Source organism: Amblyomma maculatum, chromosome 6 (assembly GCF_055883805.1).
Source record: "Amblyomma maculatum isolate TAMU_Amacu chromosome 6, ASM5588380v1, whole genome shotgun sequence".
NCBI classification, from domain to species: domain Eukaryota; kingdom Metazoa; phylum Arthropoda; class Arachnida; order Ixodida; family Ixodidae; genus Amblyomma; species Amblyomma maculatum.
In genome coordinates this window covers 171803746-171947924 of record NC_139349.1, presented here as the reverse complement: position 1 = coordinate 171947924, position 144179 = coordinate 171803746, and the positions used below count along the sequence as shown (strand labels likewise).

Here is a 144179-nt window from a genome sequence, read left to right as displayed (position 1 = left end):
TACTTAAGGTGAGGGCAACCCAGAGGGCTATGGAACGAAAAATGGTAGGGGTAACATTAAGAGATACTAAGCGTGCAGAGTGGGTCAGAGAAATAACTCAAGTTACTGACATTCTAGTGGAAATCAAGTAGAAGAAATGGGCATGGGCAGGACATGTAGTGCGAAGAGAGGATAACCGATGGTCGCTTAGTGTAACAAACTGGATTCCAATGAAAGGAAAGCGTAGCAAGGGGTGGCAGAAAGTTAGGTGGGCGGATGAGGTTAAGAAGTTCGCAGGGGTCAAGTTAATTGGAGAAATATGGGAGAGGCCTTCGCCCTGTAGTGGGTATAGTCAAGCTGCTGCTGCTGCTGCTGCTGCTGCTGCTGCTGCTGCCGCTGCTGCTGCTGCCGCTGCTGCTGCTGCCGCTGCTGCTGCCGCTGCTGCTGCTGCTGCTGCTGCTGCTGCTGCTGCTGCTGCTGCTGCTGCTGCTGCTGCTGCTGCTGCTGCTGATGATGATGATGATGATGATGATGATGATGATGATGATGACGACGACGACGACGACGACAGGAAACGAAATGCATGATCGGTAGAATGAAGGTGCATTTGTAATAGTCATTCATAACGCAGTGTCTGCAATGCCGTGCTTTTCGCGCGCACCAGCGCGCTCAAGTATCGTCGGAAGTTAGCACTGCCTCCATATGCCGCGCCGTCCTCGCATTCCGCAAGCTGTCCATGGTTCCCTCGCACTAGTGTCAAGAACGCGTGCTGAAATTTATTATTATTACAAATAACGAGCCCACGGATAACGGAATGTCAAAAATTAACCAATATTGAGGATTGGTGATGATGATGATGAAAACATTTTTTCTTTATGTACAGGTAGGGTACGGGGCCCTTAAGGGGCCGCCTCTTATAATTACTGGGTGGTCTCCCTCTTACGTGAACCCATTGGAGCCGGCCGTGGCCCGAACCCGCTCGACCAAGGATCGTTGCGCCGTCAGGTTAGAGCAGCCGAGCAGAGCCGTCTCCCAGTCCTCCTGGGAAGTGTTGGGTAGGCGGGGTAGATTGGGGTTTTTGTTTGACATGCCCACACCCCGAGGACTTCTCCATTGCGGGCATTTCCCCTTGCAAGCGGGGTCAAAGTATTTTAATACTGCCGGGCACTGTGAAGTTTCAGTGTAAAGGCGAAGAAGCGTAATTAATGATATCTTCATTTCATTGTTAAACAACTGATATACATTAGGGAGTTCTATGAGTATCCCGTTTACTTTAGCTCTGCTCAATCCCGAAGCGTCGTGTGCTGTTGCGCCGATGCGAAATAATATAGGCCTAGCGACGACCAGGGAGTGCGCTCAGTCAGAGTGGCCATCCGCCGCGCTCGCTGCCAGCACCGTTCCGGTAAGCTCGCTTCATCTGGCGCTGCAGGTGCTGCGAACCTGTGTGATTTCACCATGCGGCTGAAGCCGGACGATTTTCGGCGTTGCGTTAAACCGCGCACCACGCCTGCTAAGTTCCAAAGTCGGGACTGGCTGCAGCTGCAGCATTACGCCTTTGGGTGATACTCGAAGGTTGTATAAACGCGCTGTGAACTAGGATTGCGTCACATACAATGCCTATTCCTTTCGTTGTTACTGAAGCGAGCTTTAGTGTGTAATTCGCTGCTTTTTGCCCTTTACCTGGAGCCACTTTGTTTGAGTGTTTTCCGTAACAGTAGTATCCATGGCTCCCCTCCCCTTGGAAATGAGGCTAAAGTGCTTACATATGCTGATGATCTTGCGGTTTTCTGCACTGACAAACCAAGCATAGAAAAAGTTATATCCACAATTGAACAATTTGGCATCGTTTCTGATGCTCCGATGAAGCACTCCAGCAGTTCTGGCCTTGTGGTTATGGGGCTCAACACCACCCCTATAATGCAGGAATGGAATTGTCATGCGTGCCCCCTAAATATCTGGGCGTTCCACTGCATGCAATTAAGTGCACATTACTGAAAAGAGCGAGTTCCAGTCGTCCAGCGTTATGCTAATACCTTTGAAAGATTCGCTCGGGCTCAGGCCTGCAATATGTTTCTGGCAACAAACATATATTACGCGCTTCAGGTTCTCCACTGTGCTGAATATTATATCCATCGTTTCTACCGAATATTTGTGACGTTTATTTGGTAATCAAATTTAGAACCGATTAAACATGATAACCTGTGCAGGGAAGGCTCGGCTTAGTGCGCCTGTATGTGAAGCAGTTAGGTGCCCGTTTCTTCTTCTTTCGTATTTGTTCACATTCAATTATTAGAGCATTCCTGGAAGTTAATTTCATGAATTTGCTTCCAAACACCAAATTTTACTGACCGCCCACAGTTACTAGTATTTATGCCGGACTTTAATGGTTTGGTGCGGTTTTTGACAGTGTGGTTCTCAAATGAGTACTTATATTTTGTTTCGCGCAAGAGTCTATACAAGGAATTGATAGCAATGCTTTTTCCGCCACCCCTATATCGTTGTTTGCACTTTGGTCTTAAGGGTTATGGTGTGCTAAAGAGGGTGCACAAAATGCCTATTTCTCCTTGTACGAAAACATTTTGCTTTGAAATTACGCACCGAAGCTCTACCTGTTAATACACGGCTCCATAGAAAAAATGTTTTTCTATCTTGTGTAAACTGCCGTCTGCGTGATGTGCCTGAAACAAGTGAGTACTGTTTCAATAGATGCAAAGACGCCATTATTTTTTATGACATGCTGCAAAAAACTCTAAAAAAAGACTTTGTTCTAAATTCGTACAGTGTGCAGTATCATGCTGTTATACAATCTTATTACGAACCATAAGACATGTTTGGCCTTATTCGACTTCATAGCTTGTGGAAGACACGCTTGTTGGATCGCAACACTGAACCTGTTGTTCCACCTAGAATCCATTTTAGCAAAATGATGCTGCAACTGAAGCATTTGTGAAGAAAATGACTTTCAATCTGACTGGTTTTGCTGGTGACACGGTGTTTACCTTTGCCTGCCTTTTAGTTGTGTTTTCTGTTGTGCAGCTCATCAATGGCAGAGTGCTTTGTAAATAATCTGTGTACGTAGCCCCTTCTGCACATACGTGTAATAAATACCATGTCTGACAAAAAAATGACCTTTAGTGTGTAAAGGGCAGTAGTTAAAGCGGACCAACGCTTGAGCTTTTTAACAAAGTATACTATGGGGCCAGTTGTTCAGACATAGTTCAGCGAAAAACGTAGCGTTAAGACAGGACTAGAGAGACGAGGACAGGACAGAGCTACAACTTGCAACTGAATGGAATCGTACGACGAAAAAAAAAGTCCCATCATTAAGCAACAATATGCCTGCGCATACCTAGAAAAACTGATAACACTCTTCATTCGCAATGTCATTGGCATCAGTTATCACTCATGATATAAAGTGCCACCTTAAGTACGTATTAATACCTTTTTTTTTCTTTTTCCATAAGATAAACAGACGGTGTACTAATGCACGTGTCACTACTGCATTTCGCAATCTCATGCGCGTCGAAGATTTCTCTTGCCAATTGGTTTTTACCGCTTCCCAAGATCTTGGTACGGTTCAGGAGGCGAAAGCAGTTTTTGCAGCTCTTGCAGTGCTTAGGCAAATGCTCATCAGTTTGTTGACGAAGTGAAAAGGCATCTTCACTCAGTCTCAGGTTTAGGCATCTGCCCGTCTGCCCAATGTACACATTTCCACAGCAGAGAGGGATCTGATAAACAACCCCAGTGGCGCATGAGACGTGCGGATTCTTGTGATTAACGCCACGTAAGGAATTTGTATCTCTTTCATGGTCTACTAAAGCACATAGCCTTGTAAGCTTGAGTGGAGCTGAGAAGACGATATCCCCTCCAAATTTCGCTGCCACTCTTTTCAGGTTATGCGAAAGCTTGTGGACGTAGAGCACAACCTCAAACTTCCTTTTATGTTCGCCTGGTACATTTCCCTGTGACGGCTGGACGCGTTCTTTTACTTTATGTAGCCTTTTACTGAGAGTCTCTGCAACTGCAACAAGAGCATCGTCAGGGAAGCCTGCTTCCTTAAGTCTTTGCACCTGCGTCTCGAAACTAATACCCACTTTGTGCGGACACGACTTGAGGAGAGAAGACCTAAGGCATGTGGCTGCTATGCCTCGCTTAATAAGCTTCGAATGCGTGGAGTCGAAAGGCGCTTTCTTAGACCGAGGCTCGTAAGCTCAGTCAATGGGCCGACAGGATTAAAATACAGGTGTATATCTAAAAACTGAATGGAATCATCAGCCTGTAGTTCAATAGAAAAGTTCAATGAATTCATGATATCTTTCAATCTAGTTATTATCGAGTCTGCAACAAAACCCAGGTCATCTACAGGAAAAATCTTAACTAAAACTAGGAAATCATCGACATATCTAAGAATACGCACAACACGCTCATCGCTTCAACCTCACGGAGTGAGGTGAGGTTGAGGTGAGGTCGGTGACAGATCGAAATTTTTTGAGTGAGTTCACGAAATTAGACCTCAACCTCACGCGTGAGTTTAAGGTAGAGTGAGGTCGTCATTGTGTGAGGTCGAAATTGTGTGGTCCAGGCTTTTTGCTGTTGCCGCGGCTTTGTTCGAAGAGCGCCCCTTTTGACGCGGAGTTCGAACGTACTGCCGCAGCCCCTGCCCATCTTTCGGCATTCCACCGTAATGTCCGCAGCCCGAGGACGCTTCCCTCTGGTCTACTTGGAAGGAGATATCTTTTTTTTTTTTACTTCACGAAGTCCTCATGCCCCCCGCCAGCCACCCCCGTTTCCTCTGACTTATTTGTGTCGATGCTTGCAGCAGGCTCAAACACCCAGGAGCGCGCAAAGCACATAACTCATTCTGACCCGCGGTGCTTTTGTCGGATGCCGCAAAGAAACAAGCAAACTAAAAAGCGAAGCAAATTGTCTTTGCGCAGACGGCGCGGAGCAGAACTGTTTGTCGTGTGCATGCCCGTTTCCAGGCGCTGACGTCACGGCTACTGCCTTAGATGCGATAAAGGACCCCGCGGTACATTACACAAAAACTTAACAAAAAATGTTGCAGCGAAATTGTTAGAGGACGTGATACCGACAGATAGAAAATAAGGAAAACATGAACAAACCAGGAAAACCGGCACAATACCATCTGAGCATTTTATCGGAGTCCTCCCTTTCGAATTGTACGTCATCGTTCTATATTCCGGTCCTGTAAATTTATATTCTTGTATTATCCAGAATACCCTCTCTTTGGTCTTGTGCTGCTTGTTCCTTCTAACAGATTCACAGGTGGCCCCGAACAACTGCAATGGAATGAAGGTGCTAGCGTTCCTTACATACCCAATATAGCGGTAAAACATGCAACAGGATGAAACGGACGGCACAGCTTATAAGACGCAGCTGGTATACAGGAAAGAAACCTGCGCATGTTAACTATTTGCCGAGATAGAATAGACAAAAAAAATTTATGGGGCTTGCATACAGTAAATCCCAATAAAAAAAAAAGGATTTCGCTCCGCTAAGGCTCTTTGTTTCTCTCTCAAATTATAGTGAAATCAAGCAATGCAGGAGAAAGTATGAGAGTAAGGGGTTCTTAACTTCATAATATCAGGTTTCTCTTAAAATCTCTTATTCAGGAGCAGAAAAAAAAAAGAAAGAGAAAAGTGTTCTCCTACATGTTTTTATGAGCTAGAGAGTACTGAGATGATTTCCGGCTCGACAGTTTGGTGTCTAGACGGACGAATTGGTGTGGCGAACTGAGCGTGTCACTTTTGTGCTCCCGTCTGCTCGAGACGGACAAGTCAACCGGATGAAAAGTTTTGTGGCCAGATGTCGGAATAATTTTTTCAGAAATTTGTTTTTTTTTCTTTAAAAATCAATTTAGATATACGTGAATGAAGCCAATTACATGCTAGCACTGAGGAATGCAGTACTAAGTCGATGTCTCAAACCTTCTATACGCTGTCGGAAGCGCAGTTCTCTTCTGTGTTTAGTGTGCGACATTTGTTAATACTTTCTTCAACATGGTATTTCTTTATATATATTTTCTTGTATGTCATTTAAGTTCGTACACTGCCGAAAAGAGAACACGCTTCTTCCCTCACATTAGGCTCTTTCTTTGGCATCTTTTCAGAGGCCCATAGCACAACCCTCCTTTCCACTTACCGGCGCGGTAATTTAGTTTTTTTCTTTTTCTTTTGCAAGTATTGGAAAGCGCAATCTAGTCTCTTAAAGCGGAGCTGGCACACATACGCCACTGCCTTTTGGTGTGTATTGGTGACAGTTCGGCATTCACTGCATGAGCAAAACCAGATGCCATGGAGACGGACGGCGAACGGAGGAGCGCGTGCACAGCAGGGAGCGCGGTCCCCCCAGGCTGCTTGCTCGCCTCCTTTCTGTTGTTCTTGTCTTCATTTTACGTTTATGCGCTGTAACTATACCACACTAACGGGGAAACGGTTTCTTTAGATTCACGTACAGTGCATGCGGCGAAGCAGCTTCGGAGACACCACCGTGCAATTTATTAGTTCAGTCTTCAAAGGAAAACAAGTGAATACCACAAAGAAGCTCGTCTCAGAATTGTTGGCGAAATGGCATCCAGTATTCAGTTCGCACGTACAAGTATTTATATCGTGTGTTGTTGTTTTTTTTTTAAGGCGGGTGGGAGTTGGACGTTTTGCTCGGGCGAAATTTGACGGCCGAGCCGATGTTCGCGACAGCAAAGTGGTTCGCGTTTAACCCTCTTTGCTAGCAGTTCCGACCCTTGTAATTTTTTAATGTAAGCGTGGTGTTCGAGGAAGCAATTCCGCCATTTCTTGCAATACGCCACGGAATCACAGAATTAAAAACAAACGCCCAGGAGTGGCCGGTTGGGACCTGACAAGATAAACAGCATTCCTCTTCGAAATTTTCTGAAGGTTTATTCGGCGTTGGCCGAGTTTTATGATTAATTGGTGTTTTGCTATCTTTTCCTCTTTTGTTTGTTTTGTTGGGGATTTGGTCTTCACAAGTCGTTTCATGAGTGGCTATTATGGAAAATTTGTGCCCCGTTAATATGACATCCGTAAATATGGAGGACCCGAATTATGGGCAGTTTTCTGGGGGCGAAGATTTTTCAATGTATTTATGCCTCGTTAATATAGAAACCCGCTCTCTGAACAATGGACAGGGGATGAATGCACACACCCTATTCGGCCTATGTATTGTCTCGTTAATATGGACCTCGTTTGAAAAAAGCAGGGGAATCTGAACGCAAGTTAAAGAAGGGTGCGCAGGCCGGGAACCTATGCGACAGCAGATACGGTCGGATGCCTGAACGATTCCTGTGGAGTTGGAAAGAACCAAAGCGGGCGTGTCGTCGTTTTAGAAGGGAGGGGGGGGGGGGGCGGCGCAAGAGCGGAAAGGAAGGGAGGAGGAGGAGAAAAGGAGGGTGGATGGCAGGGATCGTACACAGCAAACAGAGGGTCAGCTAACCAAGAAAGACCCCAAAAGGAGGGAACCGGGAGGTTTCTGGGTGCAGCGGCAGCGCCGCAACTAGACGCCCCATTCGGGAAAATAGCAACATGTGGTCGCAATAAATTCTGCATAACGTGAACAGAAGAGAGGCCGGTAAAAGCGTAAGAAGGAAATAATAAGAACAAAGACAAGCGCCGAAATTGGGGGTGGGAACTGAAGATTTTCTATCCCAGAACACGAAGTGTGTTCCACGCAGCCGTTAACGCTTTTCGGCTCGGACGCCCAGCTCCGATCGACCAGTGGATATCGCCAAAAGTGTGTTCCATAAAGCCGTTAACGCTTTTCGGTCAGAGTTAAAACACACTCACGAAGTAGAGCGACAAAAGAAAGGCGACGAGCACGCAACCAGGACCGGGCGTCCCGTCCTGGACGCCCTTCCTTCTCATGCTCCTGGTTTTCGTCACTGTTGCGCTGCCGAACTGCCACATTTAGCGCCCTAGGCGGTCCGCATGTCGGCTTCGCCTTGAGCCAACGATGCGGCCTTGACAAGGTCTGAGCTCTTCGTAGTCGGCTAGCCGTCGTTCTAAACTGTACTTCAGCTTGCAGTGTTTGTTTCTTAGGAACACATACAAACAGCACAGGAAAGGGCTGTTTGATGGCCCTCTGTATACAGTAGCCTGCCAACTGGACTCCCTCGCTTCTTTACAGAAACAGTACAAGGCAAGAAAGAGAATCAGAAGAACGGAAAGTCAGGGAGGGTAACTAGGGAAAAAGGGTGCAAAGCTGCAGGAGCCTGTAACGCTCAACTTTAGTCTGACTTTTGGCATGGCGGGAGTTCAACGCAAAAGAATGGAGCTGAACTTAGGCGCGAAGCGGGAAATCTGTGATTGCAAGCGACAAAAGCCATCTCAGTCAATCCAAGCCGTGAAAGACTGGACCTAAGTTCAACTAGGCCTCAGCCTCGCCAGGTCGACGGTATACCATCTATATATACTACAGGACTCTGATAAATGGCTCAACGTCGGCATCGCAGCGAAAGCCACAGTCCGACAGCGCCCAGCACAGTTTGAAGAAATGGAGTCAACCTTGTTAGTGCGGTTCGGGAATGTGTACGCGAATGGTGATGTCGTGAGCGACGAAATGCTTCAAGAGAAGGCTCGCTGCCTTCGCAACGTTATGGGTGCTTCTTCTCCTTTGTCTTGATAGGTTTCACCTGTGATGACTTACGGAATTTTTGTTCAGTAAAACAGGGGGATGTTTACTGAGAAATATTATTCTACGCTCTGTCTAGGCGTTACTGACTTCAGCTACTCAAGAGGATGGCTGACAATGTTTAAGAACAGACATGACGTTTCGGGTCGACGGATTTATGGAGAAGAGGGTAGCGTCGACATCTCGGCTGTGTTTATATACCCAAATTATGAAAACAGCAGCCAATAATTATACATATTTTCTCAATTATATACTTTTCGTTTTTATTAATGACTCGTTATTATGGATGACTCGCTTTATGAACAGTTTTGGTCGGAAACCAAAGCGTCCATACTAACGAGGCAGGACTGTATTCCTATTTTTTCCTAGTTTAATGTATTCTGTCGCAAAACAATGTACAATGTATTAAAAAAAAGCTCGGCAATCATCAATTTTTTTTTTCGAATTAAGAAAAAGAGCAAGGATAGAAGCTTGGGCTAGTTGGTGTCGGTTTTCTTGCCTCATAGCGCTTAACAGACAGGGACACAGCCCGACATACGGGACGGGCGATAAAAAAAAAAAACGCCCGTCCCGTGTGTCTCGCTGTGTCCCTGTCTGTTTAGCGCTATGTGGCAAGAAAAGAAAAAGAGGATATCGTCATTGTTGTCGTCGTCACTACGGTCAACAGCATTTGTCTTTTCAGTTTATAGTAAGAACTCGCTCGTTTTATTTCTAATACGAATCTTATTCACGTGGGTCAGATGGGATAAACTCTTTGTATTGCATTATGGGCCTGTGCGTAGTAAAGTGGTACCCATGTAGGCCTTAGATTGAAACCGACCACAAAAGGGTAGGCGAGGAGGGGGAGAGGATGGCCACTTTAGTGCAGAGTTGGACAGGTAGTGTCCGCAATTTTTCTGCTTTTATCCGGGATATTAACTTTTGTATAAAATTAGGAGTAAAATACAGAACTCAAGTTACCGACATTCTAGTGGAAATTAAGAAGAAATGGACATGGGCGGGACATGTAGTGCGAAGAGAGGATAACCGATGGTCGCTGAGGGTAACAAACTGGATTCCAAGGGAAGGAAAGCGTAGCAGGGGGCGGCAGAAAGTTAGGTGGGCGGATGAGATTAAGAAGTTCGCAGGAGTCAAGTGGATGCAGCAAGCACAGAACCGGGTTAAGTGGAGAAATATGGGAGAGGCCTTCGCCCTGCAGTGGGTATAATCAGGCTGATGGTGATGATGATGATGAAAATACAGCCTTCACACGACAAAATTCTGGCTAGCCTATATACCCTAGGATTTCCGAGAAATGTATATTTGCTTTAAGTTACGGTTTAATTTAATTATTCTTTTTTATTTTTGAGGTCGAGCGCCCGACCTCAACCTCACATTTTGGGTTTGAGGTGAGGTTGAGTGAGGTCGCCAATGAAAAGGGAGGAAAGGTCGCCTGGGGGACGTCAACCTCAATTGATGAGGTTGAGGTTGAGTGAGGTCACCAAATATTTTTTGAGTTTGAGGTGAGGTCGAGGTTTTGAGGTCAAATGCCCACCTCTGGTACTAATACAACGTAATCAGAGAACATTTCCGAGGTTTATAAAAAAAAATACAGTTTTGTTCAGGTTGTTACCAAATAGTGTTCAAACGTTCTCGCCGTATATATTTCAACACACCACAATCATTGTTTGAGTGTGGAATTGTGCAGGATGTAGAAATACGGTGAAGGTGCGATGCAGTGACCACAGGGTGGTAAGGTCTCGAATTAATCTGGATTTGAAGAGAGAGCGGAACAGATTAGTGAGGAATAAGTTTATCAACGAATTAGCCGTAGGGGAAAAGGAGATGAATTCAGCCTCTAGCCTCAGAATAGATACTGAGCTCTAACCGAGGACGATGACATTAGCCTAGAAGCAATGAACGATAATTGCGGAGATATCACTATTAGTAAGCTGTAGGCGTAGGCAGCAGGAGAGTTAGAGAGGATACCGTCAAGATGTCTAAGGAGGTGAAAGACTTTGTTAAGAAACGCCGAAGTATGAAAGCTTCCAATCCATTAGACCAAATAGTATTGACAGATATGTCAAAGCTAACCAATAAGAGTAAGGTGGCCGACATAAGGAAGTATAACATGAGGGAAACTGAGTATGCTCTAAAGAACTGTTGTAGTCTCAAAGCGGCAGAGTGGAAATTAAGCTCTGGCAAAAACCAGATCTATGCTCTTAGGGACGAGGCGGGCAATGTCATTACCAACATAGACAAGATATTCAGGGTAACTAAAGAGGTTTATAAGTACAGTTATAGTGTTCTAGAATTGGGAAGTGTGCCGTCTTCGGCACGCGGCAATGGGAGCGACGTGGTCGCCGGAGCGATGAAAAGCGTAGGTGGCGCTGTCAGCCGTAGGAGCGCATCACAAGCGCGCGCGCCGCAGAGGAAACGCTTGGGGCGTCTGCTTCTGCGGCTCGTTTCCTGCGTGAATTTTGTTGCATCGCGTTGCTTCTCTGGCTGTTGTACTATGGTGCGTTGTTGAGCGAAGAATGCTCTTTTCCTTTCGTTCTTTCTTCTTGCTCATTGCGCGCTCTTTCTGCTGCCTTCCCTATTCGAACCCTTCCCTTCTCGAAATACACTGTCTCCGCTCGTCAGGAGAATCACACTCGCCCGCTGCTGTTCGCAGGCACTGCTCTCTGTCTTTTTCCCGCGCTTTTTAGACTGCGGAGCTTGCTGAGCTTGTGCGGTGATGTACTTCGAATAGTAATACGAAGAGGATGACGGAAAGAAGACGGAGCAAGCGAGATGGTATGTGCTTCGTACCAAATTGCGATAGTGGATACCACTCCTGTAAAGAACCGCCGCGATCTTTATTTCACGTTCCCGTGAAGTCTGATCGTTGTGAAGCGTGGTCACGGAACACAAAAAGAGGGGACCGAGTCCTTGATGAAACTTGCGTCGTGTGTGAGCGTCACTGAGCCACGATTTATTGAGAGCACATTTAAGACAACCATCAGTGGAGAGGTCATTGAAATCCCTCGTGATCGACCACAACTGACAAAGGATGCCGTACCTACCATCTTTCCTGGAGCACCGAAATATTTTTCCAAATCGCTTCCGAAAAAGAGAAAAGAGCGAAATATCTGTGATCAGCCGCTACCTGTGCCGAAACGACGACGAGAAGAGGGAAATAATAAAAACGGCTCGTCGGAAATGCACGTGGATGAAGAAGGCACGAGTACTGAGGCTCTTGAAGTGCGCTTCTTAACGCTGTCATTTTAGAGTCTTAAAATTCCCAAGAACTGGTCAGAAATTTCGTTGCCGAATTGTGAAGATATAATCCTGTACGCTGATTGCGAAGAAGGCGCAACAGATCGTGACAGCAGGCTAGCGATAAAAAGGTGTTGAGAATTCAAGTGCAAGGGGACGGAAAGTCAGCTGCCGCTGAGGTGAGATTGCAAGGCAGAAAGTGGAAGCAGGAGGAAGTTGGATCACAAGAAGATCCGAAAAATTTAATCAGCGACGTAAGCAAGCTGACTTTGTGTACAGGCGCAGGCCTAGAACCTTTACGTTCCGATTGCCCGTCGTACAACGGAACATTTTTTTTCCAAGAAGTGCTCACTCATAGTGAAAGAAAGCGATGCCGCATGCATTCACTGTAAATACCAGCGGAAACTCATCCTTAATCAGCTCTCCAGAAGAAGGTCTCGAAAAGTGGTTACGGCAAAAACCACTAACGTACGGCGCACTCTGCGAAGAATGAAGAAGACGTTAAGTAAAACAAAGATGAGCCTGAGCCGCACGAAGACCATGAATGAACAAATCTCCGAGGAAATTTTTTCAAAAAAAAATTAGCGGCCTTCCAGAAAAGCAGCAAACTGCCGTACGCGCCTGTTTCGAAGCAGCGCGCCGAAAATCGAAAAAAGGGAGGAGGTACGAAGATGAATGGATCCTCGAATGCATATTGATGTGTATGCGTAGTCCGAAACTGTACGAACATTTGAGGCAGCATGACATTTTGGCTTTGCCAGGACGCACTTGCTTAAAGAAGGCAATGCAGCATGGAAGAGTCTAGCCCGCATAAACCGGTGCATCCAATATTAAACATTTACATGATCATAGAAATACGTTAGACATTCGTCATTGAACCTCCCGCTAGTGTTCGAGAAATAAAGCACCCGATACGTTCAGGAAATATATCTTGCCGTTGCTTGTCAGTTCGTCGGCAATCTGTATCTTACATTGTCTGACGACGGCCACTTATTTTATAGGGAACTAGTTGTTTTGTTCATGAACCGTTTTAATCCATTTAGACAAGCGTGTGGGAGCTAAAGCGACACAATTTATTGCGCCTTCGGAGTCCGATTGAACTAGCGGTGACGGTTCACCCAGCTGTCTGCTCCGCGCTCACTGCGCTCCTCCTGCACACAGCGCCCTCTCTCCTGTCATCGCTGAAACGACCAGCTCGCCGGCGGCAGACGGCACACTTCTCAATTCTAGAACACTATAGTACAGTCGTGAGCAGCCTTGTCTAGAGCGCTCCGACGCTGCTCTGCGGAGCAAGTCAGCGCCATCTAACGTTACGCCCTGGGTTCGGTTACTCGTCTTTTGCCCATGCTCGGCAAAAACGGAGGGATGCCTGGCCATCGCTTCTTTGAACATCCTTTGCCTTGTGAATTCAATCCGTGTCACTAGGGCTGCGCTGCCTGCATTTGTGATGTTGTGACGCTGGCCATGGGCGTCGCCATGCCTCCCGTGTTAAGCAAGCGTAACGTGACGGCCAGGCAAGGAAGCGCGAGTGATAGCGGATGATCGCGCGCTTCTGCATACGCGCCGCTCGCCGAGGTATCGGCGTGCATCTGCGCAGCGTATTTAGCTGTGAGGGACGGCGCCTTTCGCGTCAGCTCAGACCAGCCAAATTAGGTGCTTCTGCCCAGGGACATGGGAGAATTTTATGCAGCTGCAAGTGCAAGGGATTAAATGACTCCTCACCAATATTTTGATTGGCATCTGTAAGACTAAACTTAAGTGCTTTCTCTTTAATTACGAAAAGAATGCACGAGGTGACATGAACAGAGTGAAACACATATTTAAATGTTTGATATCACTAAAAGGTACTAACCAATAAAAATAAACACGCACAAATGGTGAAACAATTAATGAAGAGAATGAAAAACAATGCGGCGAGACAGCGATATAATGGGAGAACAGGATAATTATGAACGCATGAAAACAATGTAGTATACGTGACAGGGTTCAATGATGACACTGATAGACCATCAGTGACTGGTCCAGATGGTGACACTGTTGCAACTTATGGAGTCGATGAAAAGGCAAAGTAATCTCTCAATCAGGTCATATCACTCAGTATGGTATGGTACCCCCCTTGGCCTCTTTAACACTGGCAATTCTGCATGGTAATGAATCGTAGAAGGGGTCGATAAAGTTGGGCACATTTCGAACGCAATTCCACTCGGCCTCAACAGCTTGCCACAACTGTTCACTGCTGGCGATACCGAGTCCACATCTTTTGCATAGATTTTTTTAAGGATTCCCCAGACGTTTTCTATATTATCCAGGTTCTGACTGCGCGCTGGCCAATCCAGGGGCATAATGCTGAGCTCATTCATGAGGTCTCGAACAGCTTTTGCTGTATAAATGGGGGCTCCATCTTGCTGGAAATGGAACAGCCCGTCGGGAAATGGCCCGTCGAGAACGTATGGAAGAAGCACAGTTTCAAGTATACACGAGTAGCTCGACGACGTCATTCTTCCTTCGATTATGTGTATCGGCCCCAGGCCTTGATAAGAAACAGCGCCCCAGACGTTGACTGTTGTTCGGCCGCTTGAGCGAATGCTCCACACATAGCGTGGATCCCACCTGCAGTGCGAGAAAAATGCCGAGATATATTACTATGCTCTCGGTGAATTTAATTGAGACAAATGAATTACAAATCTAACACTTATATGATTTCTCATTTCAGTGCTGGTCTTTCCCTCCGGATAGTATTCCTCTGTGTATTCCGAATTTGCAAGAAAACATTAAAATGAATTTGAATGCTCCCAGTCACAATCAGTGGTAAGATGTTTTATTCCATAGAAAATGACGACCTCAACGACAGCAAGAAACAAAGAAATAGCAACGCGATTAGCTATAAAGCCATTTTTCGTACGAATCTGTTGAAAACGTTACGATTCGCATTATTTCAATCTGCGCAAGGGACATTATATTAAAAAAAAATGGCATCTATACAGGCGGATATTTCTCAAAAACATACTAGAGCAAGTAGTTCAGATCGCACAAATCATGTTTGTTAGGCCTGCAACATTGACCGGTTGCAACAATGATAGGTCATTGACGTGTTCGAAGGTGTAGAGAGACAGAAAAATATACGCAAGCTTCTCGAGCTCTTACCGGCAATTCTCTGGTCGCCACACTCGCTTTTGTTGGTTCAAGCGGGTGCAAAATGATGCTTGTTCGCTGAACACTACGGCGCGCCAGTTTGAAGGTGACCAGGACTCGACCACAGAGGCAAACTCCGTCCGCTGTTCCATGTGGCGCTGCTCCAAATGTGTCTTTTGGGCGGCGATGCAGGAATTAATCCCTGCTTCAAGCAGGCGCCGTCTTATAGTGGAGGCACTCACATTGTCCAAATCCAGCTCATCCCGAATTTCACGTGCACTCAGGAACGGATCCAAGGCAGCTGCCGCCACAATCTGCTGGTCCTCTTCAACTGTGGTCTTCTTGTAGCTTGCGGCACGGGGAGCATCAGCTGTTCTACCCTCACGATAGAAGGCTTGCAACACGCGGTTTACAGTTGCCATTGGGCGCCCTGTTAAAGCACATATTTCTCGTTGCGACATGGTGCTTCCCATCGCCACTATATCTCGCCGTTTTTCTGGTCTCAAACGGGGTGTCATTTGGAGTAAAATATGCTCCGCCGAAGCAGACTTTGTACTTGCTAACAGATCCGATACCTGGCATTCTTCTCATTTGCCAGTTTGGCTTTTGTTCGTCAGTTACGTGCAGTTGCGAGGGTAAGCTTTATCACGGCTAAGTTCCGTCAATGCGAAAAACAAGCAAGATATTGTTACGTGGCAAGGTTAGTGCACGAAGGTTAGTCCAGGATGACGCAGTACACAAAGCACAGAATCACAGCAGCGTTAACCTTCTTCTAGCACTGAACGTTGCTGCCACTTTGTCGTCTTCTGTGTCACTCCTCCTGATCGTTGTCTTCTTTTACGTCCAGCGATGCAGGGCATATATGTCACATTACCCCCCCCACGAAAAGCACAGTCCCGGTGCGCACTAGGACGAACTACTGGATGGGTAGTAGGGCTTCATTCTGGCGACATGAACAATCTCGGTGCGTGGCATAGAGGACTGTCGCGGCGCATGTACAGGGGCGACTTCGTATGTCACAGGAGTGACTGGCCGTAAAACACGGTAGGGTCCTGCGTAGCATGGCAAAAGCTTCTCGCACAGCCCAACTTTACGAGCGGGAGTCCATAGCAAGACGAGAGATTCCGGAGAGTAGTGGACATCCCGGTGGCGAGAATCATGGCGCCGTTTTTGAAAATTTTGGGAGGAGGCTAGTCGTCGGCGAGCAATAACACGGGCTGCGTCAGCTCGGGAGATGGCGTCACGAACGTAGCAACTGGCGTTAGCGGTGGGATGCAATACGGTGTCAAAAGGAAGGGGAGGGTCGCGGCCGTACAGAATATAAACCGGTGAGTAGCCCATTGTGTCGTGACGAGAGGAATTGTACGCGAACGTTACAAACGGCAAATTAATATCCCAGTCACGGTGATCATCCGAGACATACATAGAGAGCATGTCCGTGAGCGTGCGGTTGAGGCGTTCGGTGAGGCCGTTCGTTTGTGGATGGTAAGCGGTGGTAAAATAGTGCTTAATGGAGCAGTACCGAAGAATTTCATCCACTACTCGAGCAAGAAAGCAACGGCCACAGTCAGTGAGCAGCTGGCGTGGAGCACCATGGAGCAGGATGACGTCAAGGAGAAGAAACGCAGCCACATCAGTTGCACAGCTGGTGGGTATCGCTCGGGTGACAACGTAGCGCGTAGTATAATACGTGGCCACTGCAATCCATTTATTTCCCGACGCAGAAAGTGGGAAAGGCCCGAGGAGGTCAAGGCCAACTCGGGAAAACGGTTCTACTGGGATGTCGATCGGCTGCAGGGATCCAGCAGGCATAGCCGAGGGCTTCTTCCGTCGCTGACACCGGTCACAAGAAGCAACGTAACGTCGAACAGAGCGATAGAGGCCTGGCCAAAAGAAGCGGCGGCGGACGCTATCGTACGTACGAGATACGCCAAGATGACCCGCTGTGGGTGCGTCGTGCAGCTGTTGAAGAACGGTGGTACGCAGGTGTTCGGGGACTACGAGCAGAAGCTCGGCGCCATCTGGTCGCATATTCCGTCGGTATAAGGTGCCTTTGTTGAGCACGAACAGAGCAAGGGTAGCATCAAGGTGTGCTGAGGCGATTAATTATGCTGCAAAGCTTCGGATCTAAGCGCTGCTCATGGGGAATGTTTGAAAGGTCAGAGATGGCCAATACATATGTGTCATCGTCGCACTCGCTCACAGGTGGGGGATCTACCGGGTTGCGGGACAGGCAATCGGCGTCAGCGTGCAGCCGGCCAGACTTGTGGACGACAGAAAAAGTGTATTCCAGAAGGCGCAGGGCCCAACGACCTAGGCGACCAGTAGGGTCCTTCAGCGTAGAAAGCCAGCATAAGGCATGGTGGTCGGTGATGACGGAGAACGGGCGGCCAAACAAGTAAGGACGAAACTTTGTAATGGCCCACACGAGGGCTAAGCAATTTCGTTCAGCGGCAGAAAGGAGGCGGCTGGCATAAGCAATGACACGAGTGCAACCCATCTGCTGCTGGGCGAGTATGGCACCAATACCGTGACCACTGGCGTCGGTGCGTACCTCCGTTGGTGCCGAAGGATTGAAATGTGCCAGGACGGGCGGGTTGGTGAGGGCTGCAATGAGCGCAGAAAAGGCTTGGGATTGTTCTTGGTCCAAGCAAAATGGAGCGTCGTTCTTCAAAAGATTGGTGAGTGGACGAGCCGTCTCCGCAAAGTTAGGTACAAACCACCGAAAATAGGAGCAAAGCCCAATAAAACTACGCACGTCACTGGTACAACGGGGTGTAGGAAATGCACTTACAGCACGTACTTTGTCTGGATCGGGTTGAACGCCACGAGCGTCGACTACGTGACCGAGCACCTTGAGTTCACGTCGGCCGAAGCTACATTTCTTCGAGTTCAGGTGAAGGCCAGCTCTTCGGAAGACGCCAAGAATGGCATCAAGGCGATGGAGATGGCTCTCGAATGTAGAAGAAAATACAATGACGTCATCGAGATAACACAAGCACGTCGTCCATTTCAAACCGCGCAGTAGAGAGTCCATCATGCGCTCGAATGTTGCGGGTGCATTACACAGGCCGAAAGGCATCACCTTGAATTGATACAGGCCATCGGGAGTGACGAAGGCGGTCTTCTCTCGGTCCCGTTCGTCGACTGCGATCTGCCAATAACCGGACCGAAGATCAATGGAAGAGAAATAGCTGCCACCGTGTAAGCAGTAGAGGGCATCATCTATCCTGGGGAGCGGGTAAACGTCTTTCTTTGTAATTTTGTTGAGGTGTCGGCAATCAACGCAGAATCTCCGGGTATTATCCTTCTTTTTAACAAGCACGACAGGCGACGCCCAGCGACTGCTCGAAGGCTCTATAATGTTTTTTGCTAACATATTGTCCACTTCATCTTGTATAACGCATCGTTCAGAAATGGCGACTCGATAAGGTCTTCTGTGAATTGGGCGGGCGTCTCCGGTGTCGATACGATGTGTAACGAGGGACGTTTGTCCTAAGGAGCGGTCACCAAAATCGAAAATATCGCTGCACGAATTCAGAAGACTTGTAAGTGCTGTAGCACGGTCAGGGCGCAAATTAGATGCAACCATTCCTGATATGCGGGCCTCCAGAGATGGGGACAGTGCAGGTCGTGTCGACACTTTAGCAGTAGGGTCAGGCAAATGAGCGGCAACTGTGGTGTCAGACAGTGGGGTCAGTTCTTCGATAGTAATGCCCTCAGGAAGAACGTGCACAAAAAGACCGAAGTTCAAGACTGGAATATAAGCGTTGTTATTTTCTACGTGCACGATGTTATGAGGGAGAGCGATTCTACGCTGCAGTGTCACGTCGGTTATGGGGCAAACAACGTAGTCGCCATCAGGAACGGAGGGGAAAGGCGACATGAGCACATACACTGCAGCTTCTGGTGGCAGACGAGTAAATGTAGAGGAGCGGAGACGGAGCGTTGAGGTATCAGAGGCCTGTTTGTCAGGACAGAGTGGCAGGTCCAGATTAAGCAGTCCAGAAGAACAGTCAATGAGCGCGGAATGTGCAGTTAAAAAGTCGAGTCCTAATATAACGTCGTGAGGGCAACTGGTGAGGACTGTAAATAGGACAGGGATATGGCGGTCGGCAATGGTAATTCTCGCCGTACACATACCGATCACAGTAGCTGTATTGCCATCAGCAACACGAACGGTAGACGATGAAGCGGGTGTGAGGACTTTGTTGAGGCGTTGACGGAGCGAGGAACTGAGGACGGAAATGTGGGCGCCAGTGTCAATAAGGGCAGAAACTGAGACTCCGTCCACAAAAATGTCAATGATGTTACGTCTGGGTGCGAGGGTCAGTTCCGAGTTGACAGTCCGGGTCGGTAATGCAGCGTCACTCCCGGGCGCTGCACTCGCTAGTTTCCCGAGGGGGCGCCGGCGTATGAGGGGGAGGAGTTGCGACGAGGTAGCGGTGAACGAGATTGACGAGGCCGTGGAGATGGAGATTGGCTGGAGTGACGGACACTTGAGACGGCTTCGGTGCGAGGTTCATCTGGGTAAGCAGGGAATTGTCCAGGTCCATCATATGCGCGGCGGAGCTGTTCAGGTTGGGTAGGGAAGCGTCGAGGTCCGTAGTAGTACCGATGGTCAGCGTTGTAATAGGAACGCGGTGTGGGGAAGGTGCGACTGCGGCAATAACGGGAAGTGTGACCGGCTCGACAGCAAATAAAATAAATTGGCCTGTCATCTGATGTGCGCCACTCTGCAGGATTGCGATTAACGTAGCGACGTAGGGGAGCTTGGCTAGTGGTTGCAGCAGCCACTACAGGAACAGGATGCGAAGGTGACGAGGGCGTACGGGGTTGGAGGAAAGACCGACGTTGGCAAGTTCCTGTCGGACAACAGCCTGTATCATGGCCACGGTGTCAGGCACTGGAGAGGGGAATGGTGCAGGAGCTAATGCCTCGAGTTCTCGCCTGACGATCCGAGTCATTGTTGCGGACTGAGAAGGCTGTTGCAGAGGAGCCAGATCATCGCAGGATGATGTGGCTGCCATGTTCGGAAGGCGCTCAAAGCGATGTACCAGGCGTCGTTGTTTAGCCTGCTCGAATCTTCGGCAGACTTGAAGCACCGACTCGACGGTAGAGCAATCCATGCAGAAGAGGATGTTGAACGCGTCATCTGCGATGCCCTTGAGGATGTGCCCTACCTTTTCACTTTCCAGCATGGAGCTGTTCGCCTTGCGACACAACGCGAGCGCGTCTTGAATGTAGGCCAGGTAGGACTCCGTGGTGGATTGGGCGCGAGAAGAAAGTTCGGTTTTGGCTGCGAGAGCCCGTCCAATGGGCTTTCCGAACAAGTCGTGAAGCTTTTGCTTGCAAATTTCCCAGGTCACCAGCTCGTGCTCGTGATTTTGAAACCATGTGCGAGCGGTTCCCGCCAAATAGAATATCAAATTGGCCAGCATGATGGTCGCGTCCCAATGATTGTTCCGGTTGCATCGCTCGTATTCATCCAGCCAGTCGTCAACATCTGTCTTGTCTTCGCCATTGAAGATGGGAGGGTGGCGGATTTTTGTGAGGACGAGTGGTTGCGCCGATGTTGTTGCGGTGGTAGGAGCTGCCTCAGAGGTCATAGTGGCCGTTGTTGACGTTGTGATTCCAGGTAGGTGGCGGCCGCTGCGCAAATCCAGCTTTCGGCTGCTTAAATGGATTTATGTGTGCACACGGGGATCTTTGATCACCTCCACCAAGATGTTACGTGGCAAGGTTAGTGCACGAAGGTTAGTCCAGGATGACGCAGTACACAAAGCACAGAATCACAGCAGCGTTAACCTTCTTCTAGCACTGAACGTTGCTGCCACTTTGTCGTCTTCTGTGTCACTCCTTCTGATCGTTGTCTTCTTTTACGTCCAGCGATGCAGGGCATATATGTCACAATATGATAAAACGCAAGTCGGCGTATAGCAACCATGCTTGTAAAATTAAAAACAAGGGCGAAAAAGTATTAAATGGGATCCTTTGTCACGTTTTATTTTTTCACGACAAATTTATGGTTTAGGTTTGGTTTACGTTGTGTAACATCCCATAGCGAGTCAGGCCATGAGAAACGCAGAAGAAATTATGGTTTCATTTTAGCGTAGCCGCATATGACAGCTTTTATCTTCCCTCGCAGCATTGCTTCCTACATATGCGTGGAGTGCTTTTCAGAAATTATGCGGTACTCGAAGCCTGCTTTTCATTTAGGCCACGTGGGGGTTCTTTGCATGCGCTCATATCTCACAGACGTAAAGCGGTTTTGTATCAGCTCCATTTAATACAACCTCCGCTCTTGGGATCAAACATGCAGCCCTGTAATCTGCAGGCGAACGCTGCTGTAAGAACGCGAACATGTGAGCCGCAGTGAGAGTTTCACAGCAGAATTTTGGCAAGTGGAGACGACTGGAATATTCTGTGCGACGTTACAAACTCTCCACTCGATATACAACTTAGCATTGTGTAGAATGGCTAGTGTAAAGCAATCGACAATGCCCTATCCGTTATTAGGTCGAGCGATTGGTAATTTAGGCGTTTAGAACTACAGCGTTGTACACTGGAACAACTCCAGTTCCCGTGCTTCATGATGTTTGTTCCATCTCCGGGATTTTTCATTTTTTCAGTCTTTCTTTTTTTTTCTGTTTTCTTTCGCCGGTATATCAAGTATATTTGCAACATGTAAATAAATGTGATGTGTTTCCATTGGAACACTTCTAAGTTTTTATACCATCAGAGAAATCACTTGAATTTACAGCCTTACACGTTCAGTGACATCACTGAAACTATCTTGACGGAGTCCTTTATTTTACTATACTCGTAGTGACGTAAGCTGCTACACCCCTGTGTAATCCGCCTAGATGAAGCCATGTTCCTAGGTTTGTACGAATTATAAATGCGATGGGCCTTTTAGCTGATAACACAGCGCAGACAAGCCATCAAACAATAGGCCTGCAAGCCTGATGCGTGGTTGTAATGTGCAAAGTTCTTCAGATAAGACGAAAACAGACACCAAATAACCAAGCTGATTCTTGCGCACTCAGCCTGGTGCGTGATTGAAACCCGCTTTCACAGGCTATCACTTGCACTTGTTTTTGAGATGCGCAATCACCCGATATCACTTGAACTTGCTTGCCTATAGCTGCTTCACGATTCGCAAGAAGCCTGTTGGTTTTCCGGCTGCTGTTCTACTTAATTCAGCGCAGCTCTGGCGGCATGAAGCGCAAGCAGTGCGCGGAAATGAGGCCAAGAACCGACGAGCAGGCTCCACTTTATGTTGGTCGCGCTTGCGCACAGGACGCATAACTCAAACCCAGAGCCCAACGTTAGATGGCGCTGACTTGCTCCGCAGGTCGCCGTCGGAGCGCTCTAGACAAGGCTGCTCACGACTGTACTTCTACAGTAACAAGGGGCGACAGAAACGTAGGTGGGCGGATGAGGTTAAGAAGTTCGCAGGGGTCACGTGGACGCAGCTAGCACAGGACCGGGTAATTGGAGGAATATGAGAGAGGCCTTCGCCATGCTGTGGGTATAGTAAGGCTGATGATGATGATAATGATGATGATAGTAGACAGAACTAGTGGGGACAAAAACTAGATTGGGTTTAGTAAACAGTAATCAGACGTTTCACTAGTAACGAAAGACGAGGTTAAGAAAACCTTAGAACCTATGAAAAGGGGAAAGAAGCTGGGGGAGCATACCGCAATTACAAATTTGTTGAAGGATGGAGGGGATATCACGCCAGAAACATGGCCACCGTATGCACAATGACTGATGACATTGAAGGTAGAGAAGTAATAAAACAACGCTAAAACTATCTCAATTCATAGAACAGCTAGAGGACGCTAAGGACTTAAAAAATTACTGACCGATCAGCTTATTATTCTTTATGTACAAGATATTTAATAAAGTAATCGCTAATATAATAAGAAGAAAAATCTTAGACTTTATTCAACACAAGGATGAAGTAGTTTTTCGAAGAGGGTAGTCTACCATCGATCACATTCATCCAGGTGACAGAAAAGTGCTCGGAATATAACCAGTCCTATACGTAGCATTCAGTGACTACGAGGAAGCATTTGACTCGATCGAAACCTCAGCAGTCATGCGCTCATTGCGAGATCAGGGTGTAGGTGCACCATATGTGAAAGTACTGAAAGATATCTATAGTGACTACACAGCAACCATAGCTCAGCATAAAGAAAGTGATACGCTTCCAATTAAGAAAGATGTTAGGTAAAGAGACACGATCTACCAAGTGCTATTTACAGCTTGCTTAGGGGGTGTATTCGAAAAGATAAAATGGGAGCAGTTAGGGATCAGGGTCAATGGAGCATATCTCAGTAACCCGCGGTTCCCTGATGACGTAGCCTTGTTAAGTTAATCAGGCGGTCAATTGCAACTAATGAACTGCAACTAGACAGGAGAATTAAGGTAGGCCTAGAGAGTAACATGCATAAGTCTAAGATAACGTTGAACAGCCTGATAAAGGAACAGCAGTTTAAAATAGTTACGTATGTGCCCTGCTTCCCTAAACATCCACTGAAGAAGACGATGTTTAACAAGAGATGACAGGTGACGAAGCTGTAGCAACGGTTGGTGCTAAGAAGAAGGTAGAAAAAGAAGAAAGTTGGCGCTTGCTGGAACATTCAACCCATAGTTATCATAGATATCTACAAATCAGAGGAGTTCCTCAAGGGGCAGTTCTCCCGCCCGTGCTCTTAATCATTTTATTGAGCTCTATTCCAATTCATCAAGAAGTTCGCACGTATGTCTATGCGGATGACATCGCGTTCCTTACGGCTGCACCTGACAAACCCTCAATGCTCCAGCAATCGTAGTTGAGCTCGTTTCAGAATTGGTTATGTGACGTATATTTACATCAAATGTAAAAACGTGCGCTGCCCTTGCTTTCCAAATTAAGGATCCGGTAAATCTTTCTCTAACGTTTCAGCTAAAAATGATTCCTCAAGTTAAGTCTTTGAAGTATCTAGGAGTCATTTACGACCACCATCTGACATAAAGGGATCACACTGAACATGTTGCAGCAAAAGGGGCTCGTGCTGTGGGTATGCTGCGCAGGTTAAGCAATCCAAGGTCTGGAATGCGGCGAGATGCTCTTTTAATGATTTATGTTATGCATATCCGGCAAAATTATAGAATTTGATCTGTGTTGTTTTCTGGTTCACCTGCTAACAGAGTTTGTCAGCTTGTTCTTTTAGAGCGGGAAGCGCTTAGATTATGCCTTGGGCTCTCCAAATTTGTGGCTAAGAATGTACTATAACTTGAAGCCCGAATACCACCGTTGTTAGCTAAATTACAATCCTTGACTGTCAAGACGTATCTAAAAATATATTAATCTCAATTCCATCGCTCCCTGTCAATTTTCTGTTGCGAGACAGCCTCCTTGTTTAGAGTCAACTGACCTCGGTGTCATACCCCACAGGTAATACTAGTGCAAAATGTGTTACAACCTTCGAACGTAGTAATTTTAAACATCCTTCCAACTAGAATACGTGGGTCTTCGGTTCAAATTGTTTATGATGACATTCTCCCAAATAACGGAAAAACATTTATTACCTCGAATTTGAAATGGAATATTAGAAGATCATTTAAAAAGTCTTCCTATTAGCATATTGATAACAACTGATCTTTTTCAATTTCTTGAAAAAGCAGGCGTTGGAATATACTGTCCGCTTCTAGACTGGGCTTTTTCTCTTCGTCTTCCGGATTTTGCCCCAATTTCCAAGCGCAGTTGCTAGCGGTGGTGCAATTGCTCTGCGCCAACTAAACTCACCATACGCAACAGTGCCTGTAATTATAGACTCTTATTCCTCGTGCTTGTCGCTCGCTTCGAATATGGATTCGCCAATATTAAACCCCTTTCTTTCATTGCTCCCCTTAGTTTTGATCCTGATACATATAGTGTGGGTACCAGGCCACAGTAATGCGACAGTCAATGAGGTTGCTGATAGACTAGCTAAAGTCTCTCTCAATGGCCCAGTGTTGCCTATCCTCCCGGCAACAGTGTACATAACAGCGGCGCGATTTCGTAGGCGCTCCTTATTAAGCACACAGTCTGGATCTATTTTAGCATCAGATGACTACCTGCATCTCAAGTATTCCTGGAGCAGAAAACCATGTCAATCAAAGCAGACTGAAGTCCCTCTAACCAGGCTGCGCTGCAGTGTTGCGCCACTAAATCTCTATACGCACAGGTCTAACTTGGCGCTTACTCGCGTCTGTGCATTCTGCGGAGAAATGAAAACAATAGAACATTTCTTGCTATGTGACCGCCGTTTGACCATGATGAGGAAACGGCATTTGGAGAAGCCGCTGCAACAGCTGGGTCTTAATTTGAGAAGCCAGATTTTACTATCTTTCGGTGCCATCATGCTTGGGTACAGCTACAGGTCTGTTTTTAACGCCATTCAAAACTTTTTAATAGAACCAAAACGGTCTGTCTTGATAATATGCTTTGAATGTTTTAATCTGTAAATACAAATCTCAATGTTCTCTTACTGCGCGCGTTATTATTTTTTTTTTGTTTTTGATATTTTACTTTCCTTCTCTATTCCCTAGCAATCCTTTCTATTTTTTTTTTAGATGTAACTATCTATCTCAAAGTCTAATACCCCTGCATCCCAATTATTGGCAGATCCCCCTGTGTCTGTATGTGTCATCAAATTAGAGAACAACAACAATATCCACGCAAGTCATCAGCTGTTGTGTTTCTTGGACTAATATTGCCACGTATCAATATGTAGCAAAGAACTGATAGTGGTAAGTGAATAAGTCCTTTTAGGACAGGGAGTCATCGCAAATCTAGACATTGAAAGGGAAGTAACTAGGTAAATAAGATTGGGACGAGCGCATTTGGATGGTGTGAGACCGCGGTGGTTCATTTTCTATTGTTTCTTCGTACATGCCCAAGAAAAGATTGAAAGATAGAACGATTGAGCAGCGTATCGACAGAGGCGAGGCCGTGCGAGGCTGCTGCCCCTTATCCCTGTCGACATGGGCGAAAATGCACGCTGGCCCAAGCATACATCCCACCACGCGGACCTGGTTCTCCTCGCATTGTGTCCTTGAGGAGGCCACGCGTGCAGCCCATGAGTTCTAGAAACTTTCGGAATTCTCTAGCGAGTCGGAACAGAAGAGCATAGCTTTGGCAGCGTTATGCTGTTCGTGCACCTCCTCCGCGTCTCGAAGATTCGACGACGGTATTTGAGCGCGCGCGACGCGGCGGTCGCGGGTTCTGGTCCTCGACGAAGCTACGATAGCGGTAGCAGGCACGACCTGGCTTACAAGAAGTCGTGAAGGGAGCTATGAGCTCATATTGGAGCTAGCGTGTCAGCTCGTGAAGCTGCACTTGGGTTTTGTTCAGTCTCATTTGTGAAGTGTACTCGCCTCTCATTTGCAAATAAGCTTTATGTACTTCGCGTTTTTGTTGCATAAATTTAAGTTTAATTGTTATTGCAAATTCGTCGTCGTCCTTCGTCTCTCATTGTGTACATGAACTACACGCCGCCTGCCAAACCGACAAGCACCTTGGAGAGGTGCGGTGTGCGGAAGAGAAAAGAATACAACGAATCTGATCTTTACTGAAAGTGCTCAAACATTATGACTAGCAGCTTACCGATATCGGTTCGGTTCAGTTCAGTTCAGTCGTTCAGTCGTGTCCGACTCTTCGTGACCCTATGGACCATATCACGCCACGCTTTCCGGTCTCTCACTATCTTCCTGACATCACATAACTTCATCTGCAGAGCCTCGAGGATGCCATCTAACCATCGCGTTCGCTGCCTACCCCTTCTCCGGTGACCCTCAACCTTTCCCAACATGAAATCTTTCTCCAGCGACTCCTCTCTTCTCATCAGATCACCAAAGTAGCTGAGCTTTAACTTTAGAATTTGACCCTCCGATGAGTAGTCAGGGTTTATGGCCGACAATATCGACTTATTTGCTCTTCTGGCCGTCCAAGGAACTCTCAAGATTCTCCGCCAGCACCACAATTCAAACGCGTCAACTCTTCGGCGGTCAGCCTTCTTCACAGTCCAACTCTCGCATCCATACATCACAACTGGAAATACCATAACACGAGTTATACGGATCTTGGTTGGCAGACTAATGGTTTCAGGAGCGGATGTATAAGCTCATCGCTACGAATTAACCCGGGCTGACAGCCTATAATATATATGGTTTTGAAGGTGCTGTCTTACTGGCCTACTGCAGATTGCAGAACTGTGTATGCTTGTGTACTGCGCCGTATTGTGTTTCTATACAAAGGCCGCGACAGTTGTCAGCTTAAAACAATTATGCGTCTGTTTTGTTGCGATTTTTTTTAGGAGGGCGATGAAGTACTCTTAAAATTTTCACGTATGAGCAGCGTTACGCACCACGCTGAAGACGTATAGAAGCAATGGCAGGGTCTGTAACTGCTGCGCGTTCCACCTGTGTACTAAACTTCTTCACAGTTGAGAACAGCACAGTAGTCGGGCAATTCCATGCGTTTTGTAGACAGCATAAGCCACACGTCCGATTCGATGGCAACATTGCACAAAGCATGCCCTGCTTGCATGCGTAGTGCCACCCAATAATTCATTTCGAGGTTTTCTAAATGTTCTGGATCAAGAATATCTGCCGTTATCTCATGGCATGGGTTTGTCAAGAAAATGAAGCCTTACGCCGGCAAGGGTTCAGCCACCGGAGGAATGCGGGAGGACCTTATACCAGTCGGGCCCTTACAGATTAAGCCATTTTTTCTCGAATAAATGTTCTCTACTGCTATATCGTTGACGATGTTTAAAATATACTTCGAAGCCATCGCAAAAGACACGACAGTATTCTTCGGAACGTTAAAATATATCAGGATATACAGGTTGAGAAATGATCGTTAATTTCTGCAAGCTAATTCCGGCCAATACGTCATGATATGTCCAATGTTTTTCCAGTTATCAAAACTCAGTGGACAATATTGACCACTATAACCCCGTCATATTCATTGTTGTAAAGTCCACATAACTGGCGGGGCCCAATCGACCACTATATGCCAAAATGCATTCAATGTAGATAAGCCAGCTATACTAAGAGGATCATATCAATCAATGCATAGAATGATGCATACAATATTGGCAAGCCATCGATAACTGCCAATAAAATATCGGCCACTAGAACAATATGGACACAATACTGGGAAACCATCTCAACTAGTAGTAAAATATTGACCATCGTATGTCAGTAAATATTTCGAGATGACAGGCCATCAGTGATGGCAACAGAATAATAATTAACCTATGTGAAGATGTATGTTTTTTGACAAGCCATTATACCTCTTCAGGCAACATCGAGCACTGTAATTGCAGATTACAATGTTGGGAAGCCATGACGACTGGCGGGAGGATATTGACCAATGTATGCCAAGATACAATCGATGCTGACAACCAATCAATATTGGCATTGCAATATTCTCCAATGTATGCCACGATAGGTGCAACGCTGGCCAGTCGCCACAGCTCATTGGGCAATATTGCCCACTGGAACCAACAAGTATACATTGTTGGGAAGCCACTATGACAGGTGGGATAAGAATATCCAATATATGCCAAGATATAATAAGTGTCGACAAGCCAGCTATACTGGCACTGGATGCCATCATCTACCATTTTATCTGCAGAAATACACAATGCTGGGAAGCCGTCACGATTCATCAATGTATGCCAAGATATATTCGATGTTAGGAAGCTGTCAATACTGGCTGGATAATATTTACCACTGAAAGCTAAACATTTCGACAGATTTGCCTGTCTGGTTGGGTTGATAACTAAATAAAACTTGAAATTTCTCCAACCAACACTTTTATTTTATAAAACCCGACGTTTCGGAGCCGGCTCGGCTCCTTCTTCAGGGGTGCATGACGCGGGGCTGCGTGCAGCTATAAGTAAAGGAATGGTCGAGGGGGAGAAGAAGGTGGGGGGGGGGAATGGGGATGGGAGATGTGTGTGAAAGGAATGAGAAGGAAGGAGGGGGGTTTAGACGAGTGAGGGTGCCGCAGGTGCAGGTGTGCTCGCTGGCGACTTTTTTTCTTTTCTTCTGTGAAGTGGCCAGGAGGGAGCGAAGACCTTGCAAGTATACAGCAGGGAGGTTGCCTATTGTCCGGTTGATGTTATTTGCGGTAGACTGTATGTGCCATGACTCGAGGAGGCGTCTTTTGCGGTAATTGGTCTCGGTCTCCAAGATGAACGTTTCTTCGAAATTTATTCTGTGGTCGGAATCTTCTGAATGTTCAGCTACGGGGTTGCGTTCTCTTGAAAAATTTCGTACATCGTTCTTGTGTTGCCGAATTCTTTCTTTTAGGTTTTTTGTTTCGCCAATGTAGCTAGCATCACAGTCGGCGCAGGGAATTTTGTAGACAATGCCTTGGGCTCTTTCTCTTGGTGGTCGATTTTTTGGGGAAGGGTAGCAGGCTCCCCAAAGTGTTTGAAGGCTTGTGCGCCACTCGAATTCCCTCTTTTCTTAGAATACGGGCGATGGTTTCGCTGGCGCCTCGGACATAGGGGACAGTGACGTACTTTTGTGATGTAGTTGTTTGCTGCTGGTTATTTTCTTCCCGGGGCCTGTCGTTGCGTTTTTGGCGGCGAATGATTTTCCGGATAAATTCTTTTGGGTAGCCGTTCATGGTTAGTTCCTTGAATATTAAGCGTTTTTCGTTTGCTTTGTCGGGCTCTGTGGTGCAATGTGTTTCCACTCTTTGTAATAAGGTCTTCACAACTGACGCTTTATGGCTTGTCGGGTGGTTCGAAGTGAAATGCAGATATCGCCCTGTGTGGGTGGGTTTTCGGTATACGGAGAATCGCAGGCGGTTGTTTTTTCGGGTCACCAGAACGTCCAAAAAACGGCAGGGCGCCTCGCTTCTCCATTTCTAGGGTGAACTGAATCTCCGGTTGTATGGAATTTAGATGAGAGAGGAAATTTTGGACTTCAGATTTCTTAATAATTGAGAAACAGTCATCGACATATCTCAGAAAAATTTTTGGCGGTGGGCGGAAAGAGTTGAGAGCTCGTTCTTCGATGTGCTGCATAGTTATATTCGCCATAGCGACAGAGATGGAGGCACCCATTGGTGTTCCCTTAACTTGTTTGTAGAATTCTCCTCGGCATGAGAAGTATGTGTTTGATAAGCATAGTTCCAGAAGGCGGCATATCTCGTCTACACTGAGTGGGGTTCGTGCGCTGAGTGTATCGTCGCGTTGTAGGGCTTCTCGAGTGGCGGCCAACGCGAGATTTACAGGGACATTTGTGAAAAGGGACACCACGTCAAAGGAAACAAGGCACTCGTCGGTCTCAAGGCTCACCTGGGATACGAGTTCGATGAAATGCCCGGCGTGTCGGACGTGGGTCGCGGTTTTTCCCGTGATTGATGTTATGAGCTTGTGCAGGTATTCCGACAACGCACGGAGGGGGGAGAAACGGAAGTCGACAATTGGGCGTAGAGGAGTCCCAGGTTTATGGACTTTGGGCAGACCGTAGAAGGCTGGGGCTGATCCGTTGGTGCACGATAACTGCAGGTAGAGGTTTCGGTGGTTTGGGAGGTTTTTGAAAACTTCTTTTAATACCTTGTTCAATTTTGCCTGGGTACTTGTTGTGGGGTCCTTCTTCAATTTTTCGTATTCTTGATTGTTGAGTAGAGAAGAAATTTTCTCGTCATAGTCCTGTCTGTCCAGAACGACTGTTGTGTTGCCTTTGTCCGCTGGGAGGATTACGATGGTCGTGTCTCTCTGGAGGTCGTTGAGCGCCTGCCGTTCATCCCGTGGTAGATTCTCTTCGTTTCGGCGTGAATGCAGACCTTTCAGTACTCCGACTGTTTTGAGCCTGACTTCTTCTCGAGGACCTGTTTTCAGCTGTTGGAGGCCGTCTTCAAGAGCAGATACAATTTTCGGGAGAGGAGGTCCGTGAGCCTGAATATTGAATTTGTGTCCCTTGGCCAGAATTGAAGTTTCGGCGGGTGTTAGATTTCTGGAAGACAGGTTCGTGACCACGTTTGAATGGTCAGTAGGGGCGTTGTCAGGTCGAGGTTGTAATTCTGCCAGCTTCTTCATTTGCTTGGTGCGGTGTTTGTTGGCTTCGGAAGCTGCTGTATCCTGGGCGGAGGCCTTAATGGGTGTTAGAAGCTTGGGCATCCTGTGCTCGAGCTGTCGACGAGCAAAAAAGGCGTCGGTTTCTTTTTTCTTGATCACTGTGCGGCACTCCCGTATCCGAGCAGTTACTAGGTGCTGTTCTGCCTTGTCGATGATGTTTCGTCCTTCCGGTGTGGAGACCGGGCGTCGGAGACGTAGGCAGCGCGGTACGACCTTGGTATCATTGCACTTCTGGTTGAACTCCAGGTGTGTTTGGTACACCGAGATACTCTTCATAGTCTTGACGTACTTCTTTGCAAGCTGCATAGCTTGCAGCCCGAAGTCTGCGCGGATAGATTGAAAGCTAAACATTTCGTCAGATTTGCCTGTCTGGTTGGGTTGATAACTAAATAAAACTTGAAATTTCTCCAACCAACACTTTTATTTTATAAAACCCGACGTTTCGGAGCCAGCTCGGCTCCTTCTTCAGGGGTGCATGACGCGGGGCTGCGTGCAGCTATAACTAAAGGAATGGTCGAGGGGGAGAAGAAGGTGGGGGGGGGAATGGGGATGGGAGATGTGTGTGAAAGGAATGAGAAGGAAGGAGGGGGGTTTAGACGAGTGACGATGCCGCAGGTGCAGGTGTGCTCGCTGGCGACTTTTTTGTTTTCTTCTGTGAAGTGGCCAGGAGGGAGCGAAGACCTTGCAAGTATACAGCAGGGAGGTTGCCTATTGTCCGGTTGATGTTATTTGCGGTAGACTGTATGTGCCATGACTCGAGGAGGCGTCTTTTGCGGTAATTGGTCTCGGTCTCCAAGATGAACGTTTCTTCGAAATTTATTCTGTGGTCGGAATCTTCTGAATGTTCAGCTACGGGGTTGCGTTCTCTTGAAAAATTTCGTACATCGTTCTTGTGTTGCCGAATTCTTTCTTTTAGGTTTTTTGTTTCGCCAATGTAGCTAGCATCACAGTCGGCGCAGGGAATTTTGTAGACAATGCCTTGGGCTCTTTCTCTTGGTGGTCGATCTTTGGGGAAGGGTAGCAGGCTCCCCGAAGTGTTTGAAGGCTTGTGCGCCACTCGAATTCCCTCTTTTCTTAGAATACGGGCGATGGTTTCGCTGGCGCCTCGGACATAGGGGACAGTGACGTACTTTTGTGACGTAGTTGTTTGCTGCTGGTTATTTTCTTCCCGGGGCCTGTCGTTGCGTTTTTGGCGGCGAATGATTTTCCGGATAAATTTTTTTGGGTAGCCGTTCATGGTTAGTTCCTTGAATATTAAGCGTTTTTCGTTTGCTTTGTCGGGCTCTGTGGTGCAATGTGTTTCCACTCTTTGTAATAAGGTCTTCACAACTGACGCTTTATGGCTTGTCGGGTGGTTCGAAGTGAAATTCAGATATCGCCCTGTGTGGGTGGGCTTTCGGTATACGGAGAATCGCAGGCGGTTGTTTTTTCGGGTCACCAGAACGTCCAAAAACGGCAGGGCACCTCGCTTCTCCATTTCTAGGGTGAACTGAATCTCCGGTTGTATGGAATTTAGATGAGAGAGGAAATTTTGGACTTCAGATTTCTTAATAATTGAGAAACAGTCATCGACATATCTCAGAAAAATTTTTGGCGGTGGGCGGAAAGAGTTGAGAGCTCGTTCTTCGATGTGCTGCATAGTTATATTCGCCATAGCGACAGAGATGGAGGCACCCATTGGTGTTCCCTTAACTTGTTTGTAGAATTCTCCTCGGCATGAGAAGTATGTGTTTGATAAGCATAGTTCCAGAAGGCGGCATATCTCGTCTACACTGAGTGCGGTTCGTGCGCTGAGTGTATCGTCGACAGCTCGAGCACAGGATGGCCAAGCTTCTAACACCCATTGAGGCCTTCGCCCAGGAGACAGCAGCTTCCGAAGCCAACAAACACCGCACCAAGCAAATGAAGAAGCTGGCAGAATTACTACCTCGACCTGACAACGCCCCTACTGACCATTCAAACGTGGTCACGAACCTGTCTTCCAGAAATCTAACACCCGCCGAAACTTCAATTCTGGCCAAGGGACACAAATTCAATATTCAGGCTCACGGACCTCCTCTCCCGAAAATTGTATCTGCTCTTGAAGACGGCCTCCAACAGCTGAAAACAGGTCCTCGAGAAGAAGTCAGGCTCAAAACAGTCGGAGTACTGAAAGGTCTGCATTCACGCTGAAACGAAGAGAATCTACCACGGGATGAACGGCAGGCGCTCAACGACCTCCAAAGAGACACGACCATCGTAATCCTCCCAGCGGACAAAGGCAACACAACAGTCGTTCTGGACAGACAGGACTATGACGAGAAAATTTCTTCTCTACTCAACAATCAAGAATACGAAAAATTGAAGAAGGACCCCACAACAAGTACCCAGGCAAAATTGAACAAGGTATTAAAAGAAGTTTTCAAAAACCTCCCAAACCACCGAAACCTCTACCTGCAGTTATCGTGCACCAACGGATCAGCCCCAGCCTTCTACGGTCTGCCCAAAGTGCGTAAACCTGGGACTCCTCTACGCCCAATTGTCGACTTCCGTTTCTCCCCCCTCCGTGCGTTGTCGGAATACCTGCACAAGCTCATAACACCAATCACGGGAAAAACCGCGACCCACGTCCGACACGCCGGGCATTTCATCGAACTCGTTTCCCAGGTGAGCCTTGAGACCGACGAGTGCCTTGTTTCCTTTGACGTGGTGTCCCTTTTCACAAATGTCCCTGTAAATCTCGCGTTGGCCGCCACTCGAGAAGCCCTACAACGCGACGATACACTCAGCGCACGAACCCCACTCAGTGTAGACGAGATATGCCGCCTTCTGGAACTATGCTTATCAAACACATACTTCTCATGCCGAGGAGAATTCTACAAACAAGTTAAGGGAACACCAATGGGTGCCTCCATCTCTGTCGCTATGGCGAATATAACTATGCAGCACATCGTAGAACGAGCTCTCAACTCTTTCCGCCCACCGCCAAAAATTTTTCTGAGATATGTCGATGACTGTTTCTCAATTATTAAGAAATCTGAAGTCCAAAATTTCCTCTCTCATCTAAATTCCATACAACCGGAGATTCAGTTCACCCTAGAAATGGAGAAGCGAGGCGCCCTGCCGTTTTTGGACGTTCTGGTGACCCGAAAAAACAACCGCCTGCGATTCTCCGTATACCGAAAACCCACCCACACAGGGCGATATCTGCATTTCACTTCGAACCACCCGACAAGCCATAAAGCGTCAGTTGTGAAGACCTTATTACAAAGAGTGGAAACACATTGCACCACAGAGCCCGACAAAGCAAACGAAAAACGCTTAATATTCAAGGAACTAACCATGAACGGCTACCCAAAAAAATTTATCCGGAAAATCATTCGCCGCCAAAAACGCAACGACAGGCCCCGGGAAGAAAATAACCAGCAGCAAACAACTACATCACAAAAGTACGTCACTGTCCCCTATGTCCGAGGCGCCAGCGAAACCATCGCCCGTATTCTAAGAAAAGAGGGAATTCGAGTGGCGCACAAGCCTTCAAACACTTTGGGGAGCCTGCTACCCTTCCCCAAAGATCGACCACCAAGAGAAAGAGCCCAAGGCATTGTCTACAAAATTCCCTGCGCCGACTGTGATGCTAGCTACATTGGCGAAACAAAAAACCTAAAAGAAAGAATTCGGCAACACAAGAACGATGTACGAAATTTTTCAAGAGAACGCAACCCCGTAGCTGAACATTCAGAAGATTCCGACCACAGAATAAATTTCGAAGAAACGTTCATCTTGGAGACCGAGACCAATTACCGCAAAAGACGCCTCCTCGAGTCATGGCACATACAGTCTACCGCAAATAACATCAACCGGACAATAGGCAACCTCCCTGCTGTATACTTGCAAGGTCTTCGCTCCCTCCTGGCCACTTCACAGAAGAAAAGAAAAAAGTCGCCAGCGAGCACACCTGCACCTGCGGCACCCTCACTCGTCTAAACCCCCCTCCTTCCTTCTCATTCCTTTCACACACATCTCCCATCCCCATTCCCCCCCCCCACCTTCTTCTCCCCCTCGACCATTCCTTTACTTATAGCTGCACGCAGCCCCGCGTCATGCACCCCTGAAGAAGGAGCCGAGCCGGCTCCGAAACGTCGGGTTTTATAAAATAAAAGTGTTGGTTGGAGAAATTTCAAGTTTTATTTAATATTGTTACCTGGAAACGCGGTACCAAAGTGATGTGCTCACTGACGAAGACGACGACGACGACAAAGCGTTGAGAAAGAGGACGACGCTCACAGAGACACTGCACGGCTGCTGAAGTCTCAGCGCCGAGTTCAGCCCATCGCAGTGCTGTTACATTAAGTGCATCCCCGTAACATCTTGGTGGAGGTCGCGGGTTCGACACAATCTGACGCTGGATCTCCGCAGTGGCCGTCACCTCGGAACCGTCACGATGACAACCGACGCGGCTCCATCTACCTCCGCAACCCCAACTGTCGTCGTAGCCCACCCCCGTGACCCTGGCTCATTCTGCGGTACAGATGAGGTCGACGTCGAGGACTGGCTTTCGCTTTATGAGCGTGTTAGCCAGCACAACAGGTGGGACGCCACGCTGATGCTGGCCAATGTCATCTTCTACCTTACTGGCACGGCACGCGTTTGGTTCGAAACGCATGAAGCAGAAATACCCTCCTGGGATATTTGCAAACAAACACTCCGTGACCTGTTCGGAAAACCGGTTGGCCGTCAACTCGCCGCTAAGAGGGACCTCGCCAAACGTGCCCAGACATCTACCGAGCCTTATATTACGTATATACAAGACGTTCTGGCCCTCTTCCGAAAAGTTGATAAAGACATGCCAGAACCTGATAAGGTGGGGCACATCCTGAAAGGCATAGCCGACGATGCCTTCAATCTTCTACTCCGTCGGGACTGTACTACGGTTGACTCCGTTTTGCAGGTTTGTCGACATTTCGAGCAGGCCAAACACAGACGCATTGCACATCGCTTCGATCGGCTCCCCAACACTGCCCCTACCTCCACGTGCGAGGATCTGCTGACCCTAAGGCAACCTTCCAACACTGAAAATGTGACACGCATTGTGCGTCGTGAACTAGAAGCGCTCGCCCCTGCTGCATCCAACCCGCCCTCCTCGGACAGCAACCTAGCGACGATATTCCTCATTCAAGCCATAGTTCGTCAAGAGGTTGCCAACTTGGGCGTCCCCTGTAGCCACACCGTAGAACAACACAGTTCGAGCTCCGTCCCTCCCATGGTCGCCACCGCTACACCCCGCAACACCTACGCGCCACGCTACCGATACCGCAATCCTGATGAGTGGCGCACCCCTGACGACAGGCCTATCTGTTTCACGTGCTCGCGTATTGGCCACATCGCTCGCCACTGCCGCAGCCGCTGGACATCACCGCCTCGACGTTTTCCTTACGTTGACCGCTACTCCAATTACGGTCACCCCCGTTTCACGCCTCGTTATGAGCCGCCCCGCACCGATACTACTCCGCCTCCTCCTGTGTCCAGTCGGTCTCCTTCCCCACCAGCCCGCCGTTCCCGTTCACCTCTTCCTGGCCGCAGTTCCTCGCCGTCCTCTGCCGGCCGCTTCACGGGAAACTAGCCAATGCAGCTCCCGGAGGTGACGCTGCATTGGTACCCCGACCTGGAATCCTCTACTGCCCATTTCTTCGCCCTGTAACCTCCTGTCCCTGTTCGTGGATGGTGTTCCCGTCTCTGCCCTCATTGACACTGGTGCCCAAGTCTCGATCATGAGCTCATCGTTTTGCCGCCGCCTCAAGAAAGTACAGACCCCCGCCGCTTCGCCCACCGTTCGTGTTGCCGATGGCAGTACTGCTGCCGTCACTGGGCAGTGCACTGCCCGAGTCACCCTTGCCGGTCATCACATCCCTGTTTTGTTCACAGTCCTCAACCAGTGCCCTCACAATGTGATCCTCGGCCTTGACTTTTTAACGGCCCACTCTGCCCTTATCGACTGCTCCAGCGGCCTTCTTCGTTTGGACCTACCTGTCTGCTCAGAACAACCTCCATCTGCACCCCGCCTTCGCTCCACTGAGTTCGCTCGCCTGCCCCCTGACTCTGCTGTTTACCTACCTCTGTCACCTTTCCCGCCTGTGCCTGATGGTGACTATCTTGCTTGCCCTATCACCGAGGTCTTTCTTGACCGCAACGTCGTTCTTCCTCATCTCATCGTACGCGTTACACAGAACAGCACCTACCTTCCTATCCTGAACTTCAGTCTGTCACCCCAAGTTCTTCCCGAAGGAATATCCCTTGCTACCTTGTCCCCTCTCACAGACTGCACCATTTGTGCACTCACTCCTGGCCCACATTCAAGCGTCCTTCCAACACCCGTACTCTCCACCACAATTACCGACCCTATTTCCGCAATGATTGCCTCTGACCTGAGCCCCGAACACGCTCAGGACCTGCGCAACCTTTTGTTATCCTTCTCCGACATTTTTGACTTTGCTGCCGGTTCTCTGGGCCAAACATCAGTTGTGACTCACCGCATTGACACCGGCGATGCAAAGCCTGTACATCGGAGGCCTTATCGTGTGTCCCTTTCTGAGCGCCAAGTCATCCAGCAGGAGGTCGACAAGATGTTGGGCAACGATATCATCGAACCTTCGAACAGCCCTTGGGCTTCTCCTGTCGTGCTCGTTAGAAAGAAAGACGACAGTTGGCGCTTTTGTGTCGACTATCGACATCTGAACAAGATTACAAGGAAAGATGTTTACCCGCTGCCGCGAATAGACGATGCCTTGGACTGTTTACATGGAGCCCGCTACTTTTCCTCCATCGACCTTCGTAGCGGCTACTGGCAGATCTCTGTTGACGAACAAGACCGCGAGAAGACAGCTTTTGTCACACCCGATGGACTTTACCAATTTAAGGTTATGCCTTTTGGACTTTGCAACGCCCCTGCTACGTTTGAACGCATGATGGACTCCTTACTCCGCGGCTTCAAATGGACGACTTGTCTATGTTACTTGGATGACGTGATTGTCTTCTCGCCCTCGTTCGAAAGCCATCTTAGTCGCCTTTCTTCCATCTTGGCACTTTTCCGCCGTGCCGGACTTCAACTGAACTCAAAGAAGTGCAGTTTTGGTCGCCGCGAACTTAAAGTGCTTGGCCATTTGGTGAATGCCACCGGCGTGCAACCCGATCCCGACAAAGTTCGCGCTGTCAGTGCGTTTCCATGTCCCCGTTCACCCCGTGATGTCCGCAGCTTTATAGGACTGTGTTCTTATTTTCGCCGGTTCGTCCCAAACTTTGCCGCTGTTGCTCGTCCTCTCACCAATCTGCTGAAGAAAGGCGTTCCTTTCTCATGGGGACCAGAACAGGCTAACGCATTCTCCACCCTCATCGCTATTCTCACCAATCCTCCTGTGTTGGCCCATTTCAACCCGTCTGCCCCGACGGAACTTCGCACCGACGCCAGTGGCCACGGGATTGGTGCCATTCTTGCACAGCGACAACGCGGCCAACATTGCGTTATTGCCTACGCCAGCCGTCTCCTGTCATCAGCAGAACAGAACTATTCTATTACAGAACGGGAGTGCCTGGCTCTCGTTTGGGCCGTTGGAAAATTCAGACCCTATTTGTTTGGCCGACCCTTCACTGTAATTACCGATCACCACGCCTTATGTTGGCTCTCTTCCCTGAAGGATCCTGCTGGCCGCCTCAGCCGCTGGGCACTGCGCTTGCAGGAGTATACCTTTTCCGTTGTATACAAATCCGGTCGGCTTCACCAGGATGCAGACTGTCTGTCCCGTTATCCCGTCGATCCCCCTTCCTCTACTGACCATGAGTCGGACCCCTGGGTCTTCTCTATATCGGACTTTTCCCACATAGCCGACGAACAGCGGTTGGACCCAACCCTCAGTTCTCTTATCGACCGCCTCCGCACACACAGCCGTGACTCTTCCCTCGCCCTGTTCTTCCTTCATGGGAATACGCTATACCGCCGCAACATGCGACCTGATGGTGCTGAGCACTTGCTGGTCGTTCCCCAACACCTACGCTCCGCCGTTCTCGAACAAATGCACGACGCTCCTACAGCTGGTTATCTTGGCCTCTCACGCACATACGACCGCGTGCGCCGGCGTTTCTTCTGGCCTGGACTCTACCGCTCTGTCCAACGTTATGTAGCCGCTTGCGACCTCTGTCAACGCCGGAAGAAACCCCCTGTGCTACCACCTGGACACCTGCAGCCGATTGCTATCCCGACTGAGCCATTTTCTCGTGTTGGCCTTGACCTCCTAGGGCCCTTCCCCGAGTCCTTGTCGGGAAACAAATGGATCGCTGTGGCCACCGATTATGCCACGCGGTACGTGATCACTCGCGCCATTCCAACCAGCTGCGCCACAGACGTTGCTGACTTCCTTTTGTACGACGTCATACTACACCATGGTGCTCCCCGTCAACTCCTTACCGACCGTGGCCGCTGTTTCCTTTCCCGAGTTGTTGAGGAAATACTTCGTTCTTGCTCCGTTCGGCACAAGTTCACCACTGCGTATCACCCTCAGACGAACGGCCTTACGGAGCGTCTTAACCGCACACTCACCGACATGCTCGCAATGTACGTATCCGACAGTCATCGCGACTGGGATATTAGTCTGCCATTTGTCACCTTTGCATATAACTCTTCGCGTCATGACACTGCTGGGTACTCTCCATTCTATCTTCTCTTTGGAAGAGACCCCTTACTGCCCTTCGACACTTTGCTCTCCGCCGCTAGCCCCGTCACAACCTATGCCTGCGATACCATCGCCCGAGCCGACGCTGCTCGCCAGATTGCTCGTCAGAATCTCACCATCTCTCAAGAAACTCAAAAACGCCGCTACGACGCTCACCACCGCGATGTGCACTACCCTCCCGGATCTCTGGTGTTGCTCTGGCTTCCGTGCCGTCGTGTGGGGTTGTGTCAAAAACTTCTGCCCCACTACACAGGTCCTTACCGTGTACTACGCCCAGTGACCGACGTTACCTATGAGATTTCACCGCTCCACCCAAAGTCACCGACTGCTACACCCACTTCCGAAATCGTACATGTCGCCCGCCTAAAGCCATATTACTCTCACTCCACATCGCACGCCTAATACGCACCGGGACGTTGCCTTTTGCCGAGGGGGGTAGTGTTACCTGGAAACGCGGTACCAAAGTGATGTGCTCACTGACGAAGACGACGACGACGACAAAGCGTCGAGAAAGAGGACGGCGCTCACAGAGACACTGCACGGCTACTGAAGTCTCAGCGCCGAGTTCAGCCCATCGCAGTGCTGTTACATTAAGTGCATCCCCGTAACAATATTTACCACTGCATGCCATGATATGTCCAATAAAGGCAAGTGGTCACCCCACGGGCAATATCGGCAACTGAATTGAAGATGCATACAATGTTGGCAAGCCACTAAGACTGGCGAGATGATATTGACCAATGATTGCCAAGCTATATTCAATGTCGACAAGCCATATATACTGCCAGGAAAATGTACCAATCTATGCCATGATTCGCGAATTATAGGCAAGATGTTGCCTATGGCCGGGTAATATTGGCCATCGTATACAATGTTGTGTATACAATGTTGGCAAGTAATTATATACACAAGATCAGTGTTGCCCATTGATAGCCCAGAATGCGAATCATGGGGGAACATATAAATCACTGGTCCAAGAGTGGTCAATGTTATCGCATGGCTGTACTATTTTTGGTAGGGCATTGGTAACACCTGGCCACTGGCGGACCAGACGTCGCCAATCAATTTCCAATATTGGGCCAGTCACATGTGCTACCTGTTAAAAAAAAACGTCTTGAAAAGTATCCAGAAGATCGAATATCGTGAGAAGAGGCCCATTGCTCAATGCATGCTAGCATTTCGGAAGCACTTTTCTCAGAAATATTTGAAAATCAGCCATTTTGTGGGTGTCTCGCCATCGTTCCTTTGTGCGGTGCTGCTTATAGCTGTTCTGTCAGCGTACTTTAAGCTGCATGCCACATTGACAGATGGTTTCGCAAATCTCGTTTCGTGTTGGATGCCATATTTTCCCGTGGCTGCTGTTTCCCACAATGTTTGCCTCAGCTTAACGATAACGAAAGCCAAATGCCATCATCATCATCAGCCTGACTATACCCACTGCAGGGCGAAGGCCTCTCCCATTTTTCTCTAATTAACCCGGTTCTGTGCTAGCTGCATCCACTTGACCCCTGCGAACATAACCTCATCGGCCCACCTAATAATTTTCTGCCGCCCCCTGCTACGGTTTCCTTCCCTTGGAACCCAGTTTGTTACCCTAAGCGGCCATCGGCTATCCTCTCCTCGCACTACATGTCCTGCCCATGCCCATTTCTTCTTCTTAATTTCCACTAGAATGTCAGTAACTTGAGTTATTTCTCTGACCCATTCTGCACGCTTCCTACCTCTTAATGTTACCGCTACCATTTTTCGTTCCATAGCTCTCTGCATTGCCCTCAAGCAAAGTAGATCCCTTTTCATTAGCCTCCACGTTTCAGCCCCATAGGTGAATACAGGTAAGATGCAACTGTTGTATACTTTCCTCTTGAGCGATATCGGTAAGCTGCTAGTCATAATCTGTGAGTGCTTGCCAAATGGGCTCCATCCCAGTCTTATTCTTCTTGTTATTTCCTTTTCATGGTTCGGATCTGCGGTTAATACTTGTTTTAAGTAGACATATTCGCCTACTACTTCCAGTGGTTCACCACCTAACGTAAACTGCTGCTCCTTCCCGAGGCTGTTGATCATTACCTTAGTTTTCTGCATATTAATTTCCAAGCCTACCTTTCTACTCTTCTTGTCTGTCCAGCCAAATGTAATCCCTAATTAATACACAGCCTGTAGAGCTGGCGCGGATTCACTTTCGTTGGGTGATTTAGAAGCCAGCTTTTTTCCTATACGCGTTGTAGGGTAAAAAATACAACTCCGTCTTTTGGTTAATCCACCCAGTTAAACTTCCCGCCGCAACGTTATTGTTTCTATACTCCGACACTTCCTCGGGGCTCAGTCACGTGTTCGGCACCAAAAGGGAGCCACATCGGGCAAGGCTTGATGCTGCCAGCACAGCGCTGTCAGCTGGGAGTGCCTCCGGGGACTCTTTACGGCGACCCGACAGCGACGCTCCCTCGTGGAGTTGGCGCAGTTGGGAAATAAGACACGCGAGGCCACCACAGCGCGGGCGCCGAAATGAAAACAGAGCGTTCATATTTCACGCGATCATTAGCGTAGAGTGGTAGCGCGCGCTCTCGCAGTATGCGCAGTGGGTATACTACCGAGCTGCGCCTTTGCATTTCCTCCTCTCCTGCTCCTACGAAGAGCAGCGGCGCTGCGACGGAATCCACTGAGGGAAACTGCTTCCGCTGCTGACTGCTCTTTTAGCGGCGTTTTTATTTCTGCATCACTGCACACGGCCACTATTGCATGCTAATTTGCAAGCTAGAGAAAGAGAAGAACAAAGGACGTAAAAGAGACCACAGCTTTTATTTGTAATGTTTTGTGTGGGTTGTCTTGTATGTAAAAAATGCGCGGTTTTCAGAACGTCGAGGACGAATCTTGTTGGCATGTGATGAGTTGGCGTCATTAAACCTATGCGTGTAAATAATGAGCCAAAAACACGAACATGGGCTTGGGCTCTCGTCAAAACTCACTGACATACATTCTGAACCCTCCGGTAACTCTGTAGCGCAAAGCTACATCAAGGTGAAGGTAATGGCACTCCATGGGCATTTTTTTCTACTCCCTTTTAGGGCTAAGCATGTACTCGATCGTAACAGCGTTCAGAGAGTCGCATTAACAGGGGAAATTGGACTCGCCTTACATAGACGGTGGTAACTGACGACTGCGGCAATAACCAGATATAGCATATCGTTTCACACATACAAAACGGGCACAAGTTTCACGTGAACTGTACACCAATTTGTGTTGTGTCGTCATTGGCCGTCGTGGCTCAGCGGGGCATACCCTGTGCTCCTGGTCACGTCCGGGAAGGAACCGCTTGGCTGCTTCCACGAGAGATAAGGAGTGAGGCGATGGCGCGGTAGCGGGTCCCTGTTGCCAGGCGTCACTCTGGGGACAGCCAAGGTAGAAAGCTTTTAGAAGCAGTATATAGTGAGGACAGCCAGGTAGTTTATCTAACAACGTCGTCTTAAGCTGTGAACACGAATAATCATATAATTGAGCAAGAAAAAAATTAGTTATGGTTAACCGTCGCCGTAACCCTCTTGTTTTTCCTTACGTAATCTCTGAAGTTCCCGTACAGCTAGTTCCATCATATAAGTATTTAGGCATAACAATTTGTAGCGATCTTTCTTGGAGTATGCATGTTATTAACATAATATCGTCATCTAACAGGACGTTAGGTTTCTTAAAGCGCCATCTTCATCATGCTCCCGAACACGTAAAGTTATTAGCCTACAAATCATTCGTCAGCTTCAAACTAGAATTTGCATCGCCCATTTGGAATCCTCATCAAGCTTACCTCATTAGTGCCCTCGAATCTGTTCAAAATCGCGCCGCTCGTTTTATTCATTCATCGTATTCTTATGAAATCAGCGTTTCCTCCTTAAAAACAGCATCCGGATTATCCCCCTTATCGCTCCGTCGTCGCATTGCCAGCCTATCTTTATTTCACAAACTTTTCCACAGTCCTATGCGCATCGCACCTTATATTCTTCCCCCCACACGCATATCTCATCGCACCAGCCATCAGCTACAAGTTGCCCGTCCACGTTCACGTACCGTCACGTTTTCAAATTCCTTTTTTCCTCGAACAGCTGCAGACTGGAACGGCCTTCCGGACAACATTGCTCTCATCACTTGCACACCACAGTTCATCGATAGTGTCAAAACTTTCCTGTTATTGTGATTATGTATTTTTGCTCTTGCCACCCCTTACGTAACACCCCTTTTTAGGGGCCTTTAAGGTAATAAAATGAAATGAAATGAAACTCTGGTTGCAATAGAAACGGCGGAAGCTCCGTTTGCCTGCTACATTATTCGCCTATCAAGCCCTATTAGTGTAAGGTGCTACATTATTGGGGACGCTTTGGCTCATCCTTTAAGTGTATGATGCGAGAGCTTAAGTTACCGGTCTTCTTCTGCTGCTCCTCCTCCAAGCGTGGCCTCTGCCGGGACCACGCAACGGCTCGAAACCTGGCGCAGTATTGCTGTCGCAATAATAAGTAATATGTTTCCAAACCACTCCTTATTAGGAGCTTGGTACGCTGCACAAGCGATGGATGATTTTCACTTTCTAAAGGTGCAGAATATGTACAGTCAGCAACGTAAGGAAACTTCACTTTAAAACAAACTATGTTCTAGCGATTTTCAATAATTTTAATTGATCTTGTAATATCCTGCAGCTGTTAAACGCAAGAATTTCAGAGGAACGGTTAAAGGACTACTCTAATTGTTAATTTAATGAAATTATAACGACTTGAGGTGGTAATACGCCACTGTGAAAATGACGAAAATCTACCCCAGGGTTTGGGAAAATACCCTGCTCCGGTAGGGAGTGCGGTAGAAAATACTGTAGTCCTATTTTACTCGCTTATAGCAAAATTCGTGTCTACGGCGCATAACCACGGTTTCCAAACCAGTGATCACAAGGAAAAAATTATTGAAATTGTAGTACGAGTGGTTAACGGTGCACTCAATTTATTGCTGAGATTCCGGTGACTATCAATCAATCAATTATTTCAATAAATATACAAATTGCAAACAATGTTGGGCCAATAGCCGAAGCTAGTTTAGGCTCGTACATACATACATATACACAGCAGTGGAAGCAATACAGTTCCCTATCTGAAGAAAATGAATACAACCAAGACATACACATTTGGTAGGGCCGGAAATGTAAGCATTTCTTATCTATTTTATTTAGTGTTATAATAACATAATTCCGCCAGAATAAAATGTTTTGATGGAAAATAAAGTTATTTGCCATTTTAATTTCAAGTGGAATATTATTCTATATTTTTACACCGACATACTGTATTAGGTGCTGGCCGTAAAAGTGTCTTGTGATAGGAATGCTAAAGTTTATGTTGCTTGCATTTTTGGTGTTCCTGTGGGGTGTAACAAATAATGTAATTGGTAAAGGGTGGGCATTTAGGAGAATGGCATTTACTACACGGCAAACTTTCATTTCCGACGCAAGAGTAAAAGGGAGTATATGAAGCTGTGAGAACAATAAAGGTGTACATGAGTGCCAGTGCGAGAAGGTCATTATGCGTACGGCTGTGTTTTGAAGACGAATGATGGGATCTAAGTATGTTTAAAATATGAATGCCCAAGACTCGCTGCAATAGATAAGGTGAGAATGAAATATGGCAGTGCAAACCATTTTTAATAAAGGGGTACAGAAATATATTCGTGTTCGAAAAATAATGTAACAAGCTGAAGCAAGTTTCGAACACACATTTGCAATGTGTTCTCGAAAGTTATTTATATTATGTTAGGGACTTCTCTAAACAGTTCATAATTTGTCGACAAGCAGTTATACTGAGAAGGCAAAAAAAAAAAACTGTGATCGACACGTAATAGCGCCCGGTTACGTCACTAGTTGAAAAGAGGCATTTATTGCCGCGGTAGAGAGATAAAAAGCGTCGCGCTTTCGTTTCTAACCACTGTGGGCGCGGGATATATGGAATGAGATTTAAAACCATAAAAAGCATTCACGGCTACCTCTAGAATTTGGAGAGAAGTATCGAGCGCCGATCAATGTATAAAATAATTGTTACTTGAGTCCGGCTATGAAGCCCTTTTCACAATGAAGGAATGGAAGTGATGGCTAATTACACATATTTTCCGATGTAGCGTAAGCAGCCGCATCGGGCATTATGCATGCCTTTGTTATGATTGATGACGTGCTTTTGTCGGCTGAATATTGACAAAACCATGCGGTCTGTTTCTTTTCCAATTATCGTCGCATTACCTCAGTGCTATGATGGGGACTGCACATTTCGTCCACGCGTTTGTGGCCACCTCTTGCTGTCGACGTCATTGTTGTGCAGCTTGATTCTTTAACCAGGGTTACTTGCCGCTCCAATGCACGCGTGATCACAATCCGCGCAAGGAATTCTGGGCCCGGTATTCGTGAACTTCCCTTTCGCTTAGTTAAACCTCCGCTGAAGAACATTGCGACGTAGGCTTAGTACTGCCAGTTTATACAGGATAAGCTTTTACTTGCGTCGGAAACATAAATATATGACTCATTTTTCTTTATCTTCCGTTGCTGTTTTTTGCTGCTGGATGAGCCAGGTAAAGATGTAAAGTTCAAGATGTAAAGTTACTTGCCTGCAAAGCATTAATCCGGTCGAAACTTGAGCACGCCTCCGCAATTTGGAATCCCCCGCAAGCATACCTCAATGAATCTTTGGAAGCCATACAAAACAGAGCTGCCCGTTTTATTCACCGCTCCTATTCATACAATATCAGCGTCTCATCTCTCGAACAGCAATCACAATCACCAAGCCTCTCCGTCTGTCGTCACATTTCTAGCCTGTGCTTAATCACAAATTTTACTTTTCCGATCTGGAACAAGAGCCGTACATCTGCGCGCCTCCATCACGCACGTCTCATCGCATCGGTCATCCGTTTAAAGTTTCACGCCAACGTGCTCGTACAACTACTTTTCAAAGTCATTCTTCCTCCTAACAGCAAGTCAATGGAACGACTTTCCCCACAAAATTGCAGCCATCACCTGCCCATCCAGCTTCCTAGGCAAAGTCACATCGCACTTGTCATCATGAAAATGGTTTAAGCGCTTATGTTAACCCCACCCCCTTATGTAATACCACCCAAAAGGGGGTTTTTAAGGAAATAAAAATGAAATAAAATGAAATGAATTTTCGACGCAACGAATAAACAAAATTGGGCAGCCAAACGACACCAGGCCACAGCGTGCAGTTGCCAGATGAGCCGTTCGGAACTGCGGGCTTGAGCACGATTTCTCCGCACGGCGTACAAGCAGCGAAGCCACCGAATTCTCGAGCCAGGCTGAGTGCAACGAACTTGGGTACATAATGGGATGCGTATCCTAATGGCCGTCAACATTTTCAGCAGTGAACTGCATATGGCCGGTTTTAGATCGGCACCATTCATGCGCGAGAAGGATGGTGTCAAAGCTGTTCTCTTAATAATGCAGAAGCAATAATCCACGCTTCTAACAAAGAACTGCATAATGACAATCGTTTCGGGGGAACTGCGATAACCGAATTCAAAGCAGACTGAAGATGGGACCAAGGAACCGAAGGTGATCGAAATTCCTCTGCTCTAGGTCTCTCGTAGGCAGTTTTCTTGTCCATTTTATTGCTGAATCTGCTAAATGGCATCTAGTGGCATTTTAATTAGTGGCCTGGTTGAAAATGCTTGCTAATCATGCTATTTAATGTCTTGTGATCCTTTATTCAACAACCGTATGTAGTTTGTGCTGTTTGTCAGACGTTGACATCAACGAACTCGATCCGTTGAATACTTAAGGACTGCTCAGTCGAGGTTATAGCCCTTACTGTTTCTGCTGCGTATTCCCTATTTCACGCTAACGGTTGTTCAAGTGAACTTATTTTGGTTAGAAGGGGTTTACTGCCACAATAATTAGTTGGGCCTACCTTATTGTTATTTAATAACAACGATATTGTAAACATTGTCATTAAAGCAATGTTATGCATATCTTGATTGCATAGATCTGTTCTTTTCAGTCGCCGACGCGAAGGAAGTATTGTGACGGGCAATGAGTACTGAAGCAGTGGTTTTATTCAAAGAAACTGAAGTTAATCGTTAGTTAATTTCTCTTTCCATCACAAGACAAGCGATGCATTCATTCGAAAAGTTAGGCCACTCAGAAGTTAAGGAGACCTAATCTTAAATTGAATAAAGTATTGCCTGTCTATGAACGGATATATACAAACAGCTCCTATGCTTGGTACTACATAACGGATATAACGTTGAAGCGTAACACAATGTGAAACCTGGGCGGTAAGGTGTTCGGTACAATATAATACGAAGGCCACGTTCGTGCGCAGCATCAGCCCATGAACCCAAGAGGTCATTATTCAAGAAATATCCGAAAAAAGAAACTTGGAATACTGCCCATGACAATCTTACTGCAACAGTATAGACTGGCGATCATGGGCTCTTCCTAAACAAAAGAAAAAAATCGATATCTGGAGGATTTAGGTGGTGAATGTTAGCGGTCTAGGGATTTATCCTCCATATAAAAATTAGAAGCATGTTAGCCTTGGATGATCACGGTTGAAAATAATCTGTAGCGTGCTTTATCTCCTGTTCCTTAAAGTGGCAGCCTTCATGCTGAATTTGTGTCATAATTTAGCACGTTGCATGAATGGGTTAATTTTACTCTGTGTAACTGATGTTGGGCTATGCGATTTTATCAACAGCAGCGAAGGCCTGTTAATGCATTTACGGCCGTTATAAGAGTGCCCCTAGGGCATTCCTATAAGAAGATGCCGGGAATAAAACGAAAGTAACAAGAAGAAGAAAAGGTTTCAATCGCGGAATGTTTCTTTTTCAGAAAATTTTAGGGGATGAAATTGTTAAGGAGAGGGTTTTATAGTGCGACATGTACCTTTTGAGCACTGAAACTGTGACACCTTTCGAATTTGTGAAGTGTTTCACATGGGTTCTTGCGAGGAGACCCTTTATGAAGGTTCGGTGTTCCCGATGCGACAAAATTTGGTGTTACACTACTCTAGATGCGCTGTTGGCAGATGACACAGTGACTGCCAGTTGATAGGAATGGTTCATTGGCTAATTTTAAGGCATTTTTGGGATCATCGGACACGCAAAGGAGCTAAGCTATCGTGCTCTGATTGCGTTTCACGTCCAGTTGCACACCGCTGCGATTAGAAACCGTTGTCCACGGGGGATGAGAGTCTGATCCCCATGGAGGAATATAACAATCCTGCCTTGTGAACCAGGGCCGTCAGTGCCAATGACAAGATCGATTCGAAGCCCGGGAGCACACCGCCGGTGCCGGCTGCGGGCGACAACGGGCGACAATGCAGCGCCTATAAGCATACCACCAGCAGCTATCGAGAAGGAACCCGCACCTCGAGTACCGATGGAACACGATGAAGTAGCTTTCAGATCTCAAAGTGATTGTAACTTCCGTATAGCCACCCCACAGAGACGTTCTTGCACTCCGTGTTCAAAGGAGCCGAGCAAAGATTTGAGGAAGCCAATTACCTCGATCAGTTGAGGATCAATCCCACCAATAACTCTGTCACCTTAATTTCGCTTCTCACCAAAAGAACTGAAGCATACATAGCACTGAATTATGTACAAATAGAAGGCCAGACGCTACTCGTTGATGTGTAAACCTCGACACCAGGCAGCTGCTTTATGAAAGGCGTCAGATGTACCAGATGGACAGATCTACCAGTAGAATTTCGAGAATATACTGAAATTTAACAATATCGCCGACGCCCTACATAAGAAAATGAAGGTCTGTCGAGGTGGCTTCACAGCCATCACACAGCTACCTGCAAAAATGCGGTTTGCTTCGGCGCTTTATCTGTGTGAACCCTTCAGGAACAAGGTGGAAGCGTGCTTCAACAGCTGCCTGGAACACGCGCCGATGTCACAATCAAGAAAGGAAAATCTGTGCAGAAGATGCGGAGCGCAACATTTAACGAACGATAAACTGGACTTTACGGCAAGATGTATCGTGCCTCACGGATTCGAGGAAGAGTAAAATCTACTGCGATTTACAGCCGGGCAGCGGCATGACTATGCCAAGGAGCCGAGAAGCCAGACACCGCGACATCTACTTGACAGACCAACCTTAAGCCCGCAGCGTGGAGCGAGGAAGGAATGGATCAAGCATTCCCCTCTTTTCCGAGCTAGGGCACCTATGCACAAATGGGCCGCCAGCAATTATGGCACCTTCCACTCTACTAAAAAAGCAAGTGTCAGCAGAAAACAAATTTTTAAGAGAGCAGTTAGCTTACATGATGAGAAGAATAGAAAACATCGAAAGAGGGGCAAGAGTACCAGCTCCTGCACCAAAACAAACGGCGAGTCCTAAACGCGCATACCCACTATAGTGTTCCTAACGCATGTGCCGTAAACACGACTACGTCACCGGATATGGAGGTTGAAACATCTAACAGTCAAAACCGCCCGGCTCACGCGGACAGTAATTCGGATGCCATAACTAAAAAAAAGCCTGCGGAGACCTTCTATGAGGAAACCACTCAAAAACCAACCAGGGACGAGGAAAGGATTCCTCTTTTCTGATGGAAAAAGGAATCAAATATCAACGCCAACGGACCCGAGTATATTGACGGAATAAATGCCTTGCCTCAATGCGGACTCACTGGTAAGGATGCAATTAGCAACGTCCTTATGAACACGCAGGACAATATCTTAGGCGACCTATAAAGTACTGTGGCAGCCATGGAAAGCAAACTAGCAGCCTTTGAAACAGCAACAGCCAATAAATCCACGAGGCTAGATATAACTGTCGACAAGTTGTCGGCAATACCAGCAACCTTGCCAAATCCCCAGCACAAAGATGGCCCCTCGGCAAGAAAGTGAGGTATGGCAGTGGAACTGCAGGATGTTCCTTGGCAAGCGGGGCAACCTGCTGCTCTACATTAAAAACACTCAGCTAGATAACCGATGTCATAGCACTCCAAAAGAATAGGGGACCAATCAATTTAGCAGGCTACACTAATTTTATTTTTATTGGTTCGGATTTGAGTTTAACGTCCCAAAGCAACTTAGGCTATGCGAGACGCCGTAGTGGAGGACTTCGGAAATTTCGACCACCTGGGGTTCTTTAACGTGCAATTACATCGCACAGCACACGGTCGTTTAGCTTTTCGTCTCGGCCGAAAAGCGGCCGCCAACGCATAGATTTGATCCTGCATCCTTGAATGCAGTAGTAGAGCGCCCTGACCACTGCGTCACACCGGCAGGGGAAGGTTTTGTACAAACAGGCGTGTCAAACAAGCGGGACCAGCTCAATGCGACGTTCATTCAGAAAAACATCACTGCCATACAACACACACTCGATGACACCGATGTCAGATACACCTAGCTAGAAATTGCCCGCAGGAAAAAAGGAGATACAAAATTCTTCGTCTTAGATTTGTACTGCTCATCCAAAAACGCAGACATAGGTCTACCGCGTCGGCTAGAGAAAGTCCCAAAGCTTACCGCCAGGGTTAGTTACTAAAGGTAGGCTATTTTAACGCGCGACCAGAGGCATGGCGATTCAACAAAATCATGCCGAAAGGTACCAGAATTTGAGAAGCAGCACAGGACTTTGGCTTCTCTATAAGGAACAATCCGCAGGAAGTCACCAGGCCAGGCAACAGCATAAATGCGGACAACTCGCCAGACCTTACGCTAAGCCAAAGTTGTCGGAAGCTTAACCGTCGCCTTTAAGAGTTCAATGCGATCGTTATTGAGCACCGTTCGCATCGCACTCCTCACGCTCTTCAGCCTCACAAAGATATTTCTCACACAGCACTCAATTTTTTGTACTTAGTGCAGGGTGAAATTTCACTCTTGCCAAGATTTTAGCCACCAATCAGAGAACCTCCGTTCAGTCATTATTCCAGCTTAGTCTCTAGTCTGCTTTTTTCTTCTCAGTCCTTAAACCACAATGCTTTGAAAATGATGGATGAATGTATACGGGTTCGAATCAGGTAGCGGGTCGCGCCATTTATTGTGGCAGCGCCATACAATAGTTGGAATTTTTCGCTGAGCGTCGCATTGCAGGTTAGCAAAGCGGAAATGTTCTTTGCTACTCGCTTGGCTATTACTTCCATAACTAGTTTCTTTCTAATGACGCAAACTCCAAAGGTAATGCATACGTTAGGTCCACTTTTATTCGGAGAGAAGCAAAGCGGTTCTTTGGCGGAGTGATGGCGTGCTCACCTCGCACTGCGAAGGAGCCGTGTTAGACTCCGCAGGTTTCCGAAAACCTTCTTGAATTTCTTGTGATTTTCGCGTTACAACTACAATGCCAAAACAGCTTTTCTGCGATACAGGATCCTTGACGCAGTCGTGTCAAAATATTCTGGACGCCCGCTGCAACAGCACGGAACAGTCGCTAGGCAGTCAGCACTATATCCTCTCGAAGTTCAGCGCTACGCCACAAAAACCCCTGATCACAAGGAGGTTGTATACAACCTCCCGCATGTGCAATAGCCTTGCGTTTGTTCCACCGTTGGAAAAAGCAGCGTCTCAAGAGAACGCCGTTACGGTGCATTGTACAACCGGAGAAGCAGATCGAGGCGCATGCCACCGTTATGAAAAGACAACCTGGCTTTTGCTGCCACACCCACTCGACACAGCGTAGACGAAATCCGACGCGCAGAATCCCCTCGCTCGAATTGCAGACAACTATGAAGATACGGACGCGGAGCTTTTAAATGAACTAAGCAAGATTTACGTCAACAGGACACCTAGCACTAACGACACCAAACACGACACCTAGCACTGGAGTCCCTATGTATGGAGGGCCCCCAATGGTCAGTTGGACAAGAACTAGATGGAAGCAGGCACGTGGTACGCGATAAGACAGCTCCGGGCCACTTTTGCGGTGGGACCGGACGGCGTCTCGAACAAAATCCTCATGAACCTAGACATCGGCTCAGTACCTACCCTAACAGATCTCATGGGCGCCTACTGGAGGAAAGAACAGGCACCACTGGAATGGAAACTCGACAAAGGGACAACCATACGAAAACCAACGAAGGAGCTCTACGTAAGAACCTAAGACCCATTTTGTTAACGTCGTGCCTCGGTAAACTAATGGAGCACGTTCTACTCAACAGGCTGTAGGGTATGCCGAGGATAACGACTTCGTCCTCCCGACCATGGTAGGATTGACACCTTCCCTTCGGTCTCGGAATGTCAGGATTTAATTGTCGAGGGACGTTCTGGATTGTAGCTACTGTCTTGAAATGAGGGAGCACTGAGACTTGACTTCTTTGAAGTCTTCAATATTGTCTCAGACGAGGCAACATTAGAAAATATCCCGTTGTTGATCATGGAAAGAGTTCGTGTGCATTGTACTCCTACCCCTGGCCCCCAGACTCACCACCACCGAAGAGATACGCATGTCTTTAACGCGGGCGACATTGCACCTGCTGTTCAACAGTGGAACAGGGCTTGTGTCGTTAACTTCTTTGTCCATCGTCTCTATCCGGGCTGCATATTTCCTCAAGATGAACATGACCCAACTAGCCCAAATTGTCATAATACTGCATCAATGGAAGTTATGCCCAAATAGAAAGTGTGGTTCAGAAAGCAGTCGACAGCACCGAGACATGCTGTATGAGCGGGTTTTGAATGCCCCCACACAGTCCGAACTTCTGGTAGTCCGTGAAAACGCGAAAGGCAAGAACAAACCTTCGCCTACTCCAATAAGGGTATAACTCAAATGTCTACCAATCAAAGATGCAGACACCATCAAATTCCTAATTATGTTCATTGAGAGTGACTGCAGAAATATAGCAACTTTGGAGAAACTGACCTCAACATTCACCCAAGCAGCCAAACAGATCAAACGAATAGGCAACACGAGAAGGGGCATGAAAGAGAGCGACACCTGTCGACTCATTCAGGCTTGAGTGAGTGTATTAGCGTATTATTGAGTATATCCTTAAGGTTGAGTGTACTATCCGGCAAGCTTATAAAACAATACTAGAACTATCGAATAACACGAGCTATCGAGGCGCCTAGCGCTTGGAATGCAAAACACACTTGATGAAGTCGAGGAAGCGAACTTAATTCACAGTACTCCTGACTCATCATCATCATCAGCAGCCTGACTATACCCACTGCAGGGCGAAGGCCTCTCCCATATTTCTCCACTTAAACCGGTTCTGTGCTAGCTCCATCCACTTGACCCCTGCGAACTTCTTAACCTCATCCGCCTACCTTACTTTCTGCCGCCCTCTGCTATGCTTTCCTTCCCTTGGAATCCAGTTTGTTACCTTAAGCGACCATCGGTTATCCTTTCTTCGCACTACATGTCCTGCCCATGCCCATTTCTTCTTCTTAATTTTCACTAGAATGTCGGTAACCTGAGTTATTTCTCTGACCCACTCTGCACGCTTTCTATCTCTTAATGTTACCCCTACCATTTTTCGTTCCATAGCCCTCTGGGTTGTCCTCAACTTAAGTAGAACTCTCTTGGTTAGCCTCCACGTTTCAGCCCCATAGGTGAGTACAGGTAAGATGCAACTGTTATATACTTTCCTCTTTAGCGACACCGGTAAGCTGCTAGTCATAATATGTGAGTGCTTTCCAAATGCGCTCCATCGCAATCTTATTCTTCTTGTTATTTCCTTTTCATGGTCCGGATCTGCGGTTACTACCTGTCCTAGGTAGACATATTCGCCTACTACTTCCAGTACTTCGCTACCTAATGTAAACTGCTGTTCCTTTCCTAGGCTGTTGAACATTACCTCAGTATTCTGCAGATTGATTTTCAAGCCTACATTTCTACTTTTCCTGTCTAGGTCACCAATCATTATTTGCAGTTTATCCCCCGAGTTGCTTAGCAAGGCAATGTCATCAGCAAATCGCAGATTACTGAGATATTCTCCATCTACCCTTATCCCTAACTGCTCCCATTCCAAGTCTCTGAATACTTCTTCTAAGCAAGCTGTGAATAGTACTGGGGAGATTGTGTTTCCTTGCCTAACATCTTTCTTTATGGCAATTTTGTTACTTTTGTAGTGAACTCTGCGAAGATATTATGAAGACGAGGATGAACTAGGCGAGGATATCACAAAGACGAGGAGAAGAACGACGAAGTGCCGCTGCGCTGCTCGAGCTCGCTTGTGGAGGCATAGACTGGCTGTGCTCTTGTGTGGTTCTCTGTGCAACTTGGAGAGTGCTATTATCCCTGTTAAAAGACAGTAAACACCCCCTTTCACTTGGTGGAGGTCAGGATTTCCTGCCGTCCTCGAGCTTCGAAGCCGCACACTCCCGACACCAGTCATGACCGACGCCAGCTTCCTAGTCCAACCGGGCCCTCGTCTGCCGTCTTCTGAGCTGGAGCTTTGCGCCAGCGGGATCCTCCTATATTTAGCGGAACCGGTGACCATGACGTGGAAGACTGGCTGGCTTCATGTGAGCGGGTTAGTACTCACAATCAATGGGACGACGCCCGAAAATTCAATAATGTAATATTCTACCTAACGGATGTGGCCAACCTATGGTTCCGGAACCACGAGGCCGACATCACTTCGTGGTCTGCTTTCAAGACCAGTTTTGCCGATATCTTCGGCCGACCTGCCGTGCGCAAGCTCCGTGCTGAGCAACGCCTGCGCGGCCGCGCACAGCTTCCTGGCGAAAATTTTACCAGTTATATTGAAGATGTTGTAGACCTTTGCAAGCGCGTGGACGCTTCAATGCCAGACCATGCCAAGATTGGTCACATTATGCAAGGGATTGATGATGACGCGTTCCAGATGCTTCTGGCGAAAAAATCCAGCAACCGTCGTCGATGTTATCAATGCATGCCAAAACTTTGATAAATTACGCAAGTGCCGCAACATCACTCGATCTTCGCTCTCACACCAGGAACCTCTTGCAGCTTTAACGCCTGACACAGACCAGTCGTCCTTGCTGCCACAAATAAAACAGTTTGTTCGAGAAGAAGTTGCCCGTGAACTATCACTCGTTCACCAACGTCCTGACGCTCCATCTCCTTTGGTGCCGAAGTTGCAACAAGACATCAGCGAACAGGTCGCAGAAGCACTTCCCATGCTTCCTGAAGCTCCTGTTGCTCCTTTGACATACGTCGGAGCACCAGTCCAGTATAGTCAACCTGCTGTTCCAGCCCCTTTGACCTACGCGGCTGTGGCTGCGCGGCCACCACCTGAGCCGTCACTACCCATGCAGCCTGTCATGCGCCCTGCACCGCTTCCTCAAACGGCTCCGCTTCATCCTTCCACCCCGCACTATTACAACCCTTGGCGTACTTCGGACAATCGCCCAATTTGCTACTACTGTGGTTTCGCTGGACATGTGGCTCGTCGGTATCGGCGTCGCATGGCCGCGCCTCCCGAGCCTGCGTCTTCTGATTACTCCCCGCCGCTGCTTCATTCTGCCCACTCTCCGCCTGCGTACGCCACAGAACAGCGTTCGTATACAACCCGCCGTTCGCCTTCTCCGCGGCGCCGGTCACTGTCACCAATGCGCCGGCGACCACCACCTGCTGACGAGGAAAACTAAGCTCCGCGGTTCCTGAGGCAAGAACTGCGTGCTCTGCGAAAAGCTCAAGGCCTCAAATTTTGCCCACGAACGTTATAGTGATCTCTATCAATGGTCTGTCCGTATATGCGCTGGTCGATACGGGTGCTGCAGTGTCAGTGATTCATGAGCGACTCTGCCGACGATTACACAAAGTTACGACGTCATTTGATGGTTTGTTACTCCGCACTGCCAGTGAAGAGAGGATTGCCCCTTTAGCAGCATGTACAGCACGTGTCGTCATTGAAGGTGTTTTGTACAGTATTGAGTTCGTAGTTTTGTCGTCTTGCTCCCACGACGTGATCCTCGGATGGGACTTCTTGTCTAAAAATAACGCCGTGATCGATTGCGCCAGAGCTGTAGTGGAATTTTCTGCACTGTGCGACGCACTGCCCGACGACAACAGTTCAGTGTGTCCTCAAAAGCTTACCATCGGTGAAGATGTAGACGTAGCACCAGGAGCTTGTGCCCTTGTGCCTTTATCGTGCCCTGCCGTGTCAGCCGTTAGTGTTTTATTTACGCCGTCTGCATCCTTCATCCATCGCAAGCACCTGCCGCTGCCGTCTGCTGTTCTCGATGTTTACGGTGGCTTCACGATGCTACTCATCTACAATCCGTCTCCGCGCCCGGTTACTCTGCTACGTGGAAAATCCCCAGGTTCTGTTCAACCAGCCAACCTTCTCTCTAACCTAGACGCCTCCGAGACCTACCGTAGTAACTACATCGATGCTCTGCAGTCCGATTCGACGCCTGATTCGTTTCCAGATGACTTCTTCCGAAACGCCATAGAGGACGCTCTTCCTTCCACCTGCCGGACGCAGCTTGTGGCCCTTTTACAAACGTTTTGCTCCGCTTTCGACGCCGCCCACACACCTCTCGGCCGCACTTCCACAGTCGCGCATCACATTCAGACCGGCTCTAACTCACCTTTGCGACCTTATCGTGTGTCAGCGACAGAGCGTCGCGTCATCAGTGAGCAAGTTGAGGACATGCTACAACGTGGTGTAATCCGCCCGTCTCAAAGCCCCTGGTCTTCACCAGTGGTGCTAGTAAAGAAGAAAGATGGCTCGGTTCGCTTTTGTGTTGATTACCGGCGCCTGAACAAAATTACCTAACAAGGACAATTACCCCCTGCCGCGTATAGACGACGCTCTTGATTGCCTCCAAGGTGCCGAGTACTTTTCGTCTCTTGATTTACGTTCCCGTTACTAGCAAGTACCAATGGCCGCCTGTGACAGAGAGAAGACCGCATTTGTGACCCCGGATGGCCTCTATGAATTTAATGTAATACCCTTCGGTTTGTGCAACGCGCCCGCCACATTCGTGAAGATGATGGATAACATCTTGCGGAAGTTCAAGTGGCACATCTGCCTCTGCTACCTGGACGACATTGTTGTCTTTTCCACCGACTTCGCCACGCACCTAGAGCGCTTGGGGCAAGTTTTGGTTTGTCTTACTGACGCCGGCCTACAACTAAATCTCAAGAAGTGTCACTTTGGTGCCCGGGAGTTGACCATTTTGGGGCACATCGTCTCTAAGGAAGGTGTTCGCCTTGATCCGGCCAAGCTGCGCGCAGTGGCGGAGTTTCCTAAGCCGGTCTCGCTCAAGCAACTTCCAAGCTTCATTGGTCTATGCTCCTATTTTCGGCGCTTCGTGCGGGATTTCGCTTGTATAATTGCACCCCTTACGAAGCTACTCGGGGGAAACAGTGACTTAACTGCGTGGTCGGTCGAGTGCGACGAAGCGTTCACCGCATCGCGCCGTCTTCTGACTTCGCCACCAATTCTTCGCAACTACGACCCCACAGCACCTACCGAGGTCCATACTGATGCGAGTGGCGTTGGCCTTGGGGCGGTTTTGGCTCAACGGAAAAATGGCTTTCAAGAATATGTCGTCGCGTACGCGAGTCGCGTCCTCTCTAAAGCTGAATGCAACTACTCAGGTACGGAAAAGGAGTGTTTGGCCATTGTGTGGGCACTAACGAAATTCCGACCCTACCTGTACGGTCGCCGATTTGACGTCGTCACGGACCACCACGCGTTATGTTGGCTCTCCTCTCTTAAAGACTCGTCCGGCCGCCTCGCACGATGGGCTCTCCGCCTTCAGGAATTTGACATCCGCGTTATATATCGCTCTGGCCGTAAACACATGGACGCCGACGCTCTGTCTCGTTCTCCCCTATCCATCGAACCTGTTTGCTCCTCGGCGGCTGATCCCGTCCTCTCGTCTCTAAAAATCGCTGATATGCCTGCGGAGCAGCGAAAAGACCCGTGGCTCGCATCGTGTCCACTTCTCCAAACGCTTCGCCTTCTCGGACTTGACGCCGTCAAGCACCACACTTTGCCCTACGAGACGGTCTTCTCTACCGCCGCAATTATATGCCTGATGGTCGACGGTGGCTTCTCGTCATTCCCCGCCATTTATGACAAGAAATTTGCGCCTCTTTCCATGCCGACCCTCAGTGTGCCCATCCTGGTGTAGTCAAGACGTTTCAGAGAATTTCTCAACGCTACTATTGGCGCGGCATGTACGGCTATATTCGCAAATACGTCCGCTCCTGCATCGCCTGTCAGCGCCGCAAGTCACCCACACCTCGTGCTTCTGGCCCCTTACAACCACTTCCATGCCCGGCCCACCCTTTTGACCGCGTTGGCGTTGACCTTTACGGCCCACTTCCCTGCACGGTCTCTGGGAACCGGTGGATTATCGTCGGCATCGACCACCTCACCCGGTATGCCAGACCCTCGCTTTACCCGCCGCTACTGCCCGTGAAGTTGCCCTGTTCTTGCTACATCATTTTGTTCTTCGCCACGGCGCGCCGCGAGAGCTGCTGAGTGACCGAGGACGCGTCTTCCTTTCCAACGTCGTTGAAGCTCTACTGGCCGAATGTCGCATCATACATCGGACCACAACAGCCTAAAACCCTCAAACTAACGGGCTGACTGAGCGCTTCAATCGTACTCTCGGAGATATGCTCACAATGTACGTTGCCGCTGATCAGACCAACTGGGACGCTGTTCTTCCTTTCGTGACGTACGCATACAATACCGCCACGCAGTCAACCACTGAATTTAGCCCTTTCTTCCTGCTTTATGGGCATGAGGCATCGTCCACGATGGGCACTATTTTACCATATCGTCCTGACTCCTCCGAGTGGACTCTCCTTTCAGACGTTGCCAAACATGCGGAAGAATGCCGCCAGTTAGCCCGCAGTTTAACATCGGAATCGCAAGGCCGCCAAAAGTATCGTCACGACAAAGATCAGACGCCACACGTTTTCCCTACAGGATCCCTTGTTTGGCTCTGGGTTCCTGACACCCCACCGGGATTGTCATCAAAATTTCGAACCGAGTACCACGGCCCCTACCGCATTGTCCGCCAAACCTCCCCTGTGAATTACATCGTGCAGCCACTCACTCCCTCTTCGGACATGCGTCATCGCGGGCGCGAAACTGTGCACGTGAGCCGCCTAAAAACGTACTACGATCCGCTCCTCTTGCCCTCACCATAAGTCGCCAGGATGGCTCCTCTTCGCTCCGGGGGAAATTGTAGTGAACTCTGCGAAGATATGAAGACGAGGATGAACTAGGGGAGGATATCACAAAGACAAGGAGAAGAACGAAGAACTGCCGCTGCGCTGCTGGAGCTCGCTTCTGGAGGCCTAGACTGGCTGTGCTCTTGTGTGGTTCTCTGTGCAACTTGGAGAGTGCTATTATCCCTGTTAAAAGACAGTAAACACCCCCTTTCACTTTCTTTATGCAGAAATATGGTTGCTGTGCTGCCACTATATACATCTTCCAGCACTTTCACGTACTGCTTGTCTACCCCCTGATTTCGCAATGCCTGCATCACCGCCGAGGTTTCAACTGAGTGAAATGCTGTTTCGTAATCAATGAATGCTATGTATAAGGGCCGGTTATATTCCGAGCATTTTTCTATCACCTGATTGATGGTATCGATATGATCAATAGTAGAGTACCGTTTCCGAAAACCTGCTTGATCCTTTGCTTGATTGAAGTCTAAGGTTGTCCTGGTAACAGACAGTAAGCTGATCGGTCTGTAATTTTTAATGTCCTTAGAGTCCCCTTATGAATGAGGATAATGTTTGCATTCTTGCATGGTTCCGGTACCGTCGATGACATCAGGCACTGCGTATACAGGGTGGCTAGCTTTTCTTAACACGATATCCCCCCGTCCTTCAGCACATCTGTAGTTATCTGATCCTCTCCAGCTGATTTCCCCCTTTTCATAGTTTCTAATGCTTTCTTGACCTCATTCTTCGTAACTAGTGGAACGTCTGACTGTTTTTCCCTACCGCCAATCTCCTTACGGCCCTTACTACTTTGGCTACTATAGAGATCTGTATAGAACTCCTCGGCTACTTTGACTATCTTGTCCATATTCGAGATGACGTTGCCCTCCTTGTCCTTTATCGCATACTTCTGGTTTTTGCCTATGCCCAATTTCTTCTTTACCGCTTTAAGGCTTCCCCCGCTCTTTACAGCATGCTCAATTTTCTCCATGTTCTACTTCCTTATATCGGCCACCTTGCGCTTATGTATTAGCTTTGATATTTCGTCCAATTCAATCTGGTCTGTTGGATTGGAAGCTTTCATACTATGGCGTTTCTTAATCAAATCTTTCGTCTCCTTAGACAGCTTACCGGTATCCTCTCTATGCTACCGCCTACTTCTACCGCACATTCAGAAATGATATCTGTGAAATTATTGTTTATTGCTTCTAGGGTAATGTCGCCATCCTCGTTTAGAGCTGAATATCTATTCTGTAGCGAGATCCTGAACTCTTCTACCCTCCCCCTCACCGCTAATTCGTTGATGGGTTTCTTTCTTACTAATTTGATGCGCTCCTTCTTCAGATTTAGGCTAATTCGGGACCTCACCACCCTGTGGTCACTGCATCGCACTTTCCCGATTATGTCCATCTTGCATAATTGCGGGGTTGAACACATTATGGAATCAATTTCATGTTTAGTCTCCCCGTTAGGACTTTTCCATGTCCATTTCCGGTTCTTCGGTTCGCTGAAGAACGTATTCATGATTCTTAAGTTATTGCGCTCTGCAAACTCAACTAGTAACTCCCCCCTGCTATTCCTAGAACCAATGCCATAGTCACCTACTGCCTGGTCTCCTGCCTACTTTTTCCCTACCTTGGCATTGAAGTCGCCCATTAGTACCGTTTACTGGGTCTACTTTTCGCATTGACGATTCTACATCTTCGTAGAAGCTTTCAACTGCGTGGTCATCATGACTACATGTAGGTGCATAGGCCTGTACAACCTTCAGTTTATATCGCTTATTAAGCCTAATAACGATGCCTGCCACCCTCTCATTCATACTATAGAATTCATCTATATTACCCGCTATCTACTTATTGACAAGGAACCCTACTCCTAGTTGTCGCCTCTCTGGTAAACCTCGATAGCACAGTACGTGCCCATCTTTCAGTACAGTATATGCCTCATTCGGCCTCCTAACCTCACTAAGCCCTATGATATCCCATTTCATACCCTCTAGTTCCTCTAACAGCACTGCTAAACTAGCTTGACTAGCTAGGGTTCTAGCGTTAAACTTTGCCAGGGTCAGTTTCCAATGGCGGCCTGTCCAGCGGAGCCAGGTATTCTTAGCACCCCCTGCTACTTAAGAGGTCTGACCGCCGCCGTGGGCAGTTGTTCCGCAGCCGCTGGTGACTGAGGGCCGGGGTTTTATGGAGCTTATCATAGGAGGGTGCGGCCAATTACTGCACCAGGGTGGCCAACTCCTGTTCTGGTGAGGGAGTGCGCTGCCGGAGGTGTTCACCGGCATCAGGTTACGCCCTAAACCTGTTTATGCATTTCCATCGACACGCGGATATTTTCTTTTTTAATCCGGTGGAGAATTGCGTGGCACCGGGATTTGAACCCCGGTCCTCTTGCATGCGAGGTGTTTGTTCTACCGCTACGCCACCGCTGCACCTGACTGGCGCACGCCAAAGCCGGGGGGTTTGTCTCCCTAAGACTAGGCTTAAATACCTTAAACACCGAACCACCGCGGATGATCCCAGGCAAATACAGCACTCTAGGTGGAGCTCATAAATTCCCTCCCAAATCATATGCACGCCACCCACCACGAAGGCTGGAGACTAGTACGCGGGCGTGCACTACACACCAAATACGAAGGAAGCCTGTCGGTCGCTTACACATAGATACGGCCGAATACAAAGAGACGGGCCGAAGTTTCGCGATCAGTGCAGGTGAGTGAGGCCCATGAGTCAGCGCCTTCCAAACTCTTCGCTGCAGCTACTGTACTCACCAGAAGCTGCGAGGCTACAGAGGAGGCAGCCTTCGCTCTGGCCGTCACTTGTGCCAAATTACGTGTAATAGTCCCTGACTCCAAAACAGCCGTACGGAATTTTGAGTAGGGGCTGCTTATCAGCTGCCACAATGAATATCCTTAAAATCTACCGTTACCTCCATGGTAGGGTGAGCGGGCATAAAAATAACGCTACAATGCGGCTGACAGACTTGTTCCGCTGCTGACTGTTCTAGACTGCGACCATCTCAAGCACAAGGAACAACGCGGCGCCTTATCGGTTTCGCAATGGTGGCCGACCACACGTGCGGCAGCAAGACGAGCTACTGGGAAGTGACGTATGCTCCGCCTACCTGCTGGATTCCACGCCGACGTCAGTTACTGCGACAATTCCTGGACTGTTGACCACATCTGCACCGGTATAATCAAGCCCGCTCTGCGTAAACGACCGGTGACGCCTGCAGCTGTTTAGTGAGCATGGGAACAACGCTGCAATGCTGCGTTCAAATTTGATCCGCTTCTGCCTGTTCCAGGTTAGTTACGTCTTCTAAATGCTCCCGTATTGCGTTCCTTGTGCTTCCATGCCCCCAGCTGCTTTTGAATCATGTGCATCAATGTTTCGGCGTGATGAAGCTGATGCTTTCTGGGGATGTCGAGCTGAATCTTGGGCAAAAAAAAAGCGTTGCAAAGAATTCCCAGTCAGTTCAGTACTCTCCAGACAGTAGCAAGGAATAGTGGGTGGAACAGCGCGGAAGCGGGAAGTAGCAAGGAAGCGGTTTTGGCACTGCTTCATAATCTTAGGACCCGCCTTGCTAAATTTGAAAAAGGGCAGGAGCATATATTTTGTTTCACTGCAAGACCTCAAAGCCAATCAGAAGGAATTGAGAAGACAATTTGCAGATATTTCTACTGGCCTTAATTCTGTTGAAGATAAGATGGGGCTGCTGGATGCAGTTTATGACAACTTGGCGACGATGAATGAAAATGCTGAAAGAGCACTGAGCGAAAATGAGAAGCCTAAAATCTGTTTAAACTATCTCGCAGGGCGAGTGGGTAGTTTCTTGATGTTCCAAACGTATCTACGAAATCATAAGATGAATCAGAGAAAAAGGTACTGCACATTGTTGAAGAAGAAATGTCTGTAACTTTAACCGAAATGGACATAGATCGCGGTCATAGAATTGGTACGGCGCAGCCTCAGAAAGCACCGCCAATAATTGTCAAATTTTCAAATGATAAAATCAGCAAACGAGTTTTCGTTGCAAATACCAAACTAAGAGATTCAGACGTAACGATGAGTGATTTTTCTCAGGCCACCAGGCATGCGCGGAAAACACTTGTTGAATTCGTAAAGCGAACTGGAGCCAGAAAACTCATTCAGCCTCTGCTATATCAAGCTATGCTAAAAAAATGGTTTTATATGTACTGCCTTATAACTGATAGTGTCCAGGAAAAAGATTCATCACGTGTTGTAGCCAACTCCGGTTCTCCTTCTCCAAAATAGCTAGAACAAAATGCGCAGCGATCTGCGCAAACACTTCGCAACATTTCTGTCCTTTTCAGTAATTTACTCAGTGTTCTTTGTCATCGCGACAGCTTATCCTGCACCGCCGATACCATGGGGGCCGACATTGTCATAATAACAGAGTCGCGACTAAATGGATCTGTGGACAGTTGCAAAATATTTTCTTCGCAAAAGTGTTATCCTGTATATCGTTATGACCGCCCTTCCGGCCGCGGAGGCGACACTTTGATCGCTGTATCAGAGAATATAGAATGCTTTGAAGTTAACTTTGATAGTGATCTGGAAGCCATTAGTGTGCAGATAAAAATTAACAACAAAGCTAACCTTCTTTGTGCCTGTTACCGTCCACCATATAATGACTTTGGCCTTTGTAATGACCTCCATGACATTTCTACCATAATTCAGACAAGGTTTCCTGACCGGCCTATTTTTCTTGTCGGTTACTTCAATTTTCCTAAAATAACACGTCATACAGTCATTTAGGCAGTGATAGATGATCAGAATCAACATGTGTTCCGGCACTTTGCTCCACCCTTTCATAAACGCCAGTAGGCACGCAGCCGACTAGAGTAACAGATACAAGTTCAAACATATTAGACCTTTTGCTAACTAGTACTCCAGACCTTGTTTCCGACGTAAGCTACTTGCAAGGTTTAAGGGATAATCGCCCAATCCTCATCGCATTAAGCTTGCCTTCTAAATATATATAGAAATAAAAGCAAATTTCATGGCAATGAACGCTGGCCTTAAGGGATTTTTAGATGAATTCCTCATAAAGTTTGAGCAAAGATCTATTACAGAAAACTGGCGCTTATTTAAGAACAAATTGCAAGAGCTAACTGAATTGCATGTTCCTCGAAGAATCATCACAACTAATTGCAGGTCACCTTGATTCACTCGGTCATTAAACCTGCCTTGCGAGCAAAAAAGACGATTACGTACCAGGGAACAGTCGTCCGGAAAACCTCAGAAATTAACAGCACTGAAAGTTGCGGTTGAAACCCAGAAAAATACGTTAAAAGAAGCTAAGAAAAGGTATTTTAGCGTTACATTGCCATCACTTTTATTAACGGATCCAAAAAAGTTATGCAGTGCTGTCAACGGATCAGATCAACCATAAGTATCTCTTCTCCATGCGCAATGAAATCCTTGTCCCTGTTAGCGACATTGCTCTTGTACTTAAGGACGTTTTTGCCAAGGCATTTTCTCACCCTTCTATCACATTACTGCCAGATTACGAGGATCATTACCCATTTGGAATGGATCCCATTCTTTAAGATTTTGAATGCATCATACGTATCAGTCATCACATAAAACTATCCCTTTCTTGCTGTCCAGACAACATTACTAGTAAAATTCTAAAAAAGACAACACAAAAGTATATTATATCATAATATTATCATTTATTTCAGAAATCTAAGGCGGTGACCTCACAGCAGACTAGAAATTGAGTAAGGTGGTTCCACTCGACAAATCAGGCTTCAAGCACAATTCACTCAACTATCGACCAATATTAACCAGTATACCTTCCAAGATAATGGAGCACGTCATCATGTCTCACCTTGCGAACTTGCATGAGTATTTTTCTTTTTCTACTGCGCAAAACATAACTTTAGAAAACACTTCTCTTCCGAAACACAATAAACCCGACACGCAATGCTATATCTTCGTACTTGATTGTGGCAATGAGGCTGACTGTATTTATTTAGACTTCCGCAAAGCATTTGACACAGTATCGCAAAACTTACTTCTTTACAATTTAAGTGAACTTAATATTGACCATAATCTACTGAAACGGATCGAGCGCTAACCGATTACAATGTGTACATGCTAATGGCTTTAACTGGTCATCGATTTCTGTGACCTCCGGCGTACCGCACGGTTCTGTCATCGGTCCTTTCTTATTCATTTAATATATTAAAGACCTGCCTAACAACGTACCATCTTCAGTAGGAGTCCTTGCGGACGATTTTGTTGTTTATCGAGACAAATTATATAAATGATGTTGCATTACTCCAGGCAGACCTAACCACTATCTCTAAATGGTGCTCACAATGGCAAATGATGCTTAACACGACTAAATGCAAGGTAGTAAATACGCTTTTCCCGTCTCGAAAGTTCAATTCGCTTTGCTTGCACTATTTCTACTTCCTCGCAATGCGTGCAATCTTCTAAATATCTCGGCGTCATTCTAACACTAGATTTAAATTTGGAAACCACCCGTCAGCTCTATCATATAGCTTCCGCCAACCGCATGCTTGGTTACATTAAACGCAACTTTTACTTACCACCAGCCCCTGTTCAGCTTCTTCTGTACAAGTCACATGTCCGCTCAAAACTAGAATACTCTAACTCTGTATGGGATCCTTTCACAAACACGCTTATTGAAGCCTTAAAAGGTGTGCAAAATCGAGCAGCGAGGTTTATTGCATATAACTATGATCGTTTTTCCAGCGTCACATAAATAAAAAATAACATGTCATTAACCCCTCTTGCTCTGCGCAGAAAAGTGTGACGTCTTTGTCTATGTTTAGAAATTTACATGAATTTCACTTTTAAAGGCGCATTTATCATTGCGCCTACATATGTATTATCCTGCATCAATCACACACGGAAAGTTGGCGTTCCTCGGTGTCGTACAATATTCTACATAAATTGTTTAATACCAAAAATATAGTCGAAGGGTAACCACTTACCACAGGATATTGTAGCAGCAAATGACGTGGATAAGTTTAGGATGAATTTTTCATTATATTATGGTCTACCATAGCCGCATTTGTTTCACTTCTACTCGATAATTGTGTATTTAGCTCTGTACCTTTTTCTGCGCATCTATTTCATTTACCGTATCCGGTTACTTGCTCAATGTTCCTACGGATGATTCAATATGTTTGTATTTCAGTTCAGTCGTTCAGTCGTGTCCGACTCTTCGTAACCCTATGGAACATGTCACGCCACGCTTTCCGGTCTCTCACTATCTTCCTAACAGCGCATAACTTCATCTGCAGTGCCTCGAGGATGCCATCTAACCATCGCGTTCGCTGCCTACCCCTTCTCCGGCGACCCTCAACCTTTCCCAGCATCAAATCTTTCTCCAGCGACTCCTCTCTTCTCATCAGATGACCAAAGTAGCTGAGCTTTAACTTTAGAATTTGACCCTCCAATGAGCAGTCAGGGTTTATGGTCTACAATATCGACTGATTTGATCTTCTGGCAGTCCAAGGAACTCTCAAGAGTCTTCGCTAGCACCACTATTCAAACGCGTCAATTCTTTGGCGGTCAGCCTTTTTCACAGTCCAGCTCTCGCATCCATACATCACAACTGGAAAGACCATAGCACGAGTTATACGGATCTTGGTTGGCAGACTAATGTCTCTGCTCTTTACTAGGCGGTCAAGGCTAACCATTGCTCTCTTTCCCAGAAGCAAGCGTCTCCTAATTTCATGGCTGCAGTCTCCTTCCGAGGTAATCTTGGAGCCCAAGAAGAGAATATCTGTCACAGCTTCCACTTCTTGTCCATTGATGCTCCAGGACCTGATAGGGCAAGACGCCATGATCTTTGTCTTTTTAATGTTCAGTTTAAGCCCGAACTTCTCGCTCTCTTCTTGTACGCGCATCAGAAGTCTCTTGAGTTCCACTTCACTTTCTGCCAGTAAAGTGGTATCATCCGCATATCTAAGGTTGTTGATACGTTTTCCAGCAATCTTCACTCCAGCTGAAGACTCGTCCAGACTGGCCTTCCTCATGATGCACTAAGCATATAGGTTAAACAGACAGGGCGACAGTATGCAGCCTTGCCTCACTCCTTTCTCAATCGGAAACCAATCAGTAAGACAATGCCCAGTTCTGACTGTGGCCTCTAGCCCTTCATACAGGTTCCTGAGGAGACAGATTAGGTGAATTGGAACTCCCATTTCTTGGAGAGCTTGCCACAATCTGCTTTGATATACACAGTCGAACGCTTTCGTATAATCAATACAGCAGAAGTAGATGGGTTTCTGGAACTCTCTTGCTTTTTCCATGACCCAGCGAAGATTGGCAATTTGGTCTCTAGTTCCTCTGCCCTTGCGAAACCCAGCTTGCACGTCCGGAAGCTCCCGATTCACATACTGCTGCAGCCTACCTTGGAGGATTTTCAACATCACCTTGCTAGCATGCGAAATAAGCGCGATCGTGCGGTTGTTGGAACAATCTTTGGCACTGCCTTTCTTTGGAATGGGGATGTAAACTGACCTCCTCCAATCCTGTGGCCACTGCAGGGTTGTCGAAATCTTCTGACATATTGTATGCAGAATGTTAACAGAGTCATGGTTGAGGTTTTGAAGCAACTCAGCTGGAATGCCATCAATTCCGCTAGCTTTGTTCTTAGCAAGGCTGGCTAAGGCCCATTCAACTTCACTCTTCAGGATGCCCTGCGCGAGATCACTAATCACAACCGTCTTATGTTGGGTTTGCACATTCGGCTCCTTCTTGTACAGTTCTTCTGTGTATTCCTGCCACCTCTTCTTTATCTCTAAGGCTTAAGTGAGGTCCTTGCCTCGTTTGTCCTTTATCACGCCCAGCTTAGCACAGAAGCTTCCTTTGATATCTTTGATTGTCTTATACAGAGCTCTTGTGTTCCTTTGTTGGCTGTTGTCCTCAACTGCTTGGCACTGTATGTTCAGGAAGGCATTCTTATCTCGCCTTGCTATTTTCTGAAAATCCGCATTGAGAACCTTGTATCTTTCTCTTTCTCCCATAACTTTTGCCATCCTCCTTTCCCCAGCTATTTGCAAAGCCTCTTCAGATAACCAGTTTGCTTTCTTGCATTTCTTTTTTTGCTTTGGAACTACCTTAGTAGCAACTTTTTGTATTATATCACGAACATCAGTCCACATCTCTTCGGGCTCTCTGTCTTCTAGATCTAATTCTTGAAATCGATTCCTCACTTCCACAGCATATTCTAATGGAATTTGAACCAGATCATACCTGAAAGGCCTTCGTTTTCTGCGTTCTCCTCAATCGAAGCTTAATTTTGGCGACAAGAAGCTGATGATCGGTGCCACAATCGGCCCCAGGCCTTGTTTTTACTGCTTGCATAGCGCTTCTCCATCTCTGCCGGCAAAGAATATAATCGATCTGATTCCTGTACAGACCGTTCGGTGAAGTCCATCGTACAGGCGCCTCTTGTGCGTAAGGTAGTCTACGCACACTATGACCCAGCGGTTTCCGTTGGAGGAACGGGGAAACGGTCCTAGAAGATCAATTCCCGCCTGTTCGAATGGGGTTCGTGGTGGCGTTATAGGCTGAAGATGACCCGGCGGTGAGCAGGTTGGGTGCTTGAAACGCTGGCACTGGAGGCTGCTGGCCACATAACGTTGAGTAGTTTGACGCATCTTCGGCCAATAAAAACGTTCCTTAGCCCTATGCAATGTCCTTGCGAAACCCAAGTGTCCAGCTATGGCATCGTCGTGCATTACCCGAAGAACCTGACACCTAAGACTTGTAGGAAATACCAAAAGAAGCCGCGCACCTACTGACGAGTAGTTCTTCCTGTATAGTATACCGTCACGAATGCAGAATGAGGTCGTAGGGTTCCGGGATTTTGCTGCCTCAAAAAGCGCCGCCAACTCGTTGTCGTGCCGCTGCGCAATCTTGAATTCACCAACATCAGGGAAACTTGTAGAGATAGCAGCTATATATTCATCCAAGACCTCATTGTCGCAATCAGTAGTTTCAAGTGGCAACCGTGACATAAGGAATGATGGTCCGTCACAATTTTAAATGCACATCCATAAAGATATGACCTAAACCGTTGCACACCGAATACAACAGCTAAGCATTCCTGTTCAGTTACTGTGTAATTACGCTCAGCCTTGCTCAAAGAACGGCTTGCATACGCAACGACATGTTCATCGCCATTGTGGCGCTGTATGAGCACAGCACCAATTCCAACTGCGCTGGCGTCAGTGTGAAGTTCTGTTGGAGCTGATGGGCAGAAGTGGCGTAGTACTGGTCCTGATGTCAAAATAAACTTTAACTGACGAAAGGCGGAGTCACAATCGGCAGTCCACTTGAAAGGCACATCTTTTTGCAGAAGACAAGGGGATATGCTAGATCAGCAAACTTCGGAACAAAACGCCGAAAATAGGAGCAAAGCCCCAAAATACTCCTGAGCTGTTTTAACGATTTCGGCGGTTTAAAACAAGTGACAGCTTCGATCTTTTTCGGATCAGGCCTGATTCCATCCTTGTCTATGAGATGTCCAAGTACCACAGTCTGGCGTTCTCCAAAACGACATTTATTGGAATTGAGTACCAGACCAGCTTTCTCAATACACTCCAAGACAACCTCTAATCGACCGTTGTGTTCATGAAAAGTTTTCCCGAATATCACTACATCGTCCAAATAACACATACAAATGTGCCACTTCAGCCAGCGCAAAACTGTATCCATGAATCTTTCGAACGTGGCTGGAGCGTTACATAATCCAAACGGCATCACATTAAATTCATACAGCCCGTCTGGGGTGATGAATGCCGTCTTTTCTTTATCTTCCGGGTGCATGGGGATCTGCCAATAGCCTGATCGCAGGTCAACTGAGGAAAAATAGGAGGCGGAATGTAAGCAATCAATGGCGTCATCAATACGTGGCAGGGGATACACGTCCTTCTTGGTAACAGTATTCAGACGTCGATAATCAACACAAAATCGCCATGTGCCATCTTTCTTTTTGACTAGAATCACAGGGGCAGCCCACGGACTAGACGATTCCTGAATGATGCCGTTATGCAGCATGTCACGAACTTGTTCTTCGATCGTTTGGCGCTCTGATGGGGATACACGATAAGGCTTCTGGCGGATTGGATCAGCAGTTCCTGTATTGATTCGGTGCTGAGTACGGGAAATGGGAATCCGTGGTGGCGAGTCCCGAGAGAAATCGAAAGCTGCAGTATGTTTCGCCAGAACTTCCACTAAACTGTGACGGTCACTTGTTGGCAGGGATTTGTTAATCATGGCAAGAAATTTTGTCTCATCTTCTTCTGAGCATGCGGTAGGCCGGGAATTGTCTGTGCTGAGCACGGCCTTTGATTTAAAAGTGCCTTCGTCAAAGTTGGCAAGTTTTAGACCACGTGGTAATACAACAGGTTCGTTAGAGCAGTTAGTCGTCCACAAAGAAGAATGGCCATTCATGACTGAGATGATGCAGCGGGGAATCAGAATACTTTTCTTCGCGCAGTTGAGGGTGAGTGGTTCAACCACAGCGTCGAACGCATCACTGGCACAGCTGGAACTAACAACTCGTATAAACTCTGCTGACATTGCAGGAATGACTATGTCTTCCCAAACCGAAAGCGTGCTAGGATGGGTCCGCGAATTTTTACGCAAAGCAGATTCAATTCGAGTGCTCACAGAAATGTCTCCATTGCGAAAGTCGAGAGTGGCCCCACATTACTCCAGAAAATCGAGTCCAAGAATTACGTCATGCGTTGATCGAGTAAGTACTGCGAATCCAGTTCGGAATGTGTGGCCGGCAATAAGAAGATTCAAGGAACAGACTCCAAGTGGGTTAAGCGGTTCGCCACCAACACCACATAATGTTGTCGCACTATCCCAAGCAAACATAATTTTACGACCAAGGCAGGTTTTAAAAGCGAGACTTATAATAGAAATAGTTGCACCTGTGTCCAACAACGCCATAGCACGTACACCGTCCACAAACACTTCAATTCGTTTTTTTAACATCGAAGTGGGCAGAGGCATGGGTAAGCTAGAATCTTTTGCGACCTCACCTCCATCGGCCGCACTCACTAGTTTCCCGGAGGTGGCGACCGTCGTCGGGGAGAAGGGGATTGTCGTAGGCGCCGAGATGGTGGTGTCAGGCTACGGTCAGAGGCCGGTGATTCGTTTCGGTTCAGCACCATTCTGCGTTCTTGGCGGCTAGCTGTTGATCTGTACTCATTCCGGCCAGGCGTTCTTCTATATGAATCATCATTGTCATCAGAAAGCCTTGTACGGGAGTTCACCCACTGTCGGCGATACTGCTGGTACGGACGACTGTTGCGGTAAAAGTGGGAAATGTGGCCGATCATTCCACAGGCATAACACACTGGCGGCTCACGTTCATTCGATGAATAAGGCTCATCGTCGCTTGTATTAAACGTTTCATGCTCTGGATGTGGTCGACGAGGATGACGAGAGTGCTCGCTGTTGTAGGTGTTGATGTTGAGAGGCTGGATGTTCGGGCGATGAGCAGCAGAGCATCGGGTGTCCGAAGGAGACGTAACAGAGGGAGCATAACAGGTAGAAGATGGGCTGTCTGACGAAGAGGTGCTCCTGTAGACGGGTCTGACGTGGCCCCACTATCTTGATGCCTCCGAAGCTCTTCGCGGACGATCTGGCGAATTGTATCTGCCAGGCTTGTTGTTTCAGACACATCCACACTAGCGACAGTTATCACATTAGGCAGCCGACCAAACTTCGGAATGATACGGCGTCGCTTCAAAGATTCAAACGTGCGGCAGTGTCGTGTTACATCAGCGGTGGTATTCAAATCCTCCTTGCAGATGAGAAAGTTGTACACATCTTGCGCTATTCCTTTAAGGAGGTGGCCCACTTTGTCTTCTTCTGTCACTTTGTCTTGTTCTGTTTTGTCAACAACTATTCTGCATAGCTTGAAGACTTCTTCTATATGTTTTGCAGGTCTCCCCCGGTACTTGCGCTCGCTGACCCAGAGTCTGTTCTGCGCTCTTTTTTCGAGCATCGGCATCTCCGAATCCCGCTCTCATTTCTTCCATGAAGCGATCCCAGGTGGTAAGGGATGCTTCATGATTGTCAAACCATGTTAGTGCAGTTTCTTCAAGAAAGAATACCGCATTCGCCAGCTTGGTATTCGCATCCCAGCGGTTGTATTTGCTCACCCGATTGTTGTGGGTGAGCCAGTCATCCACGTCTTCCCCAGGCTTGCCATAAAAGTGTCGGGGTTCCCGATAAGGCTGTGGGATGGTCGGTTGTGCTGCTTGCATAGGCGGCGTTGAAACATCTGCTTGCGCCATCTCCGTTCGTAGGGGGGTAGCCCAGCAATTATTCTGCTCTGGCGAAGTAGGAGAGGTTCCGTGGTGATCTTTAGCCCGCAAACTCCACCACACTTGTTACGACGTTTATTTAGACAGATCTTAGGCTGCGCTAGAGAATCGCACGCAAGAGCGGGGCAGAACCAGCTTCCTCCTCTTCTGCTTATCCCGCCAAACCTCATCTTCCTTCAATAAGGACCGCGGGAAGTGCGTGACAATATATATATATATATATATATATATATATATATATATATATATATATATATATATATATATATATATATATATATATATATATATATATATATATATATATATCAGGAGTTTTATCTCCTTATCTCTGCCTATTACTGGCTTCTAGTAAGTAAGCAATAGTAGTAATATAGATCAAGCTCCAACGCTCCGCAAGTCCTTGCACAATAACTGCATTTCTTGCCCTCCACCAGTGTTGCCCTGATGATAGCGAGTGGCCGCACTTTGCATACCTCATTGGAGATGTCTATACGGTAATATGGTCACTGTTACCAAGAACTTTGTTAGGAATCCTGGCAAACGTTCACATTACTAATGCAAAGAAACTATTGACTAGTTCTGTGTCACAATGAAGCCTGGTTAGTGATTAACAGGACATCACTATAACCACATTTAATGGAGCACCTTTCACCCCCTGCTTTGGCACCCACCCGTGTAGAAACTGCAGGTCTAATATTAAGGGAATCATCCAGCTGTGATTACCAACTTGAAATAATAAGCACATAGCCTTAGGTCGCTTCATGCCAAAGATTTAATCCGGCGCGGTGGTGTTGTCGTTAGGGGCTCGACTACGGTGCCCGAGGATCCGGGATCGAATCCTCAGCGGCTGCTTTTTTTGGTCGAGGTGAAAAAAAGGCGCCCGTGTGATGTGCGATGTCAGTGGATTTTGCAAAATCCCCGGGGGTAGACTTTTCTGGAGCTCTTCATTACGGCGTCTCTCATAGGCTCAGTAGCTTGCGATGTTAAACTGTACAAACTGAATCAAACTAAGCCTAAGATTTAGTATAAAGTCTGTAGAGACCAATGCTCGCCTTGTCTTCGTGGTTGCCCGTAGCAACAGAACTAAGGCGCACCAGAGTGCACAGTGCTATTTAGGTGTTTGAAATCACTTATTGCGAGGCACCGGATCTCCCTGCACTGCATCAACTAGAATCGAACCGCGCGGAAGAAGCGTGCAGCTTCATCACCTTCACATTTTGGCGGCCAACTCTGCTGACGTATGCATGGCTTTCTTCGCGCAAAAGCAGAGAAAGAGTTGTAGCAATAAAGAACTCATTAAGTCATGAGAATAACAGACAGTAGGTCCCGTTTAGCTGCGCTCGGATTTCGGGCAGAAAGCGGTGAAAGTTCCGATAAAGCTACAAGTTATCGAAACCGTCGCATACAGTATTCGGACCGTAATGCGCCGTGGTAGAGCCTACATCGCATTTATAATTATTGGACTTTTAGCACTTCCAGCATATTCATCAAAGGAAACATGTGTCGTGTTGATCGTGTAGGACTGGCTGAGTAGGGTATAACAGTTCAAGTGATACCTCAGCGACAGAAGCCGTGGTTTCCAAAGCAGCATTTTTGCCGTGGATGACTTTGTCCGGTTACTAAACACTGTTACCAGAGCCAGTCGAAAGTTGAGCTGGAGGTGTGCTAATAAAATGTAGTGGTAAATTGAATAAGAAAACCAGGGCATCTTAGTATTGCCGGTGCACAAATGCTACTTCGGATGTAATTAAAAAGATTAAAATGCTCTCGGAGAGGCTCATGAGGCATAGATGCATGAACATTAGTTTTTTACTGCATGGTGGATGTATATGTTTTTACTATGTAAAGACACGAAAGTGATATTAATGCTCGTTCTGAAATATTTGCTGTGCTGTGGAACAATCGCTGCATCCGTGCAGCAGCAGAGCCTCAGCGGTCTGCCTCTCCGAGCACATTTTCCAGACATTGACTTGAACCCCCTTGTGAAATGCCAACTCCTGACCTTTTTCTGCCATTTGAGATTTTCTGAAAAGACGTTGCTCACTGTTTTCTGGTCCTCTTCTCAATTTTGTAGTGAAGCAGCATATCTCTTTTGCGATTTCTTACTTCTTCGCCTTTTATTGGTATCCTGAAAACGTTTTTTAATGTGTGTACCAGAGACGGAAGAATAAGAAATGGTATTTGTCCATAAAGTGAAGTAGAGGAATCAAAAAACCCGTAATTGGCCTTCAACTAAGGCATAAGAGCGTGCCTACGTGGCCTTGAGCAGCGTGTCCGCCTCAGGATCTCTTTGGGTTAGATTTCCGTCATGATTCCATATGCTATGAACGGGCCGACACACACAACCAGCATGATGAAAAGAAGATTACACGCGATGGTTTTAAACCTAAAAGGCTCGCTTTCTAGGATCTGTGAGATCATCCGACGACTACTTTCGCCGAGAAACTTTCGCTCTCTTTAAACCACGGAAATTCGGAACAAGGATTCGCAAAAGCGCCACTAGCCCGCGTCATTTTCTTCTCGAATGAGAGCGGTGAGCGTGGCTGAAAACCTAAGTACAGACAGCCAAACTAAAGTTTGTACAAAAGGTTTCTCCTTAGAAAAGCGGTTTATTGCTCGATGCCTCGAAGCACACATATATCTGCAAAGAATAAAGCTGTGATGCACCGGACCTCATAGGTAGAAGGAGTAGCTACCTTGGCTAAGATTATTGGGTCACGGCTTGCACAAAGAACTACTTGCAGCGTTTCGCAGGGAGACAGCTCGAAGACTCGTGTGGTGGCCCCTCTCCAGGCTCATGCCAAATTGAAAAAGCCCCCCGCCCCCCCCTCCCATTTACTGGAGAATGACAAGTATATATACAGACAATAAGGTCGTCATTCATGCGCCGAGCATCACAAGAGTACACGTGCATTTGTACCGATAAAAACTATCAACTTAGGAGCGATAATGCCAATGCCACATCCTCCCTTTCTGGTTGAGAAAACAGCATATAAAAACAGCAAAACAAAATACAACTCATGTGTAAAATGAATACATTCAATATGTGAAGCAAAATACAATAGAATGCAGAAACGCTCAAAGGGCGCGGCTCTATGACTGGCATGCAAAAATACCGTTCCGTACTGGCTTTCTACCGAAGCAGGTGAAATATTCACGCTGAACCGGAGGCGGTGGCGGCTGCACCGGATCATTTGGAACAGTTTGTGCATTACAAGCGGAGTTGTCATTCTCCACATTAAGAATGGAGCTTCCGTTTACCTCGGGATTGTCTAGTTTAGACGGAAATTCGTACGCTCCATCTCTAGAATCCGAACCATTGTGTGGAACTTACTTGATTAGCGATCGCCGGTTCGTTCAATCTGGATCCCGTTCTTCAAACCTAAAAGGTACGAACGTGGCCGCTTTGCATGTTGAAGAACCACACTGTTTCAGCTCTGGTTCTTGACCTAAACAAAATTACCAGGCACCAATGGGGACAGGTGAAGAGCAGCATGCCGGCAATCGTAATGTTTTCGCCTGCTCTCCCTGAAGGCGACATCGTTGTCCTCTGCCTCGTTGAGACTTAGGGTATTGGGTACCGGGTTCTTCGTGTGGAGAGGAAAGGTGGTGCGAAGCTGCCGCGCCATGAGTAGCTCTGGTGATGTTTTGTCTAGGGGTCCCGGTGTGTCCCTTTACGCTAACAATTTCAAATGCATGTCACCCGATTTTAGCACAGCTCTTTCAAATTTTTACCAGTTTTTCTAACTCCGTTTGCCTGAAGGTACCTAGTGCTGCACATTATACTTTTGAATCCAAAATTATTCGCGAACTGATTGAATTCTTGGCTGAATATTGAGCACCCATATCGGTTACCACCGTTTATGCCGTGCGTAGGATAGACTTACTTGACATAATAAAGTGCTTCAATAATGCTAAGGGAGGTCAGTGGACACAGCTCTGGAAATCGAGCAATCCACTATGGCCAAATGATTGCACGTGACAAATATCTGCTGAACTCGTTGCCATAGTAGGAAAGGAGTCTCGGTTGGGATCATCGGCTCGCATGGCTGGATGCGAAATTAGGAGCATCTGCGGCAGTTGGCAATGAATACCGCAAGCTGAGTGCTTAAGCCTGGCCACCATACGGACTCTCTTGCCCTTGCTTTAGATCTTGCAACACCCTGGTGCTCCCCATGAAGCAGCTTTAGCATTCTGCTTCCAAAGCATTGTGGCCTAAGGCGAGTGCCATGCATTACATATGCTCAAAACGGCGTGATCTTGCCAATAGGGCCTCAAAACTGCCGACAACTAGGTGCACTAGGCCCGCCCTCGTGGACGTAGCGACAGAGCGTACGACGATTCTCGTCCTTCGCGTGTTCTTCGGCTATTAGCCCGAAATCCTCTGTCTAGCTCAATTGAGATAGAATACCGGCAACGTAACACGACTTCATCGACTTCATCGGATACTTCAATGATCATAATGAAATTTGGGGACGCTCACATGGGCCCGAGGTGTCAAGATTGCAGAAAGTCTCGCAAAAGATTCAATTGTACCGCTGAATAACGGCATATTAACCTATCGACTGCCAGCAGCATTGACGTGTCGTTTGTAACAAGTCCAGCTACCTACAACTTTAGCTGTTGCACCGATCTGGAAACACGTGGAAGTGACCATCACCCAGTCTTCATATCAGCTGTCTGTGCGCAGAGAGCACCAAAGAAATTTCTCATACGGGATGCATACAAAGACGCGTAAGCAGAGGAATTACTGCTGTAACCCAAAATGAGGAACTAATATTGACAATGGCTTATTGTCTGAGAGAAAGCACACGAATCACAGTTAAAAGCGATAGCTTACTCTCAAATTACGAGATATTTCAAAGGCTTTGCGCTATTCGCAGGCGAGCTGAAAGGAAAGCTTTGCGCATAAAAAACTTTGAAGCCTTCGAGCCTGCCGACGGGCACAAAGTCACGTTCAACGATACCTGGATAAGCTAAGTTGACAGAGATGGCGTGACGTTTGTTCTACGCTAGACGTGCGCCAACCAGTAGCCAAAATTTGGCGGACAGTTCGCGGTATGCGCTCGCCCCTCCAACAGCTTCATCCTTTCAGAGCACTATCTCTGCATGAAGGAAAATTCATTAAAGAAGTCTCAGAAGAACATTGCAAAGTACTATCAACGGGGTCAGGGCCTCCCGCACACTCCACAGATGGTCTGTCACACATCTCCGAGGTGGCAGTGCGAGCGATGGACCTACAGTTGACAGTTGGCAGCCGTGTGTTGCGGACGCGTGTTCCATCGTTCCTCCGATTGCACGTGGCTACTGGAAACGGACGGACTGGCGACAGCGTGTGCTTCCAAAAGCGTCAAATACTTCTTTAATTACCTTATTTAGTTTTCAGCTAGTTAGGTTAGGTATACAGCTTAAAGAATAGAGTTTAGATTTTTGTCCTAGACCTGGTGTTCGTGCCGGCAGCTATGTTTTTTTTTTCGACGTTCATTCTTTAACCATTTTGTTAGATAGTTATTCTTTTTTCTAGGCTATTAGCATTGGCAGAATTTATTTCAATATGTGTTTGCTAGTCGTTTTTGTGTCTTTCCTTTGCAGTCTGTATATGCTGAGAATTCGTAGGAGAAATAGTTTAATTGATATATGCTTAAGATGTGCAGTCAAAAGAAGGTAAAGTGTGCTCAGTGTGAGGCGCAGATTAATCTCAAGGAAACGCGATTCGACGCGGTAGAGGAAGCGGAAGGCACTGACTTTTTGTGCCGGTGTTGCGTGCTGAGTGCGCGCCTAGATAGATTTGAAGAAAAAAAGAGGGGTGTAGTGTCTCGTGTGAAATTCTTAGGAATTGAATTAGGTTTATTAAGGACAGAAAATCAGTAACTGCTTGGACAGCTCCCTCAAATGGAAAAGAAAGGCCGACATTGTCCTTGAAAAAAAACGAGGATGGACATTCCAGTGCGGGCCACGTGGCTGGGGCCAGGACTGGCATGGAAGGCATAAGCAAAGTAGATCAAGCGGAGTCGAACCGACAGAGTTATTTAGAAATAGCTACTAAAAAGTCGGGAAAAAAAGGAAGAAGTAATGAAGAATAAAAATCCTAGAGAGAAGGACACAGATAACCGAAAGCAGGAGGCAACGGATGGAAGGGAGAGAGAGAATGCCCAGGTGCTTATCGATGGGGATTCCAACATGAGCAGTTGCAGGCGAGAGATCATGGAACGTGTAAAGGGTGATAAGCGAGGGTTAGTTGGAACCTTCCCAGCGCTGTGCTGAAAGAGAGTAAAAATAGGCTGTTGAAAAATTCCGCAGAGCGAAATATGGTGATAGTAGCCGCGGGGATGAACGGTGTCCTAAATGGTGACGCTGCAGGAGTGGTAGAAAGTTTAGGTAAGGGAGTTGACGATATCAGGGAGATAGCACAGCAAGCGCAGATAGTTGTATGCACAGTACCGGAGGTGCTAGGATTGAACGGAAAGATGGAAAACAACGTGGTGACAGTTAATCAGGACATAAGAGTGTCAAGCCTGGAGAAGCGTTCGAAAAGGTTGAGGTAAACAGGGATGTGCATAAAGCAGGTTTTGGCAGGGCTTTTCAGGGAGATGGCATCCATTTTAACAGAAGGGTGGGAGCAGAGATCGGCTGTCGCCTGGCAGGCAGGGCTGTAGCTCTTTTAGGGGGTCCGCGAGGGCTCCGTGTGCAGGGACAGTTGGAAGTGAAGCAGAAGAAAGCGTAATAATGGAGGCTGAGTCCCCAAACAATGGCGAGGAGGAGGCCGAGAAAGAAAAGTAAAAAAAAGAGATTTAAGGCTCGGATGCGCTAATGCAAAAAGGCATAAAAAAGCGAAATGGCTAGAGATAGAGCAGCAGTTGAAGGATGATAAAATGGGTGTGTACGCTCTATGTGAGACTCATCTCAGGGATCTAGAAGATCCGCCGTTTATAGAAGGCTACGTCTGGGAAGGGTGCAGCCGAACGCGAAACGGGCAAAAAGGGGGAGGGGTAGGTATGTTGATACACCAGGGAACAAGTTGGCAAAGAATTAAATCATCTTGTAAAGAACATATCTGGGTTTCAGGACCATTTGCCGGCATAAGGACATGGCTAGGGGTAGTTTATTTAGGAACAGGACATCAATGCAGGTGAGAAAACAAGGATCTTGTTGAATGTCTCAGTGACGATATCAGCCAGTTTGGAGACGGGGCTGATATTATTCTGCTGGGGGACATGCACGGCGACATACACGACTTGGTTATTGTAAATAAAGAAACAAAATGCGAGGGACAAATCACGTGGGAATTCCGCAACAGGCAGACGACCATTGACTACTGTCCATTGTCGCAGGCAATTTATAGCAAGGTCACAAAAATGAAAATAGACGAAGGAGGAGAGTGAAGTCTGGGAAACTGTTATAAACATATTAGACTGCGAGTGGGGCCTTTTATGAAAACAGAAATGAAACTTATACAAAAGGTAAACGCAACATTAAATGACGATCAAATGGCGCAGATAGCAGCAGATATAGAGGAAGCAATAGAGAAAAGCCCCATGGAAGATTGGGATTATGGACAGGTAGAACTACTCATAAGGAGAAAACTTAAGGACGTTAAAGTAGCAAACCGCTGGAATAGAAAGAAGAAGCTACGGAGCTGATGGAATAAAGAAATCAAGGACGCCATTGAACAACAACGGGAAGCTTCGAGAGAACACCGGGAGGCAAAGAAAGCCTAGGTATATCAGGAAAAAATTGACCAGAAATGGGAATCATATCAACAAAAGAAACTTGATGTACAGGCCTTCATCGAAAGTAAAATAAAACAATCCACCGATCGCTGGATGACTGACATACACGATGCCTCTAGAGGCGGAGCAAGAAAATTCTGGAACCATATAAGCTGGCTAGGTAAATGAATCAAAGAAAGCAGGACCGGATTCAAGATAACGAAAGAAATTCTTTAAAGGGAGACAACGCAGTAAACTACTTTACATCAGTTAGAGCCGAGCCATTTAATAGCGACGATAGGGTAACCTCCGCAAATGAGGAAGCAACACAAGATAGCACAATACAAAGCTGCTTAGAACTGTACAATCTCAACTGGAAAAAGGCAGAAAAAGTATTCCTAGAAGCGCATCTACAGAAATAGATGGAATTCCGATAAAGCTGATTAATGAGCCTGGTCCAAGAAGTAAGAAAACATTGTTAAAAGCTTTGTAGGCAGTCATAACGAATAAGCAAATTCTGGACAGCTGGCGACATAGTAAAATGAATTTGATTTATAAAGGTAAAGGAGAAAGGAAGCACATCAAATCCTACAGGCCGATTACCATAACATCTGTTATATACAGGTTCGTCATGAAGGAGGAGAAATTAAAAATGCAAGCATGAGTAAAAAGTAACAAAATACTCGCAGAACTTCAGAATGGCTTTAGAAATGGTAGGCGCTTAGATGATAGCCTGTTCGTCCTTACCCAATGCATCAAAATATCTAGAGTGGAAAATAGACCTTTGTAGTTGGCCTTCCTGGCCGTAAACGGAGCGTACAAAAACGTAAACAAGAAACTCCCGTGAAACATAATAAAAGAAGAAGGTATGGGTTATGAGATAACAGAGTTCCTACAGGAAATATACCGGGATAACAAAGTAGAAATTACATGGGAAGGGATAAGAAGTACGGAAGCTGTCAAGGTATGCAAAGAATTAAGACAAGGCTGTCCTCTATCACCGCTGCTGTTCATGCCTTATATCATAAACCTGGAACGGAGGATACAAGAAAGTAACCTAAGTTTTAACCTGTTATATAGATTAGGTGGAAAGGCGGTAGAGCAGCGCCTCCCCGGTTTGATGTATGCAGATGATATTGTGCTGCTAGCAGAGAGTCAGAAAGAATTGCAAACTCTAGTTAAGTATTGCGGAGACGAAGGTGACGCTCTAGGCTTCAGTGTTAGCACAGTTAAGTCGGGTCTGATGATTTTCAACGGCTCAGCTGATCAGGGTCCCAAAATACAAGGCTATGAAATACGCAGAGTAGCAGAATATAAATATCTCGGGGTATGGGTAAACGAAGGATTGGCATACATTGAAAAGCATGAGCAATCACTTAAGGCAAAAGGGCGAAGAAATGCTGGGATAATTATGCATAGAGCATTGTGGGGATAGAACAGGTATAAGGTTTAGAGCGGTACTTGAAAAGGAAATTATGGTCCCCGGGCTTACTTTCGGAAACGCGGTTCTAAAATCAGAGGTACAGTCGACATTAGAAATAAACCAGACAGCCGTTGGATGATTAGCACTGGGTGCCCGCTTCAAAACCACAAATGACGCGGTACAGGAAAATATGGGCTGGAAATGTTTTGAAGTACGGGAAGCTCAGAGTAAGATATTTTATAAGGAACGCTTGAGGAAATTGGACCGTAACAGATAAGCAGCTGAAGTATTTAAATCAGTTCAGTTCAGTCGTTCAGTCGAGTCCGACTCTTCGTGACCCTATAGACCATGTCACGCCACGCTTTCCGGTCTCTCAATATCTTCCTATTATCACATAACTTCATCTGTAGCTCCTCGAGGATGCCATCTAACCATCGTGTTCGCTGCCTACCCTTTCTTCGGCGACCCTCAACCTTTCCCAACATCAAATCTTTATCCAGCGACTCCTCTTTTCTCATCAGATGACCAAAGTATCTGAGTTTTAACTTTAGAATTTGACCCTCCAATGGGCAGTCAGGGTTTATGGTCGTCAATATCGACTGATTTGATCTTCTGGCAGTCCAAGGAACTCTCAAGAGTCTCCGCCAGCACCACAATTCAAACGCGTCAATTCTTCGGCGGTTAGCCTTCTTCACAGTCTAACTCTCGCATCCATACATCACAACTGGAAAGACCATAGCGCGAGTTATACGGATCTTGGTCGACAGACTAATGTCTCTGCGAAAGACGAAGAAATAAAGAGTGTTAAGCAACATTATAAAACACAAAAGGTAAAAATTGAATACATTCGATGGAAAAGAAACAGAGTGTGGAACTATACCGAAAGTGGAAAAGGCAGATCAGGAAGGAAGCTTTCTTTGATAACTCAAATGGCAGTGCTATACTGCTTGAAGTCAGATCTGGGTGCCATAAAAGACGCAGGGACAAAAAAAGAACTTAATAAAGATGACGCATGAGCAATATGTGGTAACTCAACTGAAACGATTGACTATATTATACTCGAATGTAATGGTATCCATCCGGAACTCGATGCAGGCGCAGCCACTCTTCCTGAAGCTCTGGGGTTTAGAAATACCAGTGGCTGGGTGAATGAACCTGCGGTGGAAGCTAGCAAAAAACGATTGGAAGATTGGTGGCTTAAAAACAGGAAAGGTACATAATGTTAGTCATGTAGAAAGAAAAATTCAAGAAATAGAATGATGGTATAGTTAGCCAATCTAAAAAATAACTAAGAGATAGGGGGGAAAATAAGCATGATAGCAACTGCTACCACCCCGTTTCGAAGGGGACTCTCCTATATTCCATCCATCTATCCTACCTTTCACAATTAAAGAGCTATCCTCAGCTATCGCGGAATTTAACCAACGGACGTCACTGGTCATGAAAAAGTGACCTATGAAGCGATCGCAGAGCTACCTCGCAATTCCCGCCTTCGACTTCTGGAATATAATAATTTTCCTGGATGTCTGGTGAGGTCCCCATGCAATGGAAGTTGGCGATAATTGTGCCTGTTTTGAAACCTTCTAAGCAACCAAAAGTTACGCTTCCTTCCGACCCATCGCCCTACTGAGCTGCGTAGGTAAGCTCATGGAGCGAATGGTCTACAAACGCGTCACCTGGTTCCTCGAGATCCGAAATGAGTATCCTCAAGCAATTAACGGGTTTCACCAAAAGAGGTCGGCGACTGATATTGACATCTCACTTGTCTAATCACTTTAAAAATACCTTCCCGCTGGGTACATCCCGACAGCCGTTTTTCTTGACATCAAGGCTGCTCTTGACTCTGTATTTTATCATCCTAATCTCGCAGCCTTAGCCAGCCTGGCCTTGGTGGAAAGCTTTACAATTGGATTGGACACTATCTACAAGAGCGGCACATTTTTATGACCACTCCACATGGTCCAACTCTCTTTCACGCAGTGAAGGGGAGCGTACCTCAGGGAGCTGTGCTCAGCCCTCTCCTGTTTAATATTGCCCGTATGGATATAACATGAAATCCTTCCACGAGGAACACAGACAACAATTTAAAGAGCGCTACTGCACAACTCCCCCTTCATGGATCACTGCCTTGCCGTGGCGAAGGGGCTTGCAAAACTCGATGAAGTCGTGAGCTCTGCTGTGTAGGGCCACCCAAGATAGACAGGTCATGGCAGAGAGTTCTGACAAAATGTGATTCACTAGAGAAGGTAATGGCAACCCACTCCAGTATTTCCTGCCAAGAAAACCCTATGGCCAGTCACAATAGCATTAAGGGTATGGAGCCGGAAGATGAGCCCCCCAGGTTGGAAGGCGCTCCACATGTTACTTGGGTGAACAAATGGCGATTCCTAGTAGCTCCAGGACGAATGAAGCGGCTGGGCTAAAACCAAAAGGACGCTCAGTTGTAGATGTGACGGGAAGCGACCGGAAAGTCCGATGTTGCAAGGAGATATATCACATAGCCACATGGAATGTAAGATCTATGACGCAAGGTAAACTGGATGTCGTCAAGCGAGAAATGGACAGAATAAACATTGATATCTTGGGCATCAGCGAGCTCAAATGGACCGGAATGGGAGAATTTAATTCCAGCAATCATTATGTCTTTTATTGTTGGCACGAATCCAGGGAAAGGAATGGGGTCGGTCTCATAGTAAACAGAAGAATGGGCAAGGCAGTGCTAGGGTACAACCTTAAAAACGACCGAATGATTTCACTTCGGATCCAAGGTCACCCTTTCAACAGTTATCCACGTCTACGCACCAACCACTACTGCTGAAGTAGCTGACGCTGAGAGATTTTATGCTGACCTGCAATGCCTTTTAGACCGCACTCCATCATCATTCGTCATTTTTCTGATAGGAGACTGCAATGCCAAGGTGCGCAGTGAAGAAATATCCGGAATTACAGGCAACTTCGGTCTTGGTGAGCGAAATGAAGCTGGAAAGAGGCTAGGAGAGTTTTGTCAAGAAAACAACCTGACCATAGCGAATACTCATTTTCAACAGCACAAGTGGCGCCTGTACCCCTGGACTTCACCGGACGGTCTGTGCAGGAATAAGATCGATTATATTCTTCGCCGGCAGAGATGGAGAAGCGCTATACAAGCAGTAAAAACAAGGGTTGGGGCAGATTGTGATACCGGTCATCAGCTTCTTGTTGCCAAATTTATGCTTCGATTGAGGAAAACGCAGAAAACTAGAAGGCCTTTCAGGTCTGATCTGGATCAAATTCCATCAGACTATGCTGTGGAAGTGAGGAATTGATTTCAAGAATTAGATCTAGAAGACAGAGAGCCTGGAGAGATGTGGACTGATGTTCGTGATATAATACAAGAAGTTGCTAATAAGGTAGTTCCAAAGCAAAAGAAATGCAAGAAACCAAACTGGTTATCTGAAGAGGCTTTGCAAATAGCTGACGAAAGGAGGATAGCAAAAGTTATGGGGGAAAGAGAAAGACGCAAGGTTCTCAATGCGGAGTTTCGGAAAATAGCAAGGAGAGATAAGAATGCCTTCCTGAACATACAGTGCCAAGCAGTTGAGGACAACAGCCAATTAAGGAACACCAGAGCTCTGTATAAGACAATCAAAGATGTCAAAGGAAGCTTCTGTGCTAAGCTGGGCGTGATAAAGGACACACGAGGCAAGGGCCTCACTGAAGCCTCAGTGATAAAGAGGTGGCAGGAATATACAGAAGAACTGTACAAGAAGGACCCGGATGTCTGATCTAAAGCCGGGCATCCTCAAGAGTAAAGTTGAATGGGCCTTAGCCAGCCTTGCTAACAACAAAGCTAGCGGAATTGATGGCATTCCAGCTGAGTAGCTTCGAAACCTCAACCATGATGCTGTTAACATTCTGTATACATTATGTCAGAAGATTTGGACAACCTTGCAGTGGCCACAGGATTGCAGGAGGTCAGTTTACATCCCCATTCCAAAGAAAGGCAGTGCCAAAGATTGTCCCAACTACCGCACGATCGCGCTTATTTCGCATGCTAGCAAGGTGATGTTGAAACTCCTCCAAGGTAGGCTGCAGCAGTATGCGGATCGGGAGCTTCCGGACGTGCAAGCTGCGTTTCGGAAGGGCAGAGGAACTAGAGACTAGATTGGAAACCTTCATTGGATCATGGAAAAAGCAAGAGAGTTCCAGAAACCCATCGACTTCTGCTGTATTGATTATACGAAAGCGTTTGACTGTATAGATCAAAGCAGATTGTGGCAAGCTCTCCAAGAAATGGGAGTTCCAATTCACCTAATCTGTCTCCTCAGGAACCTGTATGAAGGGCTAGAGGCCACAGTCAGAACCGGGCATTGTCTTAATGATTGGTTTGCGATTGAGAAAGTAGTCAGACATGGCTGCATACTGTCGCCCTGCCTATTTAATCTATATGCAGAGTGCATCATGAGGAAGGCCGGTCTGAACGAGACTTCAGCTGGAGTAAAAATTGCTGGTAAACGTATCAACAACCTTATATATGCGGATGATACCACTTTAATGGCAGAAAGTGAAGTGGAACTCAAGAGACTTCTGATGCGCGTACAAGAAGAGAGTGAGAAGTTCGGGCTTAAACTGAACATTAAAAAGACAAAGATCATGGCGTCTTGCCCTATCAGGTCCTGGAGCATCAATGGACAAGACGTGGAAGCTGTGATAGATTTTCTCTTCTTCGGCTCCAAGATTACCCCGGAAGGAGACTGTAGCCATGAAATTAGGAGGCGCATGCTTCTGGGAAAGAGAGTCATGGCTAGCCTTGACCGTCTAGTAAAGAGCAGAGACATTTCACTGGCAACCAGCATCCGTATAACTCGTGCTATGGTCTTTCCAGTTGTGATGTATGGATGCGAGAGATGGACTGTGAAGAAGGCTGACCGCTGAAGAATTGACGCGTTTGAATTGTGGTGATGTCGGAGACTCTTGAGAGTTCCTTGGACTTCCAGAAGATCAAAGCAGTCGATATTGTCGACCATAAACCCTGACTGCTTATTGGAGGGTCCAATTCTAAAGTTAAAGCTCAGCTACTTTGGTCATCTGATGAGAAGAGAGGACTCGCTGGAGAAAGATTTGATGTTAGGAAAGATTGAGGATCGCCGGAGAAGGGGTAGGCAGCGAATGCGATGGCTAGATGGCATCCTCGAGGAGCTGCAGATGAAGTTATGTGATGTTAGGAAGATAGTGAGAGACCGGAAAGCGTGGCGTGATATGGTCCATAGGGTCACGAAGAGTCGGACGCGACTGAAAGACTGAACTAAGCTGAACTGCACATCTCAATGTATCGGACCCCTCGTGGTCTTCGTCTCTCATCAGAAAGAGTGTGGCTACGGCTTTCAAAAGAAAAAGAATGACTTGATACCCGCCCCTTCTGGGTGGACGGTCACTATCGTATGTACGATCACACCGATTCCTAGGTGTTATGACTGTGAGTATTCTCTCTTGGGCACCTCAGAATAAAAAACGCCGCAAGAGAATTACTGCAGCAACGCCACAATGCATCTTACAACACATGTAATGCCGGTATTTTATCTCCCACTTCATTTCTTTTAATCTTCTCATAATTCTTCTTCAACCTGTTCCTCCCCAATTCCTCTTCCTACACAGAGTAGCATGTCAGCGAAATTTAAACGCTGACTAAAATCTCTGGTATTCATTAAAGGGTCTCTCTATATATCTCTTTCATCGACCGAAAGACAGTTATTCGTCTTTTGGCCGTACCTTTGTGCTCTGGAGAGTGCATCAGCTGTTTCGAGATTTTTGTCTGGGGCATAATGCACCTCCAAACTGAACCTAATTAGCCTCATTCTAAACCTCTGACTGCGGAGCAGAACCTGATAAAGTGGCGTATTTCCTGATAAAAAACCAAGGCAAAAAAGCGTGTGATGTTTCTGCAGTAATGTGCAGTCCACGTGCATAGCTTTTGAGATGTTCTTAAGACCATGTTATAGCTAAAGTCTCCTTTTCATTTGCGGACAGCGCATCTCAGTAGGTGTCACTACCATGAGACAAAAACAACTGGCTGATTTTCTTCATCAGGTTTTATTTGCAATAAAACTGCTCCCAAGCCATACGGCGATATGTCTGCAGAATCATTCGTTGGACGCTGTGCATCACACTTAAATATGCACATACCGGGGAAGATAGCACTCTTCACGCTATCAGAAGCCATCTGCTGAAGCGCTGCCTAGACCCACTCAGTGTTCTTTTGTAGCAGTTGGCTAAAAGCTAATTCTGGAATAAGTCGTAAACAATGATTATCAAGACCTTAAAATGTGCGCATTTCTGGAAAGGTGGATAGTTGCTTTAAATCGGCAATTGCGCTACCCTTCGCTGGATTCAGGCGTACGCCATCATGGCCCACGCGGCACTACAGGCGTTCCAAGGGGCGGAATAACCTTTCGTCGTGTTTCTTCTAAGAAGAGTCATAGATACAGATATCGTCTACTAAGTTCACTACAGCCGGACTTTCACCAAAACTTTCACACATTTGCTTTTCAAAATACTTCGGAGCCGATTTTATGTCAAATGGAAGACGTTCAAAGCAACCACGGCCAAACCGAGTAATGAAAGTTGTGAGCAGTTGACATTCCTTTGCTAACTTCCCTTGGTGGAGACAAATATTTGCGTCTAGTTTATAAATCATGACTGTATCACTGAACAACGCGAGTGTCTCATCCACAGTGGGAAGCACAAAAAATTCACGTTGCCCAGATTTGTTCAATTGAGTAAGGTGAACACATATTCGCGCTTGTACTGACGGATTTATGACGAGCACTCTGCAAGCACACCACTTTATAGGCCCTTGAATTTTGCGAATGACCCCATTGTTTTTCATCTCTTCCGGCTCTTGTTTTATACCATCTTACAGCGGGATGGGTATGGGCCTAGCACTGTCAATGGCATAGTGCACCGTGTCTGGTTTAAAAATACAGTATTCGCCTTTCATGGTTACCAGAGCGCTGAGCAAGGAACGAAATCGCGCCTGCACTATCTTTTAAATTGATGCCTCATCTACAAACTTGTACATTCCCAATGCTTTTTGCGTGTTGGCCAAGAGTCCCATTGCTTATCGACTTGACAAAGAAAACAGTTGGAGCGCGTTTCTATAAAATCTAGGAAGTAAACGTGAAGTAAAACGTGTTGCTGGGCTAGTTGGTTCATGATCGTACGGGAAAACGTAAGGGCAAAAAAAGACAAACACAAGAGAGGAGACAGGACAACGCGCTACTGGCAACTGATTCTTTTATTCAAATCCACACCCAATATATAGGGACATCGTCACACCACTTATCGGCTCCCTACACGTCAGAAAGCAATATTATCTAGCAATAAATGCCATGTTTTACCTAGGGTGACCTCAACCCGATAAAAACACCTTACTCTTTAAAAACAAAATGACACGTGGTACGTAAAGGGCCAAGGTAACATAAAAAATAAAACAATAAACCATAAATTCCATGTTTAACATTGGGTGGACTAAAACCGATAAAAACACCGACGACTTTAAAAACAAAATGACACGTGGTTTAAAGGGAAAAAATAACATGATGGAATGAATAAGAAGTGAGCGGAACTTAAAGGCATAAAAACCAACCCCGAGAAATCCTGTAATATCCTAAACCTTCTTCAATGTTTTAAGCACTGTAAGCACTTTGTGCCACCAAAAAACAGGCAAACAAAACTTCTATGATGATAGGACCCAGTGATATGTTGAAAAGTGAAGACGACATAAAAAGCACGTGAAAACATAAAAACCAGAACAAGCACATGTACCAGTGTAAGCATTCACCAATGGTTTCATCTTCTGAATACACACAGTATATGGTAGCGCACCTCGTACTCTTGTTCATTGTTCAGCCAAATTTTTCCAAAAATCTTTCTTCACTATTATACAGGGAAACTGAGGACAAGCGCGTTGTCATGTTTCCTCTCTTGTGTTTTTCTTTTTTTTTGTGCCTACTTTTCCCCGTACGAAGTAAACCTCCCCTTCACGTCCAACCTGTGATCGCCTGAGACCATCGGAACCACATCAGTAGGCTGTAGTACATTCGGTAGATTTGGAAATGACACGGAAAAACATTTACCTCGGCTCTCTTGTCAACTTTGGCTGATATCGCCATTAACAGTGATCTGAACAAAGCGAGCCTTGGGCGATGTTGCAGTCAAATCGACCACGCAAAAAGTCCGACCGTTCTTGTTCGGCTGCTCACCACGAAGACTCTGAATGCCTACTTTAGAAGGCCATGTTTCAAGTTCTGTGTTCCTGTGCGTTCGTGAGCAGACAGCCGCGAAGTTTCGCTGTTGCTGGCACCTGTAACACAGTGCTCCCCAGGCAGAGCACGGCGATCTCGAATGAGGGCCCCTACCACAAGCTGCACACATCTGGTGTTCCGGATGTCCCTGGTTCTGTGTCCACCTATGAAGAGTGTCGACCTCTGAACTCGTCAGGGAAGTCTACTCTTCCCGCTCCATAATGCCGCGAAGTTCCTGCTGCTGTCTCTGCACAGCTTCTTTCAGGCGTGCTTTGGTAAGAGCCCTTTGCAGGGAGCCTTTTCCACTGCATCAGTTTGAAGAGATTCCGACAACTTTGTGTCCCGTAGTCCAATTACAAAACGGTCGAGAATGATCCGCTCTTTCCTCTCCGGGTAGTCGCATCTACTGGTAAGCCAATGTAACTCTGTCCCATACTGGTGTACATCCTTGCCTGGTTCTTGGTGGGGGCGATGAAAGCACGCGCGTTCGTAGACTAAGTTCCCTGTAGACACAAAATGGGCATCGAACCGCTTCTTCACGGCGTTGTATTTCTTCGAATCTTTCTCTGACAAGCTGAACATCTTGAATGTGTTGCGTACCTGTCGTCACATTGTGTACAGCAATCTTCGTACCTGAGCTTCTTGAGGTCGTTCATTAAGTACTGAGGCGGATCGGTAGTCATAGAATTCGTGTATCCACTCAGGCCACTCGGACGTTTTGTCGACGTTGAAGCCAACTGGCTGCACAAGAAAAGACTGGGCCGAAACCGTTTCTTGAACCATTTTCAGTTGCTATTATTCTGACATTTACGATGCTCTTGACGGACAGTCACAGGCGGTAGACTTATACCTGCCGTGGGTCGTATACCCTCGATTCCTTCTTACACCATGTAGGTTTCGCAGGACGGCGGCTCGAAGAAGACTTGTTGTGGCCCCTCCGCAGGCTCATGCCAAAGGGAAAAAGCCCCCGTTTATTTCAATATGACAAGTATATATACACATAATGAGTACGTCACGCATGCGCCAGGCGTCACAAGAATACACGTGCATGTGCACCGACAAATACTTATAACGGAGGAGCGATAATGCCATAGTGGTATTAATAGTGGCATGACTCAACACACGATATGCCTTATCAGGCCTACAACAGAACAGCGTTTCCCCTGAGAGCTTGGTAATTAATATCTATGAGATTTTAGCTGATTTGTAACGCATTGGCACCCAGAAAGTTCTTTCCGAAGAGCGCAGACACTGTTATAGAGAGGAACCAGAACTTCAGAATAAATTTATATATGCCCATCATATTCTCAAAACATTATAGTGTGTCGTGCCAATGTGAGATACCTAGCACTTTAGACTAGGTTATGAAGATACATCAGCCAGAAAAAATTTCACACACAATATTTGTCCTCATTATTAGTACAAAACGTCTCCCGTCATGGAAATGGAATCAGGTGGCCTTCCAAGGCCACTGAAACATCGACAGGTGAAGAAAATCGTATAGAGCATAGATGCATACAACTTGTATCTGTTGTGAACCATTCTAGGATGTGCTCAGAGAATGTTCGTAGGAATACCCAGTAGAACACCTCCACAACACCGACGTCGAAACTGTTGCCCTGCATAGAAAACAGAGTTCCAAGAGGAATTTACGTGGCATGAACAGACCTATGATCAGGCCTGCACCATCGTGTGCAGTACATGAATGCAGCCTCAATGAGGTGCAGCTAGAGAACCAAACATTCTGCCATTGTGTGTTAGCGCTGTCGTCAATGGGCACTTGTTTCAGATACTACACGCACGCGATTAGTCCGAATTGTTCCGAGCATTGTGTCATATCTGGAGTAGGAATGTTGAACAATCCAGGATTTTCTAAGCTAGGCGCTGCGAAGAGTGATATGCTAACATTATGAAATAAAAATAAACTGCAAGTCTTCTAGTACAGCAAAATGTGTGTACAATTGAAGCAAAAAAATGTTGTTCTATTTGCTTCTAAAATCCTCTTTTAAATTATGAGCTTTTTATTCGACGATAATCACCGCTTTTAGCCTTTTCAACGTACAGAATGTCCAAATGCACTGACATCATTGCAAGAAATAAAGGGTGAAGGCTATCCAGCAATCTGAGGACGAAGAGCGCAGTAACAACACGGAGAGAACAAGAGAGACGATGATAATAAGCGGTGCATAGATTTATTTGTTAGTACCAAGACTCACAAGCCTGACTTCCCGCTGCGGGCTATTGTTTCCGAGACCGGGACGTGGCAGAAAGACCTTGCGAAGTTCCTGCCTATGCATCTTAATGCCCATTGACAACCCTTTTACGGTGAAAGGTTCCAAGCAGGCAACTGACTATCTAAATACAGGTACAACGACGGTTTCCTGGCCTTTTCTGTGGGCATAAGAGCTACACTACTCAATTCCCCATGACGACCTGTTGAACAGTGTCCGAGATTGTTTTGAGGCGCATAATGCGGTTCGCTTTCAGGACGGGTCAGATGTGGTAGTCAGCAGCTTCTTAGAGTTACTTTATGCATACTCGACCTTCAATTTTCTGCAGTTCGTTGGTTACACTGTATCGCAACGAAATGGGATTTATAGTGCACGATAACGAGGCTTTCAGGCGGAAAGTTATCCTGGTGAACATTCAGCTATTCTTGGCGTTGAGGCATGAAATCCCGATAACTTATCAAGCATAACAACATAACAGGCCACGATGTGACATGAAATGACATTACATGACACAACACCCCAGCCGCAACGACCGCGTTTCGACGGAGAAGTACAAAAGGCGCTCGTGTGCTGTGCAATGTCAGTACAGGTTAAATATCCCTCGCTGATGCAAGTTACTCCGGAGTCTATTTTTTACTGCCTTCTTCATCACTTCCACTGACGGGGTTTGAGAGCTAATAGAGCAGCAGAAGAGATACAGTGCCTTCCTTTTAACTGTTTTATGACATAACGTAAACAGATATCATTTAGACTGACTAACACAATCCCGCTTTCGCGGAGATACTATTCAATTATGAGGTCCTGTGAAATGAGACGAGCATTAAAACTATCCACTCCCGTTGTTTGGTTGTGGGCTTTCTGAAACCATTATCCTTCCAAGCATAACATAGGCCTCTATTATCTGGTATCTCTATGCTCAAAAATATATTAGTATGATTGAAACTTTGCAGTAAAAGGCAGTACGTTTTGATTACAACAGCCTTTGGTGCACCTCAAGGACAACACGTTTAGCAAACGTTAAACTTCTAACCTTACCGAAAGGAACTGCGCCTCAAACTTTTATTTCAGTAATTAAAATGGTGATCGAAAATGAGACGTTTCGCATATAATTTCTTTTTCTACAGGATATATCCCGCCCTAATAAGCGCTCCTTATTTACTTAGCTCCTTAGTCTTTGCCATGACTTATTTTGTTTGTTATTGCCTTTTATTGTGCTTTGTATTCTTGAATCGTTGCCTATGTTACTGTGAAATAATGCTGTATCCCGTATTGCTAAACTCCCGTATGGGATCGCAGTATATATAAAAGTTTAAATGTAAATATATTTTAAAATAGTAAAAAATTGTTAAGGGAATGACCAAACCTTTCGATGCTCAGCTAAATCTTCCTAATAGGCGGCGTCCTCTGCTCGTACCGTGGTAAAAGTCCTGTGGACTACATTTTATTAACTAATAGCTTAAAACTAGAAGTTTTCTGAAGGACGATCTGAAGAAGTATTGATTATTATATTACAATCCTGTGGTATATGAAAAGTTGACTTCTGAAAGGATTCTACTCGTGACATACGTTTGTTCACAAAATTAATGACACGGGAATATTATAAAGTCGAAAATTTATGCACATGGACACAACAATGAAAGTTATATAAGGCATTTTAATGCACCAACGATAGACGAAATTCGTCGGCGCTAACATTTTGCTGATACCAATATGTCGTGGATAAACCTACTGTGGCAACCATTTACGTGGACAGCTGAAATGAGAACATTTTAAGGCGGAAGCCTTTGAATGCTTCATCGTTGTCAGCAAGAGCTGTCGACAGAGGCTGTCGGCAGTGACTGTTGGCAGAAGCTGTCGCACTTTCGAGACCGCATCATATATGGCCATTGGTAAACAGTAAATAATTGAAAGGTAGAGAGAGAGAGAGCAAACGTTAGTGGAAAAAAGTACTGTAGAGCTCCCGAAGTTGGGTCCTCATTCCAGGAATCCCGTTGTCTTTGCTGCCCGGCTGGCCTATTCAACCAGCCGAAGCTGGTCTTTCGATTCCGAACTGGACAGCACAGCCTGCCACTGCTCCGTCGTGGCATTGAGGATTATAGGCACCGCATGTATTTCCTGGCATGCCCATGTAATGTGATAAAGTGCCAGTTTCTGCCCAAACTAGGGATATGTGTCCCTCTATACGGTTGGAAACTGACCCTGGCAACGTTCACCGCTAGAACACTAGCTAGTGAAGCTAGTTTAGCAGTGCTGTTAGAGGAACTAGAGGGTATGAAATGGGATGTCATAGGGTTTAGTGAGGTTAGGAGGCCGAATGAGGCATATACTGTACTGAAGGATGGGCATGTACTGTGTTATCGAGGTTTGCCAGAGAGACGACAACCAGGGGTAGGTTTCCTTGTCAATAGGTATATAGCGGGTAATATAGATGAATTCTATAGGACTAATGAGAGGGTGACAGGCATCGTAATTAGGCTTAATAAGCGGTATAAACTGAAGGTTGTAGAGACCTATGCACCTACATGTAGTTATGATGACCAGGCACTTGAAAGCTTCTACGAAGATGTAGAATCAGCAATGCAAAAAGTAAAGACGCAGTATACTGTACTAATGGGGGATTTCAATGCCAAGGTAGGGAAAAAACAGGCAGGAGACCAGGCAGTAGGTGACTATGGCATTTGTTCTAGGAATAACAGGGGAGAGTTAATAGTTGAGTTTGCAGAGTGTAATAAGTTAAGAATCATGAATAGCTTCTTCAGCAAACGAAAGAACCGCAAATAGACATGAAAAAGTCCTAATGGGGAGACTACAAATGAAATTGACTTCATAATTTGTTCAACCCCCCCCCCCCATTTATGCAAGATGTAGAGGTAAGCGGGAAAGTGCGATCCAGTGACCACAGGATGGTGAGGTCCCGAATTAGCCTAAATCTGAAGAATGAACGCAAGAGATTAGTAGGAAAGAAACCCGTCAACGAATTAGCGGTGAGAGGGAGGGCAGAAGAGTTGAGGATCTCGCTACAGAATAGACATTCAGCTCTAACCGAGGATGGCGTCATTACCATAGAAGCAATGAACAATAATTTCAGAGATATCGTTACTGAGTGCGCGGTAGAAGTAGGCGGTAGGATAGTGAGAGAGGATACCAGTAAGCTGTCTAAGGAGACTAAATATTTGATTAACAAACGCCAGAGTATGAAAGCTTCCAATCCAACAGACCAGATCGAATTGGCCGAGATATCAAAGCTAATCAATAAGCTCACGGTGGCCGTTATAAGGAAGTATAACATGGAAACATTGAGCATGCTGTAAAGAACGGAGGAAGCCTTAAAGCGGTAAAGAAGAAATTGGGCATAGGCAAAAACCAGATGTATGCGATAAGGGACAAGGCGGGCAACGTCATCACGAATATGGACAAGATAGTGAAAGTAGCCGAGGAGTTCTATACAGATCTCTACAGTGGCCAAAGTAGTCAGGACCGTAATGATATTGGTGGTAGGGAAAAACAGTCATACGTTCCACTAGTGACGAAGGACGAGGTCAAGAAAGCATTGAAAATGGGGAAATCAGCTGGAGAGCATCACGTAACTACAGATTTGCTGAAGGACGGAGGGGATATCGTGCTAGAAAAACTAGAAAAACTGGCCACCCTGTATACGCCGTGCCTGGTGTCATCGACGGTAAAGGAACCATGCACGAATGCAAACACTATCCTCATTCATAAGAAAGGAACCCTAAAGACCTTAACCTTAGACTGCAATCAAGCAAGGGAACAAGCAGGTCTTCGGAAACGGTACTCTACTATCGATCATATCCATACCGTCAATGAGGTGAAAGAAAAATGCTCAGAATATAACCAGCGTTTATACATAGCATTCATTGATCACGAAAAAGCATTTGACTCAGTTGAAACCTCGGCGGTGATGCAGGCATTGCGAAATCAGGGGGCAGACGAGCCATACGTGAAAGTGCTGGAAGATATATATAGTGGCTGCTCAGCAACCATAGTTCTGCATAAAGAAAGTAACAAAATTCCCATAAAGAAAGGTGTTAGGCAAGGAGACACAATCTCCCCAGTACTATTCAAAGCTTGCTTAGAGGAAGTATTCAGAGACTTGGAACGGGATCACTTAGAGATTGGGGTAGATGGAGAATACCTCAGTAATCTTCGATTTGTTGGTAACATTGCCTTGCTAAGCAGCTCAGGGGATGAACTGCAAATAATTATTGATGACCTAGACAAGAAAAGTAGAAAGGTAAGCTTGGAAATCAATATGCAGAATACTAAGGTAATGTTCAACAGCCTCGGGAAGGAACAGCAGTTTACATTAGGGAGCGAAGTACTGGAAGTAGTAGGCGAATATGTCTACTTAGGAAAGGTAGAAACCGCATATCTTTACCATAAAAAGGAAACAATACGAATAAGATTGGGATGGAGCGCATTTGGCAAGCACTCGCAGATTATGACTAGCAGCTTACAGGTATCGCTCAAGAGGAAAGTATACAACAGTTGCATCTTACCTGTACTCACCTATGGGACTGAAACGTGCAGGCTAACCAAGAGAGTTCTTAAGTTGTGGACAACCCAGAGGGCTATGGAACGAAAAATGGTAGGGGTAAAATTAAGAAATAGGAAGCGTGCGGAGTGGGTCAGAGAAACAACTCAAGTTACTGACATTCTAGTGGAAATTAAGAAGAAATGGGCATGGGCAGGACATGTTGTGCGAAGAGAGGATAACCGATGGTCGCTTAGGGTAACAAACTGTATTCCAAGGCAAGGAAAGCGTAGCAGGGGGTGGCAGAAAGGTCGGCGGTTGAGGTTAAGTTCGCAGGGGTCATGTGGATGCAGCTAGCACAGAACCGGGTTAAGTGGATATAGTCGCCCTGCAGTGGGTGTAGTCAGGGTGATGATGATGATGCGGCCAGAAGTATCTTGCTGTATAAAGACAGGTATGGATAAGAATTTGTAGCTGCAGCCGTGACACCGACTGCTCCCTGTTTAACACCCTGTGGGGCGGAGGATACTGTCTTCTGATCTCCCGGAAGTGTGTCAAAATGTCTGCGTAAGTACGGGTCACTGCCTCGGTCTCTTCTGCCTCTGACCTCCCTCGGTTTGCCTAACCTCGAGCTATGACATCGGCCTGGATGTTCCCGGCAATGCCGTTGTGCCCCAGACCCCAAAGTATGAGTTGTTTTTCGTCGCTTATCCACCTGGCCTTCGTGATGGCGGCCGCTTTTTTGCCAATCCAGCCGTTAGTGAATCCTCGACAAACTTCTTGCGAATCGGCCAGAATTACCAGCGAAAGCCCGGACCTATTACCCTCAGCGACCGCCAGAGCAACAACGGCCTCCTCGGCGTCAGACACGGTGCAGTTCCGTAGCAAGGCGCTTGTTTTCTTCTTTTGTTGGAAATATATCACCGTCACCACCGTGTCTCTTTCGTTTTAGTACATCGCCGCATATACATAGCCGATGTTCTTGTTCTGATAGAGTTTGGCTAAGGCTTCTGCCCTGGCCCTACTCTTACCCTGATAAACGACAGGATGCATGTTCTTGGGAGTTGGCGCTACTGCCAACGTATACCGGATCACGTCGGGTATGTCTATGTTCCGGTCAATCTCCAGTATGTGGTCATGACAGCCCAGTCGCCAGAGGAGAGCTCGTCCCGTCATAGTGCATTGTAGCCTCATCTTCTGAGCGATACGCTGCACTTTCTGGTACTCTTCGTATGTGTTTGTTAAGCCAAGGGTCATTCATTCGCGTTTGCCGTTCTTACTGGCAGCCTCAGCGCTGTCTCTTGCGCCTTCCTGAGGATCGCTTCCACTTGCTCTTTCTCCGCCTGGCTCAGGTGTGGATGGGGAAGACTGTAAGTGGCTCTGCTTACCACAAGCGTACGCGCTAACTTGAGCCTGTGTTCCTCCTTCATGGCCTTTCTTCTACAGTTCGCTCGCCTAATCATTCTCGTTATCTGGGCCCCATATCCAGATAGCACTCTGATCGTGTTGTCCGACCTCTTATTGAATACAATTCACATTCCCAACACTATCAGCACGTGCATTGCTGGTATGCCAACCCCAGCTAGCATAACGGTGACCTCAACTTTACTGTCATATCGGCGCCTATATACTCTGAGAATTTCAGATTTTTCGGTCGATTACGAAAGTCCCCTGTCTCTTGCGTAGCAGTTGACAGAGTCGGCGACTGCTTGTAGCCTCTCCTCCTTGAGACCTAGCGAGCCCTCCATTGTTCAAATCGCTATGTGATCGGAGTACATTGCTTGCCGAATGCCGTCTATGTCGTCCAACTTCTTCACCAAACTAACCATAACGATGGTGAAGAGAAGGGGCAAGAATACAGGTCCTTTACGCCTACCCTTGTCAGGCATCCTGTTCTTGAGTCCCCGATCCTTATAGTCGCGGTCCTATCCGTAAGGAAGGCATTGACGTAACCACGAATCTTTGGCCCGCAATGTAGGTTGCTCAGACCCGATAGTATGGCTTCACGACTAACATTGTCAATCGCCCCCTTGAGGTCGAGAGCCATGATCACGTGTTCTTCATACTTTGCCATGTTTATAAGAACCTCTTCTTTGAGATGAAGGACCTCTTGCGTGGATAGCTTAGACCGGAAACCGAACATTGTGTGTGGTATTAGGTCTTTATCTTACAAATAGTTCTGAAGTCTGATCGTAACGATCCTTTCGTATAGTTTACCTATGCATGAGGTCAGTCAGATAGGTCGCAGATTCTCCAAACATGGCTTCTTGCCTGGCATGGGGATGGTGATGACTTCTGCGTACCACCACTCCTCCGGCACAGTCTGCGCCTCGCAGAGGTCATTCAAAAATTTTGTAATGCTCGCAATATGTTCCGCCCCTAGATTTCTTATAATGGCGTTGCCGATCTTGTCTGGGCCCGCCGCCGTGTTCTTGACAGCTATTCCGGCCGCCACGTACACCTAGTTCTTCGTGATGGGACGGTCGAGTTTCTCATTTTCAATTCCTCGATACACTTCTGTGCAGCCGGGGGATGTCAAACTCCCCAACCCTCTTCGTCTTCCAGTTACTTGCTCTGCCTCAGCGGTGACCTCGGGAATTCAGCTTGAGATTCCTGTTGTTCTTCTTTCTCCCCCGCCTCTTAGTCATACTCCTACGAGCTCCCCATAGCTGCTGTAGATGGTTGTCAATTTCAGGGACGGTGTTTGTCCTTTTCACGGCAATTGTGGGTCTTTCGTGCACCTCTCGGAGTGCTTTGTTCCCCGCCTCGATAGCTTGAATTGGTTCCTTGTCGCAATGTTCTCTAAACGCATTCCAGTCAGTTATTTTCACCTCTACTAACTTCGTCTGACCCTCGCAGTGACCAACGATACCACAAGAATGAAGTGATTACTGCGAAGGCTCTCGTTCGTGCTTTCCCAAGAAATGTCATTAGTGGCCCACATATCCCCAGCTCATGTGCTGCACGTTGAAGTCTCTTATCGCGACCACACCACTGTCTTTGGCTACCTTTCTTCCGTATTTGATTAGTAGCTAAAAGTCAGCCTTCATTTGCCTGGGCGGGATGTACACAATAAAGACAAATATGCTCTCCTTACCTCGCTTGTGCGGTATGATCTCGGCTAGCACTTGCTCGATATCTGTGTTGAACGCGAGGTGCTGAATCGCCATCCCAGTTTTGGCTACCAGGTGTTCCGCTTTCCCCTCTATCTGACTCGAATACGCAACATATCCAAAAAGGCTAGGAAAACAGCCAGTTTCCTGCAGAGCTATAATATCTGGTTTGACGAGAAGAGAATCATTTGCATGCAATATTTTAGATTTTACTGCTTCCTTCGCAAGCCACGCTAGTTCCATTGCCAGATTTCTAGTGTTTCGATACCTCCCCTAGCATGTCTGGCCATTACGCTTGGACCTGACTACCTTGGGTCAATTTGCTGTCGATCACCGTGAGTGAAGGACCATTGTACGCCCTTTACTTGAGTTTCTTTCTCCGAATGGTGACATTCTTCATGAAGTCGGCCGAATTTTCTTTGACTCTCGAGAGTTTTGGCAGTAGCGAAGGTGCACCCTTCTGGTGGCCCTTTTTATCCCCGGTCTCCATCATTTCCTCGCACACTGCAGTAGCCGCCAAACCTCGAAAAACTTTCATTCATTCGTCGACCTTGCGAGTGAGCTCCCTGTACTTCTCTGGCATAACTTAAAGCTACCCTAAGACCTGCACACTAATTACACTTATATTGCGCAGCCCCCGTGTTTTGGGCGCTTGCCGGAGCAGAATTCTTGACTGCTATTGCTGGACAGCTCACATTGCTGGCCTTAGTTTTCTTATTTGTCTTCGGCGGGCTCGGGTTCTTGTCGTTTGGCTGGCACCTCGATGCCGAAACCAACCGGGAACGGCTACGGCTCACGGAGGTCGCCTCCCTCTAGCTAAACCACTGCCTCCTGGCTCCTCCTATGCTGCTGTCCCGGCTGTTCTCCTAGTTCCTTTAGGCCTGCATCGACTTGGAGGACAAGATAGAAGGCTTGATTCCGCCTCCCTGGAACTGAAGATGGAGGTCTTTCGTATCCCCTGATGGGAGAGGGGCGGGAAGTACAGCGACTGGTACCGTAAGAAGCTCCGCGATGTCTCTTCCTCGGAGCTCAACCACTTGTTGTGCCGGCCTTGGTGCTGTCCGCGTTGGCCGCTGCTGCTCCTTCCTCGCCCTGCAGCAGAGGATCCGGCATTGCTTCGTTCTGGCTGTTGGCCAAGCTTCTTGAGGCGGGTCTGGCACTCCTTTGCACCAGCAAGGTTGTCACGAAATCGGCGCACATTTTCATCAAGCCGGTACGGCGCGAGGCCCGTGCGGCGTCGCGTGCAAAAGCATGGAGAGAAAAGCCTCCTTCCCCGCGCGGGAGAGTGCGTAGCTTTGTACGCGTTGCGATGACCCTCTTTCCCATTGGCCGGGGAGGACGGTGGTTAATCGGACTGGAATACGTCAGAAAATTCCAGAATCTTCTATGGGACCTAGCCAATGACGACGCGCGGCTTGACGGGAGGAGAAGAGAGAACTATAACCAGCGAGCTGAGTGTGTGGGCGCGCTATCTTTGACGCGTGCTAACAAACGGACGCGGCGCGCCCTATTTAAAGCGACCGCGCCGCTTGTTGAGTCAGACAGTCAGTCAGTCAGTGTTTGCGACGTGCTCGCCTGTGCTTCGGCTGGACTCCCGGGGATCACCCGCTGCTGGGAAGCCCACGGGCCTGCAAGGGAGCGGCGCTCATCTCGTATGGCGGCCACATCGTGACTCTTGAGGCGTCGGACTGCAACAGTGCCCGGTGAACAATTTGGTCTTTGTTTATGTAACTCTCTTGTATTTTATCTGTTGTAAATCCTCTGTGTTTTTGAATCTCTCTGTAGTTGCATGCTTAGAGTTTATTTTTCTGTGAACCTCTCGTCTGTGTATCTCAAGTGATATTGTGTATTCCTTTGTATCGTCTCTTGCTGTACATAAATTGTGTTTTGTTTGTTACTTCTGACTCCGACCCTTACTCTGGCTTAAACCGGCAACAGCTGGGCACCAAACGGCCACCCCTCTTCTGTCACTTCAAGGTAGTTGAATTCCGGCTGAGATTGCCACGCAGGTCGAGGGCATCTCCTTTGCGACCGGAACAGCTACCCCCACTCACTCTAAGGGTGTCTGGGAGTGTGCGCACCGTTAAGGGCGCATCGTTAATAATCCCCCCTCTAATTATTAACGGATAACAATTATTCTGGCGTCCGCGACAGGACGTTTGGTGCACTCAAGCTCAGAGGACGGAGAAAGAGTTGGAAGAGTTTACGAAGAGGTCGTAAACAGTGTAGCAGCAGAGCGGTAGCGAGAGGTAGTGCCGCGCGGAAGCGTTTAGGCGAAGTTCGCTAAGCAGTGTTTAGGCGACACCCAGACGGTTCGCGCTTCAGATATGAATCTGAAAGAGTTGATTGAGGCTGGCACCCAGCTGGGGTTGTCCGGTGCCGAACTGCGCAAATGGGTTGTTAGCCAGAGAGAAAAAGAAGAAAGAGAGAGAAGAAAAGGAACGAGAGAGGGCTCGAAAGGAAGCCGAGGAAGAAAGAGAGAGAGCAGAAAAAGAGCGATAGAGGGCTCGAAAAGAAGCCGAGGAAGAAAGAGAGAAGGCTCGAAAGGAGCGGGAAGAGGAATTTCAGCGAGAAAAGGAATTACTTACTATGAAACTTCAGCTTCAAAACTCAGCGAACAACAACGGTTTAGCTGAAGTGCATAGCTCCAGTGAAGGCCATAGCAGCTTGCGGATAGACGCAAGTAAATTGATTCCGAAATGCGACGAGAGAAGAGACGATCTCGACGCGTTCCTCTTGCGTTTCGAAAGGATCGCCATAAATGCAAATTGGACAGACAGTGAATGTGCTACCATCTTGAGCACTCGCCTCAGCGGCGAAGCATTAAGTGTGTTTGGAAGACTTCCTTCTGAGGATGCAGGCAGCTATAACAAAGGGAAAGCTGCATTACTTAAAAGGTTTAGATTTACGACGGATGGGTTTCGTGAGAAGTTCAGGACTGGAAAACCTATGGACGGTGAAACGACAACACAGTATGTTGCGCGACTGAGTCATTATTTCGACCGCTGGACTGAACTCTCAAAAATTAAACTAGAGTATGGCGCACTTCGCGAACTCCTAATTAAGGAGCAGCTGTCACCCTGGTCTGTCGCTTATTTAAAAGAAAGAAAAACGAATAACCTGGAAGAAATGATGGAACTTGCAGACCAGTATTTGGAAGCCCAGGGAGGCGAAAATTGGAGCAGGATTGTAAATTCTGAAACCCCTCGAAAGCCCGAATTCCGACAGACACAACCTATCGTAAAGTCACCCCCGAGGTGCTATCTCTGCGGACAACTAGGCCACATCGCACCTAACTGCCGCAAACTAGCAACCAACAATCCATCCTCGTGTTGGAAATGCGGACAAAAGGGCCACAAAGCAATGTCGTGTCCCGACGTTGACAAGGCAGCTCCGCAGGCGGCATGCGCGAGGCCTCCGTCAGTCAGAATGTCGCCTGGAGGAAGAAGATGCTGATGGCTTTGTTGAGCTTAAGAACGGCAGGAAAGTCCGCGTGGTGCACGACCTAGAGGAGGAGGAAGCAGAGAAGGTGGTTAATCGTAAGAAGGACAAGAAAATCCGGGTGGTGAACGCCGTAGTACATGCACAACCTGGATCTGCGGTGAATCGGATGCCAGTTTCGAGGGGAAACATAAAAGGAAAATCAGTTTCTGTGCTACGAGATACAGGCAGCAGTGCCGTAAATATTAAACGCAGTTTGATTCATGAGAATGATCTGACTGGCGAGAAATGCCCTGTGAGGCTAATTGACGGCTAAATTCAATTGCTACCTGAGGCCAAATTGGAAGTGCAGACGCCATACTATTCTGGAAAACTCACAGCTCTGTGCATGGAACGCCTCAAAAAAGTGGAACGCCGGAAAAAGAGTGATTCTTTTTACAGTGACTACAGTGATTCTTTTTGTTGGTCTGTGCGCGTTGGCACAGGTTCCCGTGTATCCGTCGGCGCTACTGGTTGTAGGGGCAATTATCGGCACACATTGGTTGTGTGATTTGCAAGGGGACTATAAGTCATGCCTCAGGGAATGTTCAGTAGCCCGATCGGGGAACATAGAAGCGTCTCAAATGCGAGAGCCTAGAGCGAAGGCAGAATCCCTGGCGGCCAGAAGCGTGTCACGCACTGATCGCAGGTTGGAATTACGCTCGGAAATTTAGGTTTGTGCGCTTCACATTTGAAAAGCGGTGTGTTGTTGATTCTTATGTGTATCTGACGACAGTGTGGTGCTATGTTCGTGAACATCATGGCATTGATGTGTGAATTTTGCGATGTGTTATGGCAGTTGTGAAATTTGTGCAATGAGTGGACATCTGCCCCATATATTTGTGAGCGCATGCATGTGCGCGCGATGTTCGTGGTTGTTGTGAATATTGTGGGACAATATTCTTTAAGGGAGGGGCAGTGTCACGAAATCGGCGCACATTTTCATCAAGCCGGTACGGCGCGAGGCCCGCGCGGCGTCGCGTGCAAAAGCAATGAGAGAAAAGCCTCCTTCCCCGCGCGGGAGAGCGCGTAGCTTTGTACGCGTTGCCATCACCCTCTTTCCCATTGCCCGGGGAGGACGGTGGTTCATCGGACTGGAATACGCCAGAAAATTCCACAATCTTCTATGGGACCTAGCCAATGACGACGCGCGGCTCGACGGGAGGAGAAGAGAGAGCTATAACCAGCGAAGCTAAGTGTGTGTGCGCGCTAGCTTTGACGCGTGCTATCAAACAGACGCGGCGCGCCCTATTTAAAGCGACCGCGCCACTTGTTGAGTCAGTCAGTCAGTCAGTCAGTCAGTCAGTCTGTGTTTGCGACGTGCTCGCCTGTGCTGCGGCTGGACTCCCGGGGATCACCCGCTGCTGGCAAGCCCACGGGCCTGCAAGGGAGCGGCGCTCGTCTCGTATGGCCGCCACATCGTGACTCTCGAGGCGTCGGACTGCAACAGTGCCCGGTGAACAATTTGGTGTTTGTTTATGTAACTCTCTCGTATTTGATCTGTTGTAAATCCTCTGTGTTTTTGAATCTCTCTGTAGTTGCATGCTTAGCGTTTATTTTTCTGTGAACCTCTGGAGAGGCATGTGGAGAGCCGAAGCGGGTGGGCGCGCTTGACATGGGCTCCGCGAATTTTGGCTTTTTCGGCAGCCTGTTGCTCTTGCTTTCCGGGCTTTTGTGCTCGATCGACGGCAGAAGTGAAGAGGACCACGAGGATACCATTTTTTCGGCAAGTGGGACTTTATTTTGCTATTTTTTGACTTTGTTTGTTCGACGCAGCACGTAGCTGAGTTGAGCTTAACGGCGCTAAGCCTAAAACGGCTGCCCGGGCCCACGGCGTCCCTACCGGGGGATCGTTTGCCGCTCGTGGTCGTGCGAAAGCTGTGAATCATGGATATTGTGGAAAGAACCACGATTACACCGGAGAAAATTTCGGAACCAGGACAAAATTGTTCACGACCGAAGGAGGAAGGTACGTGCCGCTAGAGAAGAGCGAGCAGAAAACTGCGAAACAGCGAGCCAAGGAAAGGCAAGCACGCAGGAAAATGGCGGCCAAGTCGACCGAGCGTCAGCAGACGCGCATTCCAGATGGCGCCGAGAAAATTGTTCTCCGACCTCGTGGAGGCCTACTTAGGCTTACCAAATATGGAGCAGCACATCTCACTGACATCATCAAAATGTCGGCAGGGATCAATCCACGCGAAGAGAAGGAAGACATAATAATTCCAAATATGAAGCAGCACTCCGTTCTGGTCATCACTACAAGTGCGGAGAGGAAGCTGAAGTACGTGAGCGTGAAACACTTCATGTTCGACGGTGAAAAGGGGAGACTTCCACCTACGTGGCCACCCCCGAGCACTGCGGCAAGGGAGTCATCCACGGGGTTCCGCTCGAATATTCTGTCGAAGCAATTCTATACCGCCTAGATCGCAAGGACAACCCCGAGATTCGAGGCTTCCGCAGGCTGGGCAAAGATTCCAAGTCGATCTTCATCCTCTTCAAGGAGAAAGAAGTGTCAAGATGGATTTATCTCAACGGGACGCCGCACAGGTGCCAGCTGTACCGCAAAAAATACAAAGTATGCGTCGCCTGTGGCCGACTCGGTCATCGCGATGACGTGTGCCCGGATCCGACGAACGTCAAGTGCCGTTGCTGCGGCCTCGAGAACCCGTCAAAAGACCACAAATGCGAACTAACATGCCAGCCCTGCGGCAAAGGCCATGCACTAGGAGACCCCAAGTGTCGAGAAATTTTCCGCACTCCCTACGAAGTGAAGAAGCGACATTGGGAGAAGATGGAACATGCAGCGACGACTGGTGGGGGGCATCAGAGTCGAAAACGCGAACGAAAAGTAAAAGAAGACTTCAAATTCCGCGAGGACTCTTTCCCGAATCTGGAAACGAAACAAGGCAGACTACCGCCGCCGCCCACAGAACGCTCCGATTCTTGTGCCAGGAGCCAGTCCAGGGAACGCTCAAACTCAAGGGATACTGCCAACGCATGGAGACGAGGTAGGAGCAAGGAACGTAAGGGTGTGAGTTTTGCGGGCAAGGTCTCCCAGGAAAATAATCACAGGGGTAAACGAGACGAGGAAATTGAGAAATTAAAGCAAATGATCGAAAACTTAACGGGGATAGTCGAATCGCAGCGGTCCGAGATCCAAAACTTAAAGAAATCACAGAGGCAGGCAACACCTCCTCCGCCACAACCCATTAGACAAACGACTTCCCCAGCGGTACGTCAACAGCCGCAGGGACAGGATAAGATGGTCACAGAGGCGTCCCTCCCACCACCTGTGAAACGCAAAATTCAAGACACCGACCCTATTCAGGCTATGGAGAAAAGGATGGAAAATTTGGAAAGGTTAGATTCCAAGATGAGTGAATTTATGAACCATATCAACATCCAAATTCAAGCTGTCCTCGGGGCAGTTCAGAAACAGGCCGAGGAATGCCAAAGGTTAAGGAATGAGATGGCCGCCATAAACGGATGGCAACAAAATATAGAACAGGCCGTCTCGCAACTGCAAAATGGCCAGGCGCGCAAATGAAAATCAAATCTGGCAGTGGAACTGTCGCGGCTTCCGGCGCAAGCGGCCGATTTTGCAACAGTACCTTCTGCTATTAGATGAGACTCCATTGGCAATTGCTCTCCAAGAAACAGGGTGGTCCCGCAAAATTGTCGGGATATCAGGCATTTCATAGTGGTAGGGGAGAGAAATCCTCGGTCACAACACTCGTGAAAAGAAACGTTGCAGCCATTGAACACGATCTAGAGTCGAGAGAGGTCGAGAACGTGTTTCTAGAAGTTTTAACCGGAAAATAGAAAGACCCTAGTCTATTCATTCTAAATTTATACAGCTCACCCAGGCAAAGGAAGGTGAGGTTCAAGGCTCTGCTTCGCAAGGCCCTCAAAATTTCAAACAATCAGCCACTGTTTATAGTGGGGGACTTTAATGCACATCACCAGGAATGGGGGTACCCGCACCAGTGCCCAAAAGGTAGACAGCTGTGGGAGGATACGCATGACCTATGGCTCACTCTGCACACGGACCCCGAGAGCCCAACGAGGGTGGGCAATAGCGTCAGTAAGGATACATCCCCAGACCTGACATTCTCGAAAAACGTATTAGGTCTAGAATGGAATAATTCGGATCAAAATTTTGGCAGCGACCACTACATAATTGCCTCCACACTGAGGAAAGGCGTTAAAACACGCCGGGCTCTCGCGCCGGCCGTCGTTGAGTGGGATGAATTTAGAGATATCAGGAGGGCTCAGGAACTAGAGCCCATCAGAAGCATCGAGGAATGGGCGACGGTGCTCAAATCGGACGTTAGAGAGGCAACAAAATTGCTCGAAGATGATAACGCCCCTGAGATTGCGGACAGCCGTCTTCTGCATATGTGGGAAGCTAAGCAGAGCATGGAGCGTCGTCTCAAAAAGCAGACATGGAACCGCAACCTCAGAAGAAGGATTGCGCGATATAATAAGGAAATCGAAGACTATACTTTGAAATTATGCGAACAAAATTGCGACAACAAGTGTGACGAAATGGAGGGGAGCATGAACCTCTCCAAGACGTGGAGCTTCCTCCGGCACTTGCTGGAGCCAGACAACTCGAAGACGCAATCTGGTATAAGATTGGCAAAAGCGAGGCACGCTTTCGAAGGGAACGATGATGATTTCATGAGCAAATTAATTGAGACGTATGTGGGGGAAACTTCACGAACCCCACTTCCTGACTATGGTGGAGCACCTAACGAGACGCTGGACGCCCCCATCACAGAAGCGGAAGTGAGGGCGGAGATTGTAAGACTTAAAACAAAGTCGGCTCCAGGCCCTGACGGAGTAACGAACAAAATGCTCAGGAACCTAGATGATGACTCCATTAGGTATCTAACGGATTATATGCAGGAATGTTGGGGAAAAGGCGAGCTCCCACAACAGTGGAAGACTGCAAGCATTATTTTAATACCGAAACCAGGGAAGCCTCCTCAACTGGCAAAATTACGACCAATTTCCTTAACTTCATGCGTGGGGAAATTAATGGAGCACGTCGTCCAGACCAGACTGATGAGTTTCATGGAGCAGGGTGATCTGTGGCCACATGAGATGATCGGGTTCCGTCCTCACTTGTGTACGCAGAACGTCATGCTCCAAATCAAACATGACATAATAGACTCAAAGTCTAAAGATGCGAAAGCAATTTTGGGGCTCGACCTCACGAAGGCTTTCGACAACGTAAAACATGAGGCGGTCCTGGAAGGGCTGAACAAGATTAATGTAGGTACCAGAACATATCGGTACATCAGGGACTTTCTGGCGGGTAGAACGGCCTGCATGAAGTTCCAGACGCTGGAATCCCCCGCAATAGAGCTAGGGAGTAAGGGTACGCCCCAGGGATCAGTGCTGTCCCCCCTACTCTTCAATGTGGCTATGAGGGAACTCCCCGAGCAATTGGTAAAGCTCGAAGGATTAAACTTTAGTATATATGCAGATGATATCACCCTTTGGGTCAACTGGGGAAGTGATTCATGCGTCGAAAACCTGCTCCAAGCCGCCACCGACATTATAGTCGATTACGCGGCAGAGAGAGGCCTAGCGTGCTCGCCGCAGAAATCAGAATTGTTTATATACAATCCGAAGCACTTAAGGTGCAAGGCACCGTCGGAGATCAAAATTAAAGTGGCGGGTAACGAGGTACCAATAGTCGAGCAAATCAGAATCTTGGGCTTGATTCTCCAGTCACACGAACATAATGGCGAGACCATCAAGAGGCTGGAGAATCACGCGATGCAGACCCTGAGCCTAATTAGGCGGGTGGCAAACAGAGGCCGAGGGTTAAAGGAAAAAAATTTGATGAAACTGATACAGGCCTACATCTTCAGCCGAGTGAGCTACGCAACGCCGTATCTAGATTTGAAAGCGGTGGAAAAAGAAAAAATTGATCCTCTAATGAGAAAATGCGTAAAAAGAGCGCTGGGACTGCCCATATGCACATCCACAGAGAGAGTGATGGCTCTAGGGGTACACAACACATGGGCAGAACTGGTGAAGCGGTGCGAACCTCTCAAATTGACAGACTTAGCACCACGAAGACAGGAAGAGTCATTTTGACGAAAGTTGGAATAAATCCGGATAGGGGTCCCACGGTCAAGGTGGAGGTAGCTAGAGAAGTCAGACAAAATTTGGTGATTCCCCCGCTGCCAAAAAACATGCACCCGGAATATAACAAAGACAGGAGGAAAAAACGAGCCGAAGCATTAGAAATTAGATTCGGCTAAATTTCGGAACATGAAGTGGCCTATGTAGACGCGGCGGGAGGCGGTGGCAGTTTCACGGTAGCAACAGTCGTCAGCGGCCGGGGCGATCCCGTGACAGCTGCCACTTTTCGCGGGCGGAGCATAGAAATAGCCAAGGAAACTGCGATCGCGTTAGCTTGCGTCGGAACGGAAGCGAAGTTTGTCATCAGTGACAGCAAAACTGCCATACAAAATTTTAGCAAGGGCAGGATCTCGCCCTTAGCAGCCAGAATCCTAGGCCAGAAAAAGTTGGATAGGAAAATTCAAATAATTTGGACTCCTGCGCACGAGCCGTCCCCGGCAACGAGGCGGCCCACAAGCTGGTTCGAGATCTCTACCGCCGAGCCGCTACAGGGCCACTTGATGACCGAGGAAGCGGAGAGCGCTTGCTAAAATATGGGGAGATCACGCAGCACTACAGATTGGATCGTAAACTGGTACCCCCACCAGACCCGAAATTAAACAGTGGACAAGCAGTGGCGTGGAGGCGACTGCAAATTTATACATATCCGCACCCGGTTATGGCGAACCACATGTTCCCTGAGGCTAGAAGTGACAAGTGGAATCTTTGTGGGGCGAGAGGGACCCTCGACCACATAATATGGGAATGCCCGTATTCTCCCAGGAGGACGAACAATATAGGCTGTAGAGACACCCGGGAGACCCTGCTGCGCAGCTCGGACCCTGAGCTCCAGCTCCTACTCGTCCAACTGGCTGAAGAGGCTGCTGGGACCCAAGACCTCCCGGCCTGCCTCTGAGGCGGCGGCACCCGCCCCTTGACCTGCGTGTCGGGCGGTGGGTAGATCACCTTATCTGCTGGACATTAAAGTTTAGTCCATCCATCTGTGAACCTCTCGTCTGTGTATCTCAAGTGATATTGTGTATTCATTTGTATCGTCTCTTGCTGTACATAAATTGCGTTTTGTTTGTTACTTCTGACTCCGACCCTTACTCTGGCTTGAACCGGCAACAGCTGGGCACCAAACGGCCACCCCTCTTCTGTCACTACAAGGTAGTTGAATTCCGGCTGAGATTGCCACGTAGGTCGAGGGCATCTATCTCCTCTGCGACCGGAACAGCTACCCCCACTCACTCTAAGGGTGGCTGGGAGTGTGCGCATCGTTAAGGGCGCATCGTTAATAATCCCCCCTCTAATTATTAACGGGTGACAAAGGTGCGCCTCACTGCAGAGCGTGCACTTAAGAGAGCAAGTGTGTTCTTGGGATGAGTCTAGGGTCCCGCACTGCCGAAACACCCGGAGATTCGGCATGGGGGCACACATTCGATCGTTGTTCTAGTTGTAGGCAGGCGTCGCAAACCTGCCTAGTGGATCGGTAGGGGTAGCAGGCTACCTCACCGCCATAGTAGAGAATGTATCTCGGAATGACGGGCCCCTCGAAGAGGATGACAGCAGTCAGATTTGCCCAGCATTCTAGACAGTACATCTTGAGTTCTTACGCAAAGGGTGTTCTTCAATTCCTCGGGTGACGTGCCTAGGTCTCCACGTAGGACCCCACGTAGGACCCCATGACCCCACGTAGGACGCCTTCCGGGACAGCAACGTAGGTGTCCAAGTCGTAGGACTGACCTCGGAGGCTTATGCGTGTGATATGCCGAATGAGCTGTGCTATATTTCCTAGAGCGTGCTCCCGAAAATTGTTTGAACCGGTGAGGAGTCGTAGGACCACCCCGGTACTGTTGGGGGTCGCCGCATGCGTCTACAATGGCGTGCGGCACCTGGTGGGTGGTAAGTGTTCACACTGCTAAGCCTTTCTTTGGTCACATGATCATCTTGAAATCTCTTTTGGAGAGTGATGGCCATTTGCTTCACAGTCCACGCCACCCCTCTGGTCCTTTCTTTTTTCCGAGTGGGCCGGTCCCGGGGCCGGCGATCGGTGCTATGTTGTCTTCGCAAATCAGAGTCGGACCCGCATTTCCGCCAACCTTTCCAGCTCGCGATCCTCTGCTTAGAATCTTCTGCTGACGTTTCGAAAGAGCCAACTCCCAGTTTTCATCACTGCTGGGTCTAACCGGTCCCTCGGATTCCGAGGACGTCGATAGACGGTCACCTGTCAGTTTTCTTGTTGGTCTTCGCCTTTTCGGCGTCGGTGGCGAATCCCTCGCCAGGGATCAAGAAATAATCGGCGCCGGAAGCATCCTTCTCCATTCGATGTTCTCCGCCCATGTCGAATTTAATCACCAGGTGCTCCGCATCATTGCACGATGACATTCTGCTGGTGACGGTGGACGATGTCTGACCACGACCACCTTCCGCCTAGTCTCTGCTGCAATCTTGAGTGAATTGGCCCTCATTCATCGGCTTGGACTGCCACTCCTCGTCAGCGGCTTCCCCTAGCTGCTTGCCAAGAAGCATGACATGACGTCGGAACTGACAGCGTGGCTGGCGCCGACATCCGCACTCTCCGTCATCAGACTCTTGGTCATCGTTGTTACGACTAAGCATCGTGGGCTCATAATAAAGCCCAGAAACTGCGCATAGATGAGACGTATTAGCCTGTGATAGGGTTAGCTCTGCGATGCCCGCTTGGTAGTTCAACATCCGAGGGCCTCCAAAGAAGGCACTGAAGTACACCAGGCTTGCCTCCATGTGTTCTGCTCAAGGAGATTTTGCAGGGTGCTCCAAAATATGGGGAATGGGGCAGCTGGATCCGACCACAAGGTAATCGGAATTAGAGTGGATGCAAAGCGCGTCCCCTGACGTAAGCTTCGTCGTTTTGCTCCAATTGAAATTTAATTAACAGGTAATAAGTGACATGAAGGGTGACATTAAAGAGAAACGGAACGCCTGAAGCGCAGTCAGCAGCGCCTCGCCGCTGAAGCGGGGCCAAGCCCCACGATTATGTCACACCTTTACTAGTACTAATGACTAATGGCTAACTAGTCACTAACCAGAAGTCGATAATTGCTAACTAGTCAGTAACCAGTACTAAATAATAATTAACTAGTCATTAACTAGTTGACCGATGATTATGATATCATCACATGGTGACGTCATCGGCCGTGACATCATGACTGGAAGTGATAATTACGCCACATCCGGTCATGACTAGTGATGACTTCGCCAGGTGATTCATGGATATACGAAGCTGACCCCGCCAGGCATTCGATCCAGGCGGCCGTGCGGCGCGTTACATTTGGTGCTTCCTCGAAAGCTTCGAGGCCTTCGCTGATGCTTTCGTTCTGTTCAGTTCAGTCGTTCAGTCGTGTCCGACTCTTCGTGATCCTATGGACCATATCACGCCATGCTTTCCGGTTTCTCACTATCTTCCTAACATCACATAACTTCATCTGCAGCTCCTTGAGGATGCCATCTAACCATCGCGTTCGCTGCTTACCCCTTCTCCGGTGACCCTCAACCTTTCCCAACATCAAATCTTTCTCCAGCGATTCCTCTCTTCTCATCAGATGACCAAAGTAGCTGAGCTTTAACTTTAGAATTTGACCCTCCAATGAGCAGTCAGGGTTGAGGGTAGACAATATGAACTGATTTGATCTTCTGGCCGTCCAAGGAACTATAAAGAGTCTCCGCCAGCACCACAATTCAAACGCGTCAATTCTTCGGCGGTCAGCCTTCTTCACAGTCCAACTCTCGCATCCATACATCACAACTGGAAAGACCATAGCACGAGTTATACGGATCTTGGTTGGCAGTGTAATGTCTCTGTTCTTTACTAGGCGGAAAAGGCTAGCCATGGCCCTCGTTCCCAGAAGCAGGCATCTCCTAATTTCATGGCTGCAGTCTTCTCCTTCCGGGGTAATCGTGGAGCCCAAGAAGAGAAACTCTGTCACCACTTCCACTTGTCCCTTGGTGCTTCAGGACTTGATAGGGCAAGACGCCATGATCTTTGTCTTTTTAATGTTCTGTTTAAGCCCAGACTTCTCACTGTCTTCTTGTACGCGCATCAGAAGTCTCTTGAGTTCCACTTCACTTTTTGCCATTGAAGTGGTATCATCCACATATCTAAGGTTGTCGATACGTTTCACAGCAATCTTCACTCCAGCTCAAGCTTCGTCCAGACCGGCCTTCCTCATGATGCACTGGGCATATAGGTTAAATAGGCAGGGCGACAGTATGCAGCCTTGTGTCACTCCTTTCTCAATCGGAAACCAATCAGTAAGACCATGCCCAGTTCTGACTGTGGCCTCTTGCCCTTCATACAGGTTCCTGAGCAGACAGATTAGGTGAATTGGAACTCCCATTTCTTGGACAGCTTGCCACAATCTGCTGTTATCTAGGCAGTCAAATGCTTTCGCATAATCAATAAAGCAGAAGTAGATGGGTTTCTGGAACTCTCTTGCTTTTTCCATGATCCAGCAAAGGTTGGCAATCTGGTCTCTAGTTCCTCCGCCCTTGCGAAATCCAGCTTGCACGCCCGGAAGCTCGCGATCCACATACTGCTGCAGCCTACCTTGAAGGATTTTCAACATCGCCTTGCTAGCATGTGAAATAAGCGCTATCGTGCGGCAGTTGGAACAGTCCTTGGCACTGCCTTTCTTTGGAATGGGGATGTAAACTGACCTCCTCCAATCCGGTGGCCACTGCAGAGTTGTCCAAATTTGCTGACATAATGTATACAGAACGTTAACAGCGTCGTCATGGTTTAGGTTTTGAAGCACCTCAGCTGGAATGCCATCAATTCCGCTATCTTTATTCTTAGAAAGGCTGGCTAAGGCTCAATCAACTTCACTCTTCAGGATACCCGGCTCGAGATCTGTAATCACAACCGTCTTATGTTGGGTTTGCACATCCGGGTCCTTCTTGTACAGTTCTTTTGTGTATTCCTGCCACCTCTTCTTTATCTCTGAGGCTTCAGTCAGCTCCCTGCCTTGTTTGTCCTTTATCATGCCCAGCTTAGCACAGAAGCTTCCTTTGATATGTTTGATTGTCTTATACAGAGCTGTTGTGTCCCTCATTTGGCGGTTGTCCTCAACTGCTTGGCACTGTATGTTCAGGAAGGCATTCTTATCTCTCCTTGCTATTTTCTGAAAATCCGCATTGAGAACCTTGTATCTTTCTCTTTCCCCCCTAACTTTTGCCATCCTCCTTTCCTCAGCTATTTGCAAAGCATCTTCAGATAACCAGTTTGCTTTCTTGCATTTCTTTTGCTTTGGAACTCCCTTAGTAGCAACTCCTTGTATTATATCACGAACATTAGTCCACATCTCTTCAGGCTCTCTGTCTTCTAGATCTAATTCTCGAAATCGATTCCTCACTTCCTCAGCATATTCTGATGGAATTTGATCCAGATCAGACCTTAAAGGCCTTCTAGTTTTCTGCGTTTTCCTCAATCGAAGCATAAATTTGGCAACAAGAAGCTGATGATCGGTGCCACAATCTGCCCCAGGCCTTGTTTTTACTTCTTGTATAGCACTTCTCCATCTCTGCCGACAAAGAATATAATCAATCTCATTCCTGTACAGACCGTCCGGTGAAGTCCATGTGTACAGGCGCCTCTGGTGCTGATGAAAATGAGTTTTCGCTAGGGTGTTGTCATGACAAAATTCGCCTAGCTTCTTCCCAGCTACATTTGACTCACCAAGACCGAAGTTGCCTGTAATTCCGGATATTTCTTCACTGCGCACCTTAGCATTCCAGTCTTCTATGAGAAAAAGGACGTCTGATGATGGAGTGCGGTCTAAAAGGCATTGCAGGTCAGTATAAAATCTCTCAGCGTCAGCTTCTTCAGCAGTAGTGGTTGGTGCATAGACTTGGATAACTGTTATGTTGAAAGGGTAACCTTGGATCCGAAGTGAAATCATTCGGTCGTTTTTGGGGTTGTACCCTAGCACTGCTTTGCCCAGTCTTCTGTTTACTATGAGAGCGACCCCATTCCTTTCCCTGGATTCGTGCCCACAATAAAAGACATAATGGTCGCTGGAATTAAATTCTCCCATTCCGGTCCACTTGAGCTCGCTGATACCCAAGATATCAATATTCAATCTGTCCACTTCTCGCTTGACGACATCCAGTTTTCCTTGCGTCATAGATCTTACATTCCATGTGCCTATGTGATATATCTCCTTGCAACATCGGACTTTCCGGTCGCTTCCCGACACATCCACAACTGAACGTCCTCTTGGCTTTAGCCCAGCCGCTTCATTCGTCCTGGAGCTACTAGGAATCGCCCTTTGTTCATCCCCAGTAACATGGGGGACGCCTTCCAACTTGGGGGGCTCATCTTCCGGCGCCATTTCATTAATGCTATTGTGACTGGCCATAGGGTTCTCTTGGCAGGAAATACTGGAGTGGGTTGCCATTACCTTCTCCAGTGAATCACGTTTTGTCAGAACTCTCTGCCGTGACCTGTCTATCTTCGGTGGCCCTACACAGCAGAGCTCACGACTTCATCGAGTTTCGCAAGCCCCTCCGCCACGACAAGGCAGTGATCCATGAAGGGGGATGCTTTCGAGGAAGCGCCAAATGCTCAGCAGGAAAATGTGAGGTCTTCTTTGTGCGTTATCCCGAGACCCGGTAACCCCCCACATCTCGAGATATCCGCCTCACTATTAACAACCTTCCCGTGCCTACGGTAGACACCATCGGAATCCTTGGCCTCCACCTCGAAGTAAACTGAGCCAACACTAACACAGCAGGCAGCCCGTCTCATATGACGCATTGCTAGCAAGTGCGCAGGCATGAAGGAGGCTAATCTCCTTCTTCTCTTTCAAGCATTTGTCGTTAGTCGTATTGCTTACACTGCTCCATATTTACGTCTCACGCTCAAGGAGAAGCACCGTCTGGATTGCCTTATTCGCAGAGGTGTCAAAACATCCCTTGGTCTTCCTCTCTCTACTCAAAACGACAAGCTCCTCACTCTTGGTGTCTCCAACACGGTTGACGAACTCATTGAGGCGGCCCTTTTAGCCCAGCGCCAACGCTTCTCACTGCCTTCCGCAGGCCGCTCTATCCTCGAACAACTTTGCATCGCTCCCCTCCGTCCGCCATCCTCGGTGGTCAATCTCCGATCTGCCATCAGGGCCAGCATCAAGACTCTTCCTCTCCCCCGCAACATGCAACCAACTCATCAAGATCACAGAGGAGCTCAGGCCGGGTCGCTCCAGCAGCGACGTACTGGCCGACCTGACGTACTTTACACAGACGCGGAAGACCATCCTACTCGAACTGCCGCAATAGCGGTTGCCACAGTTGAGAACATGACTCTTCATGCCTCCTGCTCCGCACGCACTTTATATATCACTACAGCGGAGCAAGTAGCTATTGCTCCCGCTCTCTCCGCTTCTAAAGCTAAAGTTTTCGTAAGTGACTCACAGCGCGCCATTCTTAATTTTACTCATGGCCGTATTTCAGTCGAAGCGTTTTTTTTCTTATTATTATTGTTTTTTGGTGCGCGACAGGAAAATAGGCAGACACTGCTTGGACCCATAGCCAGCGGCTAGTAAATGGTCCAATGGCGTACTCTTATCAAATCCTCCTAAACACATGACCCTCCTGATAAGGGCTCCAGCCAACATGGGTCTCAAGGGTAATGAGGGAGCACATGAGCTAGCGCGAGGGCTCACTTTCCGAGCAGCGTATCATCCCGCCCCCAACATGCCCGCCTTGGTCAGGAGGGACACTATAATCACTTCATGCGACCTCCCCAACACTATTGTCTTTCTCGCCAACTCTATCCTGGTCCGCACCAATAACTTACAAAGACAGAGGCTGTCATATGGCGCCACCTCCATATGGACACTTTCCTCAATCCCAATGGATTCCATAATACATTTCGTGAATGGTATATCATCATCATCGCCATCATCAGCCTGACTATACCCACTGCAGGGCGAAGGCCTCTCCCATATTTCTCCACTTAACCCGGTTCTGTGCTAACTGCACCCAATTGACTCGTGCGAACTTCTTAACCTCATCCGCCCACCTTACTTTCTGCCGCCCCCTGCTACGCTTTCCTTCCTTGGAATCCAATTTGTTAGCCTAAGCGACCATCGGTTATCCTTCCTTCGCACTACATGTCCTGCCCATGCCCATTTCTTCTTCTTAATTTCCACTAGAATGTCGGTAACCTGAGTTGTTTCTCTAACCCACTCTGCACGCTTCCTATCTCTTAATGTTACCCCTACCATTTTCCGTTCCATAGCCCTCTGAGTTGTCCTCAACTTAAGTAGAACTATCTTGGTTAGCCTCCATGTTTCAGCCCTATAGGTGAGTACAGGTAAGATGCAACTGTAGTATACTTTCCTCTTGAGAGATAACGGTAAGCTGCTAGTCATAATCTTCGAGTGCTTGCCAAATGCGCTCCTATCCCAATGTTATTCTTCTTGTTATTTCCTTTTCATGGTCCGGATCTGCGGTTACTACCTGTCCTAAGTAGACATATTCGCCAACAACTTCCAGTACACCGCTACCTAATGTAAAGTGCTGTTCCTTCCCGAGGCTGTTGAACATTACCTTAGTCTTCTGCATATTGATTTTCAAGCATACCTTTATAGTTCTCTTGTCTAGGTCATCAATCATTATTTGCAGTTCATCTCCCGAGTTGCCTAGCAAGGCAATATCATCACCAAATCGCAGATTACTGAGGTATTCTCCATCTACCCTTATTCCTGACTGCTCCCATTCCAAGTCTCTGAATACTTCCTCTAAGCAAGCTGTGAATAGTACTGGGGAGATTGTCTCCTTGCCTAACACCTTTCTTTATGGAAATTTTGTTACTTTCTTTATGCAGAACTATGGTTGCTGTGTAGCCACTATATATATCTTCCACCACTTTCACGTACGGCTCGTCCACCCCCTGATTTCGCAATGCCTGCATCACCGCTGAGGTTTCAACTGGGTCAAATGCTTTTTCGTAATCAATGAATGCTATGTATAAGGGCTCGTTATATTCCGAGCATATTTCTACCACCTGATTGATGGTATGGATATGATCGATAGTAGAGTACCGTTACCGAAACGCTGCTTGATCCTTTTCTTGATTGAAGTCTAAGGTGGTCTTGATTCTATTAGCGATTACCTTAGTAAATACCTTATACGTAACAGACAGTACGCTGATTGGTCTCTAATATTTAACGTCTTTAGAGTCCCCTTTCTTATGAATGAGGATAATGCTTGCATTCTTCCATGGTTCCGGTACCATCGATGACACCAGACACTGCGTATACAGGGTGGCCAGTTTTTCTAGCACGATATCCCCCCCATCCTTCAGCAAATCTGTAGTTATCTGATCCTCTCCATCTGATTTCCCCCTTTCCATAGTTTCTTGACCTCGTCCTTCGTCACTGGTGGAACGTCTGGCTGTTCTTCCCTACCGCCAATCTCATTAGGGTCGTGTCTACTTTGGCTAGTGTAGAGATTTGTATAGAACTCCTCTGCTACTTTGACTGTCTTATCCATATTTGTGATGACGTTGCCCGCCTTGTCCCTTATCGAATACATCTGGTTTTTGCGTATGCCCAATTTCTTCTTTACAGCTTTAAGGCTTCCCCCGTTCCTTACTGCATGCTCAATTTTCTCCACATTATACTTCCTTATATCGGCCACCTTGCGCTTATTATTAGCTTTGATATCTCAGCCAATTCGATCTGGTCTGTTGGATTGGAAGCTTTCATGCTCTGGCGTTTCTTAATCAAATCTTAAGTCTCCTTAGACAGCTTACCGGTATTCTCTAGAACTATCCTACCGCCTACTTCTAACGCGCACTCAGTAATGATATCTCTGAAATTATTGTTCCTTGCTTCTAGAGTAATGTCGCCATCCACGGTTAGAGCTGAATACCTATTCTGTAGCGAGATCCTGGACTCTTCTGCCCTCCTCCTCACCGCTAATTCGTTGATGCGTTTCTTTCTTTCTAATCTGTTGCATTCCTTCTTCAGATTTAGGCTAATTCGGTACCTCACCATCCTGTGGTCACTGCATCGCACTTTCCCGATTACCTCTACATTTTGCATAATGGCGGGGGTTGAACACATTATGAAGTCGATTTCATTTTTAGTCTCTCCGTTAGGACTTTTCCATGTCCATTTCCGGTTCTTCCGTTTGCTGAAGAAGGCATTCATGATTCGTAAGTTATTGCGCTCTGCAAACTGAACTAGTAACTCCCCCCTGCTATTCCTAGAACCAATGCCATAGTCTCCAACTGCCTTGTCTCCTGCCTGCTTTTTCCCTACCTGCGCACTGAAGTCGCCCACTAGTACAGTATATACTGCGTCTTTACTTTTCGCATTGCCGATTCTGCATCTTCGTAGAAGGTTTCAACTGCCTGGTCATCATAACTACATTTAGGTGCATAGGCCTGTACAACCTTCAGTTCATACCGCTTATTAAGCCTAATTACGATGCCTGCAACCCTCTCATTGATGCTATAGAATTCATCTACATTACGCGCTATATACTTATATATATTGACAAGGAAACCTACTCCTAGTTCTCGCCTCTCCGGTTAACATCGATAACACTGTACATGCCCATCCTTCAGTACAGTATATGCCTCATTCGGCCTCCTAACCTCACTAAGCCATAAGACATCCCATTTCATACCCTCTAGTTCCTCTAACAGCACTGCTAAACTAGCTTCACTAGCTAGGGTTCTAGCATTAAACGTTGCCAGGGTCAGTTTCCAATGACGGCCTGTCCAGCGGAGCCAGGCATTCTTAGCACCGCCTGCTGTGTCACAGGTCTGACCGCCGCCGTGGTCAGTTGTTCTGCAGCCGCTGGTGACTGAGGGCCGGGGTTTTGTGTAGCTTATCATGAGAGGTTGCGGCCAATTACTGCACCAGGGTGGCCAACTCCTGTTTTGGTGAGGGAGTGCGTTGCCGGTGGTGTTCACCGGCATCAGGTCGCACCCCAAACCTGTTTATGCAAATCCATCAACACGATTATTATTTTTAAATCCGGTGGAGAATTGCGCGGCACCGGGATTTGAACCCTGGTCCTCTTGCATGCGAGGCCGATGTTCTACCGCTACGCCACCGCTGCTCCTTTGTCCTTAATCGCAGCTTAATCAATCAAGGAATCACGCAGTCTTAATTCCAAAGAGTACGGATAAAGAAAAATTGCTCTCAGTGGATGGCTACAGGCCAATCACGTTGGCAAATGTGGACGACAATATTTATGCGAAAGTACTATCAAATCTTTTACAGTATGCCATGACGGTTCTCGTTGGCCCTCATCAGTCGTGGGGTTTGAGGGGACGCTCCATACAAAATAACATACACATTGCACGTACAATTCTCGAATCTTGCTCTGGCTCTTATGAGCGGCTTGCTCTACCTGAGATTGACCTTGTGAAGGCATTTGATCGTGTCCGGCATTCATTTTTATTTTCTCTTCTCGAGCGCGCAAATGTTGGATCGACTGTTCTGAAAGGGTGTTCCACTCTCTTGATTGTTAATGGTCCCCTCTCAGAGCCTGTGCAAATTCGATCATCCGTGAAGCAGGGCTGTCCTATGTCACCGCTTCTCTTTGCCCTCTACCTAGAGCCACTTTGTTTGAGTGTACTGCAAACCCACAGTATACCGTTGTTAATGAAGTCAAAGTGCTTGCGTACGCCGACGATTTGGCGTTTTTCTGCACAGACCAACCCAGCATTGACAAAATTATAACTACCATTGAGCAGTTTGGCATTGTATCTGGCGCTCAAATGAATAAGTCTAAAAGTTCGCGTCTGTGGTTCGGTTCATGGGGAGCAATACTGACTCATTATGCTGGAATTGAATGGTCTCGTGTTCCCCCTAAATACCTTGGAGTTCCCCTTCATGCATTCAAGTTTAGTGGGCGTTATTGGAAAGAGCGGATCACGGCACGCAAAAGCTATGCTCAAACGTTTGTTCCGCACCGCCTATCAATTTTTGTCCGAGCACAGGTATGTAACATGTTTCTGGCTACAAAGCTTTATTATGTTTTACAGGTACTTCATTGAACGAGGAATTAGATCCACAGTTTTTACCGAACGTTTGCGACGTTCATATGGTCGTCCAGTTTTCAGCCTATGCGACGCGATAACTTATTCAGTCCTGTTTGTACTGGCGGACTAGGTTTGACACATCTCTATGTCAGACAGTTAGTTGCTCGTTTCTTCTTTTTCCGTAATAGCTCCCATCTAATTACCAGAGCATCCCTGCAAACTAACCTAGTGAACCTTCTTCCAAACTTAGTGGTCTCTTCCAGTTTTACCGATCGGCCCTTATTATTTGGTTTTATGAAATAAGTTTACGATTCAGTGCGTTTTCTGGCAGTTCGCTTCTCTTATGAGCACTTATTCTCTGTTTCACGGAAAAATGTATACCAAGATTTGATATCTATGTTGTTCCCGCCTTCTTTATATTGTTCACTCTATTCCAATAATATGGGGCATGATCTGTTAAAAAGGGTGCGCAAAATGCCCATCTCGCCTACTGCTAAAACCTTTTTCTTTAAACTTCATGCCGAGGTTTTGCCTGTTAAAGTGTGGCTTCAAAAAAAAATATTTTCGTTTCTTCTGTTAATTGCCGGTTATGTGATACACCTAAATCATCGAATACTGTTTTATTGCCTGCAAAGATGGAATATTATTTTGGGACGTTCGGCAAAGAATATTGAAGAAAGACTTTATTTTGAATTCCCACAGTGTGCGTTACTTGATAACCACCGAACATGACCACTAACCCTTTGACATGATTTTCCTCCTTGGACTGCACAGCCTGTGGAAAACGCGTATGTTGGACCGGAATGCTGAACCTCTAGTCTCTCTTGCTACTCATTTCGGCCAGATGGTACACCAGCTTAGAGACGCTTACGAAGATAGTGACTATCAACTGGACTGGCTGCCATTGTTGATGTGTTGTCTTTCCTTGCCATCGTTTTAGTGAAGTTGTGCTAAGTCGTGTTCTAGTTGTGTGGTGTTGTGTTGTATGTTCCAATTGGACTTTTCGCCTACAGGCTGATTACTCTGTAAATAATGTTTATAACTCTACGCTGAATTTAAAAGCATGTAATAAATACGATGCTGAAAAAAAAATCCGCAATACTCGTCGCTTCTGTGGCGCAATGTATTAACAACACGTGCCTGATTGTAGGATATGTGTTCGATTCCTTATGCTCAGTTTTTTTTTTTTTAAATCACTACATTCCGCTCATTTGCGACAATATTTCCTGGGGTATGTTCCCCTTTAGGTTGCATAATACTATGTTATTTTGTTCTTAAGAGCAGCAAAACCACCCAGGAACACAACCAGGATGTGAGTGTATGACAATGGTTGCACTATACAACAACCTTCACCTTAATTTATGTTCAGTGAGTGTATTTTACCTTTAGGTTCCGTTCAGAGACATCTCTCAGCAATAATGGCCTTTTAACATGCATTAAACTCTTACGGGTTTGCGCCGCGCCGATTTTTCAACCTAACTTATTCAACGTCGCAAAGATGGCGCGACGGACGCCACCGATGTATTACGCTTTTTATAGTAAGTAATTTTAAACGATAAAACAATTTATTAATATTTCATTTCAGTTTCCGTACTGCGCTTCATGCTCGAACAAAACGCAAGGTTGTGCTTTATTTTGAATGACTCACCCGGCACTTCCGTTGCTGAAGTTTTCGGGGAACGGCAATACGCTTTATTATCTAGTCACAGCAGGTGGTGGAAATAAATATTTTAATGTCTTCAAGCGGATTATTACCTACAGGCAATCAGCAGGCATCAGTACTCAGACCAATATTGTTCTCCTTATATAAAAATGGCCTGCCTTCTATCACCGAATCTATTGACATCCTTATGTACGCAGATGATACGTGTATTAGAGTGACGGCTGATATTCTGGCGGAGGTGGTGAAGATTGGCAGTTTCTGGCCCTACGGGGCTGGGACGGTAGGTCAACAGCGCTTGCGGTGGGGGCTAGCCAACCACTGATTTGTATCTGTTGTAGCCCGTCATTGCACCCGCCACGGCTTCGCTGGTGGTGGATGACGGCTGTTGTTGCGGCGCGCGTATTTTCTATCCCTCTTCTTCTTTCTTTCCTGTCTATTTTCTCTTCTGTCCGCACGAGACAGCGGAGCTGGCTCAGCTACAGAGCCAGTAGCAGGCCTTTGCATTTTCTTCGCTTTCTTCCTACATCCACAACAACAGCAACAATTACAGAGTCGCACCTAGAATTAATTTGAAAAACTGGCAGTCTGGTTTAAATTCAGTAAATTAACTGTTAATGCGAAAAAGACAAACTGTATTAGTTCACTCTAGGGAAAAAAACGTGCATTCCAAAAATATAAAAATTACCATCTACAATAGCGAGCTGCAACTTACATGCACATTTAAATATTTCGGCATTATATTTGACACACACTTGCACTTGAGTGAGAATTTAAGTTCTGTCTGCTCACGTCTAGCTGTTAGATGCTCCGCATTGCTACAAACACGAGAGTACTTCGATACTGGTACTTAGCGGATCCTTTATTCTGCATTCCTTAAATCTCACCTTACATATTGTGTCACAGCTTTAGATTTCACCTATAAGACTTATCTAAACTCGATCATGATCATTCAAAAGCTGGCTTAGGAATGATCAGCTTTTCTACATATACTGATCCCTCAAAACTATCATTCGAAAGGCTTCAGATTTTGCTATTTGAACGTTCGCGCGAAAACATCAAGGCTGAATACGTACATAGTGTCTTAGGCTATACCCCCCCCCCCCCCTTTTCATGCCTGTCTGTTTCACGTCTCTAATCGTATAAGACGAAGTGTCGATCTAGGAAACTTCAATTTACCCCCAAATAACAACATCTATGGCCAACAATTATTGGAATATGTGGGTACTAAAGTTTGGAATGGTTTGTCGTTTCAAATAAAACAATCATCTCATTTTTAATCATCTCAAGCATTACTATTTAGCAAATAACTCAACTGGTTTTACATAAAGTGTTTATTTTCAAAGCTGAATTGGCTGGCCGCCATCCTGCCAGCGGCGAAAACGGGCTGCAGTGCAATGGGCATGAGGAGGTTATGACTGATTTTGTGGAATGTTTTTTTCATTGGTCAGCAAGGTGAAGTGGGGGACATTTTTGAATATACATATTACTTCGATGCGCACTAAATTCTGTTAGATATTCGCTCTGAGTTCCGTGTAAAGGGGCATGAAAGGCAATGATGTCACCAGTCAATCGCCGCCTTCTTTAGCTAGCAAGACCGGTTCAGCTGTAGGTGTGACAGGATGTGACTACTGGTGAACCAAAATATTGATTATTAAACTATCATCTTTAGTGGTAAAGCTGACACACGCATTTAAAATATTGCTGTGCATGATAGAGTGCGCAAATATTTAAAATTCGCAGGAAGAAAACAAAATCAACTGTAGTGGCTCAGCAGATTGGAATTCTCGTTTAGATTAAGATGTGGTTCACAAGGCTAGATCAGCAGTAATACCGGAACCGCACAACCTTCTAAATTAATTTGTGAATATCCACACTTCTTAATGGGGCAATGATACAGAGTATGCTTGGCGTGGGAACGTTGTTTAAACATGAACAAAAACACGCTTGAAGTTCACTTTATCAGGATTTATTCAGTAAGGTTCGACAGCAAGTTATGGTGGGGCGACAAACAAGAATAACAACATGTTAATAAAGCATAGATTGCGATAGCCAAAGAAGACTTTCAATAATGTCAGTACCACTACCTGAATTTAACATAAATTTGTACAGCGTTAAGCAATGCGTGTGTTAAGCAGTTACTGATTCTTGAAGATAATAAGTCTGGAGAGAAGCATCCGCATCTTTCTTGGCAGTTTCCCTGTTTGGTTTCTTTGGCAATGTGATGAATTCGTACCTTGAGATAGAGAACAGCAATCTTCTTGGACAGCTTGTATATGTGGTTGTCCAATGGGTCGCAGTCCAGCAGGCTAGGCTCCAGTTCTTTGACCCAAGCCCTGCCATTAACTGTAGTCAAAATTTCCACTACGAGGCGTTGACACTGTGAATGCAACATTCTTAAGTCCCTACATTGGACTTGCAGCACTCGGAGGCCCTTGTCGGCTACCTCACAGATTTTCAGGACATCCTTGGACTGTGCTACAAGCCCACCACGGATCTTCGCACGAATGAGGCCGGTGAGCTCATTAGTATGCAGTGCTACTACACATTCCTCACAAGGTGTTGTAGCAGCAACCCTGGCAGCCACAAACTCTGCAATATAGGAAACAACAGAGTTTGCAACTGCTGAAAGAGACATTGGAAGACTGCACGGTGGGGTCGTCGTCTAAAGACTCCAGAACGGCAGACCGCCTTTGCAACGTTACTTCCACGGGACATTCAGCCATATCAATGGCAATGGACAGACTTAAAACAGTAACGACATCTTGTGAGCAATTCCCAGCCTCAGAAGACTTCACTTCTGTCTGAACAAGAAGCCGCTTGTATGCTGCTTTAATTTGGCAGGCAGTAGGGTTGTTGTTGAATCCGCCCCTCCCCCGTACACAACCAAAAATGTCTCTAGGTGGCCCTGAGACATCTTGTGGATCAGGAGGTATTTTATTTTGCCTCTCATAACAAGTGCTTCAACCAAAGCTAAAACACTGTGCATACAAATCAGCAGACCAACAAACCCAGTTTTTTTCTGTCCATTAGTCAGAAGTCATCCATTTGCATCTTTCAGGTTCTTGATGTAGTGTTCGGCTTCCTTGAGAAATGCATTGCTAGATGATGCATTCTCTTTGCGCATGACAGCCTTAAAATAGCGCGCCAGGGGGTTTCTCGAGTTAAGTAGATCGAAGAGGCGCTTGAAGATGCGTATGAACCTTGCAGTGGCATGTGCACCTCGGAATTGCTGCAGTTTCAATGTAAACTCGCAGACGTCAAGTGCTTCGGCAACTGAGGAGCTTAGCGTTTGTACAGCAAGCCGTACTTTCATCTTCTGTTTTCCCAGCAAAGATGAGCGTTTGAGAGCTTGTTTCCTAAATGGAGCAACACTTTATGCTGCGAGGCTTCTAAAGCTTCAATATAGCACCATTAACACGACAGCCTTCAAGATCAATTAGGTGACTCACAGATCCCAGGCAGTTGCGTATCAGTCTGATCATATGACATGCGTCAAGCATCACAAAACCTTTCCTGGAAGGCTCTGTCGAGTGCTGGAAACTCGTGCTGAAGGTGCTTGAATGGTATGAAAGGTTCGCGCCGAAGCACTTTGCCATAGTGAAGTTTGAAAGCGCTCCATCAAGTGTAAGTGAAACAACTTCTACCCCTGCTGATGCAGCTCTTGATATGCGCTCTTTCACTAAGGCTGCCCTTTAGTTCCAAAAAGGGACTCAATGAGAAAGTAGCCCAGATGGACTCTCAGTCTCGTGTTCGTAGCCACAAGCATGAACACGCAAGCATTGGTTGCTTCCGGGAGGCTGTCATCAGTCATTTCTGTTCTGAGCTCAACGTAGCCAACTACCTTGTTGCCGACTAACTGGACGTGCTTCTTTATGGACATGTCGTCCACCTATAGTGCTGCAAACAATGGTTCGCCCCGGCCTTTCATCACATTTTTCAATACCGAGAATGCTCAGGCTGTAAAGCCGGGTTCACAATTCACAGCCTTATACCACTCCCGTAGCGTGCGCTGAGCAGGCAAAGCATTGTTGAACTTAGCTATTACATATTGATATGCAGCCGGAGAATAAAAGTTTAGAGTCAGTGCAAAAGCACGTAGTTCTGTAGGATATTTCTTGCTTGATTTCTCCATGGATCTGCCAAGTAGTTGCTGTATGTCGGGACAAAAAGAGCTTTCAGAAACCTCAAGGCCATTTTCTGACAATAGCTTTGTTTCTCTGAGCTTCTTGACCAATTCGCGGGAAGTACTAAACCGCATCGCTAATCTTCGTTTTGTCTGGCGCAAAGTCTTCACCTTTATTCTCAGCTGCTTCAGGTATTGTTCTGCTTTTCTGACGTTTTGTCGATACCAAGCTTTGCTTGGTGACATCACTTGAGCTGGAAGATACACTTCCTCCACTTCATCTGCAGGGTCCTCTGCGGGTGCCTCGCTGATCTCCGGCCTTGTTTCAGGCACAGTTCGGCACTTGGTAAAGTCATATTTTCTCTTTCACTGTTAAAAAAAGAAAGCGAAGCAGTCAGTAAAAGCTGTTGGCTGTCAAACATCATTTACATTGAGTCGCAAAGCTATATATCGACGGAAATATAGAAATCGCTAATATAAAGTAAATCTGAGAAAATACGAAAGATGCTAGGAACGCTACCAGGCCGCAGTCTGGTTGTGTGCCGGGTCTTGTCAAAGCAATCAGCCTCAAAGTGCGCTGAGCAAATGCGGTCGCCGCCCTTGGGCGCCCAGCCATCCCGCCGTACCACACGCTGCCATGCACCATGCAAACTGGAGTCCTTAGGAAACCTATGTGAAAGCATGATAAAATGGTTCAGAACATGCTCTAAATAGCGAATTAAAGAGCTTAACGAGAGCTATCTAATCTGCACAGCACAGATGCTATCATACGTTGGAGTACGGTGTCGCGAGCGACGGACCGTAATGCAAGGATGTTAAACTTACAAGTGAAACGTTATCCTCGATGCCTTGACACGATTCGTGCAGCCATATGCGACGCAGGACCCCACCATGACCGATGCAGGCAGTTGCAGTTCAAAGAAAAAAAAAAGTGCGCTAGCAGAACTGTAAGGAAACTCCATGCATCGCTATGCAGCACGCCGCACGCTACACGTTCCGGCTGTTTTCTGCCCTGCTACGATGGTTTCGCAGCGCCGCACGGTGGCTTCACTTTTACAGCGCCCCCTCCACTTCAGAAGTTTTATTATAACCTCCTTGGTTGTAGGCCGTCATTGCTCCCACCACCGCTTAGGTGGTGGGAGCAATGGTGGGAGTCGAGTTCTTTTAGCGCGGCGCCAAAAAATGCACGCTGCCTTGATAACGCTAGATATAGCCAAAGCCTATGATAGCGTTGAGCATAGCATTCTATTGCAAAAATTAAAATCTCTTCAGTTTCCACATTATTTAGTAGCCTGGATATCTGAATTCCTCCAAAACCGAGAGTTTTACTGTGCATTAAATGGCGTCCATTCTGGCAGATATAAGCAAGCCAGGGGAGTGCCGCAAGGAGCAGTCCTTTCACCAGTCCTTTTCAATATACTACTCAGCTCAATACCTGTTAATCATGACGTTCGCACTTACGTATATGCTGATGATATTGCGTTTTTTGCAACTGCATCAGATATTCAATCCCTTCATCTCCACTTGCAAACGTACATAAACTCTATTGAGAATTGGTTGTGTGGCTTGCGTCTCACATTAAATGCCAACAAAAGCGCAGTCCTCGTATTTAATATAAAAGATTCTGTAAGTCTGTCTGTAATGTATCAGCAACAAATAATACCACAGGTTAAATCATTAAAGTATTTAGGGGTCACTTATGATGATAATCTTTCATGGCAGCCCCACATTAACCATATTGCTACGAAAGGGGCTCGGGCCGTGGGCATGTTGCGCCGAATTAGTCGTCCCAGGTCTGGAATGCGGAGAGATGTCCTTTTAATGATTTCTGTTATGTATGTGCGTCCAATTTTAGAGTTCGGTTCAGTCTTGTTTTCTGGATCAGCAGCTTATAAAATTCGACCGCTTGTTCTTTTGGAGCGAGAAGCGCTTCGTTTGTGTATGGGACTTCCAAAATTTGTTGCCAACAATGTGCTCTACCTTGAAGCCCGGATTCCACCCTTGATATATAGATTACAAATTCTAACCGTTCAGACGTATTTAAGGATATATGAATCAGAGTTTCACCGATCTATGTCTATTTTTTGCTGTCAACCGACCTCCTTTTTCGGTGTCCATTGGTCTAAATTTCGCACCCCGCAGGTTGTTATGGTCAAAAATTTGCTGGACCCCTTAAATGTTTCCCTTCCTAGTATTCTACCCATACAAACCATCGGTTCATCTATTAAAATTGTCTTTGACGACATATTCCCGAATAATGCTAAAAACTTATCATCCGTTATTCTAAACGGATTATTAGAAGATCATTTAAGAAGTCTTTCTGCTAGTTTAGTTGTAGCTACTGACGCATCTCAAAGTAATGAAAAGGCGGGAGTGGGTATATATTGTCCACATTTAGACTGGTCTCTTTCTGTCCGGCTTCCGGACTTCACCCCAATTTTTGAGGCGGAGTTTCTGGCGGTGGTACTCGCTCTACGTAAATTAGACTCCTCTTTTTCTAAAGTGGCAGTAATTTCCGACTCTCTATCCTTGTGTTCATCTCTCTCTTCGTCGGTGGATTCTGCAATAGTAAAAACCTTTGTCTCCCTGATCCCAAAACATTTGAAAATTGTACATATGGTATGGGTACCAGGCCACAGCAATGTGGATTTAAATGAATATGCTGACAATTTAGCAAAAGAGTCCCTTAATGGCCCCGTATTATCTATCCTTCCGGCGACCGCGTACATCACCGCAGCGAGGTTTCGAAGAAACGTTCTATTAAATATGAAAAACGGACATCTTTTAAGATCTCAGGACTACGTGCATCTAAATTATTCTTGGAATAGAAAATTATGTCATTCACGGCAACTTGAGATTTCAATAACAAGGCTGCGATGCCGCATCCCACCTTTAAATTTCTATCTTCACAGGTCTGGTTTGGCAATGTCTCCCGTCTGCGCATTTTGCGGTGAACAAGAAACATTAGATCACTTTTTATTGTTTTGCCGCCGCTTTACTACGCTGAGAAAACAGTTGATGGAAAGGCCATTGCAACAGCTGGGCCTTAGTTTAAGCAGCCCGACATTGTTATCATTTGGCGCCACCATCCTTGGGCACAGTCACAGGTCTAATTTTACCGCCATGCAAAATTTTTTACTGCACTCAAATCGTTTTCCTTGCTAAATATTTAAACATCACTTGTCCTACAAATACAGTGTCAATCTCCCGTGAGTGTTACCACTTTTCATATTATATTTCACTTATTTCCCATTTTGTTTCGTTTCCTCTACCCCTCAAATTATTATTAATATATATATATATATATTTCTTTTTATGCAAGTATATTAAAAAAAAAATTCTTTGCTACCCAATTCTTGGCCGATCCCCCTCTGTGGGTATGTGCCATAAGTTATTTGGACAACAACAACAACAACAACAAATCCCCCCGACAAAAGAGCGGCCACCCTCGTCGCTGATTACAGGGATGAGGGACGACGGGCATAGGGCTTCATGCGCGAGACGTGGACGATCTCTTCGGAGCGACGACGTCGATCTGCGACGGTGTGCGAGGGAATAACACGATAGTTCACCGGAGACGTTTGTTGGAGTACTGTATAAGGGCCAATGTAACGATGGAGAAACTTCTCACACAGGCCAGGAATGCGGATTGGTGTCCACAGAAGAACTTCATCACCGGAGTAAAAGGAGGGAGTTCGATGGCGTTGATCATACAGGGCTTTGCTTTCTTGTTGAGCATCTTCAGTGTTCAAACGGGCAAGTTGGCGACACTGGGCCATACGAGTGGCAAACTCTTCGCCCAGAGATTCAGACGTAGAGGGAGCAGAGAAGAAAGTAGTGTCCAGTACTGTCGATGGTTGACGGCCATAAACTAAAAAGAAAGGGCTATAACCAGTAGTGCGCTGAACAGCGGAATTGTAGGCGTAGGTGACGAAAGGTAAAACGTTGTCCCAGTTCCGGTGATCAGGAGCGATATACATGGATATCATGTCGGACAAAGTGCGATGAAACCGCTCGATGAGTCCGTTGGTCTGAGGGTGGTAGCTAGAAGTCTTATGGACGGTGTTGGCTGCGCGCAGTACTTCCTCAAGGACTTGAGAAAGAAATGTCTTTCCACGGTCGCTAATGAGAATACGAGGAGCACCATGACGCAAAACTATCGCACGCAGGAAAAAATCGGCGACTTCAGAGGCGGCACCGGAGCGAAGAGGTGCGGTTTCAGCGTACCGCGTTAGATGGTCGATGGCAGTGACAACAAAACGGTTGCCGTCTGACGTCAAAGGGAGATGACCAAACAAGTCAATGGCGACCGTGTCAAAAGGCACAGATGGGCAAGGTAGAGGTTGCAGTAGGCCAGCAGGAGGGGATGTTGAACGCTTGCGCTGCTGGCAAGACGGACATGATGAAATGTATTTGGCGGCGCTGGCAGAAAGCCCAGGCCAGAAGTAGCGGCTCTTGATACGGTCGTAAGTTTTAATGTGGCCTAAATGTCCAACAGTGGGGTCGTCGTGGTAAGCCTCCATAATTTTAAAACGAAGGGAACGAGGGGCAACGGGTACCCAGCGTTGACTCGTAGGGTGATAAACGTCGCGGTAAAGTGTTCCATGGTGAAATCGGAACCGATGAAGCTGACGGCGCAAGCGACGGTTTGGGACAACTGATTCTCCACGGAGGCGAGCGATGATTGTGCGGCAGTAAGGGTCAGTCAGCTGCAGGGACGAGAAATCAGCATTGTTCTCGAGTGGAGCTGTAGCGATGGGTGCAACATTCAGGTGGCCAGCAGAAGGCTGACTCGGATGGCAGCAGGGAGAGGAGACCGTATGTGGGGCCGCGTCAGTAGGTAGCAATGGGCAGCGGGAGAGGGCGTCAGCGTCGAGGTGTTTTCGCCCAGATTTATAAGTGATGGTGAAGGTGCATTCTTGAAGACGTAGCACCCAGCGACCCAGTCGACCCGATAAGTTCTTCAGCGATGACAGCCAACAGAGTGCGTGATGGTCTGTGACAATGGTGAAGTGGCGGCCATACAAATAAGGTCGAAATTTTTAAACCGACCAAACAACGACGAGGCACTCTTGCTCGGTAATAGTATAGTTACGCTCAGCTGCAGTAAGCGTACGACTGGCGTATGCGACGACTTGCTCTTCAGACACTGCGTTGCGTTGCAAGAGAACCGCGCCAATACCGTGGCCACTGGCGTCTGTGTGAAGTATGGTGGGCGCGTCAGCGTCAAAATGGCGAATCACAGGGGTGGAAGTGAGTGCCTGCTTGAGAGCTTTGAAGGCGTCTTCACATTCAGTGGACCAGGTGTAAAACACTTGGGAAGACACGAGCTTGTGTAACGGGGCAGCAATTGTTGCAAAGTTCCGAATAAAACGGCGGAAGTAGGAGGCTAAGCTAAGGAAGCTGCGAAGGTCTTTCTGACGTTGGGGCCGAGGAAAATTAACGACAGCCGTAATTTTTTCGGGATCAGGCTGGATTCCTGCCTTACTGACGACATGGCCGAGTACTTTGATGGTCTTACTGGCAAAGTGGCACTTCTTGGTATTCAGCTGAAGCCCCGCCTGGGCAAGGGACGTGAGGACATAAGTGAGACGCTGTAAGTGCTGAGCGAAGTTTGACGAGAAGACAATGATGTCGTCGAGATAACATAGGCATGTTTTCCATTTCATGCTGCGAAGCACGGTATCAATCATGCGCTCAAAGGTGGCCGGCGCATTGCAGTCCGAAAGGCATCACGTTAAATTCGTAGAGACCGTTGGGGGTAGAAAAGGCAGTCTTGTCCTTGTCTGCATCGTGCATAGGCATTTGCCAGTATCCCGAGCGGAGGTCGAGACTGGAGAAATACTCAGCGCCTTGGAGACAGTCTAATGCGTCATCAATACGAGGCAAAGGGTAAACATCCTTGCGCGTGATCTTGTTAAGTGCCCGGTAATCCACGCAGAAGCGGACTGAACCATCTTTTTTGCGAACGAGGACCACAGGTGAGGGCCAAGAGCTTGTGGATGGTCGGATGGCATTTCGAGCAAGCATGTCAGCAACTTGCTCCTCAATGACTTTGCGTTCTGCTGCTGAAACGGGATACGGCCTTCGTCGAACAATAGCAGAGCCGTCCGTCTCTATGCGATGAGAGGTGACGGAGGTCTTCCCCAACGCTGAGGCGCACACATCAAAAGACTCTCGGTGCCGCAGGAGGACGTCTAGCAGAGCTGTGGACTGCTCGGATGTAAGGTCAGGGCTGATGGCGGCTGCGAGCGCAGAGGATGTCGGAAATGGAGGCTTGGCAGGAGGCGGTGGTGCATTGGAAAGTGTGTTGAGGGGAACGGGATCGCAGTCAAAAATAAACCCAACTGTGGCTCCTCTGGGTAGTAAGAACGGCTGGAGAGTTGTATTAAGGGCCGCAACGACCGCGCAACCGCGGGTGAAGGAGGTGAGGCACGAGGCAAAAGCTAGGCCGTCGGAGGTCCATCGAGGAGCGGGCATAACGAAGGCTTCGCCATCGAGAGGGTAGTCTAATGCCACGATGATCAGCTGCTCGCGTCCTGGGGGCAAAACGAAATCAACTGCTAAGAACACGTGTGGTGGTGAGCAATCAGAAGTCGGTAATATATCGGGGTCCGCAAGATGAATAAGGCGCTCACGGCAAGAGATGAGGGCGGACGCCGACGATAAGAAATCCCACCCCATGATCATGAGATGAACGCACGTGGGGAGCACAATAAATTCAATATGATGCCGCTGGTTATCGATGAGGACACGTGCTGTGCATTGGCCGGTGGGTTTCATAAGAGTTCCATTAGCTCCACGACGTGGCGGACCGATGTATGGCGTTATAACTTTGTGCAGATGAGAACACAGAGAGAAATGCATGACGGAATAAGCGGCGCCGGTGTCGATGAGGGCCTCAACGTACAATCCTTCAACAATCACTACTAACATATTCGACGGTCGCCCAGGAGGAATTGTAGATTTCGAACTCGAAGCAGCTTTCTCTCCAAAAACTGCTTCGGTTAGTTTTCCGTTATAGATTGGAAGGGTTGCGAGGCAGGACGAAGCGGTGACGTGCGGCGAAAAGGCGAAGGGGATCGGCGTCGGGAAGGACGCGAGGGCCGTGAAACATTGGTGGAATTCGGAGGAGAGGAAGAACGCCGGTAAAAGTCTGAGTAGGGCAGTGCAGAATCATCAGGCTGGCGCACGCGGGAACGTTCAAAGGGAGCATAACCCCGTTGCTCGTCTTGTTGGCGGCGGCGACAGACACGGGCAATGTGGCCACGTATCCCACAATAGTAGCACACAGGGCGGGAGGGGCGCCAGACTGTAACAGGACGGTGCACTGTAGGATATGGTGTCATGGCAGCGACGTGACCGCACACGGGTGCCGAACAAGTCAAGGAAGGCGGAGTGGGTTGACGTGAAGTAATCTCGGCATAGGTTGGCAAGGAATGTTGGGCGGCATTGGGAGGCGGCAAGGGAGGTTGGGATGCAATGGGAGGTGGGGTAGGTGCCACAGTTCAGTTGAAATTCGTTAGTTCATCTTTGATGATGCTGCGCAAATTCACCGTTGCTGGCGGAAGAGTTGGAGATATTGCAGAGGGGTTGGTGAGGCCGTAGACCTCCTCTCGGATCATGGTGCGGATTAGGGACCGCAAATTTCCATCTATGAGGGAGCCACCATCACTGGGGTCTTGCACGAGGCGGCAGGACTGTAGCTGGTCCAGACGTTGACATGTGGATGTGATGTCAGATACGGACGACGGGTTTTAAACACGAAGGCATTGATAGCAGCAGTGTTGATGCCCTTAATTAAGTGGCGAACACGCTCAGATTCAGGCATAGCAGCGTCGACACGGCGACAAAGGGCCAGAACGTCCTCGATATACGACGTATAGGACTCGCCGGGCTGCTGGAGACGAGCTTCAAGTTTTTTCTTTGCCTGCTCTGAGCGACCAGCCGGAGTGCCGAAAATTTTCTTTAGCTGGTCCGTGAATGTACGCCAGTCAGCGAGTCAGGAACCAGGTTTTGGCGACGTCAGCCAAGTAGAAGACGACGTTGAGCAGCTTATGAGCGTCATCCCAGCGGTTAAATGCCCTGACCCTGTTGTAGTTGTCGAGCCAGTCGTCGACATCTTCACCGCGAAGGCCAGCAAAGATTTGGGGATCGCGCTGGCGGCTGGTGACAGTCCAGGCAGGGGCAGCCGCAGTAGGAGGAGGAGACGCCGGGGGTGAGCGAGCACCGTTGCCCTCATCCATAGCACAGGGCCGTTGACGCAAGCGAAATCCTGACCGGAGCTCCAGGGAGAACGGTAGGTGGGTCTAAAGCGAGAGGTGCGGAATACGGATCGCACCTCCGCCACTTGTAGGACAGCACTTGCACAAAACGTCTGTTCTATTCCAGAACCAGCTGGCACACAGCGCGCAACGCTCCGAGCAGCAGTCAGCGATGATGATGATTTATATATATATATATATATATATATATAGAGAGAGAGAGAGAGAGAGAGAGAGAAAGTGAGGGTTCTCGTTATAATACATGAAGGAAAGAAGCCAACAGTCGGCGATGCCAAGGAAAGCGTTGGGGATTGTACTTAATGCCTTTTTTTATTTTTGCTTCGGTAATCACATAAATTAGTAGTGTAATCTGTTTAGGGGAGAGATAAACGCAAAGTAGAGGGAAAAACAACATGCCGATGGTGGGGACCAAACCTACGACCTCCGAATATCGCTGGTGAACACTCTCAAGGTTCGTATACAGACAATAATACCCAAGAAAGTAGCAGGTGGGACAGCGGCCGATGTAACTCAGTTGGAAGAGCACCGGACGCAATATTCGGAGGTCATGGGTTCGGTCCCCACCATCGGCACGTTGTTTTTCCTTCTACTTTGTGTTTATCTCTCCCCTAATCAGATTACACAACTAATGTATGTGATTACCGAAGTAAAAACTAAAACAAAAGACATAAAGTACAATCTCCAATGCTTTCCTTGGCTTCGCCGACTTTTGGCTTCTTTCCTTCAGTTATTATAACGGGTACCCTCATTTTCTCTTCATTTATCATCTTGTAGCCTACGGGGGTCTCGGTTCTGGCAGTCTTGAAGCCGTAGGTAGCGTAAGAGGGTTCCAGCACAGCTTTCGCCCTCGCTCTTGATCACGTTCTACGTGACGCTGGCGGTAACACAGGACGTTCCACGTCCACCGCTATGGTTGATGGTGGCGCTGGTGAACACTCTCAAGGTTCGTATACAGACAACATTATTACCCAAGAAAGTAGCAGGTGGGACAGCGGCCGATGTAGCTCAGTTGGAAGAGCACCGGACGCAATATTCGGAGGTCGTGGGTTCGGTCCCCACCATCGGCACGTTGTTTTTCCTTCTACTTTGTGTTTATCTCTCCCCTAATCAGATTACACAACTAATGTATGTGATTACCGAAGTAAAAACTAAAACAAAAGACAAAGTACAATCTCCAATGCTTTCCTTGGCTTCGCCGACTTTTGGCTTCTTTCCTTCAGGTATTATAACGGGTACCCTCATTTTCGCTTCATTTATCTGCTTGTAGCCTACGGGGGTCTCGGTTCTGGCAGTCTTGAAGCCGTAGGTAGCGTAAGAGGGTTCTAGCACAGCTTTCGCCCTCGCTCTTGATCACGTTCTACGTGACGCTAGCGGTAACACAGGACGTTCCAGGTCTACCGCTATTGTTGCGGGCGGCGCTGGTGAACACTCTCAAGGTTCGTATACAGACAACATTAATACCCAAGTAGCAGGTGGGACAGCGACCGATGTAGCTGAGTTCAAAGAGCATCGGATTCGTGGGTTCGGTCCCCACCATCGGCACATTGTTTTTCCTTCTACTTTGTGTTTATCTCTCCCCTAATCAGATTACACTATTAATTTATCTGATTAACGAAGTAAAAATAACAAAAAGACATAAAGTACAATCCTCAATGCTTTCCTTGGCATCACCGACTGTTCGCTTCTTTCCTTCACACACACACACATATATATATATATATATATATATATATATATATATATATATATATATATATATATATATATATATATTGCCGAAGACGATATCGGAGTGAAAACGACAAAGCGAACGAACCTCGGGCTGTCGTTGTGAACGCTGGCCTTTGTAGCTGCTACGAAACAACAAATATATTGCTCTCAACCCATCTGAACCGCTTCATTACACGTGGTGGAGGTTTCGCCTGTTCCAACCTGTAGCTCCGCAGTCGCACCTTGCCCGGCTCTACCATCATGACAGATGCCTCGGCCTAGTCTGGCCCGCTTGTTCCCAGCGCTCTCATCTGTCCGGGACCAGTGCGGCAGCGCGACCGACCCATATTCACCGGCACGGACGACACCGACGTCGATACGAGCGTGTGAGTGCTTACAATAAGTGGGATGACCAGGTTAAGATCACCAACGTCATGTTCTATTGAATTGGTGTCGCCAGCTTGTAGTTCCGAAACCACGACGCCAATAATTCAACCTGGGCAACACTCAAAACTAGTCTCACGGCGGTTTTCGGCCGCCCCGCTGTTCGGAAACTTCGCGCCGAACAACGGTTGGATCCTCTCGTCCAACAGAAAGGCGAAAATTTCACAAGCTACATTGAGGATGTTGTCGACCCGTGTAAACGTCTTGATCCATCTATGACTGAAGCACAGAAGATCAAGCATATCCACAAAGGAATTGAATTAGACGCCTTCCACACGGTCGCCGCCAAATCTCCCCAAACCGTTTCTGATGTCATTTCTTTGTGCCAGAGTTATGACAAGCTCCGCAAACAGCGTCTTATGGCGCGCCGTGCCCTTTTCTACGATGAAACAATATTGACATTGGAGATTCCTGGTGCTCCTTAGAGTCACTAAGCGCTTCTCCAGCAAATAAAACAGTTTGTGCGGGAAGAGGTGGCTCGACAGTGGTCCCTGGCTACCTGCCGGCCCAATTCATCTCGGTCGCCTCCTCTACAGCGCGTCATCCAGGAACAAGTCGGCGAGATCTTGCCAAGCACCAACCCACCCTCTATAGTGGCCGCTCGGCTAACGTACGCCGACAGCGCAAGCCGCCCACCTCCCGAAACGCCAACGTACGCTCCCCCAAACCGCGCCTTCAATCGCCGGCTTCCCGTGCATCCAGTGCCACCTATGCAGCCTGCTCGGCCTTGCACCTGTCCTCGCAATCCGAATTCGAGGCGCACACATGATAACCGCCCGATATGCTACGGCTGCAGTGCAGCTGGCCATGTGGCACGGTTGTGCCGGGCACGTGGATCCTGTTTTTATGACTACAGGCACGCTCCAGCCTACGACGTACCTTTTTCCGAAACTGAGGCCGGTCGTCCGCCTTCGCATGACTCTCCGACACGTTCCGATTCATATGCCCACCGGTCGCCATCTCCCCGCCGTCGGCCCCGTTCTCCTATGACCCGCCGATCACCACCTCTTCATCCGGAAAACTAGGCGCCGCAGTTCCGGAGGCAAGAACTGCGCCCTGAGTACTGTGGCAAGCCCTGTAAACAATATTGAGGTTTTCGTCGAAGGCGTTGCTGTTGATGCGCTTGTTGACACTGGTTCTGCGGTGTCCGTGATTAGTTGCAACCTGTGCCGCAAACTTAGAAAAGTGACGACGCCGACTCCCGATATTACATTGCGAACCGTGAGCGCCGAAAAGATTCGACCAGTTGCTTCATGAAATTATCCTTGGATGGGACCTTGTGTCCAAGCATCATGCCACCAATCGACTGCGCACGTGCTCACATTGATTCGTTGCCGTTTTGTGACACTCTCGTAGACAGAAACCCTGCTCCATCTGCGCCCATTTTCGCTGCCGACGACATCGCTGTCTCTGCTTCCTCTTCTGTTCTTGTGCCTGTGAAATGTGATGCCATCAATGACGCTACAGTAATGTACACATCGTCCGTTCGTAGTGCTCATCGCAAATATGTGCTGCTCCCGCATGTCGTGCTAAACATTTCTGGTGGTATTAGCGATCTGTACGTCACCAATCCGTTGCCTTTTCCAACAACGTTACTTTGAGGAGAATCGCTTGGCACAGTCGATATCATTAATCCCGCCTACGCCTCTAGTGTTATTGCAGACCCTACAGTGCATCAAATTACCGCTCTAACCCCTCCCATTGGAGTCAGCGACTCGACCACATTTCTTATTTTCCACCTTTCTGTCAACGCATCGTTGCCGCCTACCTAGTGCGACGAGCTCGGTTACCTTGCTTCAATGATTCAGCGCCTCCTTCGAATCTCACCAAACTTCGTTTTGACGTGTACAACCGCGGTTCGCCATCATATCAAACCAAATGAAATGAAATTTTTTTTCCAGCAAGTGGATGGTCACGTGTGTTAAAAGCTGTACAAACAGATTGACAAAGACCCAGGACACAACATAGCAGGAGAAAACAGCAAATTCCAGGAGTTCATTAATAATGTTATGGTGGCATCCAAAAGTGTTATACAATGCATACGTCACTGCAGCACGATATAAAAACAAAAAATAAAACGTTGTTCAATAATGAAATCAATTAAAAAAGCTCCACAAGGCAGAAAGTTCGAAGGCGAACATAATATTTAAAGAAAGAATACATATCGACACCTGCCTCCACGCACCACTGCGCCAGCGCCCCTACCGAGTATCAGCCACTGAACGCCGCGTCATCGATGACCAAGTGAGTGACATGCTCGAGCGCGGAGTGATCCAGCCTTCTGACAGCCCGTGGCCTTCACCCGTAGTTCTAGTAAAGAAAAAGGACGGCTCCATACGGGTCTGCGTCGACTACCGCCAGCTCAACAAGATCACTCAGAAGGACGTGTACCCTCTCCCACGCATCGACGACGCCCTTGACTGCTTACAGGGAACTGAATACTTTTCTTCGCTGGACCTCCGCTCTGGTATTGGCAGGTGCTAATGGCTGGAGCCGACCGCAAGAAAACCGCATTCATAACGACAGATGGTCTATATGAATTGCCCCCTCTCGCCTCTACTCTTTGATATGTACATAGAACCCCTCTGCCTCAATATCATCGGGACTTGCTATATCAAAGGCTTCAAACTACAGCAAGCCGAGGTCAAACTCCTTGCAGATGCCAACGACGTTGCGGTTTTCTGTGTTGACTATGAGAGCATTTTGAAAACTGTGGATATTGTGAAGCGTTTCTGCGCTGCCAGCGGAAGTGCTGTCAATTGGGCTAAGTGCCTTGGATTTTGGTATGGTACTTGGCCAGAGACCCCTGGTACTTTCGCCAACACGCAATGGCTTAGTACACCCGCGAAGTACGTAGGCGTTCCGTTAGAGTTTTACCGCGACAGTGAGCCCTACTGGCGGAATCAAGTTGGGGAAATGCGTGATAGGACGGAGAGGGTGAAAGGTTGGGACTTGTCCATGTTCGCACGCAGCACTGAGTGCAATGTGTTTTTTGTTAGTAAATTGTGGTATGTGCTAAGTGTTCTGCACTGCTCGCGCGCTAATGTGCAAAAGTTTCACCGCATATTCGCTGTCTTTGTGTGGGGGTCGGTATGGGAGAGGACAAGCCGTACAAACCTCTTCCGTAGTGTTGGTAATGGAGGCCTTGGCTTGTCGCATTTATACCTGCGGCAGGTAGTTAATCGTTTCTGCTTCCTTCGAGACGTGAAGGACCCTTTTTTACGCACTGTGTTACAGATCAGATTAAGCAAACTCCTACCCGATTTTGTTGTTTCTACCGAAGCCGTAACAGCACGTGTTGTTGGTTTTCTCAGGGAGGTCGTGGCGGCCTGTAATTTCTTAAGTGCGCGATTCTCACGCGATTATTTAGCTGTAGTAAAGCGCAAAAAGTTGTACAAGGACCTTGCAGACGTAGTTTTTCCTGTACCACTGTATCGCACCATGTACAGTGCCAATCCCGGTAGCGACGTTTTAAAGCGAGTAAAGAGAATGCATGTGGCTCCAGGCGCAAAGTCTTTTTTCTTTAGGCTCCACACCGGAACCTTAGAGGTAAAACCCTGGATGGAGGAAAAGGGACTGTACGTTCCCTGGGGTGTGCATTGTTTTTTATGCAGAAAGCCCGAAACCATCGAGCACGTCTTCTTGGAGTGTTTGGGTGGCGTGTCCTTTTGGGACATACTGCAAAGAACACTGAAAAAAGACCTGCCACTAGACCCCCGAGGAATTCGTTTCCTAGCTGTGGAAAATGATGAAGTAATGCTGATGGGATTGCACTGTATATGGAAGGCCTGCATGGCAGCGCGACACGCCGACATTGATGCAAGGCCAGTACTTCTGCGAATCCGTTGCGGCGTTCGTGGCAACCCACAAGAATGTGTACCCGGTGCCCGAATGGGTATCGAGAATTGAGCCCCTTATGCACATGAAGAGTTTTTAGCCCCTTTACATCAGTCAAGGTTTGGCTGGAAGTTTTAGCCCATACCGACGCTATGTACATGTGTTCTTTCACTTTTGTTGTGTAGCGATGTATGTCTAAGCAGGAAAAAAATAAAAAGCTCGTGGCTGAGTGGTAGCGTCTCCGTCTTACACTCCGGAGACCTTGGTTCGATTCCCACCCAGCCCATCTTGGAAGTTGCTTTTTATTTATGAAGTGCATGCCGGGATCTATCGCTCACGGCCAACGCCGCCGACGCCGACGACAGCGGCTTTTCTGCGACACGAGCTCCTTAACGCTATCGCGTTAAAATGCACGGGCCGGCGACTGGCTCTTTGCTGGTGACGTCATCACACTACGACGAACGCGGAAGCTGCGCGCTGCTGCGCGTTGCTGCGGGCTTATTCTTGTTTCACTAGAATTGTGGTTGTTGCCGCATGCGAAAACATTCTTTGGTGTTTTAATTAATGTTTTAATAATTGGTTCATAGGAAAGGAAAGGCGCAGTAGCTGTCACACTTGTTTCTGTGGACACCTGAACCGCGCCGTTAGGGAAGGGAGGAAGGTAATACATAACTTTTGAGTCGGCTGCAATATCGCAAGTAGGCTGTATATTCGTGCAGCGGATTTTCTAAAGAAGGGTAAAGTTTCAGGAAACAGCACATAATCTAAATGAGTTCATGAAAAGCCACAAGCACTGCTTTTATTGTGCCAGTGTTACTATAACGCTACGGATATAAACATAGCTTCAGAAAGTCAGCTCTATAAACGCTGGGACATTTAAGTCTCTGTACTCGTTTTGGAAACAAATGGGAAGAAAGTTTCGCAATGATTTCATAGCACTCAAAACATGCAACTCTACGATCAGCAGTGGACTTTATTTTTGGCTCTAGAATTCATTTCAGCTCAATAAATACGTAAAATGTATCGAGTATGAAAGTATTTATTAAAAATACTCTCGAGAGGCACTTGTAGCTGGACCAGAAATATACATTGGGCAGTTTGGGAGTATGCTTGGTACTGCGTCAGGTCGAAGTCGTACCAGTTTCAGCTTAGCTTCAATCACTTTTCCTGTCTTCGCAACCACGTAACTTGTTTTGTCGACCACGTCCGCAGGCTTAATGGGACGCTCGCCGGCCTAGGATGTGAAATGAGACGTTAGAAGGATGCAATACCTGAAGGTAAAAAAAAACCAGCAGCCCTACCTTTTAAGGTTCTAATGATCGCAATTTAGTTTAAAGTCCACGCGCACTAAATATCAGAAATACTGTGTCTCTAAGTCACATTCACGTAGTATGGAATAAGGTTCGCACCATAGCTATGGACACTTTCTTTTTTAAGGCGGAAACCTTTAATGACTCATACTGTCGTGAACAAAGTGTGTCCCGCTTTTGCGGCAGCTGTCACTTGGCGTTCATCAGTGTGCGTTCAAGTGTGGAATTCAGATGCAGGAACGCTAGACAAGATGAGACTTCTGGAGGAAAGGCGTAGTATCCGTCGCACATTCTCCGACAAGTGTGCGTTTGGATGGTACGCCATCGTGATCCTGTCGCGTGGCGTTCCTTTGCGCGCGTTCAAGTGTGGGATTGCAGATGTCAGGAACGCTAGAAAAGGGGATTTCTCGGGCTTTCGCCTTCCACTACTTTACTTGCTCAAGTCCCTCGTTATTTTTAAGGTAAGTATCACGTACACATAATCTCGGAGTATCTATGTAGCGTTAATGATGCAAAGAAGTTGTCGATAACAAATAGTAAAGAGGAATATTTGCCTTACCACCGATCGCTTTC

The 144179-nt window shown here is 47.2% G+C and overlaps 1 non-coding gene and 1 pseudogene across 1 annotated transcript; both read left to right on the top strand.

Annotated features, from left to right (window-relative positions):
* The first annotated feature begins 50590 nt into the window (after positions 1–50590).
* LOC146187408 (uncharacterized) lies at positions 50591–140943 on the top strand (annotated as a pseudogene).
* On the top strand, positions 137300–137372 carry TRNAL-CAA (transfer RNA leucine (anticodon CAA)). The gene has a single exon. It is a non-coding gene; the product is annotated as a tRNA-Leu (tRNA).
* Positions 140944–144179: the final 3236 nt, after the last annotated feature.